We start from the raw sequence: 106,780 nt of genomic DNA, 5'->3' as shown, positions 1-106,780 counted from the left end.
GTCCTAGAATGCCACAAACAGGTTTGGTCTTCAGGACATCTACAATGAACATGCAGACAATGGAGGCAGTGCACGCAAATCTACTTCATGCATATTCATTGTGGATACCCTGAAAACCAGACCTATTTGTGGCTCTCTAGGACTGGCGTTACATAACCCTGCACTAAGGCATGTCTCCCATTGTGTACCACTGGAAAAGCTTAGTGATTCTGGCCATTTGTCACTAACGGGCCGATACAGTACAGTGCGCTCCAGCAGGCTCACTGTTAACCCGCATTTGGACACGCATTTTCGACGCGCTAGCTTTACCCCTTATTCAGTAAGGGGTAATAGCGCGTCGAAAACGCGCGGTCAACGCCCCCAAAACTAATAGCGCCCGCAACATGCAAATGCATGTTGATGGCCCTATTAGTTATTCCCGCGCGATTCAGTAAGTAAAATGTGCAGCCAAGCCGCAAATTTTACTTTCAGAAATTAGCGTCTACCCAAAGGTAGGTGTTAATTTCTGCCTGCACCGGGAAAGTACACAGAAAAGCAGTAAAAATTGCTTTTCTGTACACCCTCCGACTTAATATCATGGCGATATTAAGTCGGAGGTCCCAAAAGTAAAAAATAATTTAAAATAAATACAAAAAAAATTTAAAATCAGCCCGCGGCTTGAAAACCGGATGCTCAATTTTGCCGGCGTCCGGTTTCCGAATCCGTGGCTGTCAGCGGGTTTGAGAACCAACGCCAGCAAAATTGAGCATCGGCTGGTAAACTCGCTGACAGTCGCCGCTCCTGTCAAAAAAGAGGCGCTAGGGATGCGCTAGTGTCCCTAGCGCCTCTTTTTACCGCGGGCCCTCATTTGAATACTAAATGGCGTGCACAGGAGAGCGCAACTTTTACTGTATCGGCCTGTAAGTGAGATAAAAGTGTGGGAAGAGTGATACCAAGTGGTTAGGGCCAAACCTCATTGATTCCAAAAGAATTGATATAGCTGTGATAGGAGGAAACAACAGACTGACACATTTTTAAGGCTATCTCAATAAATGTATTTATTTCTCATTTCTTATATACCACACATCAGATCCCAGATCTGGCCAGAGCAGAACCCTATTGTCATGTACCATGGGAATGAGATAGTAAATGATGGCAAATTAAAACCAGAATAGTCCATCTAGTCTACCTTGCATGTTTTTTTAGAGTACAAGAAATAGATCAACTACTGGGGATCTGCTGAATACTTGTAATCCGGACTGGCCATTGTTGAAGACAAGATGCTGGGCTTGATGGACCTCGGTCTGACCCAGCATAGCATTTATATTCTTAAGAGGTTGTGATCTGGGAAAAAGCAGCTTTGCACCATCTTGAATGTGGCATTACCACTAGGGTAGGAATCTGCTTTGCAATGGCCCCGCCTGTAACAGGATTTTGGGTGGCGGGGGGGGGGGGGGGGAAGTGGAGTGGATAGAAGGGGGTTTTGCATATGTGTATAAGGCCATCCTCCTTTAAAACCACAGCATATCAGCTTGCTTCTTTTTCCCCTCTCCTTCTTTCATTCAGTGCAACAACTGTAGTGCTTATGTCCCAAGGCCTATCATTTGGAGAATCAAAAGTTGTCCCTTTTGCCTTCAGCTGTCTGCAATTAAAATGGAGCTGCTTCATCTAAGGGAGGAATGGTCCAAATTTCAATTAACCTCCACTTTTTCAAACAATGCAGGATCTCTCTCCTATCTCCCACAAAGGTTACAGAATCCCAGGAAAAAATGGTTTACAGTGGGCTCTGGTAGAACAAGACATGTGACAAACAGACACCCACCTGTCCCAACTTTGCAGCAACCCCCTCTCCCGCAGAGATGTTGGACATCCAGGATTCAAAAACCCAGGAGCAAGTGGATAACAGTGGGCTCTGGCAGAATAAGGCCTGTGATGAAGAGACACACACTCTCCCCAAAGTTACCCCTACATAATGCATTTTCTGCATTGGAGAATGAAGAAACCTCAGCAATAGATTTTGACGTGGTTTCTAAAAGTGGTGTCACCCAATGCACCCAGAAGCCTTTCAACAGAAACAAATGTCATAAAAGTGTTGCGTGTCCCAGTTGCAGCAGGCCCGCGACAGGGCCTACTCACCTCCAGCGCCCAGCTCCCAGACATGTCCCATCCTCTCTGGCGGCGGTGGCCAGCTGCCTGCGCTCCCGCACCCCCACTGCCTCCTCGGTTTCTCCCTGTTCCTCTGTGGGCTCCTCTGGCTCTCCCTGTTCCTCTACGGACTCCTCCAGTTCCCAGCAGGTCTCCCCATGTGTGCCGCAGGGAGATGCTGCCATCCAGCGGCCTGCTTCCTCCTAGGCGTGCGTGTGCATGCGCCTCTTCTATCTTTAAAGGGGCTGCGGTGGGAATCTTACCCGCGGCCCTGAATGATGACATCATCGGGCCCTGCTACTTAAGGCAGGGCCCGCCACTCGTTCCTTGCCTTGGCAACAGGTCTCCATGCTAGTCGGGTGCTCGTATCTCGTCCTTGTTCCTGACTTCATTCCTGGTTCCTACCTAGCTTTACCTTGGACTGACTACTGGCTTTGACCCTTGCTTCGTTGGACTACGCTCAGGACTGATTACTGGCTTTGACCCTTACTTCGTTGAACTATGGACTGTTTACTGGCCTTTACCCTTGCTTCATTGGAACTACACTCAGGATTGATTACTAACTTTGACCCTCGCTTCGTTGCACTATGCTCAGGACTGATTACCGGCCTTGACTCTTGATCCGCTGTATCTTGTCTAGCTCTGCCACCTGCCCTGACTCCAGCCTGTTCCCAACCTCGCCTCTATCTCCTTGGACTTGGCCTTGTCAGGCTTCGGCCTTCTGTTGCCTGGGTGTCACCTACTCTTGCTTCTGGCCCATCGTTGGCACCCGGGCGTCTGGATCCATGCCTTGTCTGGACCTGTTTCGGTCCCTCTGATACCTCTGCTGGTCCCTGGCTACCTGCTACAACATCCACTGGAAATTGTCTGACGGAGGCCCGCCTAAGATCAGCCAGCCCGGCACCCAAGGGCTCAACCTGTGGGGAACGAGGGCTGGTATTGGCGAAGCTCCAGTCGGCCTCCGTCTCCTGGTCTGCTCCGCCTCCAGATGGTGGGGACCCGTGGGGCTTGCCCTACAGATAGCATCAACCCCACCTCGGGCCAAGGGTCCACCACCAGCGCAACAAAAAGAACGCTACTTCTGCTGGGAGACTCAGTCATCAGAGGAACCAATTTGGGAACACTTTTTGATGGTGACACAATAGTTAAATGCATTCCAGGATCCTTAGCAAATATAGAAATGCAAACCAGATAGTCCAAGTGATTGAAGATGAAAGTAGGAACTTTGATATCAGTGTTATCATCCATCTGGGAACCAATGACTTCAACAGAAATGGAATCCATACAGTACAAAAAGATTTCCAAAATCTAGGCAAGTAATAAGACACACTGCAAAGAATATTGCCTTTTCAGAAGTATTACCTGTTCATGGAAAGGGAAATGAGAAAATATGCCATATAAATAATTTCAATTCCTGGCTCAAAACCTGGTGTTCAGAAAATGGCTTTGGATATCCTGGAGGCTGGGGTCATGTATGGAGCAGTAAAAGGCTATATGGTAAGCATGGCCTACATTTGTCTGTAGCAAGAAGGAGGATGCCAAGTGAAAAATTCAGATCATATATTATAAGGCATTTAAACTAAAAATGGGGGTGGCAGGAAATGGCCAATGAAATTGGCATGTCATCCCCCAAGCAATACAGGACATGGAAGGAGAAAATAACAAAATCAATCAGCCCAAAAAAAGCAGAAAAGGTGCCTAGGAATTGATACAAATCAAGAGAGAAAAACAGGAAAGCTAAGACTACAAATGCTCATAGTTTGAGCAATAAAATCTCTAATCTACAGGCCCTTAATGGCATAGTCGGATTTGGACATTGTTGATGTTACGGAGACATGCTTCACGGATTCTCATGATTGGGATACGGCCATACTGGGCTATAACTTGTAAAGGAAGGGCAGAGAGGACAGAAAAGGGGGAGAAGTAGCTCTTTATGTCAAAAACAATATCCAAGCTAAACTGCAAGGAATGTGGGGTAGGGAAGAAGCATTATGGGCCGTCCTAAAAAGATGGTGCATTCATTTTTACTGGTGTGCTTTACAGGCCTCCGACTCAAACAGAAGAACTAGACAGAGATCTGGTTGAAGACATTAAAAAAGGTTGGAAAGAAGGGAGAGGTGTTGATTGTTGGAAACTTTAATATGCTGGACATAGACTGGAAAATCCCTTCCACAGAATCGATCACAAGTAGAGAGATAGTGGAGGCCCTGCAAGCTCTCTTCAAACAAATGGTAATGTAACCCATGAGGGAGGGAGTTATATTCGACCTAGTGCTCACTAACAGGGATAATGGTGAGACCGCACCTTGAATACTGTGTACAATTCTGGTCGCCGCATCTCAAAAAAGATATAATTGCGATGGAGAAGGTACAGAGAAGGGCTACCAAAATGATAAGGGGAATGGAACAACTCCCCTATGAGGAAAGACTAAAGAGGTTAAGACTTTTCAGCTTGGAGAAGAGATGACTGAGGGGGGATATGATAGAGGTGTTTAAAATCATGAGAGGTCTAGAACGGGTAGATGTGAATCGGTTATTTACTCTTTCGGATAGTAGAAAGACTAGGGGACACTCCATGAAGTTAGCATGGGGCACATTTAAAACTAATCGGAGAAAGTTCTTTTTTACTCAACGCACAATTAAACTCTGGAATTTGTTGCCAGAGAATGTGGTTCGTGCAGTTAGTATAGCTGTGTTTAAAAAAGGATTGGATAAGTTCTTGGAGGAGAAGTCCATTACCTGCTATTAATTAAGTTGACTTAGAAAATAGCCACTGCTATTACTAGCAATGGTAACATGGAATAGACTTAGTTTTTGGGTACTTGCCAGGTTCTTATGGCCTGGATTGTCCACTGTTGGAAACAGGATGCTGGGCTTGATGGACCCTTGGTCTGACCCAGTATGGCATTTTCTTATGTTCTTAATGTCTCAAATGTTTGGATAGGTACCCACCTCAGCATCAGTGATCATTAAACAGAATGGTTTGACATTGCAAACAGGATACAGAGAAGTCACACGAATACCCGAGTTTTGAATTTCAAAAATACAGACTTTATCGAAATGGGGACATACCTGGAGATAGAACTAGAAGACTGGGAAAAGATGGGAGAGGTAGAACAACAGTGGACCAAACTAAAGGAACCAATCACAAAAGCAACAAATCCATATGTTAGAAAAGTAAACAAAAGTAAGAGAAATAAGAAACCAATCTGGTTCTCAAAGGAAGTAGCTAACAATAAAAGCAAAAAAAAAAAAAAAAGAATTCAAGAATTATAAAGGATCCCAAAAAGAGGAACATAGAGAAGAATACCTGGTAAAACTTAGGGAGACAAAGAAAGTAATCAAGACAGCAAAAAATCTGGCAGAAGGATTGCCAAAGAGGTAAAGAGAGGTGACAAAACATTCTTCAGATACATCAGGGAAAGGAGAGAGGTCCAAAGAGGTATAGTGAAATTGAAAGGTGACCAGGATCAATGTGTGGAGAGAGACAAAGAAGAAATGGCGGAAATATTAAACAAATACTTCAGTTCGGTGTTCACTAAAGAAGACCCTGGAGAAAGACCATTGCTAGTTAACAAGACTGTGGAAGGGGGTGGAGCAGATGAAACTCGGTTTACAGAAGAGAATGTATGGGAAAAACTAGAAAAACTGAACGTGGACAAAGCCATGGGGCCTGATGAGGTTCATCCCAGGATACTGAGGGAGCTCAGAGATGTATTGGTGGGTCCACTATGTGGCCTGTTCAATAGATCCTTGGAAGCGGGAGTATTGCCGAGTGATTGGAGAAGAATGATGGTTGTCCCTCTTCACAAGAGTGGGAGCAGAGAGGAAGCTGGAAACTACAGGCCGGTTAGCCTTACCTTGGTGGTGGGGAAAATTAATGGATATTCTGTTGAAGGAAAGGATAGTGAATTATCTACCATCTGGAGGGTTGCTGAATCCGAGACAGCACGGATTCACCAGGGGAAGGTCCTGTCAGATGAATCTGATTGATTTTTTTGATTGGGTGACTAGAGAATTGGATCAGGGAAGGGTGCTCAATGTGATTTACTTGGATTTTAGTAAAGCTTTTGATACAGTCCCACATAGGAGACTCATGAATAAAATGAGGAGCTTGGTAGTGAGCGCCAAGGTGGTGACATAGATTACAAATTGGTTGACGGACAGAAGGCAGCGTGAGATGGTAAATGGAACCTCTGAAGAGAAAACGGTGTTAAGTGGACTGCTGCATGGATTGGTGTTGGGACTGGTTCTGTTCAATATCTTTGTGAGTAACATTGCAGAAGGGACAGAAGGTAAAATTTGTCTATTTGCGGATGATACTAAGATCTGCAACAGAATAGACATGCTGGAAGGAGTAGAGAGGATGAGACATGATATAAGGAAGCTTAAACGGTGGGCGAAGATATAGCAACTGGGATTCAATGCCATGAAGTACAGTCGTGCATCTGGGGTATGGTAATCCAAAAGAGTTGTATGTGATGGGGGGTGAAGGGCTGTTGTGCACGGAACAAGAGAGAGACCTTGGGGTGATAGTATCTAACGATCTGAAGACAGCGAAGCAATGTGACAAGGCGATAGCAAAAGCCAGAAGAATGCTGGGCTGCACTGAGAGGTATAACTGGTAAGAAAAAGGAGGTGATAAACCCCTTGTAAAGGTTCTTGGTGAGGCCTTACCTGGAGTACTGTGTTCAGTTCTGGAGACCGTATCTCAAAAGGGACAGAGACAGGATAGAGGTGGTCCAAAGAAGGGTGACAAAAATGGTGATGGGTCTCCATCAAATGACTTATGGGGAGAAGTTAAAGGTCCTAAATATGTATACACTGGAGGAGGGGAAGTGCAGGCAGATATGATAAAAACTTTCAGATACCTGAAAGGTTTTAATGATGCACAATCAACAATCTTTTCTGTTGGAAAGAAATCAGTAAAACTAGGGGGTCATGAAATTAAACTCCAGGAAGGATGACTCAGAACCAATGTCAGGAAATATTTCTTCACAGAAAGGTTGGTGGATGCCTGGAATGTCATTCTGGAGGAGGTGGTGAAGACAAGAACAGTAAAAGATTTCAAAGGGGCATGGGATAAACACTGTGGATTCCTTAAGGCTAATGGATGTGAATGAAGAAAAGAGTGCATGGGGGTAACTTGCTGGTGTGGCAGTTACTACCCTTAACCAATAAGCCTTTATGCTGTTGATGCAACTCCAACTTTGCTCTCTGCTTCAATGGCAACAGGTAATGGGGAATTGGACTCAAACAGCAAACAACAAGGGCCCTGACTTTGAGAGTCTGGGAAACTGATCATTATAAAGGTGGCTTGTATGGCCAGTAGTTTCAACCATAAGCTTGCTGGGCAGACTGGATGGACAATTTGGTCCTTTTCTGTCACCATTTCTATGCTTTATTATGTTTAATAAAATCTCTTTTTTTCTGGAGTCTACTCTGCTTGAACATAAATTACATAAGAACATGCCATACTGGGTCAGACCAAGGGTCCATCAAGCCCAGCATCCTGTCTCCAACAGTGGCCAATCCAGGCCATAAGAACCTGGCAAGTACCCAAAAACTAAGTCTATTCCATGTTACCATTGCTAGTAATAGCAGTGGCTATTTTCTAAGTCAACTTAATTAATAGCAGGTAATGGACTTCTCCTCCAAAAACTTATCCAATCATTTTTTAAACACAGCTATACTAACTGCACTAACCACATCCTCTGGCAACAAATTCCAGAGTTTAATTGTGCGTTGAGTAAAAAAGAACTTTCTCCAATTAGTTTTAAATGTGCCACATGCTAACTTCATGGAGTGCCCACTAGTCTTTCTATCCCATTGGATCTAAATCTTTATATTAAATAGTATTCACATGAAACCTTTTTCTATCTCAAAATGCTTGATCCACTTATTTCATCATAAACCCAACAAATATTTTATATTTATCATTTTATTTTTATTTTCCAAACACCCAAGGAGCTATGTGAGAAGATCTTCTTGATTAAGCCTAACATGCGTGTCAGTGCTGGTCAATGCTGGCACAATTGGTTTTAGTAATAACAATAATAATTACTTGGATCTGAATGGCATCATTCTTCTCAACAAGATCCTAACATGCTTAAGCTACTTCAAAAGCACCTGATGGGGGCAGGCCCAGAGACTTTTGCTTCCTGTGGGCCAGCTGGAGGCTAGGGATGAGGCAGAGACACAGCTCAGCGGTGACATCTAGTAGCCACAATTTGTGTTAGAGCAGCAGTCCATATGTATTCCACACATTAAGAAAGGTGGAAGGAAGGCAAAACGATTACCGTCATGGTTAAAAGGTGAGGTAAAAGAGGCTATTTTAGCCAAAAAAGGATCCATCTGAAGAAAATAGGATAAAACATAAGCATTGTCAAGTTAAGTGTAAAACATTGATAAGACAGGCTAAGAGAGAATTTGAAAAGAAGTTGGCCATAGAGGCAAAAACTCACAGTAAAAACTTTTTTAAATATATCCGAAGCAGAAAGCCTGTGAGGGAGTCAGTTGGACCGTTAGATGATCGAGAAGTTAAAGGGGCACTTAGAGAAGATAAGGCCATCGCGGAAAGATTAAATGATTTCTTTGCATCGGTGTTTACTGAAGAGGATGTTGGGGAGGTACCAGTACTGGAGAAGGTTTTCATGGGTAATGATTCAGATGGACTGAACCAAATCACGGTGAACCTAGAAGATGTGGTAGACCTGATTGACAAACTGAAGAATAGTAAATCACCTGGACCGGATGGTATACACCCCAGAGTTCTGAAGGAACTAAAAAATGAAATTTCAGACCTATTAGTAAAAATTTGTAACCTATTTTTAAAACCATCCATTGTACCTGAAGACTGGAGTGGCCAATGTAACCCCAATATTTAAAAAAGGCTCCAGGGGCGATCCGGGTAACTATAGACCAGTGAGCCTGACTTCAGTGCCGGGAAAAATAGTAGAAACTATTCTCAAGATCAAAATCGTAGAGCTTATAGAAAGACATGATTTAATGGAACACAGTCAACATGGATTTACCCAAGGGAAGTCTTGCCTAACAAATCTGCTTCATTTTTTTGAAGGGGTTAATAAACAAGTTCCTCATGAGAGGCTTCTAGGAAAAGTAAAAAGTCATGGGATAGGTGGCGATGTCCTTTCATGGATTACAAACTGGCTAAAAGACAGGAAACAGAGAGTAGCATTAAATGGTCAATTTTCTCAGTGGAAAAGGGTAAACAGTGGAGTGCCTCAGGGATCTGTACTTGGACCAGTGCTTTTCAATATATATATATAAATGATCTGGAAAGGAATACGATGAGTGAGGTTATCAAATTTGCGGATGATACAAAATTATTCAGAGTAGTTAAATCACAAGTGGATTGTGATACATTACAGGAGGACCTTGCAAGACTGGAAGATTGGGCATCCAAATGGCAGATGAAATTTAATGTGGACAAGTGCAAGGTGTTGCATAAAGGGAAAAATAACCCTTGCTGTAGTTACACAATGTTAGGTTTCATAGTAAGAGCTACCACCCAGGAAAAAGATCTAGGCATCATAGTGGATAATACTTTAAAATCGTCTGCTCAGTGTGCTGCAGCAGTCAAATAAGCAAACAGAATGTTAGGAATTATTAGGAAGGGAATGGTTAATAAAACGGAAAATGTCATTAATGCCTCTATATCGCTCCATGGTGAGACCACACCTTGAATTCTGTGTACAATTCTGGTCACCACATCTCAAAAAATATATAGTTGCAATAGAGAAGGTACAGAGAAGGGCAACGAAAATGATAAAGGGGATGGAACAGCTCCCCTATGAGGAAAGGCTGGAGAGGTTAGGGCTGTTCAGCTTGGAGAAAAGACGGCTGAGGGGGGATATGATAGAGGTCTTTAAGATCATGAGAGGTCTTGAACGAGTAGATGTAAATCGGTTATTTACACTTTCGAATAATAGAAGGACTAGGGGGCATTCCATGAAGTTAGCAAGTAGCACATTTAAGACTAATCGGAGAAAATTCTTTTTCACTCAACGCACAATAAAGCTCTGGAATTTATTGCCAGAGGATGTGGTTAGTGTAGTTAGTGTAGCTGGGTTCAAAAAAGGTTTGGATAAGTTCTTGGAGAAGTCCATTAACTGCTATTAATCAAGTTTATTTATTTATTTATTTTTAGGTTTTTATATACCGGAAGTTCCTGTATACAATACATATCACTCCGGTTCACAATTAACAGAGAAAACTATCGCCGGGGAGGCGGTTTACATGGAACATGGAACATATCGAATAAACTATAGTAAAGTACAATCTAATTTAAAACAACTGAAATAAACTTAGGAAATAACTTGGTACATGTAACTGAAGCAAGATGAACATTACATTATTGCTGCAAGGCAAGGCTGGATGTTTGTTCTTATTGCTATTAGCTCTCTGGGAAAGCTTGATGGAATAGCCAAGTTTTGAGTTTCGCCTTGAAAGTAATGTGGCATGGTTCAAGACGGAGGTCTGGTGGTAGTGAGTTCCAGAGAGACGGGCCCGCTGTGGATAGAGCACGTTTTCTCAGGGTAGATTTTGCAGGTTGTGTGATCATTCTATTCTGGTATGCCGTTCTGGTTGGTTTGTTAGAAGAGTGTAGTTGAAGCTGGAAAGTTAGGTTGAGTGGAGAGATGTTGTGAAGGGCCTTGTGAATCATCATGCAGGTCTTGAACTGAATCCTATATTTGATGGGAAGCCAGTGGAGATGTTGGAGGATCGGGGTGATATGGTCCCTTTTTTTGGCATTGGTAAGTATTCTTGCAGTGGCATTCAGTACCATCTGGAGTGGTTTGGTAGTGTATGCTGGAAGGCCTTGCAGGAGTGAATTACAGTAATCTAATTTAGTGAGAATGATGGCCTGGAGTACTGTGCGGAAGTCCCTATAGAGTAGAAGGGGCTTTAGTTTCTTCAGCACTTGTAATTTAAAGAATTTAAATTTACTTAGGGAATAGCCACTGCTATTAATTGCATCAGTAGCATGGGATCTTCTTAATATTTGGATAATTGCCAGGTTCTTGTGGCCTGTTTGGCCTCTGTTGGAAACAGGATGCTGGGCTTGATGGACCCTTGGTCTGACCCAACATGGCAATTTCTTATGTTCTTATGTCCAAGCCTCAGATGGGTGCAACAGTTGCAAAGTGCCAGGGATCTGGAGCCCCAAGAAGCGAAGCAAGCAGAACACTTGGAGCTGCGGTGGCCTATGGTGCGGATGCTTTGTACGATCTTATTCATACTTCTTCCAGGACAATGGTGTCGGCGGACTCGGCTAGGATGCTCTTGTGGCTGCGCAACTAGGCAGCATGGCAATTTCTTATGTTCTTAATGTCTTAAATGTTCATTTTTATGATTGTAAACCACTTTGAACTTGGTCTAAACAGGTCATAAGTTTTTTTAAATAAATTCACAACTCCAGCCCCCAGCCAAGGACTGCCACTGCGATGGCTATGTTGAGTTTAGGGGAAAACCCTATATGAAGGTCAGGGCGACACAGCACAACACAAGCTAGTTCCAATTCAGCTAGAAGCCCAAAGGGGCAGAAAAAACTTCCAAGGTCAAAAAATAAAAATTTAAAAACCCAACCAGGTAGTAGTCAGGGCTAATGCAAGCCTGTTAGACTGGGATCCATTAGGGACACTGATGGAAAGCAACAAGAGTTTCTGTCTCTGGCCAAATTCATATCTAAAACTGGAACAACTGAGCCTGCCTCTCTTCAGAAAATAAACCAACCAGTTTAAAGCTGAGAAAAAGACCAGTAAACCTCAAATCTTCCTCTTTCTCCTTGGAAAGGGCAAAATGAGGAAACTCCATCTCTTCCAACAAAAGACAATACTATGCTACCTCAGTCTTGGAAAGAGGGGTCAGCAGGTTTCCAGGTCTGTACTGTAGCTAAAGGAAATTCAGGGGAAGGGAGGGAAGGAAGAGATGCAGGAAACAGTTCACTCTGACATCCAAGCCAACCAGAATGCTGAAATTACCCAGATCAGAACGTATCATGGACAAGTTTGCTGAGAAATAAGGCAAATAACTTCCAAAATGCTGGGAAGCAGAATCTCCACTGTCTTTTAAAATGAAGTCTGGAGCAATGAAGACATGACAGAAATAAACTAGTGCCCAAAGTACAATCCTATGGGGAGAGGTGGGGGGAAAGTTTCAAAACTACTTAAAATCTATTTCAAGCATTTAATCCCTGCATCTTTGTACTAAATATATAGGGGTAGATTTTCAAAGGGTTGCGTTCGTAAGATACGCGCGCAACCCCCGAAAACCTACCCCTGCCTCCCCGAGCCTATCTTGCATAGGCTCGGTGGCGCGCGTAAGCCCCGGGGCTTGAAAAAATGGGCGTTCCAGGAGCGGGACCGAGGCCTCCGGAACAGCCACCGGGCCGAAGGATGGGGAGCTGCCGCACGCAAGTTATGTCTGCCCGGAGGCAGGCGTAACTTCTTCAATAAAGGTCAAAGGGGGGGGGGTTTAGTTGGGGCTGGGGGGCGGGTTAGATAGGGGAAGGTGCGAGGGGGCGGAAGGAAAGTTCCCTCCGAGGCTGCTCCAATTTCGGAGGGGCCTTGGAGGGAACAGAGGCAGACTGCTCGGCTCTGCGCGCACAGGTTGCACAATTGTGCACCCCCCTGCGCGCGCTGACCCTGGATTTTATTACATGCGCGCAAAAATCGGGCATAGATTTGTTCACACTGGGTTGCGTGAACAAATCTATGCCCGCGCGCATGTTATAAAATCTGGCCCATAATGGGGAACCCGTTGTGCTCTGACAATCTTTTCAAGGACTGTTCCGCCCAAACTTTGATCTTAGGTTGCACTTTCTATTCTGACTCTGCTGTCTTTCACTGTCTTCACCCGCCATCCTACTATTGCACCTTCTGATTACAATTTCCAGTTAGTCAAGCTAGCCATGGCTTGGATTCCTCCCTTTTTTCCAAAACAGCCTGTAAATATTTAATAACAGTCTGAAATACTGATCATGAGTTATCTGTGGAGACTTGTGATATGGCCTTCACTTTTGTTTTCTGGAGTCTCTTCAGTATGGTGCCTCTGGACCTGCTGCTTAATGCATTGGCAGCAGAGGATAATTGAAATTCCTACAAAGCAGAGACTCCCTGACAGGGTCTCCAGTCTTTTTGGAAGCCTAAGGCAGTCGATCGGTCTCTGCCTATATCTTCTATCATTGCGCTTCTAAAGTTTAATTTCACTGAACAAATACTTAAGCCCCCTCTTTCGTTTTTTCTACCTGTTACCATTCCATTTCCCACAGGTGCCCCATTGTGCTGTGTTTATCCTGAGCGAGTGTAAATTCTTTTATGGTTTTTGCTGCCAACACCTCTCTGCCCGTAGGCAACATCCCAGGCAGGGCCATTACTGGGGAACACTGTGTCCTTCCTTCTCCATGATGCTTAGCCTAGAAAGCTAGCTATGTGACTCCCATGAGCCGCCCCCATGTTTGCTACTGGCCAGACAGGGGAAAGGGCATGCATGCCCAGGGACTGAAAAGGAAGGGAGAGAGGAGTATACAGAAAGGGAATGAGTAGTGCATGGTTGCTTCACTTGCCTGTCTTCTCACATCCCCTGCTTCCCCCCATCCCAGCTTGGTGCCCTGGGTGGGTGTCCATCCTGCCCACCTTTAGCAATGACCCTGACTCCAGACATTAACCACTCTCAATAAAAAGGTATTTTTTAATGTGTCCTTTGATTCTTCCTCCCTGTCAATCATTGTATATTAAAATCCATCTTTTATCAGCTGCATGTCAGATTTGTGCAGAGTAGGTGGAAAAAGGCAAATGATTAGGGGGGAAAACCTCAACATCCTGATTCTCTCCTTCAGGAAGGAAAAGCAGAGGATTTTTCTAAGAATTAAGTTCCAGGTATTTGTCTACCGAGCTATTTTAATCATTTTTTTTTTAATAACAAACCAGGCCTGGGATTTTCTGCTAAGCACAACTTTTGGTTTAGAGTTGGAACATGTCACCCAATGATTTCTACAACATATTTATGGTCAGGCATACTAAGCATTTTTTCCCACGGTCCCAAAATGGGAAAATTCCTTTAGTACATCAAGTCCTTAGTGTTTTATAATTTTTAAATTACCAGCATAAAAGATGTTCTAATACCCAAGCTTTCCAGATCATGCGGGTATCAGATGACTTAATTCTGCAATTTTTTTCTGAATGGATATAGCCACCAGAATTTTACACTAAGACACATTAAAAATAAAATCTTATTACTTAGGGAATAAAATGCCAACACATTTTTACATGCCTCCCTGATATTTCATCTTTTAGAATCAGATGGCTTGTTTTGAAGGATACTTTACATTTCTGAGTAGAATCACTGGATTGCCAACTTTTAAATAAATATCTGTCTGCGCTACATCTTAAACACAAGTTGCCTGGTAATAAGACCAAGAATATTTTATTGAGGTAGGTAGCTCCCAACTTCCTCCACAGTTCCTGGTGTAGGGGGCTGCAGCAGAGTAAGAGAAAGTGCATGTGTTATGTGTATGTAAATGTATCATCGGGACACGCTAGAGAGCTAAAGTTCCTGGATGGAATAAATGATAGCTTTATGGAGCAATTGGTTCAGGAACCGACGAGAGAGGGAGCAATTTTAGATCTAATTCTCAGTGGAGCACAGGATTTGGTGAGAGAGGTAACGGTGGTGGAGCTGCTTGGCAACAGTGATCATAATATGATCAAATCTAAATTAATGACTGGAAGGGGGACAGTAAGCAAATCCACGGCTCTCGTGCTAAACTTTCAAAAGGGAAACTTTGATAAAATGAGAAAAATTTTTAGAAAAAAAACTGAAAGGAGCAGCTACAAAAGTAAAAAGTGTGCTAGAGGTGTGGTCATTGTTAAAAAATACCATCCTAGAAGCACAATCCAAATGTATTCCACACATTAAGAAAGGTGGAAAGAAGGCAAAACAATTACCGGCAAGTTAAAAGGGGAGGTGAAAGAAGCTATTTTAGCCAAAAGATCTTCATTCAAAAATTGGAAGAAGGATCCAACAGAAGAAAATAGGATAATGCATAAGCGTTGGAAAGTTAAATGTAAGACATTGATAAGACAGGCTAAGAGAGAATTTGAAAAGAAGTTGGCCGTAGAGGCAAAAACTCACAGTAAAAACGTTTTTAAATATATCCGAAGCAGAAAGCCTGTGAGGGAGTCAGTTGGACAGTTAGATGATCGAGGGGTTAAAGGGGCACTTAGAGAAGATAAGGCCATCGCGGAAAGATTAAATGATTTCTTTGCATTGGTGTTTACTGAAGAGGATGTTGGGGAGGTACCAGTACTGGAGAAGGTTTTCATGGGTAATGATTCAGATGGACTGAACCAAATCACGGTGAACCTAAAAGAAGTAGTAGACCTGATTGACAAACTGAGGAATAGTAAATCACCTGGACCGGATGGTATACACCCCAGAGTTCTGAAGGAACTAAAAAATGAAATTTCAGACCTATTAGTAAAAATTTGTAACCCTATCATTAAAATCATCCATTGTACCTGAAGACTGGAGGATAGCTAATATAACCCCAATAATTAAAAAGGGCTCCAAGGGCGATCCGGGAAACTACAGACCGGTTAGCCTGACTTCAGTGCCAGGAAAAATAGTGGAAAGTGTTCTAAACATCAAAATCACAGAACATATAGAATGGTTTAATGGAACAAAGTCAGCATGGCTTTACCCATGGCAAGTCTTGCCTCACAAATCTGCTTCACTTTTTTGAAGGAGTTAATAAACATGTGGATAAAGGTGAACCGGTAGATGTAGTGTACTTGGATTGTCAGAAGGCGTTTGACAAAGTTCCTCATGAGAGGCTTCTAGGAAAAGTAAAACGTCATGGGATAGGTGGCGATGTCCTTTCGTGGATTGCAAACTGGCTGTATCAGGAAATACCTGGAATAGAACCCTTGCCCCTGTTGGGAGAGGGGCACTGGTTCTATTGCTTGGGACTGGAAGAGGAGTGAGACCTCCTGCTCCAAGAGTGGTGAATGGACGGATGTTCCCCACGTCAGCCGAGGCGGGGAATCCGGTGGGACCGAGAGAAAGTTCAGGTGGCAACCTTGGGATACCAATCCACCATTGAAAAGGTATTTGTTGTGTTCCGTACTCGTGGCCTTCCACAAGCGCGGCCCCCTACCTCACCCGCGACAGCGACCCGCCGCGGGAACTCCGGGGAAAACCCCTGACCCGATGCCTGCCGCTTCGGCGCGGGCTCCTGCCCTGGCCGCCGGGTGGGGAGCCGTCCCTGCTCCTCCCTCGCAGCGTCCAGCTGCATTTCCTCTGCGGAGGAAATCCAAGATGGCCGCCACCATCTTTAGGCGTGAGGCCACGCCTCATTAGCTTTAAAGGGACATGATCCCTTTAACCAGGTTCAGCTGTTCCCTATGAGCCAGAGCAGAGGAAGTATAAAAGGAGACTTCCTCTGCTCATTCCTCGACTTGGCAATGTCCTTCGTTCGTCAGGTCTGCTTGCTTTGGTGAGTCTTCCTATGCTTTGGATTCTCATTCCTGTCTTGTCTTGGAGTTCCTGGTTCCTGATTCCGGATCGGCTAGCGGTGATTCCTGGTATTGACTTCGGATTGGCAAGCGGTGATTCTCTGGTGTGTGACTTCGGACTGGCAAGTGGTGATCCCTCGGTGTGTGACCTCGGACTGGTAAGCGACGATCCTCTGGCATTTGACCTCGGACTCCTTCTTGACCATCGTCTCCAAGGGCCCGCCTAAGTCCCAGCGGCCCGGGTCCCTATGGGCTCCTTCCAGGGGAACTGCGGGCTTCCAGGGGTGAAGCTCCAGTCAACCCTTGCACCGAACTTCTTGACCTCTCAAAGGTCCACCTAAGTCCCAGCGGTCCGGGTCCCTACGGGCTCCTCCTGGGGGGACCGTGGACTTCCAGTGGCGAAGACACTCTTCCTTTCTTCACCTCCCGACTCTTCGTCTGCCTTTACAGTCGCCTCTGTTTCCTGTGCCGAGGGTCAGCTAGTCACGTCTTCTGTTCCTGCCTCGCCACCCGTCGGGAGAACCTATGGACCATCATCCCAAGGTATTCCATCCTCCCGTTGGCCCAAGGGTTCACAAGCCTGAGCATAACAGTATTAACCCAAATGAATCTTTCCCTAAATACTAAAAAAACTGAAATCCTATACATCTCCCCTAAATTAAGCATGACAAAAGAGCTTGAAATTCAAGAAGCGGCCAAAAACTACCCCATCTCCCTAGAAGTATGAGATCTGGGGATTCTTATAGATTGCAAATTCTCCATGAAATCCTGCGTTAAAAAAATCATAAGCGATGGTTACTTCAAATTAAACATACTCAAAAGATTAAAACCCCTCCTATTTCCTAAAGACTTTAGAACTGTCTTACAGGCACTTACTTGTCTTATCAAGATTAGACTACTGTAACTCATTGTTCTTAGGCCTTCCCGCAAATATAACAAGACCATTGCAACTTCTGCAAAACTCTGCAGCTAGACTCTTGACAGGTACTAGAAGATCTGAACATATCACCCCAATATTAAAAGAACTTCATTGACTGCCGGTCAAATACAGGGCCCAGCATAAAATCTTATCACTAATACACAAAACCCTCTACAATGAATAAATTGAATGGCTAACCTCTTCACTTCACTTCCACACCCCCTCAAGAACCACCAGATCAACCAGAACAGGGATGCTACCAATTCCTTCCCCCAAAATTGCCCACCTAAATAATGTAAGAGAAAGATCTATCTCTATTGCTGGACCCCTTCTATGGAACTCCATCCTGCAGGAATTACGGCTAGAAGCTGATATCAAATTATTTAAAAAGGGGATTAAAACTTGGCTTTTTAAACAAGCCTACCAAGAGCTGTTAGCATAATTATCTTATACTTCTGATTTAATACCAAGGTAATGTATATTTTTATTTTTATTATACTATCTCTACCCTAACTATACTACCTCTCTAAGTGTTTAAATTTTGATTATTTAGAAATAATGTATTTACTTCTTTCTTCTTTGGAAATGCAAATAATTTTAAATGATTAATTGCTAACTACTGTAAACCGGTTTGATATGCTTGCATGAAAAGTCGGTATATAAAAATTATTAAATAAAATAAATGGGAGAGATGAGCATCGATTCATGGAATACCCGTCTTCCAAATGCATCCAGAAATTTCTGATCTTTTCCTGGGGGAATGGAAGAGTGAGGTTTGGAGCGTCTGGCCCTCTTTTGAGCTGACTCTACAACCACTGAGTGATGATCCAACTGAGTTCTTTGGAAGCCAGGGGCTGACTGAACTAGGTAGGTGGCATCTACTTTTCGTTAACAGGTGCCACAGAGCCAGGGTGCTCCCAGTTTCTCTTCAAAGGGTACAAAAGGATGTCATGAACAGGGATGGACATGATTTCCTTTGGAGCATCGAGAAATTGTAGAAGCTCTAGCATCTGATGTCTAGAGTCCTCTTCTGTCTGAAGCTGGAATGGGACCGTTTCAGACATCTCCTTTACAAAATTAATAAAGGACAGGTCCTCTGGAGGACAACGCTTCCTTTCATCAGGAGGGGAGGGCTGTGAAGGTAGATCATCAGAATCCTGGGACGAACTGTCAGTCCAAGGATTATAAGGGTCATCACCAGCTCCCAAATGTTCTTCAGAAGGAAGTAACAGAGTTATTCCTGAAGGCCCTGAAGGAGGAATCGAAGGTATCGATGGAGGCATCGATGGCATCGAGGGAGGCATCAAAGGCATCGAGGGAGGCATCAAAGGCATAGACGGAGGCACCGATGGAATTGGTAACATCGATGGATGGGTCAGTGGCGGCACTCCCGATGGTAGAATGAAGAGCGGTGTTTCTTCATCTTCCTCCAATGACAAGGGAATCGGCGAGGAAGGAGTCGGGTCCATCGGTTCCCTCGGATCCACCGGTGGAAGGGCACCGATTAACTTGTCCATTCTTGCCAATAGTGGTGCAAGCTCCATGGGTATCAGGTCGGTGACCGGAGGAACCGGCATCGGCATTGATGGAAGTTGGAAGCCCTGGAGTGCTTTGCCGATGGCCTCTTGGATCATCCGATCCAATTCCTCACGGAAACCTGGGGCATGGATACCCGGTTCCGGAGTAGGAGGCAGCACTGGCGTAGCCGGAGGGTCCACTGGTGAAGGTGGAATCACGGATCCCGGCACCTGTCCAAGTGGGGAACGCCTCGGTGACCCAGAGACAGAAGAGGACGAGGCCTTTTCTGTACGGGGCTTCTTTGTCGGAGGCTCAGACGATGTCAATGCCGAGAGTTTGCCCGTATCGGTGACATGAGCTTTACGATGACGGTGTCGATGTTTTTCTCGATGTTCACCTCGGTGTTTTTCCTGAGGAGGAACAGAGGGGGTCGACACCCGTGGAGTCGTCGAGGCCGGTCGGATAGCAGCGGATTCCTGGTGCTGGAGCGACGTAGACGGCACTGGTTCAGACGACGTCGAAGCTATTGATGGAGTCGGGGGTTTTGGCCGAAAGAGAAGACCCATCTTATCGAGCCGAGCCTTGCGACCCTTTGGTGTCATTTGGGCACATTTCGTGCAAGTAAGGACATCGTGGCTGGACCCCAAGCACATCACACAGACCGTGTGAGGGTCAGTGATGGACATTGTTCAAGTGCAGTCGGGGCATAGACGAAAACCCGACGCCATGGCCTTGACAAAATTTAGTCGCAGTGTGGTCGATGGCCGGTAGGCCTCGAGGGAAAAACTCGACAGGAATCGACCGCAAACGGGCAAAAAACTTACCGTTCGACCGTGGAGTAAAGAAATTGATAAGGGGACCCCTGTGGGGTAGAATTTTTTGAAATTTTTTAACAAAGTTTCGTGAGGAAAATTCCTGTCAGGAATCTCTGAAGAGTTGTTATAATTTGGTGGTTTAGTGTGCCTATGGGCCTCAGCCCGACCCAGACCTTCTGAGCCGAGCCAAGGTTGACGGTGGCCCTGCATGGCTGATGGTCTACCCTCCGCCAGGCCGGCAAGCTCCCATGGCCAAACATCCGAAGATGTTGGAAGGTGAATGGTCCTCCGACCATTCCGGGCCCTTTCAGACCTGCTGCAAGCAGCATGGAGCAGCAGGCCTGGCCTGAGGTGAGGGCAGACGGGCCTTGACATGAAGACATGAAGATTGGTGCAACGGCATCACATAGCACGAAGACTTGGGTTGATGCAATGGCATCCATGGCATGAAGACTAGGGGTGATGTGACGGCATCCATGGCATGAAGACAAGGGTTGATGCGACGGCATCCATGGCAAGAAGACAAATGGCTGATGCAACGGCATCCTTGACAAGACATCCAAAGGAGGCAACACAAGGCATGGACATTGGCACTGTCTCTCAGGGCACCCTACTCAGGCCACCCGCGGGACTGAGTTGCGGACCACCCTGTCAGTTACGCGCCCTACACAGCCCCAAGGCTGGTCACGGACCACGACGGGAGCGGGACAGCACAGGAAGACACATCCGGGACATGACGGCTCAGGAGCACAGGACAACCGTCCACCGGCAGGCAGTCCACCCAGGAATACTGCATCTGAGGGACCCCCGGCCTACTGGTACCAGAAGGCTCGAGAGCGAAGACGAGGCGTGGCATCGGGAAGCACATCCGAGAAGGCAGGAACACCAGGACGTAGAGAACGAAGACACCTGGACATGAACCTCAGGCACGAAGACATGGACATGAAGAACAAGAAGACATCATGATGAGGAGCTCCACGAGAAGAAGACCTTACACGGCCTCTGGCAGGCAGGAGCCTCCAGAGCGAAGACTCGACGACAATGCAAGGCCACGAAGAACTGACTGAGCAGCCCCTTTATAGGGCTGAGGCAGGAAATAGTCATCTAGGTGGGGCCCAGACACTTCCTGTGTCTGGCCCTTTAAAAACTGAAGAAAGACGCGGCCGCGCGAATAGGCAGAGTGCAGGAAGTTGTGCAGGACCGCGGACAGCGGCCTGCACCGACGTAATAGTGTAGGAGCGGCAGACGAGGCAGGGCTGGCCTGGAACGCAGGCCCAACGTAAGCAGCGGCTCCAGCCGCTGCCGGAGGCCCAGGGGCGGCTCCTGCTGCTACTCGAGCCCGGGGCTTTTGCGGCCTCCAGCCGCGAAGATGACCAACAGCGTCGGGGCGGTCCCAGCCCCGAGGGAAGCCGCGGCTCTGACCGCGGAGCCGAAGAGGATCCAGGGCGGCCTCCGGGCCGTGGAAGAAACTTCATGCCGCGGCTCCAGCCACGTGGGAGAGCCGAAGGTGGCGTCCTGCCGCGTCGGCAGAAGACAAGCAGCATGGGGTGAGTGGCCTGCTCGCGGGGAGACCCGCGGGCAGCGCTAGGTCATAACAGAGTTCCTTAACCCGCGTGGCTAATGCTAGTGGAAAAAAGACTGAAGGGGGACCCCTGCTGGATGCAGGGTTGGTGCTATGCTGGGCATGCCCAGTGAGTGCCAGTCAAAGTTCTGGAAACTTTGACTGTGATTGGGCTCTATCCTGATGATGTCACCAATATGTGAGGACTACCATCCTGCTTGTCCTGTGAGAATGGACTGATCTGGGTATGTCCAGGAATGATCCTTATTTTCTTGCCCTTGATTACATTTGGCCACATAAATAGCAATTCTTTGAACCATGGTCTGGCCTAAACAGGTATAACAGAGGTCATGTAAGTCCTGTGACCCCATTCTAGGCAAGCACTCACCACAATCTTTAAATGGAGCCTTACCTTTCTTTATCTGTCATTCTGAGATTTACATTGTTTTGTGTTTTTTTTTTTATACATTGCTTTTTAGACTTGGGATAACTGTAAAAAAAAAAATCGCGATAAAGTGTAAAACGTTTATAAAATAAACATGGTAGAGGTAACGACGAGGGAAAGGAATCAGCACCATTCGCCAGGACGGCTGAAATAGGCTGAAGTAGGTGGCGTTGGCAGAGAATGCGCGGGAAATGCTGCGCATGCTCCGAAGGTCCCGTCCAGAGTTTTCGCAGTTTACAAGCGTAGGCTAGGTCCGAGATGGCGCCGTCGGAAGACGTCACTCGGATGCGTGGCTGCGTGATACGCTTGCCCTCGGAGAGTAGGTGCTCGCTGGCTCGGGGCTCGATTGTTCGCTCGTAGTCTCGGCGCTGGACCGAGCTGCCTGGCCAAGATGGAGTCGCAGTGCGATTACTTCATGTACTTCCCGGCCGTACCCTTCCTGCCCCGGGAGATGGCGGAGCCGGGCCGCTACCGCACGCTGCCCCGCCGCAATCACCTCTACCTGGGCGAGACGCTGCGCTTCCTGCTGGTGCTGCGCTGCCGGGCCCAGGCCGAGCCGCCGGGTAGCTGGCGGGAGCTGGCCGCCTCCCTGGCCGCCCTAGCCAGCGTCTCGCCAGGTCTGAGCCGGCGGGACGAGGAGCCGCAGGACGCGGCGCCCGTGGAGGAGGAGGAGGAGCCCGCGAAAGCGGCGGCAGCAGCGGGAGGCTTTCGGGAGTGCCGCCCGCTGCTCACCCATCGCCAGCAGCCGGGGGTAGCCGGAGCCCGGGGAACGGCGGGAGCCATCGCCGGGGTGAGCGGGGAGGAGGCAGGTGTGAAGATGTTGGAGGGTATGGACAAAGGAGATCCGGAGGCTCCACAATCTCTGTGCCTGGGGTTCTTGTCTAAGTAAGGGCAGTGACTGGGATGGGGCAGCGCCAGAGGCCGCTCTGATCTGGCAGTATCCGAGATCTGTTGATTTTCTTCTATGAGCCGGTTCCCAGGAGTTGATCTTTCTATGCGGTTACTTTGCTGGGGAAAACGCTCACTGTGACAGGAACGAGACCGTGGAGGGGGCCTGAGTGCTGGGTACGATCTGCGGGGAGGGGGGGGGGGTGTCTGAGAACCTGCTAGAAGGGACCTGCGAGGTTCACAGAAATCCCATCTCGATTATTCTCACTCTGGTCCCTGACTGGCAGGTCAATCCAGTAACGAGTGGTAGGAAGAGCTGCGTTAGTGCCTGGCGCACCCGTGGTTACCGCACGCACAGTGCAGCTCACCTACCGCGCGATCCTGTATGTAAATAGCTTGCAAATGCAAGCTGCATCTAAGAAGTGTCTGTGAAGCGTTAGGCCCGCGCAACCCATTGTACTGTATAGAGCGCTATACAGCGCCTATACAGTAACCTGGGTGCGCGGGCCTAACGCTTCACGGACACGCTGGTATCTGTCATTTCAAATGACAGATACCAGGAAGTGGACGGTTCTCCGACGCTCGGGATTGTCAGCCCTCTCTCCCCTCGCGAAGATGGACGCACGGGCGAAAGCGGCCCCTGTGTGTGCAATTGGGCTGCTCAAGACGTGAAGTCACATGCCGTGACGCCAAAGGTCATGACGTCACGCCTTGAGCGGCCCAATTGCACAAACAGGGGCCGCTTTCGCCTGTGCAGGCGTCCATCTTCGCGGGCAGCTGGAGGCAGGGGAACATAAGAACATAAGAAATTGCCATGCTGGGACAGACCAAGGGTCCATCAAGCCCAGCATCCTGTTTCCAACAGAGGCCAAAAACCAGGCCACAAGAACCTGGCAATTACCCAAACACTAAGAAGAACCCATGCAATACGGTATATTATATACGGTATATTATATATACGGTATGTTATATATTATATATTATATTTATTATATTATATAAATTTATTATATACGGTATATTACATTGTTACTCTTTTTTATCACATTGTTAATTTTCTATCGCTTTCCTTACTTTCCAAGTTACATTATGTCCCTGTTTTATTGTAACTGCTATTTCTTCTTATATCACATGTTAATGTTCTAAGTTTTTTTCTCCTCTTGTCACACCCTGTTAATTGTAAACCGACATGATGCGACTCCCATCGCGAATGCCGGTATATAAAAAATTAAAATAAATAAATAAATATGCTACTGATGCAATTAATAGCAGTGGCTATTCCCTAAGTATAATTAATAGCCATTAATGGACTTCTCCTCCAAGAACTTATTCAAACCTTTTTTGAACCCAGCTACACTAACTGCACTAACTACCTTCTCTGGCAACAAATTCCAGAGCTTTATTGTGCTTCTGGAGGAGGGGAGGGAGGACTGGCAATCCTGAGCGTAGGATTGCCCCTCCTCTCTCTTGCAACTTTTTTTTTCGCTTTTTTTTTTTTTTCGCTTTTGTTGCTCAGGAGGAGGGGAGAGGACTGGGGCTGCCCCGGAGACCAGCACCCATGGACCCGGCCAGGGCAGGTGAGCGGGGGCTGGGGGAAAGTTTGCCGCCTACCCCTGCCTCTAACGCAGGGGTAAGGGTAGGCGGTAAGTTAGCAGGTTAAACGCGCGGCAAAACAGCAGAGTAAATAAGCGATAGTCGGGGCGCGCGTTACTGGATGGTAGAGAATAGCTAATTCGATCGTTTACATGTAATATCCATGCCGTGTGCGGAAGGGGTTACCCGGGGATTTAAGGACGCGGTAAGAGTAGGTTAAAGGGGATTGTGGATCGCAGGAAGGGCTAACGCCGGAAAGTGAGTAGAAGCGGGTTAGGAGCGGGGTAAGCGCGGCCGCACTTTACTGGATTGACCTGTGGGTTGGGGAATCCACTGTAGGGTAGGACTAACGCAGACTGACATTTGTCTTTTGTGAGTGCAGAGGGAGAGAAGTAGATCACATTTTCTTTGCTGTTTATTATTATTGTTATTGTTGAATCTGCTTCCTTTTCTGTGTTGGGATTCCGATATAAAAAAAAAGAGATACAATTATAGCTTAGCCGTGAGCCCACAGACCAGCTGTCAGTTGGTTGCCGGAGTAAGGCTGCAGTTTCGCCTTGGCTCCCGGATGGGTGAAAGACTGCTCTGGGGTGTTTGCAGAGCTGGGAGGGGACCCTTTATGTTTGCTCTTGCATAAATCGCCTGCGCCCCCGCCCTCGCCTCTCAGTGATTTTGAAGAATGTTGTTGGAGGATGTGGAACTTTCCCTGGTCCGGGTTGTCAGATCCGACACCGCACTATCACTTGACAGGCTGCGCGTTTCCTCCATTCTAACGTGTAAGCCTTTTTCGTGTGCTGTTTATTTTTGTTTTGGGGGGGGGGGGATCTGGAATGGCACTGAAGAAAGTCATAACTGCATTGTCTCAGATGGCTGACTGCAGTCCTTTATTCATATCCCCAGCAAGCAGTACTGATTAAACTCAACCGAATGATGATCTTTATATGCATAAAAAACGAATTAATTTGGAAAGGGTCCGTATTAAAGAAGACTGTGCCGACAATGCATAGTGGTGGGTAGTGTCTGGGGGACAGAGTCTTGCTTTCCTTCTCTGAGGTGACTTCTGTTTCTCCATTTTCCAGACACCGGTGGAAGAGCCCATTGTATCCAGTGATGAGGTCATATTCCCACTCACCATATCCCTGGACAAACTTCCACCTGGAACCCTCAAAGCTAAAGTGAGTGTGGGAGGGGGGGGGAGCAGTACAGGCATGGGATAAACCTGAGCTCAGTCCTGACATGGTCTAATTAAAACAGAAATCTTTTAAAATGATCCTTGTGTTAATCTGGAGAGGGGGTGGTCTGTTGTCTTAGAGGAAGGATGCCCAAATCCAGTCCTCCAAGGCTGCAACTCGAGTCAGGTTTTCAGGGTTTCCACAGTGACTGTGCACGAGGTATATTTACATAAAATAGAGGCATAAGAACATGCCATACTGGGTCAGACCAAGGGTCCATCAAGCCCAGCATCCTGTTTCCAACAGTGGTCAATCCAGGCCATAAGAACCTGGCAAGTACCCAAAAACTAAGTCTATTCCATGTAACCATTGCTAATGGCAGTGGCTATTCTCTAAGTGAACTTAATAGCAGGTAATGGACTTCTCCTCCAAGAATTTATCCAATCCTTTTTTAAACACAGCTATACTAACTGCACGAACCACATTCTCTGGCAACAAATTCCAGAGTTTAATTGTACGTTGAGTAAAAAAGAACTTTCTCCGATTAGTTTTAAATGTGCCCCATGCTAACTTCATGGAGTGTCCCCTAGTGCATGAAGATAGACATTGCAGAAATCCAGATTGATTTGCAGCACTTGGGACCAGCTTTTAGGACCTCTGCCTTAGAGACAGTATCCTAGAAAACAAATATAGGTGTGTGCCAGAGAAGGTCTGGTCATTCAACTTGGCCCTGCTTTCCCATAGTGCATGGAAGCAGGACTGCCTTGGTTTCACAATTGGCTATGACTCCATCTGGCTTTGTCGCTGTGGGTAACCCCTTTCTCCTGCCCCATCTGCTTCTGTCATGGCAGGTTATTGTTACGGTATGGAAGAGGGATTCTGAGAAGGTGGAGGTGCGGGAACATGGTTACCTGACGATTTTGCAGAACAGGGCCCCCTCCCAGGTCTTCAGGGAGGAGCAGAGCACGTTCAAAGCCCAAGGTAGGCGGAGCTCATGGCTTCAAAGGAGGACGGGCCTCTCTATGTTCCGGACTTAGCCTTTGCTTCCATCCTTCAAGCCAGTTGCAGGGCATTTTTAAAGCTACATTTTTCCCTGTTTTGGCAGACTAGAATGACCTCTTGTTTTTAATCTTTCAGTCAGTACCATGTTGACGGTGCTGCCCCCTCCCACGTTGAAGTGTCGGCAAGTTAACGTTTCAGGAAAGTACCTCACGGTTTTAAAAGGTAACTAAGAAGTTTGGGATGACTCTGTTACTGCCCTCTCCCGCCCCATCAGCTCCCAAGCCTCCCTGGACAGCGGCAAGAGTACCTGTTCCGCTAAATCCATTTCTCCTAACAGGAGAGAAGGGTGGTGCAGCTGTACGGCCCCTGACTGCCTCCTGTGTAGAAAGGCCATACTAGAGGCAATAAACAAACAACATTCAGAGCTAAAACTGGTTTTGCTTTCATTGTTAGCCACTCAGTGTGTCTGCTTTTTGTGTGGATATCTTTTTGTGCAGTTCGAGTGCCTCCCCGACCTAACCCCACCTCAGGAATATGCAGGTGAAAGTTCGTGCATTGTTCACCCGTGCATGTGCTTTTACCTGCATAGGGAATGAGCAGTAATCATTGATTAGTGCCCTCACTGTAATTAGTAAGGGGACTCTGAGGTGTCTTCCCGATGAATAGGCCCCAGACTCTCTTCTGCATGTAAAGGTGGTACAATGATCGGGATCTCTTCTTGTGTAAAATAAATGTAAACATTTTTTTCCCCCTGCAGTATTAAATGGATCATCCCAAGAAGAGATTTCTATTTGGGACATTCGTATTTTGCCAAACTTCAATGCCAGTTACCTCCCTATGATGCCTGATGGCTCTGTGCTGCTGGTGGACAATGTCTGGTAAGTTGGTGTGGAGGAGTCTGTAATTGAGGCAGGGGTGAGGAGCCACTCAAGGAGTCGGGGGCCCCAAGGCAGGATGATAGGGCATCAGTGGGTGTATAGCACGTGGCGGTGTTTGGCCAGAGACTGTGGGATTTATCATGGGTTCAAATCACAGATCTTAGTTCTCTTGTCTTCTCCAGCCACCAGTCAGGGGACATGTCCATGGCCTCCTTCTACCGCATGAACAGCATGTCGTCCTGCTTTCCCAGCATGCTTAGTGCCTTGGAGGAGCAGAATTTCCTGTTCCAGCTGCAGGTGATAGAGCAGCCGCAGGAGGACAGTAAGGAGGTGAGAGGAAGTACAACCAAGAGGCAGATTAAAACCAGGAGTTGCTGACCCAGGTCATGGGCTCCCATGAATTCTGCTTCCTCTCTTGGCAGGGTCTAGAAGTGCCCTTGATTGCCATCGTGCAGTGGTCAACCCCAAAGTTGCCCTTCACTGCCAGTATCTACACACATTACAGGTGAGAGAGAAGGACTTAGTGTGCAAGAGGCCCACTTGTCTTAGGCTGGTCCCTAGTGAATCCCTGGCTTAGATGATTCCGATTCAGTGATTCTCTGCTCATATCTGCCTTCCACAGATTGCCAAGTATTCGGCTGGACCGGCCTCGCTTTGTCATGATGGCCTCGTGCGAGTCGCCTGTGCACGTACATAAGCGTTTCAACGTCACATACACGCTGCTCAACAACCTGCAAGATTTCCTGGCTGTGCGGCTGGTCTGGACACCGGAAAACGCCGTGGCAGGTCAGCAGGGACGTGGCCACAGCCTGGCTGCTTGCGTTGAAGGCCCCAGAGAACATTCAAATGAAGGTCCCCTTAAAATCCTTAATAGGGCATCGAAAATCCAAGCTGGAAATGGGATGGACGAATCGTAACATAGCATCTAGAAGTTCTACGCGAGCTGGTAGTATCAGCATGTGCAGAAAAATGCTCTCCTGAAACCTCCTCTTATCACAGAACCTGGCCCACTTGGAAGCATTGTAGGGGAATTTTCTGCCTAAATTGACCCAGTTCCACCCCCACCCCCCCTTCCCATTAACCTGGCATGTAAGTCTTCTCATGTGCATCCTTGTTTCTATGGAGCTAAAAAAAAACCCCAAAGTTTTCAAATAGAACAAGTGCTATGATGTTTAAAGGATCAATCACGGTTTGGAAGAAAAGCTGCTGCTCCGGTTTTTGGGTGACTTGGAGTGCATGACTAAAAGGAGCAGCGCGTGTCCGGATTCTGCCTGGTAACGCAATCGGAGCTTCTGATTATTTTTCTTTTCTCTTTTCGTGCAGGTAAGAAGCTCTCTGAGGAGGAGAGGCGAGCCCTGCAAGCGGCTCTGGACTCTGTGGTGTGCCACACACCCCTCAATAACCTTGGGTACTGCCGGAAGGGAAGCTCTCTGACCTTTAGCGTGGCCTTTCAGATCCTGCAAGCAGGGCTCTTTGAGGTGAGCAGCTCCTGAGGTGGAAGGGAGGGAGACTTCTTGACTGACTCCGAAGGGCCTTTCCCTCGGGACTGTTTTGTCAGATTCCACCCTGCCCTCAGCAGGAGTTACTTAGTGGGACAGCCTTGTGTCCTTTGGCTGTCGAAGCGCTGATGTCACTGTGCTCCTCATTTTCTCTCCACAGCTTAGTCAGCACATGAAGCTGAAACTGCAGTTCACAGCCAGCGTCTCAAACCCGCCACCGGAAGCCCGGCCTGTCTCGCGTAAGAGTAGCCCCAGCAGCCCGGCCGTGCGAGACCTAGTGGAGAGGCATCAAGCTAATCTGGGGCGCTCGCAGTCCTTCTCGCACCAGCAGCCATCCCGGGGTCATCTGACAAGGTAGAGAGCGTATTCAAAGACAAGAGCATGACACCTGTCCCCTCACTGGGTTAAGCAAGCGTCTGATTCTCCCCTGAGCAAGGCTGTCTACTCTGTGACTGGGTGTCTTCTCTTGTTTCACTAGGACTGGCAGTGTGATGGAACGGCGAGCGATCACCCCTCCTGTAGGCTCTCCCATTGGGCGGCCACTCTACCTGCCCCCGGAGAAGTCGGTGCTATCGCTGGATAAAATCGCCAAGAGGGAGTGCAAAGTGTTAGTGGTAGAACCAGTGAAGTAACCCCCCTGCACCTCGGACACGACGATTCCTGGCACTGTGCTAGTACGTGGTCATGCTTTTCCGATGTCTGCCAGTGCCGTGCCAAGCTGAAGGCTGTAGAGACGACCGCATTTGGGAGTAACGTTCGGTCCACAGCTGCAATTCAGCTCCATCTTTCTTCACACTGCTTTTATTTTACAGTTTCAAGGGTTGTTTGTGTCCAGGCTCGCCTCCACCGGCGCTAGGAAATGAGCTATAGCTCCCACCTCTTCAGACGACGATCATTGGGAGAGCAGGGGTAGAAGGTGGACAGGAGCTGAATCTCAGTTGGTACGGGGTAGAGGAACAGGGAGCTGGGTGGGTAGAAAGTGGCTTGGGCGCCCCCCCATGCTGTTGCTGGGATGTGCCTCTCCTCCCTCTGTCCTTGCTCATAGCAGAGCTGGGCATTAGGAGTTGGGGCACCCCGGGGCAGGTGCCAGCTGTTCCTATTCCTCCAGCTGCGCAGGAGTCCCAGTATCTCCCCGAGAAGGAGACCTGGTCCCATCTCTTCTTTTGTAACCCTGGAGTTACCAGACCGGGGTTTTGGTTTTGCACATCCATGGCAGCTAAGTGTGTGTTGTTTTTATTCTTGTTAGTTGTTTAATTTAGATTTTGCACAAAGTGGATTGGGTGGGGGGGAAATACCCATTCCTAGCTACTTCAGTTTCCATCGTCGTTCCCTTGCCTGCCAGGGTTCTGAGGGTAGCAGGGGCCTTCGTGCAGCCACTGTAGCTCCAAGAGTGGGCAAATCTCAGGACAGCCAACTTCAACCGCCAGGGTATTAATCCTCCATCTGCATGGGGACCGGTACTGGTAATTAACAATGGGGGGGTAAGTGGCTCTAGACCCCAGGTAGGGAAGGGGGCAACCCATCTGTTTCTGGAGGCCGTGCAAGACAGGTGCATGTACGACTGCATCGTACTCAAACTACCTTTTGAAGGTTTGTGGTAAAGCTGCTCCCTTCCCTGAGCTGCGACTCATTTTCCTGCAAGTGTTGAGGGATCACACACGATTTCAGATCGGCCACTCCGTTCTTTCCCCTCCTGTGAGTTCCCTGTCCAGGCCCCACTAACAAGCCATGGGCCCGGAGGCCATCCCGAGTGCTGAGGCGCCTGCAGGCTGGCTCAGCATCCCCTTTTGGTTCCTGCTGAGACAGCTCTCGCAGGTTCCTCTGTGCTGGGGGTTGTAGGCCCCCTCCTGCCTGTTGCATGGGAGTAGTGTGCCACGAGGCAGAAACCACTGCACGCAGACGCACAAAAGCCTTTCTTCTGGCGCAGGGGCTGCCTTTTTGTTACATCTCTGGTTTTACAGTCTTCAGTTTACAAAGAACGTTTTATGTGTAGAGTCAAGCTAATTTTTTTTTTTTTTTTTTTTTTTTTTTACAAATCTTTATTTAAATGTTTGCAAAAAACCAAACTACACTGTTTTTTTAATCTTAGTTTGGAACTGTTGGGTGTCACAGTGCTTTCTATAGGACATGGTACTGAGGTTAGGACAGAATCGCTGTGCACTGGATTCTCTTCTGGAAAGGGGTGAGGCCTGCTGTCCACCCCACTCTGCTACTGACCAGCTGCCCCCTCCAATCTTACTGTAATACACGGAGTTGCAGGACCCTGGGAGGGGGGTGTACGTGTGTCGGGGCTACACATCCTCCCACCCTTTCATGAGGCATGGTGGGGGGAGGGGGGGTCCTCGCCTTGCCTCATACGCAGTCATTCCTTTGGTTGCAGACAGCCTATTGTCTGCCCTTTACGCTGCACTTTTATGTTTTTTTTTTGTTAAAGTTGTTGTAGTAACAGGGATTAAAGCACTTTATTTTGGAGCCTGTTTCTGGAAACAGCACACTGGTGACTGAACTGCAACTGTGACTCATGTCTTGTAATTAAATGCACAAGCTGGAATTCGTGGTTGTTTTTTGTTTGGTTTTTTTTAGGTATTCTTTACATTAAATACTATAAGTCCTGTGTCGGCAGGAATGTAGGTACATTTCCTGCTAACAAAGGGGCCAATGCAATACAGTGCGCTTAGCCCAGCGCACTGTATGACCCGCAGTTGGATGCGGGTTGTATAGGCGCTAACTAATCCTCTTATGCAATAAGGGGATGAGCGCCTCTACAACACACGTCCAATGCGGAGTGAACCTAATAGCGCTCATCACATGCAAATCCATGTGAATGAGGCTATTAGCTATTCACTCCCTAGGCAAAAAAAAAAAGTGCGTCTAGGACGCACATTTTAGCAATCAGAAATTAACGCCTGCCTGGAGCAGGCATTAATTGCTGAGCGCTACTATAACTAGTACAGAAAAGCAGAAAAAAAATGCTTTTCTGTACAGCCTCCTACTTAATATCATTGGGATATTAAGTAGGAGGAACAACTCTTAAAAAAAAAAAGTTTAAAAAAAGCACTGGCAGGGGTTAGGAAAATGGAGGCTGATAAATTCAGCGCCCATTCTCTGAACCTGACTACCGGCACCAGGAGTCTATAAATCAATATTAAAGGGTCGGGTACTTAAGATTGATTTATTCACGCCTTCACTTATTGCCCATTGGTCCTTTTCACTGACATTTGTCAGTGCTGGAGCAGCAGCGCCCCCTCCCCTGCCAGGCACGGAAAAGGCAGCCATGTGCGAGGCTGAAGGCCCGTCGAGACGACTTCGGGGGGGTGTAACTATCTCCGCTGGGCCAGGGTGCTACACGTCGAAGAGACCCCCACCTCAGACGGAGGATCCTTCCTGAGTCGGGATGGAGGACCCCCCCCTCTCCTTTCTCCTCGAGTTCATTTTGCTTTTACATGAAGTGTATTTGGTGTGAAAGGTGGCTGGGAAGCAGGCGGGCCTGGTGCTATGCAGCCGGCTAAGAGACCTGGAGGCTCTGTGGGTCCGGTTCTGGAGGCTGTACAGAGTCCTTGAGAGTTTCAGGAAGTCCGGACATCGATTCCGATGAGTCAGACAGAGCTCCGTGGGTTCCTGGACCCACCTGGGCTCGGGTACAACCGGATTGTTCCCGAGCCCAGGTGGGTCCAGGAATGCAGGAACCCACGGAGCTCTGTCTGACCCTTTGGGTTAGCGACAGCACCATGGACTTTCACACAAGTGATGGTGGTAGTGGTGACGGCGGCACTGAGGAGGGAAGGAATCCTCGTGTTGTCATGGAGTTTGTCGCGTCGTGCAGCTGCTGTGGTTGTTAGGGTGGTTCGCAAAGCTTTTCTCGCCTTTTTCCGCTCATGCAGGGACGAACAGTATGGGTGCCCTCTGACAACCCAATGGTGGCGTACATCAATCGTCAAGGCAGAACAAAGAGTTGTCTGCAGACTCAGGAGTTGTTTTTCTGGGCAGAGAAGCATCTAGCGGCAGTAGCGGGGACTCGCGTGGCCGGAGTGGACAACGTGCGGGTGGACTATTTCAGCAAACAGCTGAAGATCCAGGGGAGTGGGAGTTGTTGGCAGAGGCCTTTGCCCTTACCCAGCCCAGATGGGGCAGGCCGCAGTTGGACCTCATGGCAGTTCAAGAAAATACAGAGGCATTCAGCTGCCAGAGGGAGGTTGGCTCTGAGGGAATCGAAGCCCTGGTTCAACCATGGCCGATGAAGATTCTGCTCTACATTTCCCCCATGGTCTCTCATAGGCCGTTTCTTGTGTGGTATTGAACATCAAGTGGGCAGGGTGATCCTCATGGCACCGAGTGGCCATGCCAGCCATGGTTTGCAGATCTGATTAACCTTGCTATAGATGGTCCCATTCGCTTAGCTCATCTGCACAGGCTGTTACTACAGGGGCCCATCTTTTCAGATTGAGCGGTTTAGCTTTTGAAAGGCGACGGTTTCACTTGAAAGGGTACTGTATGACAGTGATTACGACAGAGCTTCAGGTGAAGAGGCCTTCCACAACTTTGGCTTATATCCGGGTTTGGGATTTGGAGAATGGGCTACTGCCATTGCACGTAGATGTTCCTCGTGTCTGTCTTTTTTTGCAAAGCAGTTTAGTAAACGGGCTGGCTTATTCCCTCTCCGTACAAGTGGCAGTCTTAGATTGTCTGCGAGGTAAGCTGCAAGGGAAGCCATGGACATCTCATCTGACTGTTGTGCATTTTCTGAAGGTGAAACATCTGCGTTCTCCAGTCCAGAAGATATGTCTGGTCTGGAACCTTAATGTGGTCCTCCCTCTGAACAGATTAGAAGGACATTACCTTGAAGTCTGTTTGCTTGGGAGCCATTTGCTCGGCTAGGAGGATTTCAGAGTATTATTGTGTAGAAACCCCTTCCTATGCATTTCAGACAATAGTGTATCACCACCTAAGGTCCCTTCCTTCATCTCAACCAGACAGGGGAGCTGCTGGCTTTCCCGCATTTAACGCCTGATACTCTACTTGTGAAGGAGCTTCACCTACTGCATGTTCTGAGGATTCTCTTGCGATATGTTAAAGTGCCGAATGCCTTTCGGGGATCAGATCCTCTTTGTCCTGTTCAGTAGCGTGAAGATGGGAAGTACAGCTTCCACAGGCACGATCGGTTGAAGGAGGTGATGATAATTTGTCTATCTATAGGGGTCAATCTGTGGCGGAGGTGTTAGCTAGTTTCTCTGCAGATTTGTTGGGCAGCATGTCACACTTTTACCAAATATTACTGTCGGGATGTGCGTGTGCCAGAAGAGGATGCATTTGGGTACAGGTCTTTCAAGTTCCTGCCCAGTATAAAAGGGCTTGGGTACATCCCACATGTCTGGGCATGAACAGGAAAGGAAAATTGGTTTTTACTTATGATATTCCAGGAAGAAAAATTAAGTCAGGTCAGAGCCCATACCCTTTGGGGGGAAAAAAAAAAACCAAAGGGCCTGCCTCGCTTCTGGATGTTAAGGCAGTTTTTAGTCATATGCTGATTTTCAAAGATTGTACATAGATTATAGGTTAAAGTTGCTAATTGTAATGACCCTTCTTATGAGACAGGAGCCTCTAGTTTTAGGGGGCTCCAACTGAGTCTCTGCTCACCCAGAACTATTGGGGTTTTTCAGATTGGACATCTTGGCTTGGGTCTAGGTAAATAGTGAGGGACTGCAGGTGCCACTCTGATGTAGCAGTGCCTGAAAAGCTTTGTTCGCTGCCTCCATCTGCTGGGAGGGGATGCAAAACCCACTTGTCTGGACTGATCTGTGGTAACACAAGGATGAAAATTAGCAGGTAAGAACCAATTTTCCTTTACTCTTACACTTCTCTCCCTTAAACTTTATTGTATGCCCAGTCTGCCAGTTTTGCACTGCCCTCTTCAATCACAAGAGCATTGTGAGAACCTAACACCTGAATTTGTGTGGTTAAGGGCCAGCTTTGGCCTATGCCTTTAAACAATAGGCTGTAGTGTTAAGGCAGGCACTGGCCTCTGCCCCAGGTTGAGGTACTCAAGTCATTCCCAGCCCACACACAAAATAAAACAGGAAGAAGTACAGAAACAAACACGTGTAAGTGCACAAAGCAGGTTTATTCCTAGTAACACAAGCAGCAAAGTTCTGAAGTCTACCATAGGCCAGTGCTGTTTCTCTGCAAAGGACAGCTAGTGTCCTCTAGCAGCAGGACAGATCCCCATGCACCAGTGCTGATCTGTTGCCTGTCCTACAGATAGTCCCCAGTGAAGATAGGGCAGCAAGCAGGGCGGGGGCAATGCCCCACCTTCACATGAATATTGATTTGTATCCATTCTCACATACAAGGAAAGCAGTTCTACTTTGCAGCAGTAGAACAGTTTTTAAAACTGTTCCGCACTTCTGCCTCATTTACCCCCACCCCCCGCATGATCCCTGCCAATACCCATAGAGAAAAAGCATTTCTACTGCAGTCCAGCAAAGTGTGATGCTACACGTTGATTGGCTCATGGACTTCCTTGTGCCGTTTCACCACAAAGATCTTCTGTCCAGAAACAGTCACCAAGAACATCTGCTCACCAAAGACAACTGGGAAAAATAATTCAGAATTAAGCAAAACACTACTACTCTCCCATCCCCAGCTCTATCAGAACTTCTCAATACAGTTAGAGCCTTGGTCTCTTGCCTGGCTGACCCCATACTTACTGGACAAACGTTTGAAGGGGTGGTCGGAGCTGCCCTGCATGCGGAAGCTGCATGCTGTGCTCACCATCTCTGTTATCAGTGCAGCCGTGCGCTCATCATTTTCCAGATCCCCCGAGGACTGAGGAAGTAAAAGGTCAGCAGTGATTATGCCAGTCGTATGGTTCTTTCACGGTACTCTGATAGCTATTGCATGCTAGAAGCGTCTACAGAAAGCATATGCACGCTTCTCAGCTAATCATGATCAAACCTGATGAGCACAGACCTTTCCCAAGATGATCAGCCCGGGGCACGACAACATGACATTCTCTGCAGCCTTGGGCCCTTCCCAAGAGGGATCAGCCCAGGCAAGTCAGCATGTGGTGCCCTGGATCTCAAATATATAGCCTGGGATAGAGAACACAACCCTCCAGCTCCAAAACTCACCGCCAGGACTCCCTCCTCGCTGATCACCAGGTATCCCAGCTGATTAGGGATGCGCTCCAGCCCCTGTGTGAGTGTCGACGTCTGGAGGGGGTAAAAATATAAGGACTTGGGTGAGCTGGTTTTGTTTTGGCACAAATGGTTGCAGTTAAGTTTCCAATACCCTCTGCAAAGACATTTAAAGGGAACCCGCTGCCCTCTGTTCGCCGTGCCCTACTTTAGGAGTCCACACGGTGAGATGAGAGCTATGCGCTCGACACCATCCCTTCTTGGCCTTGTTCTCACCACCGAGAACCTGTACCCCCCCACCCCCCGGGCGTTACTGCTATGCCACTCGGAATTCTTTGGACCTCGGTTCTGCCCTACGCACGGAGAAGCACTGGATCACGTGGGGAATTTTCCACGTGCAGGGCCTGGGTCACTCTCAGGCGTGGCGACATCCACGCACCCGTGTGCTGAGCCTATCCGTGACCGAGCAGAGGCAGCGGCCCGTGGCAGGGTGAGGAGTGGGGGACGGATCGAGGTGGTGGTCGTCGCTAGCTCCCATCGGTCCGCTCCGTGCACCCGCAGCACCTCCCCTCTGATCCCGCTAAGAAGCGCTTCCCAGCAACTCACCATTGCCGGCGGCCGCGCAGCTCCTGCTCGCCGCGTCACATGACCGCAGCCACCTGACACCGCGCCGGAGTAGGGCCGTCGCTCAGCTCTGTCCATCTCGCCCCCACCACCCAAATCCTCTCTCTGATAGGACCTAAAAGACTCTTATCCCCGCCTCGCTGCAAAATCCGATCTCTGATAGGATAACATCCCCCTTATCCCCGCCCCCTTACACAAAATCCGATCTCTGATAGGACAACGTACTCCTCTAGGAGAGACTCTAGTACCCGCCCTGGCAGTAAGCCAATCAGCGCGCCAAACCTTCACAGAGCTGTGGGGCAGACCCAGCACGGCGTGCACGAGCCTCGCAGGTGGGCAGACCTGGAAGGCCAGCACGCAACAGAGAAGGAGTCTTCTGACTGTGCAGCTACAGCCAGGTATAAGGAGGGGAGGAATGAGCATGTGGGGGCCACTGATGTGCTTGGAGGGGGGAATGAGCATGAGGGAATTGAAGACGTGTTTGTAGGGTTTGGGAGAAGGGAATGAATGTGCGGGGATCAGGAATGTGCTTGGAGAGGGGGTAGGGAGAGGGGAATGAGTGTGTGGGGGCCAGGGATGTGCTCAGAGGAGGAAATGAGTGTGAGGGGCTGGTGTCTTTTAATTTGTTCTACTCCACTTGAGTTCATCTTTTTTTTTTTCTTCTCATTTCTTCCCTGTAGCTGATCACCTTTATAAAAAAAAAACAAACCCTTATTTTGACAAAAAGAAAGCTTGTCCATACCTGCTGACTACAGGTAAAAAATGTGACATGGAAACTTGTAATACTATTTTTCTTATTTTTCTACACCACTTTTGCTTTCCTATAATTTTGCTTTTTTTTTTTTCTTTCATTTCTTCTCCCTGCAGCAGATCACCTCTGTAAGAAAGCCAGTCCATACCTACTGTTTCCGTCCTTGGCTGCTACACTACTAAATGGTTTTTATCTACTATGGCTACAGTAAAGAACTGGGCTAAATACAGTAAAAAGTACTGCAAAGCGTGGGAAGAAGAACGTGAACTAAAAGCATGGATTCAGCCTGTTTTCAGCAATGAGAATAAGGCTACGTGCAAATTTTGTAAGTGTGACATTCGTGCACATCATGCAGACCTCCTGCAACATGCTAAAACAGAGAAACATGCAAAAAACTAAGCTCCTTTGTCATCTATGCGACTCACAGACATTGCTGTTCAATTTCACGTGTTTTGGGCTTTTTTTGGGCTTGGTTTTTTTTTTTTGGAAAAAAGTGCTTGTTCTTTCATGAAAACCTGGCAACCCTGCTGTATACTCCAGTGCTGCTTCTGCTTAACGTCTCTAGCACCATTTGACGTACACAGCACTGTATAAACAACACATAAGAGACATTCCACAGAGCTCAGGCTAGAAGAGACAATAGCAGTCTCCAGAGGTCTCTATCCCTGGTCACTACAGGAGAGGCTGGACCCCGCCCCAAGACTATGCCCATGCCCTCCCGGGAGAGGCTCCCTCCTTCTTCGGCGGCCTGTTCTTCAGTCATTCTAGGACAAATACTAGCCCAGAGCTTTCCCTATTCACCATAAGAGCACTCCATCTCTGTGTCATAGCCCAGTTTCAATGGGAGAGGTACTACTGCTCCTCCCCCTCCCAGGGACTGTTCCCTGGTCTCTCTGATGTTCAGAAAGAGGTAATGGAAGCCTTTGGTTACAGCAGGAATGAGTCTTTATTACAATTCTTTATTTATTTATTTGCAGTTTTTATATACCAACATTTGTTTAGTAACTTCACATCAGTTTACATAGAACATAAACTTGCAACCGAGCTACAAAACAAGAAGTAGGCAACGGGGCTTTACAGATAAAAATTAATTTAGGGGAGATAACAAATTAACTGTAGGGAGAGGGGAAAGGGGTAAATAGGATATGAAATTAACTGTGCGTATACATAGGATAAATAAGAATCAAATATTTACAAAGAGATACAAGTTAGATTGAGATATTAACGAGCTTATATGAATAATGCAATATAGTGGAAAGATATGTAAATAATTGTCAGGTATTTGAGAGAACAAGTGGAAAATAAACATTCGAAAAATGTGAGGCAGGGAGGGGGTTAGAATGTTTTATAAGGGAATTATTATGGTAAGAAGGGAGTAATTGTGGAAGAAATGAGAGTGTGTGAGTGAAAGGTGTGCAAATTAAGTATATGCTTGTAGGAATAGCCATGTTTTAGTTACAAGCAGGCACCATGCCCAGTATAGATCCAGCATAGAAAGTCTTCAGTGTGGGGGATGCCTCAGTGCTCTTGGAGACACACGCCTGTCCGGACACAGGTCCCAGGAGCACCTCACAGAAGGACTCCTATTCTTTTTCACGCATTCGCTGGGTGTCACTCATCCCTTCTGTAAAGTGCTGGACCAGGTTAATATCCACTGAGAATCTCGCCAAGGCCCTTTCCTGCTTGACTCACTCTTAATGACTTGGACGGTGAGGAAGGGGTGCACTCCTCACACCCTCTTCATGGTCCTTCCTCTTAGCTTTGGGTGAGTGGCAGGATGCAGCTCAAGTCCTACAGGGTGTCCAGGTGCATTCTTATCATGGGCAGGCGTGACCCTACCAGCACTAACACAAGAAGTGGGTCCCAAGCTGCTAGCAGGTCCCAAGCTAGGCTACCCATTATATCAGATGTGGGCCCTTAAGGCATAGAAGCAGATGTACAGGCACGCAGCAATGGCCAGCATGATGCCTATCAGAATGTAGTGCAGGGTGAGGATCCAGAAAGCATAGAGGTAGAGCACCCGGTGACAGTACTCAGGGCTCGCTGGGTGCTCAAAGTCCGGCAGGTAGATAGAGTAAATCCAGACGTTTCCTGACACAAACGAGAAGATAGGTTAGTGGGTAGGGGGATAGGGGGCAGGACAGAAAGAGAGCAACGGTGGAGACACAGACATGAACTTTTAACATGAACTTGTTCTATCAGGATGGTTTTCCATATACAAAATGGTACAATCTTAGATTATATACCCTCTGGGGATGAGAATACCTACTGTAATATCTTTTGCCCTTTCTGTGACAAAAAAGCAGATTACAATCAGGTTCTGTAGGTATATCAATGAAAAGCTGTGAGCTAAATCTAAATACCTGCTACTATTAATCATTTCTAAGACAATATGGCTGATATCAGAAGGAAAACGTGAGCTAAAACATGGTTATTCAAAAATGTGTATAACCTAACCTAAATTAGCAGAATGCAGAGTCTGTAATAATAATGGCAAAGACATTAATTAGTAACAAGAAGATAAAAGTATCGAATGACAACTCAATGAAGCAGATTTTCCATAGTTCCAGCCTAATATCCCAGACCTTTAGTGAAAATGTACTAGAATATCACCGTTGATTTAAATTACTCCAGATTGTGTTGAGCTATTGTTTGTGTTTTATCTATAGTATGAATGTTACTTTTGTAAACTGTTGTGATCTTCAATTGGGAAGATGGGTATATAAAATGTCCAAATAAATAAATAAAATAATCCTTAATATTAGACTGGTATTCCCCAGAACTGACAAGACAGGACTTGACAGAAACCTGGGCTTTTTAGCCCATTATGAGCGATAAAATTATACTGCCTGTCACCCAGGGACTACAATCACTCAACTTACCAGCAATGAAATAGGCAAAAAGGAAGAGAAGGAGGAGGCCTCGGACAAACACGATTGGCAGGCTGGTCCGAGGGGGCTCCCGGCCATCACCGCAGGGCAAGCAGGTCAGAGTCAGGTACAGCAAGTTCCCCGACCCAGAGACAATCAAGAAATAGGGGATGAGGTACTGCTTCGGGCACTGCCCCAGGTACACGGACCCTGCAGGACAGAGTGTAGGAGACAGTGTGAGGCTGGGTACTCAAGTAATAAACAGTGGGTGAGGTACTGCTTTGGGCACTGCCCCAGGTACACAGACCCTGCAGGACAGTGTGAGGCTGGGTACTCAGGTAATAAACAGTGGGTGAGGTACTGCTTCCAGTACTGCCCCAGGTACACAGACCCTGCAGGACAGAGTGAGGCTGGGTGCTCAGGTAATAAACAGTGGGTGAGGTACTGCTTCCAGTACTGCCCCAGGTACACAGACCCTGCAGGACAGAGTGTAGGAGACAGTGTGAGGCAGGGTACTCGGGTAATAAACAGTGGGTGAGGTACTGCTTTGGGCACTGCCCCAGGTACACAGACCCTGCAGGACAGAGTGTAGGAGACAGTGTGAGACTGGGTACTCAGGTAATAAACAGTGGGTGAGGTACTGCTTTGGGCACTGCCCCAGGTACACAGACCCTGCAGGACAGTGTGAGGCTGGGTACTCAGGTAATAAACAGTGGGTGAGGTACTGCTTTGGGCACTGCCCCAGGTACACAGACCCTGCAGGACAGTGTGAGGCTGGGTACTCAGGTAATAAACAGTGGGTGAGGTACTGCTTCCAGTACTGCCCCAGGTACACAGACCCTGCAGGACAGAGTGTAGGAGACAGTGTGAGGCAGGGTACTCGGGTAATAAACAGTGGGTGAGGTACTGCTTTGGGCACTGCCCCAGGTACACAGACCCTGCAGGACAGAGTGTAGGAGACAGTGTGAGGCTGGGTACTCAGGTAATAAACAGTGGGTGAGGTACTGCTTTGGGCACTGCCCCAGGTACACAGACCCTGCAGGACAGAGTGTAGGAGACAGTGTGAGGCTGGGTACTCGGGTAATAAACAGTGGGTGAGGTACTGCTCCCAGTACTGCCCCAGGTACACAGTGCGTGAGGTACATCCTGAGGCTCTTTGCTGCAGGATTAGTGAGAGGAAAATAGGGAGTAATTTCAGCTCAGTAATCCCAGGGCACAGTAAGAGAGGGGGAACAGCAGAACACGGAGGCAACTCACCTATAGCAATGTTGGTAATAGCCAGGGCAGTACCCATGACCTTCCCCCCAGCTGCAAAAAGAAAAAGAAATGGGGAGGTACAACTCCAATTGATCCATTCACACCCAGATCCTATGCATTCAGGGCAGATTCCCTCCCCTCCCAGTCAACAAAATCCAATCTCACAAGAGAAGACACCACCCCCTCCAGGAGCATCTCCTACCAGAGCAGGAAACAGAACTAACTTCCACCCTCCTGGGGAAGGGCACCTGGACCTCCTCTCCTAGGGTAGGGCACCCGGATTCTCTCTCCCCCTCCTGGGGAAGGGCACCTGGACCTCCTCTCCTAGGGTAGGGCACCCGGATTCTCTCTCCCCCTCCTGGGGAAGGGCACCTGGACTCCCTCCTCTCCTAGGGTAGGGCACCCGGATTCTCTCTCCCCCTCCTGGGGAAGGGCACCTGGACCCCCTCCTCTCCTAGGGTAGGGCACTGGTCCCAGTACAGATCCCTGAGGCACTCCACTGTTTACCTTTTTCCACTGTGAAAACTGACCACTTAGTCCTCTCTCTGTGCGCTGTCTTTTAACGGGATTGCAATCCAGAAAAGGACATTGCCTTCTAGCCCAAGACTTTTTACTTTTCTTACCTGATATAGGTGGAGGCAGCTCCTGCTGCTGCATTGCCTCCAGCAGTGGGGAGGAAGGAGTGGTCTCATGCTCAGCCATGTCTCCCAGACTGGGGCTCAGGAACCTAAAGAGAGAGAACAGGTCAGTGAGGGAGGAGGAAACACCCCCAGACCCTCCTCATGCCTCTTGTGAGGGACCACGTACTGCCCCTCCCTCTATCATCACACCTCCCATGAGGGACCTGGCACACCCCTGCCCCCACCCCACTCACTTTATATTCCCAGCCTAAATCTACAATCTGGCGGCAAGGCAATGTAAATTAGGGCAAAGAAAGACACAGCCACAGACAGCAGCACACACTGACCGAGAGGGAGAATGTGAGAAGCACCCACAGGGAGCGTGAGGAAAGAAAGAGAACCCACAAACACTGCAGGAGAGTGGGGAAGAGACTGATAGGATCCACAAGAGACCCACAAACACTGAGGAAGCGTGACAGGATGAGGAGCGAGGAGACAGGCACAAACACAGGGAGAGAGGATTGGGGGTGACAGAGAGCCACAAACACTGAGGGAGAGTGACAGAATGAGGAGCGGGGAGACAGAGCCATGAATACTGAGGGAGAGAGGAGTGGGCGTGACAGAGAGCCACAAACACTGAGGGAGAGTGACAGAATGAGGAGTGGGGAGACAGAGCCATGAATACTGAGGGAGAGAGGAGTGGGGGTGACAGAGAGCCACAAACACTGAGGGAGAGTGACAGAATGAGGAGCGGGGAGACAGCCATGAATACTGAGGGAGAGAGGAGTGGGGGTGACAGAGAGCCACAAACACTGAGGGAGAGAGGAGTGGGGGTGACAGAGAGCCACAAACACTGAGGGAGAGTGACAGAATGAGGAGCGGGGAGACAGAGCCATGAATACTGAGGGAGAGAGGAGTGGGGGTGACAGAGAGCCACAAACACTGAGGGAGAGTGACAGAATGAGGAGCCGGGAGACAGAGCCATGAATACTGAGGGAGAGAGGAGTGGGGGTGACAGAGAGCCACAAACACTGAGGGAGAGTGAAAGGGAGAATAAGCATTGGTAAGAGAGAGAGGAACACTCAGACTCGGTGGAAGAGTGACAGACAGACAGACGGAGCAGTGCTGGGGCTCTCTGTTGCTTACTTGCCTTCTCTCTGCTCGTCACAAACTTGGAGTAAAGCAGAGAGAAACCCGGACTAGAGTGGCCGAGCCGGATTTCCTCTCGCGATCTCTTTAAGGTGTCCTGCAGCACAGTCTCACTGTGTGGGCAAGCACCAGCCCTTTTCTTTGATTTTAGTGGGGTGGAAGGGGACCGGGCTTTTATGATCGATTCTGCCCTTGCATGCAATCCCCTCTCCAGCAGGGAGCACCATTCTCTCCCCCCTCCTCTACCCCCCAGATCCACAAGGCGCCAAGGCAGGTCACGAACACATGGCAGCCTGGTCCCTGCTGGCAGCTAGGGTAGCCATCTGGCACCAGGCGAACCAAAATGGCCGATCCAGTCCGGATTTTGCCCCATTGCATGCATGGAGCTGTAGTTCTGATGTTCTTAGGGAAGTCAGTGGGGAAAAACCAGGCCTGGCCCCACATGTCTGGCTGACCTGTCCCCGGGAGTTGTTTATTTACCAATCCTTGGTCTGGTACTCCTAGTGCAGGGGCGGATGGATAACCACGATGCGACCACTCAATGGCAGTGCATTCAGGCATATCCCTGGGGGAGCACTCTCCCCCCGGAAGGTGCACTATTATTTAATTGTATTGAATAGATTACGTCTCAGAATCCAGATTTTGAGATCCGCATGTGATTTTGCCCATTTCCCCCGGGAGTAATTTTAGGAGTGAAGAGCTTACTCGATAGTGTGACTATAGTGCTGCTGTCACTCTAAAGTCCCCATGTGTGGAAAGATGCCCGGGGCTTCCTTAAAACTGCAAGCAGCAGTGGAGGGGGAAGGCCAGCCCCAGATTGTTACTCGTGACTAGCAGGCAGGGTCAAGGGGAGGGAGCTGAGGTTGCACATAACAACGGTAACCACCGACTTCCTGGACGTTGAAACCCGGGGTCGGGCGGAGAAAGCAGCAGCCGCCGCCGCAGCCCCTCTCTGCCCAGGACATGTCAACATCTGATCTCCGTTACACAAAGGAGACCTGCCCTTTTCTCCGGCTATGATCCTGTGCGCCGTCTAAAGGAGACCTGCCCTCTCCTCGGGCTGTGATCCTGTGTAAAGAGAGATTCGCTATCTGCTAGGTTTGTGATCCCAGCTGTGCATAAAGGATACCCACCCTATGCTCGGGCTGTGATCCTGTCTCACAGTTTAGACTTTCCCTCCGATCCCGTGCACTATGAACAGGAGACCTGCCCTCTGTGCAGGCTGTGATCCAATCACAAGGACACCTGCACTCAGCTCAGGCTGTGATGTGTATTAAGTGGAGATCGGTGCTCTGCCTAAAGGAGACCTGCCCTCTGATCAGGGTTTGATCCCTGTGTAAAGGAGACCTGCCCTCTGATCAGAGTTTGATCCTTGTGTAAAGGAGACCTGCCCTCTGATCAGGGCTTGATCCCTGTGTAAAGGAGACCTGCCCTCTGATCAGGGCTTGATCCCTGTGTAAAGGAGACCTGCCCTCTGATCAGGGTTTGATCCCTGTGTAAAGGAGACCTGCCCTCTGATCAGGGCTTGATCCCTGTGTAAAGGAGACCTGCCCTCTGATCAGGGTTTGATCCCTGTGTAAAGGAGACCTGCCCTCTGATCAGGGCTTGATCCCTGTGTAAAGGAGACCTGCCCTCTGATCAGGGCTTGATCCCTGTGTAAAGGAGACCTGCCCTCTGATCAGGGCTTGATCCCTGTGTAAAAGAGACCTGCCCTCTGCTCAAGCTGTGATCTTCTGTGCTGGGTTAAGGAGACCTGCCCTCTCTGCTTGGGTTGTGACCCTGTGTGCAGTTTAAAGGAGAACTGCTTTTGTCTCCAGCTGTGACCCTGTGTGCACTGTGCAAAGGAAAACCTTCTTATGCTGGAGCTGTGATTGCGCTGTGGGGAGGAGACCTGCCCTCTGCTCGGGGTGCGATCCTGTGTGCTGTGCAAAGGAGACCCGCCCTCTGGGTTGTGATCCTGTGTGGGGGGTGAAAAGGAGACCTGCCTCCTGCAGTCTTCACTTCGGTGGCCCTAGTGTGGAGCCGTATTATACTCAATGTCTCAGGACCTGTCGAGGACTCTTCTGGTACAGGTAGAGGCTCCCCTATCTTGCCAGCGTATAGGAGGAAGAGGAAATCCTGGCAGACAATCGACAGCCAGAGCCAAAATCCCAATGCAGTTTTTTTTATTCATAGCGTCCAAAACATCTTTCACATGCAAAAGATAAATAATTAAAGGTGGTCACAGACACCGACAGCGCTCTAGAGATCTGAGCGTGACCCCTGTACAAAGGCTCAGACTGTCTGGAGCTGAAACTTCTAGGAAGGGGGCGGGGGTTACATCCTGTCTCCAGAGCTCCTTCATCCTGTCTGAACACCTCCCCCCAACACCCACCGCTCCCCAGGATGCAGGGAGGAAGCTGCCAGGAGACGGAGGGGATCTGAATTTAATTACTCACCTTTGCAAACCTGAGCTCAAAGTGAGTTACAATTTGGGCACAGTTAACAGGCCGATACAGTACAGTGCGGAGCGCACTGTTAACCCGCGATTGGACGTGCGTTTTCCCTTACCCCTTATTCAGTAAGGGGTAATAGTGCGTCGAAAACGAGCGTCCAACCCCCCCGAACCTAATAGCGCCCGCAACATACAAATGCATGTTGATGGCCCTATTAGTTATTCCCGCGCGATTCAGTAAGTAAAATGTGCAGCCAAGCCGCACATTTACTTTAAGAAATTAGCGCCTTCCCAAAGGTAGGCGTTAATTTCTCTTGGCACCAGGGAAGTGCACAGAAAAGCAGTAAAAACTGCTTTTCTGTGCACCCTCCGACTTAATATCTTGGCAATATTAAGTCGGAGGTCCCGAAAGTTAAAAAAAAAAAAAAAAATTTTGAAATAGGCCTGCGGCTCGAAACCCGGACGCTTAATTTTGCCGGCATCCGGTTTCCGAACCCATGGCTGTCAGCGGGCTCGAGAATCGACGCAAGTAAAATTGAGCGTCGGCTGTCAAACCTGCTGACAGCCGCCGCTCCAGGACAAAAGGAGGCGCTAGGAACGCACTAGTGTCCCTAGCGCCTCTTTTTACCACCGGCCCTCATTTAAATAAATTACTGTATCTCACGCACAGGAGAGTGTCCTCTGCGGGCGCTGGGAGAGTGATTTTTACTGTATCGGCCCATGTTTCCCTGCCCCAGAGGGCTCACAATCTCAGTCTGTACCTGAGGCATCGGCGGGTGAAATGACTCGCCCGAGGAGGGAGAATTTGAACCCTTGCTTCCCTGGTTCTCAACACCCCCCCCCCCCCCCCCCGCTCTAACCACTAGGCCCCTCTTGCAGCTCATGGTCTCTCGTCTCCACGAAATAATGACTTGGGGGGAGAGAATGCGGCAGCCCACTTAATGGACCCTAGGGTTCAGGAATCAGATGGACTCTGGAGTGATGCCATTTGGGCCAAGTCTGAGTAGTGGCTGAACCCAGCTGGGCATCAGCTGGCTGTTCCCTTCTTCACCCTTCACGATCACTGCCTGCACACTGAATAAGTGATTCACGGCCTTGCTAGAATGCAGCCTGATTTACAAGATCAGATAAACAACTGAAGCTGCAGAAGTCTTCCATCTATTGCCCTCCCCAGGGCAGGGGGACGGTCCTGGGTTCCTCCTGGGATGCTGCAGGCTGCCGCACCGGAAGGGCCCAGGTCCTGCCCAGGGTAGCCAGTGAAGAAGTGGTGACAGGAGGGGAGCAGCAGCCGCCACTGGGTCCTCGCTTTCTCATTTGTATGCGGGTTCCTGTGGAGCAGAAAATACTTCAGTAAATAATCTGCTCCCCCATAAACGGGAGACTGTCCACGCCGCCAACGAACCGCCCTCACGTACCCTCCTGCCTGTGGCTGGAGGCCCGGACCCGCGTGCCCACCCTTCCCCCCCCAGGCTTACAGCTGCCACCTGCTTCCGCGGCGTAAGGAACTGGCTTCGCCCCGCCGATTTCCCTGAAAATCAGAACCGCATGCACGCAATCGCGCAAACCCAAGACTGGCTTAGTCCGTCCCTGATGATCCGGCACCATCTGGTAACCCGACTGATCCATCCTTCTCCTGCCCCTTTGGGGGGGGGGGGGTCTGCGGTCTGGACTTGCACTTCCACCTCCCTCAGTGCCTGGTACTCGGATCTGCGCTCCCAAGGCGCCCAGAGTCACAGGATCCCTGACTCTACCTTTCCGACCCATGACATCCGAGGTCTGGGGATTCAGAGCCCTGGGTTTACTCTCTCGCCCCCGCCCGCCCTGCTCACAGCTAATCACCGGACTTACGCCCTTGTCCTTTCGGCAAGTGCCGCACAGGCAGCCGAAGAGCCCATTGATCATCTGAGTGAGGCAGAGGACAATCTGGATGAGGCTGACGGCCAGGATGATGGAGAAAAGGGTGATGTTAAACTCCACAACCCCCTTGGGCTCGCTGCAGATGCTCCACAGCTCCTTATTGAAGAGGTAGCTCTCGTTGCTGGCAGGGAGAGAGAGAGAGAGAAAGATATAACGGGGAAGGGCCGAAGCTCTCCCTCGCCCCAAAATGAAGAATTCCCCTCACGTATGCAGAAAAGGCGGAGGCCGCATGGAATGGCATCCCAGCGGAAGCCGAAATACAAACATTATTCAAGGATAAGCACAGAGGACCCTCGGATTTAAGGGGGTGTGAGAGTGGGAAGGGGGCTTCCTGCAGTACTGGGTCAGGACAGGGAAGACCAAATGCACCTTGGGGTCCTTATCTGCTGTCATATATTGTTTCTACTGTTAAGGTGGTGGAGAGCAGTTGGCTCTTTCGAGTGAAGAATATCACAAATCAAGGGGGCGGGGTCTAGAGAGGCTGCTCTGAAAGCGCAGCCGCCTCTGGGGCAGAATTTAATGGAGGTGCTTTGGGGACAGGGGGAGGGGAGACTCACTTGAACTGCTCCAGTTCCCCTCTGAAGGGAGATGTCCAGTTTTGGGTTCCCGAAATCAGACAGTATGGGCCGTGCACCAGGCCCAGCACGGCAACCACGCTGCTGTAAAGCGAGCCGGCCACGCCCACTGCGGCAAATGCAATGGACAGGAACATCTAGGGAAAGGACAGGGAGAGAGAGAGAGAGGCTTTCAGCGCATGCCCCAGATGTTCGGCGGCAACATTTCTTCCCCACCCTGCGCGGTGCAGGGCCCGTCTCTTATGTACATCTGCACAACACCGGGTGCGTCTAGCAGCACTGCGGAAATAAGCTGAAGCAGGAGGCACGCGACGCGGCGGCAAACGTACCCCGCAGCGGTTGGCACAGCAGCCTTTGCGACCCGTGGCCTGGATGTGGATCGCGGGGATCAGAATCTGTTTTGGGAGACAAAAGGCAGATTTAGAATCCATATCCCTGGTCCAAAAGACAGCAGAGAGCCGGGGTGTCGCCAACCCTGTTCCTCATGCAAGCCTCTCTCGTGGGCAGCGGTAACGACTGCCCACGGTGTCACCCCCGCCCCCCCCCCAGTGTCTTGGGGGGGCGGGGGTGACACCGGAGTGGAGGAGCAGCCTAGCGGTTAGAGCATCGGGCTATGACCCAGGGAAACCAGGGCTCAAATCCTGGTCGCTCCTTGTGACTTCAGGCAAGTCACTCTTCCCTCCGTTGTCTCATGTACAAAGTTAGATTATAAGCCGGGGGGGGGGGGGATAGGGAAATACCTACAGTACCTGAACGTAATCCGCTCTGAAGTGCCGAAAACAGAATTTAAAAAAAATCTAAATAAATTATGAAAGACATTTTTTTATTAATCAGATGCTAAGATTATATCAAACATTTTCTCCTTACATAATTGCGTTCTCCAGGGCATTCTCCCCCATACTGCTGATGAGAAAACTGGAGTAAGCTTTGATAAATGCGCCACCAAAAGTGACATTTTTAAGAGGTGGAAGGGATGTACTGTTATACAGGGCCTGGGGCTCCCATCCGGGCATTAGGGGTTTGAGAGATGAGCGTCAGGTTTAGAACGGCAGGGGCACAGAGCAAATAACAGGCAAAGAGATCTGCAGAAGATTCATGCATCAGGAAAAAAAAAAAGTCACACACCTAAGTGATCTCCCTCTCCTGAGGCAAGCATTACATCTGGAAAGAGTGTCCTTGTCCTATTACAGAACAAAGGATTAGAGCTGAGGCAGAGGGAGATAAAGCCACTTGTGGGAGGCCACACATACTGTTAGTAGCAGAGCTGAGGATTAGAAGCCAGGCATCCCCATCTCTCTGTGCTGTGCTGTAACCCCAGGCCGCCTCCTATTGTTCTCATACTCTCTCTTTCTCCCTGCATGCAGTGGTAGGGGACCAGGAGGGACTTGTAGTTAAAGGACCCTCACCAGGACGCCGCCTCCGATGAGCCCTCCGAGGTACAGCACCTCCGAGGTGATGTACTCCCCCGAGTTCTTGATGTACTCCATGCTCCATCCTGGGAAGAAGAGCAGGACGTTGCAGATGACATTAGCAAGGATCAAGGGGTACAGGGAGGCCCCGATGAATTTGGCACACTTCCCCGTGCACATCTTGGAAGTCTCGGGGGTAGCAGGCGTGGCAGAGGATCCAAGGCAAGAGCGCAGCTTTTTTTCCCAGCCCGGTTCTGCGGGGTCTTTATATACAGTTCAGCAAGCTTCAGGACCCAGTGACGCATCGGCCCCTCCCTGCTGATAAGGACCACTTGGAATTCGGACTCCCGTCTGTGCAGAATCCCTGATCTCCACCAGCGCGCCACCCTCCACCTCCGGGAGGTTCGCAGTGTGTGTGTGTGTTTTGGGGAGGGGGTGCTATGCTGAATTCCAGTGCAGGACTTTGTGGGAGAGCTAAAGCTCAGAGACCTCCTGCAGCTTGCTAGGAGCATGATGAAGCTTCACCCTGAACCCTGCTGCCTCCCATATCTAGTAGAAGAAAAGCAGGAAGAGAGAGGGAAACCAGGCAGCTCCCTGGCCTGTGCTATCTGCAGGCTCTTATCTCTCCCTTTAGGGCTGCTATATATTATGATTATAATTACTGACAGCAACCTTTGCTTTCAGAGGAAGCCACTGGCCTTGGCCCTGTCCTCTCCCCCCTGATAGTACAGGATTGCTGAGGCAAAACCTTAACGCCTTCGCCACCAATTTGAATGAGGCAGGGCACCAGGGCCCTCACCCAGGCTGGCATTCACAGGGGGGACGGGGGGGCACTACAAAGCTGGCACAGACTGGGAGGTGCCTGTCTCTCACTCTGGGTTAGATCATTGAACAAGAGTTGGAGTTAGAGGAAGTCAATCTAATCTCTCATTTCATAACACCACCCCCCCCCCCCCCCCCCCACACCATGCTCCTTCCCCATCTCTGCAATCTGCACTGCTACACCTCAGTACCAAACTCCCTCTTCCTCCTCACAACCTGCGGTTAATAATAACTCCAGGACTCGTTAACCCCTTCGGCTCCATCCTTACCTTCTCAACGCTGCGCTTTCCGCCCTCTGACTAGCCCACCTCTTTACCCCTAAACGCAGGCTGCCGACGCACCCAGTGGCCTTCCGACCCGGTGCAGTGGGAATTCAGTGCCTGCCTCGCTAAAATCTCTCTGTCCCGGGGTACTTGCCAGGTTCTTATGGCCTGGTTTGGCCACTGTTGGAAACAGGATGCTGGGCTTGATGGGCCCTTGGTCTGACCCAGTATGGCATTTTCTTATGTTCTTATGCAGAGAACATCTGCTACAGGCCTCGAGGGGCACGGATGGAAGCAGAGAAGACCTGCCACAGACCACCCCCACATGGTTTGGGTGCCAGAGAATCAAGCTGAGCTAAACTCCAATACTGGAAAAACTGGTAGAGCCAGAGCCAAGAAGATAACAGCCATTATCTGTTACATAACATGGTCTCCAGTGGCCTTTCATTCCTACTGCGCCTTTATGCCCACCTTCTCAGCTCTGTTGTCCTGCCTACACCTATAAATCTCTGGGGGACACTTGGGGGTTCAACTACCCACCTTTTACAAATCTCTGGGGGAAACTGAGGGATCAACTTCGCCTCATGGAACCTGAGGACGCACTTACCTCCCCCAGGAAAAGTGCAGAGAACTCATACTGGCTTCCTGCAAGATCCAAGTGTTCCCTTATTGGATAAGAGCATGCATTGCTCTTTCCATAATTGATGCAATAAACATTAAACTTTTATATTAAGCCTGTCAATAAGGAAATGCAGGGTTACATAACAGTCAGTGCACGTCACCCCAGGGACTAAGGTTTTAACATGTACTTGGCACAAAGACAGACATATCTGGGAGCAGGTGAGGTGACGTTTGAGACTATTCTCCTCTACTGGTGAAGTACTTAATGTAGGCTGCCTCTTTATTCTGGTTAAAATGCTAGAGCTGAAGATCCAGATTCCAATCCCACTACTGCCACCAATCCAAACAAAATCCCACTACTGCCCCCCAGGTTTTCTGACTTGGTACTAGAAGCGCAGATGTGTGACACCTGCATGTCCAGAATCCAATCCCACTTTTACCACCATGTTCTGAAACAAACCATAAGTTGGTGAAACAAGGCTGCAATGTCTGTGTGATTTGTCTTGCCTAATGCTATGTAAATATTTAATACTGTATATAACTGTTGTTGAGGAAGTAACGCAGACAGTATACTATACATAGTCACTAGTTTATTGCACTAATTCCAGGCATCAGGTTTCTAGTCAATAACCTCATTCCAGAGTGTCAGGCACTGATCCCCCACCAAAATACTTCCTCTTGTGTGAAGCAGTCATTTGATTGAGGCACCTGGTCCTGCACAGCTTCAGTAATGCCACAGGCCTCTCTCCCCAATCAGATCTGCAGGAAGGGGCAAATCACTGCGGTTTTGGCCCACTGCTGGTCCGGATGACGCGGAAGGGTGCGCCGTGGCCAGGGATCACCACATCTGCCATCGTCAGCACCTTCTGCCGGCTCCCCTCCTGGAGAACTGGGTTCTCGCTCAGTTCCCTCCAGGTCTCCTCGTCACCCTCACATTCAAAGAGATCTCCTGCTACTGCCACGGTGCCCTCTGCCGTACCCCGGACAAGCACACTAGTGTCGGCGCCTGTGTGCCCAGGGGTGGCAATCACTTCCACCCAGCTGTCAATGAGGTAGGGAACTCCTGCTCCGAAGTCGTGGCTCAGGTAGTGGTCCCTCCTGCAGATATCATAGGACACCAGGAAGGTAGCTTCTGGGAAGAGGTTCAGGTTGCCCACATGGTCCGAGTGCCCGTGAGTACACACCACGTGTGTGACATCAGTGGGCTGGAGTCCGTGCTCTGCCAAGCGCTGCAGGATGAGGTCCCGGTCCCAGGGGCTCCCTGTGTCTACCACAATGACCTGTGGCCCTTTAATCAGGGTGATGGTCCCATCTGCCCTCATATTGCCATCCTGGTCTGTTTCTGAATAACCCTTCTTGATGACAGACAAAGAGTATGGCTCCCCCTGGATCTCCAGGATGCCCAAAGGCTCTGTGCTGATGGACACCCTCACGGCAGGACACTCCTGGGTCCAGGGCTCTCTCCAAACAGGCTCACGCAGCGGCAGTTCCATCATCCCGCGCCAGGCTTCAGCGACACTCAGAAACGTTCTGTAAAAAGAGAAAGGCGATGAAGAGCAGCCCGACAAGTCATTCCCAAACTGGGCTCCTCCCTTCCCTCCCTCCATAAGCTTGGCCAGGGCGGGGGAAGGGAGGAAGAGGACAGACATCCACACTCCACTGAAAAAATACTCCAGATTTCAATTCGTTATTCAACATATAGAATTCTTTTAAAGTGTTATTTCTTTTTAGCATGAAATAGGTATTACTAAAGGTAGAAAATTCAGTTACCCAACATTTGAGGCTCAGCAGGAGGGAAAGAATACAATGAAATCAGCCTGAAGTAATGAACACAACATTGGGCTCAGAATGTCCCTTGCTTGGCCCCGACTCTGTAAAACCAAGCCATCTCTGCTGGAGATCTCATTCTGAATTAGTCTTCCATGGTTTCATTTACATTCCCTTTCTAGAGGCCGCTTTTAAACCTTAATCTCCTGATCACAGCCTGGTTGGGTTTTAACCATTTTTCACAATAAATGAGATTGTCAAAATCTCTTGTCCTGTACGGCAGTGCTTCTTAATCCAGTCCTCGGGGCACACTATCCACAATGAATATGCATGAGATAGATTCACATGGAAATCCATCTCATGGAACAAGGGAGGAGGAGAACTGACCATTGCCTCGCCTCCCACTCCACTCCCCTCCAGAGACCCCATAGGCCGAGGGGATGTCCCAACATGGGCAAAAGCTGTAGTAGTCAAATCTCTTTAAGCTTCTAAACAGCCCTGACCCAAACGGAGAGAGAGTGAGGACTGAACTCTCAGATGGCAAGCCTCACAGGTAGCCTTGCGCTTGGACCTGTTTGTCCTCGGCACCGAGTTATCCTGAACTTCGGCTCTAGGCGGCCTCCTGTGCTCACATCAATGCCACCCGGGCGTACACACGTACCCCTTTCAGGACACGCACAAATACATGCTCAAGACTAGGTTGTGGTTGTACACACACAAGTACATGAGCAAATACGCACTCATATAGGCCATGGTCGTTCGCCTACGAGTACCTGTGCAAGTACGCGCTCAAGTTTAGGTTGCAGTCTCATACGCACAAGGACCCGCGCAAATATGTGCTCCAGTCTAGGCCGTGGCCTTACACGCACAAGTATCTACGCAAATATGTGCGCAAGTCTAGGTTGCAGATGAATGTGCTTAAATCTAGACCACAGCCTTAGGCACACAGGTCCCTGTGCATGCAACTGCCATGCAGCGAGACTGCACGCACACGCCTACGCATGCGGGAAAAGAACCGCTGCTGAGGACTACCACACGGCTAAACAAAGCCTCCCTGCACCTTCAGCGTGTTTAGGACTGGATCCATTTAATATCCGGCACCGAAAATTATCGGCCTGAAAAGCTTCTCAACGGCTTAGGCCTCTTGACAGGGCAAGAATCCATGGAGGCTGGGGCCAAGAGCCAACATCTTGCTAAATACGCTTTGCGCGTAAGCAAATTAAAACCGTCAGGAGCTGTCTACCAGAACTAGAGACTCCTCCTCACTGCGGGACAGGGAACCACCGGCGACAAATGAGGAGGGAATTCCCCTGCCTCTCCCACCAACACTGCCAAGGAATCGAAAATGTTTGCCATTTCCACGCTGACAAGGAAAGCCTCAGTGCTAGACCCTGTCATGCTCGACGCAGACCCCAGAATGCCATGCCGCTTTTGCCACACACACAAGCTGTTCCTCTCTGCACCTGCAGCACCTCAATGACAAGCAAGGGAACATTCCCTCAGCTCCACAGAGCCAATACCCAATCTCCTCCACAGGCAAAGAAGCTGCTGAAAAACCTCATTGCTGAGCTCCCCAAGCTGCTACGGTAGCTTCTCCCCCTGGAACCTGGCTGCTCCACAGATTCCTTGTTCTCTCTAAGTTTTTTACTCTATGAACAAATAAAAGATCCATAGAAACCAATACTTTCCTTTGGTGCAGAGGTTCAGGTTCCAGGAGTGCAGGCCACATGGCAGATAGTAAAAGAACCAGAACACTAGCTATATCCATCTCCTTTTGCCAAACATTAGTGACCCAGCCCAGGACAAACTTCCCTGCTCCACTGGGCTTGCAGTGCAGAACTGACAGCAGATTCCATTGCTGTCTCATGGGGAATAAGGGATCTGGACCACTAGATGTCCACCCCAAGAACCTCCGGACAGAGCTATCAGAAGGGTCACCAACCTCCTGCTCATCCACCTCAAACCAGGGAGGATGGCTCCACCGGGACCTCACAACCATCTGGGAGGATCCAGAAATTTTGTCTTTTAATCTTTCTGTTCTCTCTCTCTCTCCAGACTGCAGGTTTTGCACCAACCACCATCTGCTGGAGACAGAGAAATACTGAGGGACTGCAGGTGGCGCACAGGGTTATGTACAGTATCAGTGAAATTTTCTGTGTCTCCATCTGCTGGCAGGTAGGCAAAACCAGGGAGTCTGGAATGATCTGGGTACGTACAAATAATAGTTTTTTTTCTGTTCAGTTTTACAGCGTCGTGGAAGGCACAAGTCAAGAGGGTGAAAGAGGACTGGGGGGGGAGGGGGGGGGGGAAGCGAGCAAGGGGACCAGATTAAAAATAAATAAATAAAAATCAACCCTCCCACCAGGGCTGGTTCTGCTCCCAGGGGTGGCCACCTCAGGTCCTGAAGTAGCATGGGGTAACCAGCACGGCATGGCAGATATGAAACTTGCTGGGCAGACTGGATGGTCCATTTGCTACTTTCCTATCTTCATTACTATGGAGAGCCACCAACAGGCCGGGTTTCCACAATGAATCTGCATATACTCTGGAGGGAATGCATACAAATGTATCTCATGCATATTCATGGCGAACAACCTGAAAGCCAGGCCTGTTTAAAGGTCTGGAGGACCGGAGTTGGCCACCCCTGCTCCGTATCGTTACCCCTCCGCCCTGAAACGGAACCGTGTTTATCATCGAATACTCGCAGCCCCTCTGCCGGGGCTGGCACGAGCCGCTTTACCCTTTCTCTCCGCCCTGGAAACAAAGGTTGAATAAGAGAAGGAAGCGCAGGTCCAAGCTGTCGCCGCGTGCCGACCCATACCGAGCATGCGCGCTAACTAGCTCTCCTCTCCCCCTGGTGGGCCCGGCTCGGCACCGCCCTCTTCCCAGCGCATGCGCAGAGCGGTGAGCGTCGCGGGTCCTGGCAGCGGTGTAGACGTGCACCGGAAGAGCCGGACTCGGGAGAGAATCGTTTATCTCGACCGTGAGGACGGAGTCGAGGCAGGGTCCTCAGGGCTTGTTGTGAGGTCCAGGAGCTAGTATTTCGCTCTCCCAGAGGGTTTTCCGGTCTCCTGAGCCCGCGGTTTATGATTCACGCAGCTGCCAGGACCCGGGAGGCGGGTCCTGCGGGGGAACAAGATGGCGGGCGGGGAGCGCGCGGGAAAGGGGAGATACATTTCATGCCCGTAATATACTCAGAAAGAGGGACATCTTACAGCCAAAAGAGCTAGACATCTCACGCTCATACAGAGAGCGAGAGCGTAAGAGGGACAACGTATCTTTAGCATAGATTGACGGGAAGGGAAAGGTATTGAGAATGACATAGAAAAAGCCTCAAAACACAAATCAGGAGAGAGGCTGTTAATGTGCACGTAAGCATACTGAGAGAGGAACAGGTAACATTATATGCCCATGCAGAACAAGTACGAGTCACTGTACACCGAGACAATGTGCAGAGAAGCATAGGGAGATGGGAGAAGAAAGTATAGAGAGCTATAGAGAATACACAGCACAGACCTGATCCGCTAAACTTCCCCCTCCCCCGCCCTCATAGATGCAAAGTGGGAACCCCCCCCTCCAGTCTAGTAGAAGGTTTGCAGCGAGTACAGCAGATGTGTGTAGAGAAGGGAAGAGACGGAGATCCTGGGGGGGTGGGGGTGACAGACACTGTGCCTGACCTGGCCCAGGAGGAGGAGCGCCAGAGCAGGGTGAGTGACCCTCTGAAGCTGCTTATTTCTGTTGGTGCTGAGAGCGATTGAAGAATTACCTACTGACAAGATCACAAGCTTGCTACCAGCCACCCCCCCCCCCCCCCCCAACTGTGGTCCTGTAAAAGCTTTGATTTTTGCTGTGTAACTACACTGTGACTTAAAACCATGTGGGAGAAGCATCCAGCATGCATGCCCATGTTACTATAGGTATCCAATGTAGATGGATCCACTATGGTTGAAGAGGTTCACTAACAGAGTTGTAAAAATCCACACCTGGAAAAAATGTTTTCTGTGCTTTCAGATTATGAATTGTTATGACAGCGTTATATGAGCTTTGAGCAGTGGTGATCAGGAGCAGAAAAGAGATTGGGGCTGCCTTGCTCACCAACATTTCTTAAGGCGGGGGACTGATGGTCCTTTCTTGTCTTTCATCCCTTGCTGTAGAGTCAGTGAGGGCAATGGCTGAGGAGAAAAAGCTGAAGCTGAGTAACACACTCCTCCCCACAGAGTCCATGAAGGTCATTGCCGAATCCATAGGCATCTCCCAGATGCCGGAGGAGACCTGCCAGCTGTTGACAGAGGAGGTCAGCTACCGAATCAAGGAGATTGCACAGGTGAGGGCATGGAGTTCCTTGTCACAAATCAGTGATGAAGTGTGCTGGAGAACTCACAGATTCCTGGGAACTTGATAGTAGCTGTGATGTGAACATTTCTACTAGGCCCCTGGAAATGGAATTTCACAAAGGCCCACCTAAGCTGGGATTTGAACCAGTGGTGAAAGGTTCTGTGCTGCTGATTGATATGGCACCACCGAACTCCATCTCAGATAACAGTGCAGGATCCCTAGATTATTGAAGGTTACATATTTATTTACATTATCTTCCTAGCAATGTTTAAGCACTTTACAAAGATCTTCCTGAGGGAGAAGTATCATTTATAAATCATCTGACTTGTCTAACTAGGGTCCCAATGAAACAGCTCTCTGTCACCTCTCTTGCCTCCCTGCTTTCTATGTCTCTCCTTTTTCCTGACAGTGTTTTTGCCGCTCCATTTCTTCATGTTCTCTTTCATTATCCCATAGGATGCCTTGAAGTTTATGCATGTGGGAAAGCGACAAAAGCTGACTGTGAATGATATAGATTCTGCCCTGAAACTGAAGAATGTGGAGGTAAAAAGGTTTCTGGTGCTCCTCTTTACAGGTTCCTTGCCTTGAAGTTTATCCGGCATTTGTTTGTCTCTCTGGGGGTTCTCTGCTTTGGAGGTTTATTCTGCGTGGGCTTCCTTGGCTTCTCACTCTCTGTCCGTGACTGCCATGCTCTGGAGTTGATCCCCTGTGCCTCTCTCTCTCTCTCTCTAGCCCCTGTACGGATTCCATGCTCAAGAGTTCATCCCCTTCCGCTATGCTAGCGGTGGGGGTAGGGAGTTGTATTTCTATGATGAGAAGGAGGTGGATCTCAGTGACATCATTAACACCCCTCTGCCCCGCGTGCCTCTGGACGTGTGCCTGAAAGGTAAAGACGAGTCAGGGGGTATTGAAGTGTGTATTCTTGTAGTGTATTAAAATTGGGAAGAGGTGTTCCCTGCACGTAGCCGGATCAGTCCAGACTGTGGGTTGTGCCTCCCTTCCAGCAGATGGAGACGGAGAAAAACTTGAAGGGCACCCTCTCTTAACCTGGTGTGCCGCCTGCATCCCTTCAGTATTTCTCTGGTGTGTTTATGTGTGGTGTTATAGAGAGCGGTATTACTGAAGTGGGTTAATGCTAGGCGAGATTGTGAGTGATAGTAACACTGGTGTGGAATTTCTTCCTGATTGGTGGTGTAGTACAATACAGACTGACTGAGCATGTCTATTTATCTTGCAGCTCATTGGCTGAGCATTGAAGGAGTCCAGCCTGCAATTCCTGAGAATCCACCTCCTGGTACTTTATCCTCCTCCCCCCAACCTAATATCCTGACCTCTTTGTTTTATAAAATATCCTGGGATGTCTGTCTGTTTTGTCTCTTCTGCATGTGTGACTGTCTCTTGGTTTATAAATGATTTTCCAGCTCTCTCTGACTCAGAGTTTTTATATTCAGTCCTGTGACTTTCTTTCTTTGTTTCCACTTAGCCTCCAAAGAGCAGCAGAAGATGGAGGCCACAGAACCTCTAAAGGCCATGAAACCTGGACAGGAGGACAGTGGGCCGCTGAAGGGCAAAGGTCAGGGTTCGTCTGCTTCAGATGGGAAAGGTCAGTTTGCTGGGAACTGTGCAGCGTCTGGGAGACCAGAGCTCAGCTCCCTGCATCTGCTGAGATGAGAGAGAGACAGAAGCTCTTTCTTGTAACCAATCAGATCCTTCCAATAAGAAGTATCGGCAGCCTGTGCCGGAACTTAGCCAGGGCACGGAGTTTTAATATCCCTGTGCGTCTGAAAAAAAAAGTCTGGTGAGATTTTTTTTTTTTTTTTTTTTTTAACATCCACAGAGCAAGCAAGCAGGCACCACTTGGTTCTGTGATAGTTTGGAGGGAACAGCACCTCCTAACACCATGTTGGGGATCAGGGTCAGTACCAGCTCAGGAAAAAGAGTATTGCTAATATCGTGGTAGAGCACTGGGTCTGTGCTGGGTCAGAAGGAAGTAGCATTCTTGTGGGGCACTTGAGTTAGTACAGACTCGGAGGGAAGGAGGCTTTCTAAAGCCACGCTGGGATACTAGGCCAGTACTCGCTCAGAGGGAAGTGTTCCTCCTCGTGCCATTCTGGGACACAGGGTCGGTACTTGCCAAGGGGAACAAGTTCCTCATATTAGTTCCTGTGTCTCGGGCCAGGCCTGACCAGGTGTCCTGCCGCCTTGTCCCTTGTTCAATAAAGTGATTTCCTGTAGGCACAGAATGGTGAAAATGGCCCTTAGCGAGCAATGTGTCAGGCAAGGCGGCAGGAAGATGGTTGCCAGCCTGGACTCCTGCTCTCATGGTCTTGTGCTCCTCTCGCAGGGAAAGAGAAGAAGGCCCCGGTGCTGGAGGGAGGCCCCCTGCGATTAAAGCCACGTAGTATCCACGAGCTGTCGGTGGAGCAGCAGCTGTATTATAAGGAGATCACGGAGGCCTGCGTGGGATCCTGTGAGGCTAAGAGGGCGGTGAGTGGGAGCCCTCCCTGTGTTTCTTTCCTTCTTTTCTTTGCCGCTGCTCATGTTTCTTCTCCGGCTTTTGCAGGAGGCTCTCCAGAGCATCGCGACTGATCCCGGACTGTACCAGATGCTGCCCAGGTTCAGCACCTTCATATCTGAGGGGGTGAGCACCCGTTCCCAGCGTCGAGGGGCTTGTTGGATGCTTCCTTGCAGTGGGACGGGATCATGTATTGATTATTGCGCTTCCGCCCACAGGTGCGCGTGAATGTGGTGCAGAATAACTTGGCTCTGCTGATTTACCTGATGCGCATGGTGAAAGCTCTGATGGATAATCCCACCCTGTACCTGGAGAAATATGTACGTGTTCTGGTCTCCTCTTGGTCGCGGGTGATAGGGGGGAGGGGGGGGTATCTGTTTCATTCGGGTTTGAGGTAACGTCTTGGTTTGGATGTGGACCACGAGGGAAGGGGTTCTCTGCTTTGGATATTAGAGTCTCATCCCAGCCTTCGGCCCTTGTTCCCCTCTCCTCTTCCAGCTGCACGAGCTGATTCCCGCGGTGATGACCTGCATTGTTAGCCGCCAGCTGTGCCTGCGTCCAGATGTGGACAATCATTGGGCCCTGCGAGACTTTGCAGCCCGGCTTGTGGCTCAAATCTGCAAGAACTTCAGCACCACTACGAACAATATCCAGTCCCGCATCACCAAAACCTTCACCAAAGTGAGAAGCAGCCCCCTAATTGTATTAGCACTAGCGTACGATACTAGCAGGCAGTCCCATGGCAGACTGCCTCGTCCTCTGCCCCTTGTTTAAGGACCCATTGGTGAGTGACTCGTCGTAAGCCTGCTGGGTCTCTCTCTCTTCTCCTCTTTCTGCAGTGCTGGGTGGATGATAAAACTCCGTGGACAACCCGCTACGGATCCATAGCAGGACTGGCAGAGCTCGGCCACGATGTACGTTCTGAGGTTTCGGGGTGGATGGGGGATGGAAGGGGGGGAATCGTGCCTGTGGGGCATGCGGGGTGGTTTTTCCCTGCTTTGTAATCGCCCTCCCACTCTTTCTCTCTCTCTCTGCAGGTAATTAAGACCTTGATTGTGCCGCGGCTGCAGGTGGAAGGGGAGCGGATCCGCAGTGTCCTCGAGGGCTCCATTGTCAGTAACATTGATAAAATAGGAGCTGACCATGTCCAGAGCCTGCTGCTGGTGAGAGATTTCATCATGGCTGTTTCCGCCTTAAACTGCTTGCCCGGTGTATGTTTGTACATGAATGTGTGAACGCTGGCGTGTGTGTGTGTGTGTGTGTGTGTGTGTGACACAATAACTTTCCAAGGAATCGGACATGTGTCCACGCTCTTTTTCTCGATCTCTGTGCAGCTAAGTGTTTGGTCCTTTCTTTTTTTTTTTTGTCCTGTGTTCTCTGAGCCTCTCCTCCCCTTTGGGGGGCGTCCTGATAATCTCTTTCCTTTCCCTCCATCCCAGAAGCACTGCGCTCCGGTTCTGGCTAAGATCAGGTCTCCTCCTGATAACCAGGATGCCTTCCGAACGGACTACGGCTACCTGGGGCCGTTGCTCTGCACGCACGCGGTGAAGGCTCGAGCGCAGGCTGCCATGCAGGCTCAGCAGGTGAACCGCACCACGCTCACCATCACGCAGGTACCACTCAGTGGCAGCGGGGTGGAGCCTTGCCCCCCCTTTATGCATCTTTTCTAGTTCTGCTACAACCGAAAATGGGCTGCAGCCCCTCCCTTATGAAGAAGGTTAGGGCTATTCAGCTTGGAGACGAGACAAATGAAGAGGGGGATGTGATGTGACGTCATTGGGGGGGGTGGAACAGGTAAATAAAGATTGGTTGTTTACCCTTTCCGTCAATGCACACTTGCCACAGGGTATGGTCAGAGCTAACAGTACAGCCTGGGTTTAAAAAAAAGGTTTGGACAAGTTTCTGGAGGATTAAAAAGTGAGGTAGGGGGCTCACTACCTCCTACATCAGGGAGGTGGCCTTCCAGGAACTTTCAAGCAACAGACTGACCCCGGTGGGAGACAGGGCGTTGGGCTCAGTGCACTCCTGCTCCGACCCAGGAGGGCACTTGTTTTGTTCGTTATCACATGGGTGAGCGAGTTATGTTTTTGGAGCCACGAATTCGGTTGCGCTCTCCACTCCTCGGCTGGGGGCGGTGAGGGCATTGATACATCCTGACTCTTTCTATTTTTTTTTTTCTCTCTCTCTTGCAGCCACGCCCTACCTTGACTCTGTCTCAGGCTGCACAGTCACAAGGCATCTCCCGCACCCCGAGTATAATCAAGGTCCCAAGCACCATCACGCTGCCTGTTCAGACGCTGGTATCTGCCCGTCCCTCCACGCCGACCCAGCCCTCCCCACCACCCACTAAGTTCATTGTCATGTCCTCTGCCTCTGCCAGCAGCAGCTCCCAACAGGTACGTGGGATTTCAGGGGGTGCGGGGGGAGATCAGTGGAGGGACTTGGGGGTGGTGTGCCCAGCTAATTTGGGAGGCATATTAGAATGGGTCTCCTTTTAGGGGAAGCAGGAAGAGCAATGTAGGAATGTAGGGGGGGAGAGGTGTTTATTCAGAAGACAGTCAGTGCGGGGCGTAGGGTAGATATCATTGCGGTGTGCATTAGGGGATCGGCGTGTCGGGGAGAGACTTGGTACAGCTTGTATTATATGTACAGCCGTCATCCTGTACTTCTGGCACAGCTCCTGCATTCAGCCTGGGTTTTTCCAGGGCTGGGACATGTGAATGTCGTCCTATGGCTGAGGATAGTCCCTGCTCTGAATCTGATCTTTACTGCCTGTTTCTCCCTCTCCAGGTGATTACCCTGAGCACGACCCCTGCCGCTACCGCCACCTCTCCTGTCACCACTACCGTTCCCAGCATCCAGCCCATTGTCAAGCTGGTCTCCACGGCCCAGACGGTTACGAGCAGCACAGCAACGGGCAGCGTGCAGAAGTATATCGTCGTGTCGCTGCCATCTGCAGGCGATGGCAAGAGCCAGTCGACCCAGGGAGCCCTGCAACAGCTCTCTCCCTCCCCCAGTGCCAGCCTGGCTCTCTCCGGGCTGCCTGCAGTGAAACAGGAGCGCCCTGAGAGTCCCCAGCCCTCCTACCTCCCCGGTGCTGCTGGTGTGTTTGGAAAAGCCAATGGCTCTCAGGGAGTGCCAGAGTCTCCCCAGCCTTCACAGTGACCACAGGCCCGGGTTGTGGCCCGCCAGCATTGAATCAGTACCAGGTAGGGAGAGGTGGACTCTCCCCAGCCTTCACAGTAACTGTACAATAGAGGCCCGGTGTGGAGAGGAGAAATACCAGTGAGTCTCTGAGGTTGCTGGATTCTCCCTCACCTTTGCAGTGACTGCAGGACAAGGCCGTGTCCCTGAGACATTAAACCATTCGATCTCGATGCGCTAGAGTGTCCCCAGCCTTCGCAGCGACTGCAGGACGTGGAGCTTCCCCAGCCTTCACCATGACCACAAAACATGAGCAAGCTGCGGAGATGATAAAACAAGCGGGTCTGGGGGAGTGCTGGATTCTGTGCAGCGACTGCAGGACATGGGTGTGCCCCAGGCACCTTAACACAGCGAGCCTCAGACGGGGCCAGAGTCTCCCCACAGGATGAACTGAGGCACAGGCTTGGGGTTAAGCCTCTTGGTGTAACCCGTTCAGCTGAGCTCTATGAGAGGGGAAAGACTTGAGAAGGAGCCTCCTCTGAAGCTTGTAACGCCGGAGTTTCGTTTCATTTAATAAAACTTCATCCAGTGTAGCTGTCCCTGTTGTCGCCTTACGTTCCCCGGGGAGGCGCTGCGCCAGCCCGGGGTGCGGCCTTGATTGAGTTGAGAGCCAGCCACAGAAGCCTATGATGTAAAATTCGGCTTGAGCTGGCCCCAGTGTTCCGGAGTGGGCCGGTTGAGCTTCCTCGCCGGGCCGCTGGTGGCGGTCTCGCTTCCCCAGCTCTCCTGCACTCGCCTGGGCTGCCTGTGCGCTCTTTGTGGTGCTTCCTGGGTAGTGACTGGAGCAGGAGCAGTGCTGTCTCTTTCTTGGGTAGGGACAGGATTGCTCTGTTACCTGAACACACACACACATGGGGGGCCGGCCCGGGCTCGATTCCTGATGATGGGAAGCGGGTGTCTTGGGTCCCTGTGGCTTTCAGCACCTCCCCCGCACACCTGTGCTTAGTGTTCTGGCCGACGGTGGCAGCGTCTGAGTCACAGAACCTGTTTTACAGAGGATTGAGTAACCTTGCTTTCTTGGTAACTTGTTCCACCCGCAGCGGCACTGCATCCTCTCTCGCCCTCCCGGAAATCTGCTGTCCCCTCTCTTGCAAATGTATGTTTTACTTTCTTCCCTGCCCTGCTAAGCTCTTTTTTTTTTTTTTTTCCTCCCCCGTGGACGAAGAATGGTAGAAAAGGCTTAGTAAAATCGAGCCCCCCCCCCCCCCCGAGTCACCGTCCTCTGATTGTCCTGGAGCCTGCTGCAGTCAGCCCCCAGGACACCTCTGCAGTCCCCGGGACGTTCCTAATCAAAGAGCGAATTAAAGTTTTGTTAGCAGCTCTGGTGCCCGCTCTCCCCTGCTGTACGCATGCACGGTGACTGCCCCCCCCCCCCTTCCCCCTATACGCACATAGGGTCGGTGAGCCCCTCCTGCATGAAATCTGCTGTTTTTCCTTACTCTGAATACTGAGGTGAATGGGTGGGACCGGGCCCATTCTTTCCAGGAATCAGCACTGCTTGGCTTTCCAAGACTTTGGATCCTGACTCCAAATCGGGTGCCCAGCCCTTCAGCTGGGATCTCAAGCGGCCTCCTGCTCTTCAGGTGCCAGCAGCAGCATTAGAGGTGGAAGTCAGGGGCTGGAGGGGAGGGGGAGGGAGCCCTGCCCTTGCATGGGGGTTTTTTTTGTGGTAAGGGGAGGCCTCGTGGGAGGAGAGGTCGGGACCCCTGCAGCACTTGTGAGCTTCCACCAGCTCGGAGGCTCTCGCTTGCCATTCAGCACTGTTGCCGCTTGCAGGTCTCAGACGAGCTGGGAGTCAGCCGGGAGGGGAGGGGGAGGGCCACTGCTTGGGTCTTCCCCCACCACTGCCCCTGCCTTCTCTTCCCACCGCCTGTCATCCACCTGTGTTTGGGGCCCAGAGGACACCTGCTGCTGAGCCTGGCCAGGGCAGTGCCGGGAGGAGGAGCTGTTTGATGGGAGGGAGGGGGGATCAAGTGGATCCGGTGCGGGGAGGGGGAGATAGGGATTAGCTGGGGGAGATGGGATGGGGGTGACAGGATCATTGGGAGAGGTTGAAAGGTGAGAGGACCTGGGGGCTGCAAGCGAGGAGGGTCCTCTAGAGGTGGGAGGTGGAGAGGGAGGATTGCTCTGAGAGCTCGGAGGTTGATAATAGGAGATCAGCTGGAGGGAGGGGAGCAATGATGGGGGGGGGGGGGGGGCAGCCTCCCCTGCTGCTTTGTTTTGGTTGTGATTTTTCAGGTGCTAAAAGTTTGGGAGCCTGCTTTAAACAGTGAGTTTGGCTGCTTTACCACCTCCCAGCCTATAATGGGCGACACTGCCAGCGTGGACCTGGCTTGTTACACTCAGGGCTGCGGCGGCTGCAGTTGCTTGGCTTGTAGGAAATGAATGAGAGTGGTATATTTTATTCCCCCCCCTGTGAAGGCAGAGATGCTTCAGCATGTACAGGGTAGGAGGCCTCTCCCCTGGCACCTGCGGGCTGAATCGGACAGGGTCTGGCTCTGGGAAATAAAGAGAGCCCAGGGTGGAATTAGGGTCCTGTGCCTGGGCGGAGGGTGGAGAGAGAGCTCTCCTGGCAGGGAGGGGCCCAGGCATCTCCTCCCTGGGGAGCCTTGGCCTCTTGTCAGCCGCAGCGTCAGAGCTGGCAGGGCTCCAGGTCAGGGAGGGGACCTGGCCTCGCCGGGTTAATCATTGACTCCAGGAAGAGCCGGACTAACCTGTTCAGCTGCAGAGATTCACCAGGGGGAAAAGGTTGGGGGAAAGCAGGACAGGGAGCTTGCACTATCGGGAGAGGACCCGGGATCATTGTTCCCCCTTCTGTCCCCGTGGCTTTTTATGTGGGCTGGTAACGTGGCAGCCTGACTGGCAGATATAAAGGATGCTCTCTGGAGTTTGAGCTTGCTGGAGGGCGGCCCCTCCCTGTACAGTCGGGCGTTCCAAGCTGTGGTGCACACCTACAAGACAGACAGACAGACAGAGCAGAAACGGCAGCCAGCGGAGTGCACCAGAGCAAGAGCTCACCCTAGGACCCCCCTCACATGCTTCGGAGGCAGGGGGGGTCACCTCTGGGGGCAGGATCCGCAGCCGGGCGGGGAGGGAATGCTGGAGGATGCCGCAGTCCGTGCTGTACTATCAGGACCAGACGTACTGGAAGCTGAAGAAAGCCTGCCTGCAGAGCCGCGGCCTCTTCGAAGACCCCCTCTTCCCTGCCACCAATGAGTCCCTCTTTTACCAGCGCAGCCCCCCTGTGGGCATGGTCTGGAAACGACCAAAGGTAAAATGTTTCCTGCTGTGCCCCCTCCTCATTCCCATCCCGGGGAACTAAGCTGTGCTCCCTCCTGTGCTTCCTCCTGCCGCCCCCCCCCCCTGCTCTTATTCCTATCCCAGGGCACTGAGCTGTGCTCCCTCCTCCCCTGCAGTGCTTCCTCCTGCCCCCCTGCTCTTATTCCTATCCCAGGGCACTGAGCTGTGCTCCCTCCTCCCCTGCAGTGCTTCCTCCTGCCCCCCCCCCCCCTGCTCTTATTCCTATCCCAGGGCACTGAGCTGTGCTCCCTCCATCCCTTCCGTGCTTCCTCCTGCCCCCCCTGCTCTTATTCCTATCCCAGGGCACTGAGCTGTGCTCCCTCCTCCCCTGCAGTGCTTCCTCCTGCCCCCCCCCCCCCCTGCTCTTATTCCTATCCCAGGGCACTGAGCTGTGCTCCCTCCATCCCTGCTGTGCTTCCTGCTGCCCCCCTGCTCTTATTCCTAACCCAGGGCACTGAGCTGTGCTCCCTCCATCCCTGCTGTGCTTCCTGCTGCCCCCCTGCTCTTATTCCTATCCCAGGGCACTGAGCTGTGCTTCCTCCTGCCCCTTGTTCTTATTCCTATCCCAGGGCACTGAGCTGTGCTCCCTCCATCCCTTCCGTGCTTCCTCCTTCCCCCCTGCTCTTATTCCTATCCCAGGGCACTGAGCTGTGCTTCCACCATCTTTGCAGTGTTTCTTGTGGCTCCCATCTTAGTCCTGTCTTAGGATACTTGGCCATGCTCCCTCCATCTCTGCAGTGTTTCCTGTTGCTCCCTTCTTAGTCCTGTCTTAGGATACTTGGCCATGCTCCCTCCATCTCTGCAGTGTTTCCTGTTGCTTCCATCTTAGTCCTGTCTTAGGATACTTGGCCATGCTCCCTCCATCTCTGCAGTGTTTCCTGTTGCTTCCATCTTAGTCCTGTCTTAGGATACTTGGCCATGCTCCCTCCATCTTTGTAGTGTTTCCTGTTGCTCCCATCTTAGTCCTGTCTTAGGATACTTGGCCATGCTCCCTCCATCTCTGCAGTGTTTCCTGTTGCTCCCTTCTTAGTCCTGTCTTAGGATACTTGGCCATGCTCCCTCCATCTTTGCAGTGTTTCCTGTTGCTCCCATCTTAGTCCTGTCTTAGGATACTTGGCCATGCTCCCTCCATCTCTGCAGTGCTTTCTGCAGGCCCATTCTTCTTTTCTATTCCCGTCTCAGGGCACTGAGCCATACTCCCTCACTCCTTCCCCATCTGTTTCTCTGCAGGAGATTTGCACCAACCCCCAGCTGTTCGTGGATGGCATCAGCTCCCGGGATCTGCACCAGGGTAGCCTGGGAAACTGCTGGCTAGTGGCAGCTGCCTCTTGCTTAGCCACTGAACCCTCGGTATGGAAGAAGGTGGGTAATGTCCTCGAGCAGTGCTTTCTCCCATGTATCCCACTTGTATCATCTCCCCTAACTCCTTCATCTGGTGTCTTTCCTTCCTTCCATCTCTCTCAACTTTTGGCCTTTTGCTGTCCTACCCCATCTTTTCCTGCTCTTTTGTCTTGACACTCTCCCCTTCTCTCCCAATCTCATCCCTTTAATCTCCTCCTCCCTCCCCGATAAAATATCCATGGCTTACAAAATCACTACAGGGCGTGACACCTGCTGTAATGTGTCTGACTTCCAACGTCTGTAAAGATGTATCCTCATATAGCGTGACGCCTGACTATAATGTCCATGTGTCCATGGTTCATGTTGACCCCCCCCCCCCCCCCAACATAGTTCTATGCACGACATAACATCTAGGACGGTTTTCTCACATCAGGTGATCCCCAATTATAAGGAGCAGGACTGGGACCCCCGGCACCCAGAGAAGTACGCCGGCATCTTTCATTTCCGTTTCTGGAGGTTTGGCCGCTGGGTGGACGTCACCATTGATGACCGGCTGCCCACCATGAACGGTCAGCTGATCTTCTGTCGCTCTGTTGTCGCCAATGAGTTCTGGTGCGCCTTGCTGGAGAAGGCATATGCCAAGTAAGAAGCGAGAGGTTCAGGGCTTGGAGCTCAAACATTCATTTGTTGGGGAGGGAAGGCAGAGCGCCAAAGCGAGGAGTGGCACATTTTGGTTTGAAGTTCACTGCTTGATTTTTTTTTTTTCTAGGCTTAATGGCTGCTATGAGACCCTGGAGGGTGGGAATACGGCTGAGGCTCTGGTGGACTTCACTGGGGGGATATCAGAGCCTGTTTGCTTGGAGGAGGAGAAGGTCAGTGAAGAGCTGGAGAAGAAGAAGAAGCTCTTCAAGTCCTTGATGAAGGCGCATTCCAGGGCTTCTCTCATCAGCTGCTCCATCCGGGTAACTCCGGGATCAGTGATCCTACCCTCGGCATGACTCTGAGGGGGGGAATTTATCCATGTGGGGATTAGAGGGGACCGATCTGCACCATAGCTCTTCCTAGGTGGTTGCCCACTTTCTTCTTGTAATGCTGCCTTCTTGATTCTTGCTCTGCTCAGCCTGCCCCAGGGGAGGAACTGGAGTCACAGATGTCCTGTGGACTGGTGAAGGGCCATGCTTACGGTGTCACCGACATAAAGCGGATTCATCTCGGGACAGGGCTTCTCTCCTTTTTCCAGGCCAGGAAGCTCTACATGATCCGAATGCGCAATCCCTGGGGGTCCACTGAGTGGTGTGGACCCTGGAGTGATGGGTAATGTCCTTGATCACCAACTCAGTGCTTTTTTTTCCCGGCTTGCAGTCTCCAGCACAATCTGAAATGGTCTCTATTGTGTCTGGTTGGGGGGGGGGGATTTTACCTAAGTATTTTTTATTATAACTCATCTTCCCGTTCACTTAGCCTAATTATCCTAGTGTCAGTCCTAAGCCAGAAGTCACACAGCCAGGCTCCCTCCAGTACCATGCAATCATGGGTTCAACCACTAAATGCTGGTTGAGCCTCCCTCTCCCAGGGGCTGTGAGCGCCATCCTTGCAGCAACCCCCACCCCAGCTGACCAGGGTAGCAGAAGTTGGGCCAAAGAAATTGACCAAGGTCCTCTGCATGGCGGTTCACAGTGCCAGCCCTGAGGTTCTTAGTACCTGAGCTGAGACCATGAAAGAAGAATGGGCTTTGAGGCAATAACGCTCCATGAGCCACTAATATTGGTAATGTTCCAGAGTTATAGTGATATTTAGGGGGATGACACCACTGACTTCAACCGAACACCTCACTTCCCTCCCTCATCTTCACCAACCCATCACCTCGCCAAATTGCAACCCATCTCATCACCTATGTCCATCATTTGACCCAACCCATTTCCTCTTCTCCATCCATCCTTTAACACCAAGCTAACCCATCGCTTCCCCTCTCATCTCTACCAAACCAACTCATCACTTCCCTTCATTATATCTCACCAACCCAACTCCTCTTCTCTCATTGGCTGCACCAACGTAACTCGTCTTCCTTCTTCCCATCCCATGTTATGAGATTTTGGCTACCTTCTTCAATGTATGCTCAACATAGGAATGCTATTTAAACACCAGGGAAGCGAGGCATTAGGGGAAGAGGCCATTAATAGCTCTGCAATGATCTTTTGCAGGTCCGAAGAATGGAAGCAGGTCAGTCGCGGGGAAAGGGAAAAAATGGGAGTCACCGTGAGAGACGATGGGGAGTTCTGGTAAATTCGCTGCTGGAGGTGCTGGTGGTGGTTATAAGCCGCTAATTATTATTATTTTCCTGGTCATAAACTTGTTTGCCTGTGGTCATCATACATTTACGTCTAATTATTATTAAGCATTCATAATAATGGTGGAGGAGTAGATGGTGCCGATGATAAGGCCGAAGCGCAGCTAGGGAGATAGGAGATGGTACAACAGCCTTTATGATGCTACTTCTAGAAGTGTAGGAGTACTGAGGTTTCTGCTGCTGACAGTAAGTCAGGAGTTTGGAAGCTGATGTTACTGACAGTAACACAGGCAAGGCCGGTGCTTCCATTAGGTAAACTGGGCAGTTGCCTAGAGTGCCACGTCTGGGAGAGGAGGCCCAGGGCCATCAGCGGACAAAGAGAACAGGAATTGCTGCCAGTTGGCAAGTCTCGGAGAGTGGGGGGGGGGGGCGTGTCTGCAAGGCCAATGGCTGCCTAGGGTACCTAATACTCCTGCACCGGCTCTGATTGAGGAGCTTTGAAGTTCCTGCTGATGACAGTAATATAGGAGCATGAATGAAATGCAAAAAAACCCCTAGATGAATTACCAATCCTATAATGAACCTCACTGAGCATGGGTGATTGAAAACTGCAGGGAACTTAACCACAAGGCAAGGGCATGGATGATTAAAGATTGCAGAGAACTTAACCACAAGCCAAGGGCATGGGTGATTGAAAACTGCAGGGAACTTAACCACAAGCCAAGGGCATGGGTGATTGAAAACTGCAGGGAACTTAACCACAAGGCAAGGTTATTCAGATGTTTCTCCAAGAAATGTTGTTGCAGAACCCATGCCAAACATTTGCCTCTGACTTGCAAGTTGCAAAAGACCGGCACGAGGTAGTGCAATATAATCCCAGCCCTCTAGAATTGTTTAAATAAAAACAAAAAACTTTCGCGTCCTTTTCAAATATCACACTTCCTATGGGTGCTTAATAGTGGAAAACTACGAATGGAAAGCTAAAAATATCATCTGAGAGGTAAAGGTGTCTCACAAAACTATGTAGCGAATGCCAGTATTTCTGCTGAACAATGCCCAATAACCTCCTTTAGAATATTTATTTTTTATGACCGTGAGAAACCTCTTATTTATAAGAAACACTTAATAAACAGCTAGTTACAAGAACATTTTTTGAAGGAGGACGTGGAATGTTTCATAAACCTTCAATGCATTACTGTCTTGTAATGCTTTGATTACCTTTTAATCATGAACTAGCCACCTCCAACCTAAAAAGTCCTTTTTTGTATGAATGAAATGTGCGCTGTGAATATTAAAATCTTGAATAATGATTTTGTGAGAGGGTGGAGGGTGGATTACAAATGAACAGTTTATAAGTCGGTATCGCGTTGGTAGAACGGACGTTAAAGAGAACAGGACCCTTGAATACAAATAAGTCCATCTCACACTCTAACAAAATCATTATTCAAGATTTTAATATTCACAGCGCACATTTCATTCATACAAAAAAAGGACTTTTTAGGTTGGAGGTGGCTAGTTCATGATTAAAAGGTAATCAAAGCATTACAAGACAGTAATGCATTGAAAGTTTATGAAACATTCCACGTCCTCCTTCAAAAAATGTTCTTGTAACTAGCTGTTTATTAAGTGTTTCTTATAAATAAGAGGTTTCTCATGGTTATAAAAAATAAAAATTCTAAAGGAGATTATTGGGCATTGTTCAATGAGTTGGAATTGATTTGTAAAGGAAGTGTCCATTAGATAATTTCAGGTGCATAGGATATTTTAGTATTTCTGCTGAAGCATTGCTCTTCACTTATCTTCTATGTAGCATTCATTCACACTGTCACACTTGCACTGTGGAGGGCTGGTTTGTCCCGCATTCCCCAAAGTCGGGTTGGAATGGAAGTGACTCAGAAGTACACAGATCTGCAATAAGCAAACCATGAGGACATAAAGCACAGATTTGTCAAAATGGCCAATAAAGATCATGTACATCATGCACCGAATTTGTGGCATGCTCTTATAACATGATCAATAAATGGGGTCGCGCGTGCACTAGGTTAGACGCATGGAAAGTTTGTGGAAGGTTAGGTTATGTTGTGTACATCACTTACCATAGACACAGTCCAACCCCAAGTGGTTCACAAAACAAACATAGCTGTGTATCATGCAAATAACACATCAAAAACAATAAATGCCATAAAATAATACAATAATATATGCAATCAAAAGTGCAAATGCAGAAAAAATGCAATAAACATTTGTGTGTTTTTATTTTTTTCATACTGAATGTAAATTATTGTTTATGTAGTATGCGGTTAAGGCAGCTAGCGTAGCTAGGTTTAAAACAGGTTTGGACGAGTTCCTGGAGGAGAAGTCCATAAACTGCTATTAATCAGGTTAGACTTAAGGAATAGCTTCTGCTTGTCTCTGGGCGTTAGCAGCATGGGATCTATTTACTGTATGGGATCCTGCTGGGTACTTGTGACCTAGATCGGCCACCATTGGAAACAGGATGCTGGGCTTGATGGACCCCTGGTCTGACCCAGTATAGCAAATCTTATGTGGATGTTTAGGTATTTTCTTTGCTTTGAGGTACTTTGCGTATATGAAGATCAATTTAATAAAGTTAATAAAAAATTTTTGTTTGAGTTTTTTTTGGAAAAAAAAAAGTTTGTTTTATTAAATCTTTGGATTTCTTTTGGTGACCCGTTTGTATGGGGTTGATGCTTTTGAAGCCAATTTTTTTTTTTTCGTATGTTGCTCGGAGAAGCCCATGAACAGTTATTAGCCAGGCAGACCTGGGAAAGCCAGCGCTTATCCCTGGCAGTGAGCAACAAGAAATGGATCTGGTCTGTGGAATCTGCTGGGTATTTGTGACCTGGATTGGCTGCTGTCAGAGACAGGATGCCGGGCTCGATGGACCTTTAGTCTGCCTCAGCATGGCATGCTCTTATGTTCTAGAGTACAAATGCTTTAAGCAAAGAAATGGAGGAGGAGAAGTCTTAAAGGCTGTACTTGAAATGTAGAGTAGATTGTCTCTTCCCTGTACATACCCGGATCCGTCCAGACTCCTGGGTTTATTCATCCCTGCCAGCAGATGGAGACAGAGAAAAGCCTCGCTGAAATGTAGAGTAGATTGTCTCTTGCTTTTCTGTGAACAGAAGTCAAGGCACTAGACCCACTTATTGTAATCTAAAAGTCTAGAAAAGAATTTAGGAGTGCCAGAGCTGATGACGGTGCCGGTAATAGTGTAGGAGTACCGAGGATGATGATGGTGCTAGTAATAATGTAGGCGTACCGAGGATGATGACGGTGCTGGTAATAGTGTAGGAGTACCGAGGCTGATGACGTGCTGGTGCTGGTAATAGTGTAGGAGTACTGAGGCTGATGACGGTGCTGGTGCTGGTAATAGTGTAGGAGTACTGAGGATGATGACAGTGCTGGTAATGTAGGAGTACCGAGGCTGATGACGGTGCTGGTAATAGTGTAGGAGTACCGAGGCTGATGACGGTGCTGGTAATAGTGTAGGAGTACCGAGGCTGATGACGGTGCTGGTGCTGGTAATAGTGTAGGAGTACCGAGGCTGTTGACGGTGCTGCTGCTGGTAATAGTGTAGGAGTACCGAGGATGATGATGGTGCTGGTAATAGTGCAGGAGTACCGAGGATGATGACGGTGCTGGTAATAGTGTAGGAGTACCGAGACTGTTGACGGTGCTGCTGCTGGTAATAGTGTAGGAGTACCGAGGCTGACCGCTGGTGCTGGTAATAGTGCAGGAGTACCGAGGCTGATGACGATGCTGGTAATAGTGTAGGAGTACCGAGGCTGTTGACGGTGCCGGTAATAGTGTAGGAGTACCGAGGATGATGACGGTACTGGTAATAGTGTAGGAGTACCGAGGCTGATGACGGTGCTGGTAATAGTGTAGGAGTACCGAGGATGATGACGGTGCTGGTAATAGTGTAGGAGTACCGAGGCTGTTGACGGTGCCGGTAATAGTGTAGGAGTACCGAGGATGATGACGGTACTGGTAATAGTGTAGGAGTACCGAGGCTGATGACGGTGCTGGTAATAGTGTAGGAGTACCGAGGCTGATGACGGTGCTAGTAATAGTGTAGGAGTACCGAGGCTGATGACGGTGCTGGTGCTGGTGCTGGTAATAGTGTAGGAGTACCGAGGCTGTTGACGGTGCTGGTGCTGGTAATAGTGTAGGAGTACCGAGGATGATGACGGTGCTGGTAATAGTGTAGGAGTACCGAGGCTGATGACGGTGCTGGTAATAGTGTAGGAGTACCGAGGATGATGACAGTGCTGGTAATAGTGTAGGAGTACCGAGGATGATGACGGTGCTGGTGCTGGTAATAGTGTAGGAGTACCGAGGATGATGACAGTGCTGGTAATAGTGTAGGAGTACCGAGGCTGATGACGGTGCTGGTAATAGTGTAGGAGTACCGAGGCTGATGACGGTGCTGGTGCTGGTAATAGTGTAGGAGTACCGAGGATGATGACAGTGCTGGTAATAGTGTAGGAGTACCGAGGCTGATGACGGTGCTGGTAATAGTGTAGGAGTACCGAGGCTGATGACGGTGCTGGTGCTGGTAATAGTGTAGGAGTACCGAGGATGATGACAGTGCTGGTAATAGTGTAGGAGTACCGAGGATGATGACGGTGCTGGTAATAGTGTAGGAGTACCGAGGCTGATGACGGTGCTGGTAATAGTGTAGGAGTACCGAGGCTGATGACGGTGCTGGTGCTGGTAATAGTGTAGGAGTACCGAGGCTGATGACGGTGCTGGTAATAGTGTAGGAGTACCGAGGATGATGACGGTGCTGGTAATAGTGTAGGAGTACCGAGGCTGATGACGGTGCTGGTAATAGTGTAGGAGTACCGAGGCTGATGACGGTGCTGGTAATAGTGTAGGAGTACCGAGGATGATGACGGTGCTGGTAATAGTGTAGGAGTACCGAGGCTGATGACGGTGCTGGTAATAGTGTAGGAGTACCGAGGCTGATGACGGTGCTGGTGCTGGTAATAGTGTAGGAGTACCGAGGCTGATGACGGTGCTGGTAATAGTGTAGGAGTACCGAGGATGATGACGGTGCTGGTAATAGTGTAGGAGTACAGAGGCTGATGACGGTGCTGGTAATAGTGTAGGAGTACCGAGGCTGATGACGGTGCTGGTGCTGGTAATAGTGTAGGAGTACCGAGGATGATGACAGTGCTGGTAATAGTGTAGGAGTACCGAGGCTGATGACGGTGCTGGTAATAGTGTAGGAGTACCGAGGCTGATGACGGTGCTGGTAATAGTGTAGGAGTACCGAGGCTGATGACGGTGCTGGTAATAGTGTAGGAGTACCGAGGCTGATGACGGTGCTGGTAATAGTGTAGGAGTACCGAGGCTGATGACGGTGCTGGTAATAGTGTAGGAGTACCGAGGATGATGACGGTGCTGGTAATAGTGTAGGAGTACCGAGGATGATGACGGTGCTGGTAATAGTGTAGGAGTACCGAGGCTGATGACGGTGCTGGTAATAGTGTAGGAGTACCGAGGCTGATGACGGTGCTGGTAATAGTGTAGGAGTACCGAGGCTGTTGACGGTGCTGGTGCTGGTAATAGTGTAGGAGTACCGAGGCTGATGACGGTGCTGGTGCTGGTAATAGTGTAGGAGTACCGAGGATGATGACAGTGCTGGTAATAGTGTAGGAGTACCGAGGCTGTTGACGGTGCTGGTAATAGTGTAGGAGTACCGAGGCTGATGACGGTGCTGGTAATAGTGTAGGAGTACCGAGGCTGTTGACGGTGCTGGTAATAGTGTAGGAGTACAGAGGCTGTTGACGGTGCTGGTAATAGTGTAGGAGTACCGAGGATGATGACGGTGCTGGTAATAGTGTAGGAGTACCGAGGCTGATGACGGTGCTGGTGCTGGTAATAGTGTAGGAGTACCGAGGATGATGACGGTGCTGGTAATAGTGTAGGAGTACCGAGGATGATGACGGTGCTGGTGCTGGTAATAGTGTAGGAGTACCGAGGATGATGACGGTGCTGGTAATAGTGTAGGAGTACAGAGGCTGATGACGGTGCTGGTAATAGTGTAGGAGTACCGAGGATGATGACGGTGCTGGTAATAGTGTAGGAGTACCGAGGATGATGACGGTGCTGGTAATAGTGTAGGAGTACCGAGGCTGATGACGGTGCTGGTAATAGTGTAGGAGTACCGAGGCTGTTGACGGTGCTGGTAATAGTGTAGGAGTACCGAGGCTGTTGACGGTGCTGGTAATAGTGTAGGAGTACCGAGGATGATGACGGTGCTGGTAATAGTGTAGGAGTACCGAGGATGATGACGGTGCTGGTGCTGGTAATAGTGTAGGAGTACCGAGGCTGATGACGGTGCTGGTAATAGTGTAGGAGTACCGAGGATGATGACGGTGCTGGTAATAGTGTAGGAGTACCGAGGCTGTTGACGGTGCTGGTAATAGTGTAGGAGTACCGAGGCTGTTGACGGTGCTGGTAATAGTGTAGGAGTACCGAGGCTGTTGACGGTGCTGGTAATAGTGTAGGAGTACCGAGGCTGTTGACGGTGCTGGTAATAGTGTAGGAGTACCGAGGATGATGACGGTGCTGGTAATAGTGTAGGAGTACCGAGGCTGATGACGGTGCTGGTAATAGTGTAGGAGTACCGAGGCTGATGACGGTGCTGGTGCTGATGGCCGCGCATCCTCATGCTTTCTCCTCTTTGCTCGCTTTCCGTCACAGGATGAGCTTTGACGACTTCTGCCAGTACTTTACTGATCTGGTGGTGTGTCGGAGGATCAACACCCGCCTCCTCAGCCTGCACAAGACCTGGGCGGAGGCCTTGCTGTTCAGCGAGTGGCGTCAGAGCCCAGATCCCCTGAAGAACCGGAGTGGGGGCTGCAGTAACAACCAGACCTTCATGCAGAACCCGCAGGTGGGGCCCAGGTCCGCTGAGAGTGCCCTTCCCTTCTCACCCCTGATGCTTGGGACTCTCGGGCAGTAACTGAAACACAAGTACATTCTTTCACCCTGACTCCCGCTTCTCCTCGCACCTCCCTTCTGCTCTCTCTTGTCTGCTCCCTTCTTTCTTCTCTGTCTTATCACTTTTTTTTTTTGCTCCTCTTCTCCCTTTTCCCTTTCGAATTTTCTCCCCTTCCCCTTCCTTGTTCCTGGAAACCTCCGGAGCAGATGAATGGCAGCAGCTCTGGAGACCTCCTCCGGGACCCAGGAGAACCCCCAGCACTTAACGTTTTCTTCTGCCTTTCAAGTTCTCCTTCGATGTTTCCTCCGAGGACGACTCCGCCCTGATTTGCCTCCAGCAGCAAGACAAGAGGGCCGACCGCAGGGCGGGAGCTGGGCAGAACCTGGCCATGGGCTTTGACGTCTTCAAAGTAAGAGCCTGGGGATGGGAGGATGAGGCGGCAGCCCGCTCAATACCCGTGCGCCGGGACTGACGTGCCCCCTTCTCTCCCGGGGGGGGGGGACGACGACAGGTGGAAATGAACAGGAAATACCGCATGCACCTCAGCAAGGGGAAAGTGGCGAGCTCCACCTACATTAACTCCCGGAGTGTCTTCAAGCGGGTGGAGCTGCAGCAGGGGAAGTACGTGGTGGTTCCCACCACCTTCTCCCCCGGAGAGACCGGCAGCTTCCTGCTCCGGGTCTTCACAGACCAGGCATCCAAACTCAGGTATGGCTGGGCGGCAGCGGGAGGGCTGTTGGCAAGTCCAGTTAGCAAGGATCAGGTCTCCAGAAACTCAGTTCAAACTCCCGACCGCCACCCCGCAGTCCTGTCCCGGACCTCGGAAGGCACCCCCTGCTGCTTCTGCCACCGCTCCCTCCTCTCTCCTCCGGGAAACCATCATAGGGCCCCGCTCCCTCTGCGATTCTCTGGGGGCGCGCGAGTCTGGCAAGCGCAGGCTTAGATCCCCAGACTCGCTGCCCTCTGAGGAGGTCCTGGGGTGCCCCACACATATCATGCAGCTTTGCAGAGTTGATGGGGATGGGCAGGCGGTCACTGGCACTGAATCGACGCCGAGGGGGCGGCAGTCCACCAAATCCATCCCTGCTTGTGTTCCCTCAGGACCAAGCCAATTCCTCGGGGTGGGAGTTCCGGGTTTTACCTCAGACCCTAAGCAAACTTCCTCTGATTTGCTTTATGGGAACTAACCCCGTGCCACAAAAGCAGAGCGCCAGCCCCTCGTGTCAGCCATTCACCAATTCAAGGCTGACCAGAGCGTTTTTTTGCCCCTTCATTCCCTTCCCAAGAGTGAGATATTGCAGGGCTGCCTCCCACTACCCCCAGACTGAGGCATGATGGGGATTTCCCTCTCAGCTTGAGATACTTGAGGGTATTCGCTGCTGGGCCGAGACACTGGGGCTGTTGATCTGCTGGGGGGGGGGGGGACGACGAGAGGTTGCTGTGACTTGACCTTTCTGTCCTTGATGGCCCAACCTTCAGGGAGCTGAACAAGGACCAGCCAGAGCCCTCCTGCTGGAGCTGCTGCTTGGGCAACCCACGGCTTGTCTCCTCCGTGACCCTGCACAGCGCGGTCGGACTCTCCCTGCCTGCTACCGAGAATGGTAAGAGGGGCTGTGCGGGGAGAGCTTAGGGAGGGGGGGAGGTTAGCCCAGGCCCTTCCTGACCGCTGAATCCTGACCAGAGGTTTTGCCTTCCAGAGCCAGACGTCTATGCTGTGATCAAGTGTGAGGGCCAGCAAGTGAGGTCAAAGGTGCACAAAGGCACCTCCCGCCCTGAATTTGGCCTGCAAGGGATCTTCTATAGGAAGAAGCCGCAAAAGCCGGTGAAAATCGAGGTAATTCCTGTACCTCTTCTCTAGAGACTGGCCGGCAGCCCCTTGGAGCGGTTGCAAAGGGGTGGGGGGTGAATTGAGTTGGAAGAGATTCCCCCATCCCAAATCTCTAATGTTGACAAAGCACGGCTGTCGGAGGTCACCAGTGGCAAGAGTCGAAAACTGAACTGGGGAGTGTGATGCTTGCAACTGGCCACTAGGGGGCCCTCAATGCTTGTTTAAGGTTCCACTCGTAAGAACATAAGAACCTGCCATACTGGGTCAGACCAAGGGTCCATCAAGCCCAGCATCTTGTTTCCAACAGTGGCCAATCCAGGCCATAAGAACCTGGCAAGTACCCAAAAACTAAGTCTATTCCATGTAACCATTGCTAATGGCAGTGGCTATTCTCTAAGTGAACTTAATGGCAGGTAATGGACTTCTCCTCCAAGAACTTATCCAATCCTTTTTTAAACCCAGCTATACTAACTGCACTAACCACATCCTCTGGCAACAAATTCCAGAGTTTAATTGTGCACTGAGTGAAGAAGAACTTTCTCCGATTAGTTTTAAATGTGCCCCATGCTAACTTCATGGAGTGTCCCCTAGTCTTTCTATTATCCGAAAGAGTAAATAACCGAGTCACATCTACCTGTTCTAGACCTCTCATGATTTTAAACACCTCTATCATGTCCCCCCTCAACCGTCTCTTCTCCAAGCTGAAAAGTCCTAACCTCTTTAGTCTTTCCTCATAGGGAAGTTGTTCCATTCCCCTTATCATTTTGGTTGCCCTTCTCTGTACCTTCTCCATCTTTTTTTGAGATGCGGCGACCAGAATTGTACACAGTATTCAAGGTGTGGTCTCACCATGGAGCGATACAGAGGCATTATGACTTTGTTTTATTTACCATTCCCTTTCTAATAATTCCCAACATTCTGTTTGCTTTTTTGACTGCCGCAGCACACTGAACCGACGATTTCAATGTGTTATCCACTATGACACCTAGATCTCTTTCTTGGGTTGTAGCACCTAATATGGAACCCAACATTGTGTAACTATAGCATGGGTTATTTTTCCCTATATGCATCACCTTGCACTTATCCACATTAAATTTCATCTGCCATTTCGATGCCCAATTTTCCAGTCTCACAAGGTTAATAGTTGTATTCAGATCCCATATCTGGGGCTACTGAGGTTTCTTACTTGGTGCACTGCGGGGTCAATAAGATAGTAAATGCCCATGGTCTGTTGCCTGCTGGTCACCATTGAAGGTCTTAGGGAGTATGGTACAGAGAAGGGTGAAAAAAAATGATAAAGGGGATTAAATGCATTTCCTATTAGAAAAAGCTAAAAAGATCAGGAAGAGATGTGAATAGAGCTCTATAAAATCTTGAGTGGGGTTATTTTCCCTTTCCAATGACTAGGAGACACTCCATGAAGCTAATAGGTAGCACATTTAAAACAAATTAAAAAAAGGTTTTGGTTTTTTTTTCATTTCATTCAGCACACAAACTATGGCATTTAATGCTGGAGGATGTGGTGAAAGCAGTTAGCATATATGGGTTTAAAAAAGAGTTTTGACAAGTTCCTGGAGGAAAAGTCCATAAACCACTATCAACCATTGTAGAGCTGAGGAAAGCCACTGCTTCTCCCTTCTTATGAGTAAGAAGGGTTGGTGCTCAGATTGGATCCTGCCAGCCACTTGTGACCTGCATTTGCTGCTGCGTTTCTTATGTCCGCCCCTCGCTGTTATAGCAGGAAAGGTTTTGCTCGGGGCTTCTTTCTCATCCTTCTCCTGTTTCTGGCTCCAGGTCTGGGTGAAAGGTTGGCTGCGGGACACTCTCCAGGGATACGTGACGGTTCCAGCAGCTGCTGGGGAGATGGGGAAGAATGAAGTCCTTCGCTTACAGAGCCCACGACAGGGAGCGGCTTCCGGGTCCATCCTGGTCGAGACCTCATCTAGCGCGGACCTCTGTGCGCTCTGAAGGCGTCTCTGCCCCTGCGCCCCCCGTCTCCTGCACTCCTGGGCCGGAGCTCTGCTTCCTAGGGGTCCGGCGCTGCTCGGATCCTTCAAAACTGGGACTTCCTCCTGCATCCGGACAACCCCGGCGCTGGGTTCTGGGAGAGAGCTCGGTTCTGATGGATCCCTGTGCTCGACGGGAGTTCTCCAGCTGAGAATTAAATAAAACAGTGAATTGCTGTCCCAGGTTTCTGTGGTGATGATGATAAAAAGAAAGGCCTGGATTTCGATAAGCGATGGGGGGGGGGGGGGGGGGGTGTCCTGGCTCTCGCCGGACCTCACTATCCCTCGCGCTCTCTGGTCCGAGGAACCTTACTCGGCTTGACCATTTCTAGATGTGACGCCAGCATCATTCCAGGAAGAGAGCATGATTGTACCCTCCTCCCTCCCTCGCAGGTGCACGGGTGCCATCCTGCAGCCATCAAAGAGACACCTCCACCCCCCCACCCCCCCCCCCCCAGTGTTCCCTGAAGCTGCGGCGACCGCCAACAGACAGAAAGTGCGGTCGGGGGGGGGGGGGGGGGTCCCCAGTCCTTTTCTCCCGGCGAGAAGTAACCTGCAGTATCGGGCCGTGTGCACCGTTTAACGTGCGTCTGGCCGCGCGTTTTCCACCCGCGTCTTTTACCCCTTGTACTGTAAGGGGTTTATAGCGCAGAAAACGCGCGGCCAGACCCCCCCTGGAAACTAAGAGCGCTCATCGCATGCAAATGCAATTAGATGAGGCTGTTAGTCATTCACCGGGGAGTCAGAAAGTGGCCAGGAATACTGCTTTTCTGTACACCCTCCGACTTAATATCCTAGCGTTATTAGTCGGAGGAACCAACAATGCAAAAAAGAAATGTGCTGGCCGGTCCGACACGGTTTCCTGAGCCCGCTGCCAGCGCCACCTCTTCTGGGCCAAGGGGGTGCTGGGGGCGCATAATCGTCCCCCAGCGCGACCCCTCATTTAAATATAGGATCGCGCGCGCGTCGGGAGAGCCGGCGCTCCCTGCCGTATCGGCCTGTATGAGGGCGTGCGGGCACTCCTGGTCACTGAGGGGAGGGCGGTGTTCAGCCTGGAGAATTTGTCCGAGTCGCTGCTTGGTTAGCTGGGCGAATGCCTTCGAGAATGCAGTCCAGAGCGGCAGACAGGAAAGAGCTGCAACGTGCAGAAGAGAAGTGGCGGAGAGGGCTCCCGGCTTCTGGTGCTGGGCCGTGCTAGCCCTGGTAAGGTCCCGTTTCTGGCCTGGTGGTGGGATCCCCCATCCTTGCCTGCTGTTCCTGCTCATCCTTTGCTGGGAAGTCTGGGATTTTCTCCCTCCGCTCTGGGGAACGTGCCTCTCTTCCGTGCCTGGATTCTGCCCGCTGTTGCACTGCAGACAGGGTCTGGCTGCTTGCGGTTCCCGGTTCCCTCTGTGTCTGCACCTTTCTCTTTAGACTTTGGGTTCTCTTCCGTGAGGGTCTGCCTACGTTCTGCAAGCACAGGGACGAATGTCTTTCAGTTTATTAATCTTTCTGAATCGCCTTTCTGTCACAAGTAAATCAAAGCAATGTACAATAAGTTTTCCTATAAACTCAGAACAAGAAACATAGCGGCCAGACCCCATTAAGGTTTGGCCCAGAGCCGGGCTCGTTCTGTTTCCTGAATCATTCCAAGCATTCTCTTTGCTTGCTTGAGCACCATCCTGCACCCAGGAGAGGATTTCAATGGCTTAGCCAGGGTGGGGATTTCTAATACGGGACCCGGCATGGTGGGCCTGGCCTTGGGAGTATTCTTCCCTTAGGGGCATCACTTTGCCCGGTCTCGCAGGGTCTTCCTGCAGTGCCTCACAATCTGCTCGTGTTTGAACAGCTTGGAATGATTCTGCATCACCTGCAAATGCGATCACCTCACTGCGTGGCTCCCTTTTCCTAAACAAACATGTCAAACAGCGCAGGTCCCTGCAGCACTCCACTAATAACTCTTCTCCGTTGGGAAAACTGGCCAATCAGTCCTCCCCTCTGTTACCAATCCACAGTAGGACACTGCCTCTGATCTCAGGACTTCCAGTTTCCTGAGCAGTCTCACATGGAGGGCGTCATCAAATGCCTTAGGATTGTCTGTCTTCTCCCCTCCTCTCCATGTCTGTGTCACCTCTTCTCTTCTCTCTCATCTCCCCTCTCCATGTCTGCACAGCCTCTTCCCTCCCCTCCTCTCTGTGTCTGCACAGCCTCTTCCCTCCCCTCTCTTTCTCACCTCTGCATAGCCTCTTCCCTCCCCTCCTCTCCTCTCCTCTCTGTGTCTGCACAGCCTCTTCCCTCCTCTCGGTGTCTGCACAGCCTCTTCCCTCCCCTCTCTTTCTCACCTCTGCATAGCCTCTTCCCTCCCCTCCTCTCCATGTCTGCACAGCCTCTCCCCTCCCCTCCCCTCTCTTCCTCACGTCTGCACAGCCTCTTCCCTCCCCTCCTCTCCATTCTGCACAGCCTCTCCCCTCCCCTCCCTTTCTCCCGTCTGCACAGCCCCTGCAGCGGGGCTCACACTCTTTGTGGGTTCTCAGTTTCCTGTGCTTGTTGTTGAGAGGCTGAGAGCGGAAATCGGAGGTGAAGAGGTGGGCAGGGGCACCAGCTCTCCTCCCTCTGTCTCTTCCGTAGATTGAGGGACGCTGACTGTAGCTGTTCTCTGGGTGCTTCTCAGCCCTGGGGCGGCAGCCATGCCCCGGGCTCTTGTCCTAATGGGGTTCCTATTGCTGACCTGCATTGAAACCGGTGAGAGAGTGACGTGGCTGGGAAGGGGTCTCTGCCAGGGGAGCAGAGGGGTCAGGAGCAGAGTCTGTACTGGGGGTCAGGGATCAGGGTAAGATAGAGGAAGGGCGTCTGGGGTAGGCTGTGTGTGTGTGTGGGGAGGGGGGGGGGGGGAATGGAAATTGTCAGTGCCATCTGGGTAAAGTTCAGATGAAAGATCTGGAGGTGAAGCTTCTGCCGAGAGTCGGGGTTTGGGTGTAAAGGTGCAGATGAAATGTCTATGGAATGGGTCAGGCTGATCAGGGGTTTGGTACAGAGGTCTCTGTGGGGGTCAGAGGTAGAGGTCTTGGGTATAAGCCTGAAGGCATCTGTGCTGCCGGGGATTAGATAAAGGTGGAGAGATGTCCGAGAGGGCCTCCATCAGTGTTGAGTGGGGGTATGGTCTGTGCTGCTAGGAGCCAGGACTGGAGTAAAGTGCAGTGGAAAGATCTGGAAGGCACATCTGATTGTGGAGTCTGTGCCTGGAGGTGAGGATTGGGGTGAGAGGCAGAGGAGAGGCCTGAGGGTTGGGATCAGGATACAATGCAGAGGAAAGGTGTGTGAATAGTGGCAGGGAGGGGTAGATCTGGAGGTGGGGGTAAGTATCTGGGGTCAGGAATTAGGAAGGATCATCTGAGGGATGGGTTAGAGGATCTGAGGGGTAAAATGTGCATGGGATCAGGATAAGGGACAGAGGAGAGGTCGGTGGGGTATTACTTGTGGGGGGGGGGGGGGGGGGGGGGAACGTTGTGTGCCAGGTGTCTGTGGGGTGGGTAGGTCTGAGACTCTCTCTCTGCAACCCACATTCACATCTTCTCGAATACCTGCAATAATGTGTCAGGGTGGGTTCCTGATCCCTTGTAAAGTCCCCTTTTTTGCATTCCAGGGATCATTATCCCAAGAGTTCATATATGGACAGAAACCCCCCAGAAGCAAGGGGAGCCCTTGAAAGTCGGCTGCTCCCTTTCCAGGCAGGACGAGCACATTGTGCAGGTGAACTGGGGGAGACGAGAGTGGAACGAGACCACCACAATCATTGCTGTGTTTCATCCCAAGTTAGGGGTCTCCATTCATCACGAGTACAGGGAAAGCCTCCACCTGCACCGAGAGTCTGATGACAACATCTCCATTTCCCTGTCTGGGGGTAACAGGACAGATAGGAACAGCAGCTACTGCTGCAAATTTATCACCTACCCAGCCGGGAACACGGAGGCATGTATTGGGGTCTCCCTCACTGCCCTAGGTAAGTCTCCAGACCCTGGAGGGATGTGTCTAGGTCTCCCTTACTCCTTGGGTAAGTCTCCAGACCCTGGAGGGATGTGTCTAGGTCTCCCTTACTCCTTGGGTAAGTCTCCAGACCCTGGAGGGATGTGTCTAGGTCTCCCTTACTCCCTGGGTAAGCCTCCAGACCCTGGAGGGATGTGTCTAGGTCTCCCTTACTCCTTGGGTAAGTCTCCAGACCCTGGAGGGATGTGTCTAGGTCTCCCTTACTCCTTGGGTAAGTCTCCAGACCCTGGAGGGATGTGTCTAGGTCTCCCTTACTCCTTGGGTAAGTCTCCAGACCCTGGAGGGATGTGTCTAGGTCTCCCTTACTCCCTGGGTAAGCCTCCAGACCCTGGAGGGATGTGTCTAGGTCTCCCTTACTCCTTGGGTAAGTCTCCAGACCCTGGAGGGATGTGTCTAGGTCTCCCTTACTCCTTGGGTAAGTCTCCAGACCCTGGAGGGATGTGTCTAGGTCTCCCTTACTCCTTGGGTAAGTCTCCAGACCCTGGAGGGATGTGTCTAGGTCTCCCTTACTCCTTGGGTAAGTCTCCAGACCCTGGAGGGATGTGTCTAGGTCTCCCTTACTCCCTGGGTAAGCCTCCAGACCCTGGAGGGATGTGTCTAGGTCTCCCTTACTCCTTGGGTAAGTCTCCAGACCCTGGAGGGATGTGTCTAGGTCTCCCTTACTCCTTGGGTAAGCCTCCAGACCCTGGAGGGATGTGTCTAGGTCTCCCTTACTCCTTGGGTAAGTCTCCAGACCCTGGAGGGATGTGTCTAGGTCTCCCTTACTCCTTGGGTAAGTCTCCAGACCCTGGAGGGATGTGTCTAGGTCTCCCTTACTCCTTGGGTAAGTCTCCAGATCCTAGAGGGATGTGTCTAGGTCTCCCTTACTCCCTGGGTAAGTCTCCAGACCCTGGAGGGATGTGTCTAGGTCTCCCTTACTCCTTGGGTAAGCCTCTAGATCCTAGAGGGATGTGTCTAGGTCTCCCTTACTCCTTGGGTAAGCCTCCAGACCCTGGAGGGATGTGTCTAGGTCTTCCTTACTCCTTGGGTAAGGCCTCCAGACCTTGGAGGGATGTGTCTAGGTCTCCCTTACTCCCTGGGTAAGTCTCCAGATCCTGGAGTGATGTGTCTAGGTCTCCCTTACTCCTTGGGTAAGTCTCCAGATCCTGGAGGGATGTGTCTAGGTCTTCCTTACTCCTTGGGTAAGTCTCCAGATCCTGGAGTGATGTGTCTAGGTCTTCCTTACTCCTTGGGTAAGCCTCCAGATCATGGAGTGATGTGTCTAGGTCTCCCTTACTCCTTGGGTAAGTCTCCAGATCCTGGAGTGATGTGTCTAGGTCTCCCTTACTCCTTGGGTAAGTCTCCAGATCCTGGAGTGATGTGTCTAGGTCTTCCTTACTCCTTGGGTAAGTCTCCAGATCCTGGAGTGATGTGTCTAGGTCTTCCTTACTCCTTGGGTAAGCCTCCAGATCATGGAGTGATGTGTCTAGGTCTCCCTTACTCCTTGGGTAAGTCTCCAGATCCTGGAGTGATGTGTCTAGGTCTTCCTTACTCCTTGGGTAAGCCTCCAGATCCTGGAGGGATGTGTCTAGGTCTCCCTTACTCCTTGGGTAAGCCTCCAGACCCTGGAGGGATGTGTCTAGGTCTCCCTTACTCCTTGGGTAAGCCTCCAGACCCTGGAGGGATGTGTCTAGGTCTCCCTTACTCCTTGGGTAAGCCTCCAGATCCTGGAGTGATGTGTCTAGGTCTCCCTTACTCCTTGGGTAAGTCTCCAGATCCTGGAGTGATGTGTCTAGGTCTTCCTTACTCCTTGGGTAAGGCCTCCAGACCTTGGAGGGATGTGTCTAGGTCTCCCTTACTCCTTGGGTAAGCTTCCAGACCCTGGAGGGATGTGTCTAGGTCTTCCTTACTCCTTGGGTAAGCCTCCAGATCCTGGAGTGATGTGTCTAGGTCTCCCTTACTCCTTGGGTAAGCTTCCAGATCCTGGAGTGATGTGTCTAGGTCTCCCTTACTCCTTGGGTAAGCCTCCAGATCCTGGAGTGATGTGTCTAGGTCTCCCTTACTCCTTGGGTAAGCCTCCAGATCCTGGAGGGATGTGTCTAGGTCTCCCTTACTCCTTGGGTAAGCTTCCAGACCCTGGAGGGATGTGTCTAGGTCTTCCTTACTCCTTGGGTAAGGCCTCCAGACCCTGGAGGGATGTGTCTAGGTCTTCCTTACTCCTTGGGTAAGCTTCCAGATCCTGGAGTGATGTGTCTAGGTCTCCCTTACTTCTTGGGTAAGCCTCCAGACCCTGGAGGGCTCTGTCCAGATCTCTCTTACCTCCAAGGCAAGTGTTTGGACCGTGGATGATACATCTGGGTCTCCACTTCCCAGGTAAGTCTCTGGATCCTGGATGGGGAATGTCTGGGCCTCTTTTATTCCCAGGGTAAGCTTCTTGTTCCCTGGAGGAGTGTGCCTGGGACTCCATCAATCTCTAAGTAAGTCTCTGGGATTCTATAGGGGGTGCCCAGTGATGGGGGTTTGTCTAATTGCTGGCTACAACTAGCCAACCTCAGTTAGTAAAAGAACTGTTGGGTAAAAGAAAGGCCATAGAGAAGGAAGATTTCTTTGACAGCTGCTGCAAATATTATTAGAGAGTCCTCTCTCGATGTCTCTGGGAATTATAGCTAATTTTACTAAAGCCTGTGGTTATGTGCTGAATCCATGAGAACCATTAGTCAAGGTCAGACAAGAAACTGGGTGTTGTAGGGCCCTGGGAGTCAAACATCAAACAACACTAAGGTTTGGGAAGCAGATGTGCTGAGCTGTGATAAGAATAATGGGAGGGAGGGGGACTCACTCCTGCTCCAAGCAGTGTTAGAAAGATCCTATAGAAATGACCTAAGCTGTAAGGATCTCAGCGTCATTGTTACTTGTCAGACTTCCGGAGCTCAGACTGCAGACGGGTTTCTTGGGCCCATTTCAACTTTCATTAGGAACCTAAGCTTTGCTATCTTTATATGTATCTTGTAATCCTTTTCTAGTAGTTGTTGTTATTTGCTTGCAATCAGCTCTCTAGTGCTTGCCTTTATTTATCTTTTGTGTGATTATCCTTTTGCTTAGCAAGTGCTCAAATAAACTAATCAGCTTGTTTCTAATATCTAGCTCCTGCTATGCTGACTCAGTGTATGTGTGCGTATGGGAGAAGCCCCTCGGTATCTCCCCCTTTCCTGAGAATTAGCCCCGCGTAAGGCGTGTGGGAGGACAGGCAGAGCCCCTCGGTATTGTGTGTGTGCGGCCTGAACTCAGGACACCCGGTTCTCCCTCTGAGTCACACTTTTTCTCTTTTTACAGAAGATCCCTTTAGCAGCAAGGCCAATCTGAGGACTGATGTTCTTGGGACATTGCTGGTTGGGGCTTGCTTTCTGCTGGGAATTATCATCCTTCTCTATAACATCGTGAGGACTAGAGTCAGGTAGGACCCTAGCCACTGCCCCGTAACCAGCCCAAACCGCGGATCTGGTGTGGCAGAATTTACTCCATCAGTTGACAATTCAATGTCTGTATTATTTCTCTCCAGGAGGCCCTTGCAACATGAAAATCTTCACCACATCTCTGAACGCCAGGTAAGCAAGATTACTGAAGAATTTTCCATGGAGAAGTTAAGACCTGTGGAACATATCTAAGCATATTTTAAACTTCCTTGCATCGGACCAGACTACGGACTTTCAGGGCAAACTGGAGATGTGCAGAAAGCATATGAGTAGACTTATATAGTCTAGAGCTTCCTCAGAGTCAGTTGGGTTTTTGGGATGTCTCAATGAATATGCATGAGTTACATTTGCATACATTGGAGCCCCAGGATATGCATCTTGTGTGCTCATCTCTCCAAGATGACACAAACTCCTGGATCAGGAAAAATACCTTACAAGTGCTCCCACCCCATGTCCAGCAGCAATAAGTGAGCTGGCGGATATTTTGATGTCATGCATGTATTCATTGCGGGTGTCCTGCAAACCCGACTGGCTGGGGCGCCATCAGGGCAGGTTTGGGAAGCCCTACGATCCATCTTCAGCATGCACTGCATCAATGTAGACCGTTGACCGCCAGCCCAGCATCTGATCAAATTATAGATCGCAGCATCTCTACTAATAGGCTTTCTGTTCAGTTTATCTCATCAGAAGGGTTAGCTTTTGTGTTTTTATTCAGCTATTTTATCTGTGCTTTATTCTGAGATTGTTATTTAAGAATTGTTTTATTTATCGTATTATGAATGTTTTATTGTAAGCCTTGGTTATCAGCGGCCTCTAAACGTAAATAAATAAATGAATAAAGCTAAATGGAATGGCTTCCTAGTAGAAGTGGTGGAGGCTAAATCAGTAACAGAAGTCAAGAAAGGCCGAGTGGCAGGGAAGTGAAGGGAAAGCCAGAGATCAGCTGGGGTCTCTGGTATTGCACCAGGAAGTAATTTGGGCCGATTAGACAGGCCTTAGGGTCCTTATCTGCTGTCGCATTGTTTCTCTGCTGTAGCCCTCCAGGGTTTATAGGTCCAGACTGAACTGACTGGCGTGCTTCGTGTTTCTAGGGCGCAGCCACGGAGAGACCACAGGCCCGGGATGGAGCCAGGCGCTCTTTCCCCGCTTGGTGCATGATTAACCTGGAGTATTTCAGCAACGTCTTCCACCGTAAGGTTGCACCCAGAGCCGGGAGAGAGCCCTTCCCTGCCCGTCCTCCTGCAGACTTTGTGAGCATGGAGAACAAGCTGTATGCGGAGGCAGCGGCAGCCACCGGGCACACGAGGAACGGCGAGGAGCAGCAGCCAGGAGCTTCAGGGAGCAGCTGCGATTAGCAGTGAGGAAAGCTTTAGGGGGCTTCAGCTCTGGAACAATCCCGGCTGCCTCCAGCGCCGCTGTTTCCTCTTGCAGGCTTTGGAATAAAGGTGGGGCACTAGCGAGCTCCTGGCTCCGGTTTTGTTCCTTGCCGACACGGACTGGACAGCGGCGGCCTGCGGGGTTCGTAATTTCCATGTGCATGAAAGCAATACAGCAGGTGGCTGCTCCCTTCCCGCACATCTGCCTGCAGGATCCAGCCTGAGTGATAGGACACCTCCTGAGTGCTGGAGCTGGGAGTCTAGAAATGCTCCTTAAGTCCCAGCCAGGGAGGGCCACTGCGAGGCTGGGGGTGCTCCTGGGGTTCATCCACCCCTCCGCACGATGCTTATCAAATCACTCTGCCCCTACAATTCACGTCCAGTACCCTCTCGCTGCCAGAAGGGGGGGGGTCCCTGTAGGAAGCAAAAGGGAAGCAAAAAGTGTCAGGAATTTGTGTATGTGGGATAGGGTAAGGGTTATCTGCAACGGCAAGGAGCAGTTTTCATTCCATCCATGCTCCTGTAAAGCAAGATTTTCTTCCTGAGAGATTTGTATACCATGTAGTGTTAATACCCCGAAATAAAGTTGGTGCAAGACCGCAGGAAGCACTGGTCTATTTTAGCATTGTTGCAAAGAGAAGGTGCTGGCACGGACAGAGCGGCGTCTCCTGATTCACAGCAGGGCAGGCACAGAGGAGAGTGAGCACGACCTGCTTCTGACTGCCCAGTGCATGCACGAATCCAGGGGAAGGTGAAAGAAAACCCCAAAGTGTGTTACAAACACAATTCACATAGTCCTGCCTGCGATGAAATGTAAATTGCATAATCGGCATGGTGCAGCTGTAGCCAAGTCTGCTGCCCAGTGGGGACCCACCCACGAAACCCAGCAATCAATGTGTGTCCCTGGCTGTGCTCCCTCCCTCCCAGGTCCGATGCTGTGCTTGTCTTCTCTCATTCAGTTTTCAATCAAAGACTTGCAGCAGAAACCTGGGGTGAGTGGAGTTTTAGTAAAATTCCTCATGAGAGGCTTCTAAGAAAACTAAAAAGTCATGGGATAGGAGGCGATGTCCTTTTGTGGATTACAAACTGGTTAAAAGACAGGAAACAGAGAGTAGGATTAAATGGTCAATTTTCTCAGTGGAAAAGGGTAAACAGTGGAGTGCCTCAGGGATCTGTACTTGGACCGGTGCTTTTCAATATATTTATAAATGATCTGGAAAGGAATACGACGAGTGAGGTTATCAATATTATGCAGCGTAGTTAAATCACAAGCAGATTGTGATAAATTGCAGGAGGACCTTGTGAGGCTGGAAGATTGGGCTTCCGAATGACAGATGAAATTTAACGTGGACAAGTGCAAGGTGATGCATATAGGGAAAAATAACCCTTGCTGTAGTTACACGATGTTAGGTTCTATCTCAGGAGTTGCCTCCCAGGAAAGAGATCTAGGCATCATAGTGGATAATACTTTAAAATCATCAGCTCAGTGTGCTGCGGCGATCAAAACAGCAAATAGAATGTTAGGAATTATTAGGAAGGGAATGGTTAATAGAATGGAAAATGTCATAATGCCTCTGTATCGCTCCATGGTGAGACCACACCTTGAATACTGTGTACAATTCTGGTCGCCGCATCTCAAAAAAGATATAGTTTGGGTGACCAAATTGATTAAAGGCATGGGATGGCTCCTCTATGAGGAAAGGTTAAAGAGGTTAGGGCTACTCAGCTTGGAGAAGAGACGGCTGAGGGGGGATATGATAGAGGTCTTTAAAATCATGAAAAGACTTGAACAGGTAAATGTGAATCGGTTATTTACTCTTTCAGATAATAGAAGGGCTACTAGGGGGTACTCCATGAAGTTAGCAAGTAGCACATTCAAAACAAATCAGAGAACATTCTTTTTCACTCAATGCATAATTAAGCTCTGCAATTCATTTCTAGAGGATGTAGTTATGACAGTTAGTGAGCTGGGTTTAAAAAAGGTTTGGATAAGTTTCTACAGCAGAAGTCCATAAACTGCTATTAATCAATAAGGATTAGTAGCTTGGGATCTATTCATGTAATATTTTGGTACTTGCCAAATACTTGTGACTTGGATTGGCCATTGTTGGACACAGGATGCTGGGGTGATGGACCCTTAGTCTGATCCGGTATGGCATTTCTTAGGTAAGGTCCTTGTCCCCAGCTTGTGTCCGAGATATAACCAGGGTCCTTTACAAGTCACTGGCACTCCCAACCTACTATACTTCAGGATCAACCCATCAAGTCACTGATACGCCCAGCCTGCCAGTCAGGCTTAGCCCAGCAAGTCACTGCCACTGCGAGCTGGGAGTAGTATCTCGAGCTCAGCAACTCTTTATGGAGTGGAAAGTTTGATCTTTAGGCTCCTCGGTGAACAAACAGGAAACTGGGTCAGCAACAGGATGTGCGAAGTGACCTTTCTGCAGGCTGCTGCTGAGGGCTTGCAGGCTAGGCCAGGACATGAAACAGGCATTAGCATCACACTGCAAAGAGCTGTCACTGTGAACAGACACGTCGTGGAAATATCATGGACTGCCCACGGCGGCAGGACATGAGGGTGTGGCAAAATCAGGCCCCGATACCCCACTCTCCCACCCCAGAGCCAGAGTATCTGAGGGGACGTTCAGTGAAACCCCACCCGCAGAGCCACAGTCCGACTGGCCAGCAGGAGGCAGCGACGAGATGCCTGGAAGCCTCATTGCACAGGGTGACGTAACTTAAGCAGTGGCGTAGCCACGGGTGGGCAGGTGCCCACCCAACTTAGACCCAGGCCCACCCAACTGGCACCGGAACTGCAAGGCTGTATCGCGGGATCCCATCCCCGTGACAGCAAACAAGGGAACCCACGCCTCGCGCGCCATCACGGCACACATGGGGAAGCGCTGCTGCGGCCGTATGGCCAACTGGTCTTCCTGTTCGGGGGGGGGGGGGGGGGGGAGCGCCGCACGCAGCTTCCGCTTCCTCCCCCCAATGCAGGAAGATCAGCTGCCTCTCCTGCTGCCACCCGTTCTCCTGCTATCTTCGGACCAAACGGCCCGCCGAACTTCCTGTTTGGGGGAGCGGAAGCGCCGCGCACAGCTTCCGCTTTCTCCCCCAGAGCAGGAAGATCAGCTGCCTCTCCTGCTGCCACCGGCCTCCTGCTATCTTCGGGCGTCGGGCCGTACTGCCCGCCGATCTTCCTGCTTGGGGGGGGGAGGGAGGAAGCGGACGTTGTGTGCTGCGCTTCCGCTCCCCCCCCCCCGACAGGAAGTTCGGCGGGCAGTACTGCCCGACGCCCGAAGATAGCAGGAGTCCGGTGGCAGCAGGAGAGGCAGCTGATCTTCCTGCTCTGGGGGAGAAAGCGGAAGCTGTGCACGTGCTTGAATGTGTATGTGTGGATGAGAATGGGAGTGTGTGTGGGTGAAAACTGGAGCCTGGGTGTGTATGTGGGTGAGAATGGAAGCTTGAATATGTGGGTGAATGGGAGCTCGAATGTGTGTATGTGTGGTTGAGAATGGGAGCCTGGGTTTGTGGGTGGGTGAGAATGGGAGCTTGAATGTGTGTATATATGGGTGAGAATGAGAGCCTGGGTTTGTGTGGGTGGGTGAGAATGGAAGCTTGAATATGTGGATAAGAATGGGTGCTTGAATGTGTGTATGTGTGGGTGAGAATAGTACCTTAAATGTGTATATGTATGGATGAGAATGGGAGCTTGAATATGTGTGGGTGAGACTGGGAGCATGGGTTTGTGGGTGAGAATGGGAGTCTGGGTTTATGTGTGTGGGTGAGAATGGGTGCCTGGATGTGCGTCTGTGTGTGCATAAGAATATAAGCCTGGGGAGGGGTGAGAAAGTGAGAACTTGAATGTGAGCTTGTGGGGGGGGGGGGGGGAGAGCATATGAGAGTGACAGCTTGAGTGTGTGAGAGGGAGGCTGTGAGAGAAAGCGTGTATGTGTGTGTGTGTGTGTGTGGAAGGGAAGAAGACAGTAATAGAAGAAAGACACTGAAAAGGAATTAGGAAATGAGCTATAAGGGAAAAAAATGGGAAAAAGAGACCAGGACCAACTGATTAGAAAAATACAAAGATCAGACAACAAAGGTAAAAATATATATCTATATTTTGAGATGTTAGCAATTTAAATATAAGCAACACAACCGCTCTCTCAAAATTTATGGACAGGTAGGAGCCGTGTATAAAATCGTAATAATAAGAAGGCTAAAGTACCACAAATCACCGTGAGTTATGTTTGTATCATTAAGTAAACCTCATACTTAGGCGTAGATGTGAATGCTATGCTGCATAATTTGGCATTATTTATCAGTAAAAAAACAACTAGTAGACCTGCATGCCTACAGCCCACCCATGTTAACCTTGTGCCCACCCAAAAAATCAATTCTGGCTACGCCACTGAACTTAAGTCATGCACTGCCCGCTGTACCCGGACTGTCTAGCCAGGCATGGGGGAGGGGGCGGGGCCAGTCTAAGCCTTCATCCTGCGCAGCACCAGGCAGCCCCTCCTCCTCCTCCTCCTCCCACCACGTCCCTGTGACCAGGAGATTAATCTGCAGCCATCGCCTCGAACCCTCCTAGGGCCAGAAAGGCGGTGTTGAGCGAGGTGAGAAACCAGGCCACGGTGTGCGTGCGTGGGCTAAACCAGCCGGGTGCCCTGAAGCTGTGCTTGCGGTGTCTCTGCATCCTCTGCCCGGGTCTGGGAGGCTCAAATCCTTGTCCTCCTCACATGGACCCCTCCACCGTGGTGCCACTACTGCATCTCGGCCTCCTCTCCTGGACCCTGGAAGGTAAACGTTCACCTCCCGGGCTGCTCGTCTAACCTCGGCCAGTGATAAGTTACTTGATATTCTGTGGTATTGCACAGCTTGCAATGCAGGAATACGGATCAGCTTTGTGACGCTAATTAATCGCTGAAGCTGGCCGCAGGCACATGGTTGCTTTGGGTGCTTCCTCTGCAGGCCTGAGGGACCCCCCCAGCACAGAGGTTGCTGCAGTTTACGCTCACGTTACTGCAGAGTGAAACTGGAGCGCGACGCTCGGGAAGTGTTTTATTTTTCTCTGTCGCTCAAAGCGTCTGTGCATGGCTGCTCCCTTTGGGTGAGGCTTCCTCCGGGACTCCCCTGTTCAGCGCTGCCTCACAGTTGGCCGCTGAGAAGCCGGGTGCTGATCCATTCCTGCAGGGATGTCTGTGTAGAAGGCAGATTTCCTGGATTCATTTTCCAACAGAGTCACTTAGGAAACCCCCCCCCCCCACACACACACACTCCCCTCTGTCCACAACGGGGGCTTTTCATTCCGGAAAACGGAATTTAGAGCAAACAGAGAACAATCTACTTATTTATTTATGTTGAATATTGCCTGGCACAATGTGGCGATGCTTGTCCTGCCAGCAGTTTTCCCGCCTCTCCAGCTCCGGCTGACTCCAGTCTCCTTTTGCAGGGGCCCGGGGATGGGCCACCCTCCTCCAGCATCCTCCTGCCCTGGTGGTGGAGGAAGGCAGCACCATCCTGCTGCACTGCACCTTGAACGGGACCCTACGAGCCCCCAGGAGCCTGATCTTTCGCTGGTCCTGGGGGGACCACTCCTTTTCTCACAGCCGATCCAGGGGGGACTCCCAGCACGAGCTCCGGGCCCTGGGGGACGAGCGGGTCTCCTCGCAGGTGGATCTACACGAGAGGACCGGCCGGCTGCAGATCAGAGGGGCCCAGCTACAGGATTCTGGGGTCTATGGATGTCAGGGCTCTGTGCTTAGCCCTCTGCCCATCCTACAGCTGCAAGGCAGAGGATCCAATGTCACTGTGCAAGGTAAGCAATGTGTTCAAAGCTGAGGGTGTCCAAGGACTCTGGCTCCTAGTCACGGACTGTATGAGCTCCCTGCACCTCAGCTCTAATCCCTGGTTCTGGGTGGGGGAGAAGGGGGTCACTTTATCTCCTTTCGCCTCAGCTTTAATCCCCATTTCTCCCTGTGTCTCAGTTTATTAAAGGGCTGCCATGCACTGCACATGATCCTGCACCCCAGTGGTGGCTGTAGGCTCGTCTGTAAAGTGCTACAACTCCTGCTTTAATTAAATGCAAATTAATGTCACAGAATCCCCAGAGATGGCAGAGTCCCCCCATAGGCCCCTGTTACAGCAGGGTACATATGGCCCCCAAGACAGTAGAGGTCTCCTGGACAGTGAGGCCTATAGATTAACTCAAGTTGAAACTTTCAACCTGTGTTAAAAAACCTAAATTAAGCTACCTTTTTATTACCTTCTATAATTGCTGTAAATAAGCAAATATTTTATACATATGTGTTTTTAATTGTTTAAATAAGTTATCAATATAACCTACCATAACTGTTGTAATTAAGCTTCCATATATATCCTCTATTTAATCTATATATCCTTCTTTTAACCGCTGTAATTAAGCAACAATGTTTAACCCCGTTAATCAACCTCTCATGTAAATACTGCTACGTTCCTTATACCTTTCTCAGCTGCTGTCTTTCCTCCTTCTACCTTCCTCCCTCTCTCTCCCCCCCCCCCTTTTCGCTCCTGCTCCATTCCCCATTCCCTGTTTTTTGTAATTTCCTCCTTTCTCAAGTTTATTGTAAACCGGCGTGATGTGCTTGCACAAACACCGGTATATTAAAAGCTGTTAAATAAATAAATAAATAAATAAATAAATAAATAAACCCTGCGCTCCCCCCCAAGCCAACTCGCTAAGGAAATGCTGATTTAGATGGTGAGAAACAACAGTGTCTTAATGTCCTGTTTCTGTTCCTTCCCAGAGAGAAGCACAGTGGTGACCCCCAGCAACCACCCTCTCAAAAATGAGACAGGTCAGAGGGCTCCCTCCCTACTCCCCTCCATCGTCACCTCCATCGTCATCTTTGTCAGTTTTTGGATAATTGTTCTTTCCATCTGCGTGGGTTGTTGCCACAGATAAAGCTGGACTGGGTGCAAAGAGGGAATAAGAGACTCCAATCTTCAAGGAAAACCTGGGAGGAAGTGACATCATCACTGCTTGAAAGAGACCTGATGAAAGGAAGTGACATCATCGCTTCCTATCTCCCACAGAGTGGGAGGATCCGTCTCAGACTGATGCAGGCAGCCATGTTGAGCCTGACACTGCACACAGGCCAATTCAGTAAAGTCCACGGGAGAGCGGATGAACGCCCTTTCTCCCGACGTGCGCACCAGCCACTCGCCGGTGCACGCGATACAGTATGCAAATTAGGTGGTGCGGTAGAAACAGGCAAAAGGAGGCGCTAGGGACACCAGCGCGTCCATAGCGCCTCCTTTTAGCCCGGAGCGGCGGCTGTCAGTGGGTTTGACAGCCGACGCTCAATTTTGCTGGCGTCTGTTCTCGAGCCCGCTGACAGCCATGGGCTCGGAAACCGGATGCCGGCAAAATTGAGCGTCCGGTTTTTGGCCCGACAGCTGCCAGCCCATTTAAAAAAATTTTTTCTTTTTTTTTTTTTTTTTTACTTTTTTTTACCCTTCGGGACCTCCGACTTAATATCGCTATGATATTAAGTCGGAGGGTGCACAGAAAAGCAGTTTTTACTGATTTTCTGTGCACTTTCCCGGTGCCGGCAGAAACTAGTGCCGACCTTTGGGTAGGTGCTAATTTCTTAAAGTAAAATGTGCGGCTTGGCTGCACATTTTACTTTCTGTATCGGGTGGAATACCTAATAGCGCCCTCAACATGCATTTGCATGTTGAGGGCGCTATTAGGTGCCGCGGGTTGGACGCGCGTTTTCTGCCCCTTACTGAATAAGGGGTAAAGGAAAACGCGCATTCAAGGGCAGGTTAACAGTGCGCTCTGTTGGAGCGCACTGTACTCTATCGGCCTGACAGTAACGTGCCACAGGCCTGCGTTATCTCTGGGGTTTCTAGAGTCCCTCCATCTTTCTGGAGAGCAGATTATGGAGACAGAAGGATGGATGCCTGGATCTAGCTCTGCTGCATCAGGTGACCTTCAGCACGTCAGATCCTGGTCACCGATGCCGGATGTAAATAAGCTCAGATTTACTGTTCCAGGCAATACAAGAAACTAAATGGTTACCACCTCCCTAGGAATCTGAATCTCATTCTCAATCTCCCAGTAATACCCCAGGGGCCCTGCACCGTCAGATTACTAGGCGGGGTGACACCTGCATACTAAATGCTTTACATGTATCAACCAGAGAGAGGGTTAGAGGAAGGGACATTTTATTTATTTATTTAATGGTTTTTATATACCGTGGTTCGGCATAGCCCTCACAAGGGTTGACAAAGCAGTGCATCAATCAATATACATTCCTTAAGTAATTAATAAAAAGTCAAATATAAAGTTTTAAAAATATTGCACATTAGAATGAAAAATACACTAGAATCTTACAATACAAGTACAAATGTTATTCATAATAAGAGCACATTAAGTTGAAAATTACAAGAGCATAAATATCAGTTAAAAGGCAAGGTTAAAAAGTTAGAATTGCAAAGGCCTCTAGGGCGTATTTAAGGATAGGGAGAGTAGTATGTTAGGCAACTTGATATGCTGTTGAGAAAGAGCCAGGTCTTTAAGTCCTTTTTGAAAGTTTTGAGATTCGTTTGTAATCTTAGATCAGAGGGGAGTGCGTTCCATAGTTTGGGGCTTGCGAGTGACACTTGTGAGAGTTGAGCCGATCGAACTGAGGGGATTGTTAGTAGAGCTTTGTTGGCTGAGCGGAGATTTCGTTGTGGAATGTGGAGTTTAATTGCTGCGTTCACCCAGTCTGTCTGTTCTTCGTATATAATTGAGTGGTAAGAATCTTGTATTCTATTCGGGATTTTATTGGAAGCCAATGCAGTGATATTAAACCTTTTGTCTGTGTGCCTGGTCCGGACTGTAAGCTCCATAGAGCAGGGACTGTCTCTGTACGGCGCTGTGTACATGGTGCCTAATGAATGGAAGTCATGAGGAAGGGTGCAGGGGGAGATAGGGAGAGGTAATGAGGAGCTGCAGAGTGAAGGCACTTGGAGGTGAGCAGGAGAAGCTTGAACTGTACGCAGAAGCGGATGGGGATCCAATGTGGTGCTGTGAGAAGAGGGGTTACATGGTTATATCGGCATTGGAGGAGAATGAGCTTTAAAGCACCTTGGACTTCTCTCTGCAGAACAAGGATATCAGCTCTAGCTGTGACAGTAGAAACTATTTCTCTTTATAACCTCTTAAGATGTGCCCAGAAATAAAACCACTTTACCAAGTGTCCTGGCTTCTCTGACAGCACCCAGCTTTGGTTGGGAGAGCAGGGAAGAGGCTGGGTTAGCCTGTGATGTCTGCAGTCACAGTCCGCCCTGTCGTGCAATATTAACACTTAGTGACTGACTCTGCCATCTAACCATTCAGATTGTAGTATGTGTGCATGGCACTGGATGGCGCAGGTCCGTGGTCTGGCACTTCGTACTCATCACACCGGGGGTCGGCAGGTGCTGCAGTTGGTTTAGCACACCTGCACCAGTGGAAGCAGAGCGCCACTGCCAGGCAGATCCCCAGTTTGTACGCCAAGCTCAGTGTGGTGAGTAAGATCAAATCTGTCCTGTGCAACAGCCACGCGGCCTCGCCTCTGTCACCCACATCCGCTCCAGGAGACGTTGCTCCAGGAGTCGTCGCTCTGGTTCTGCCTTCCTCATCCACTCCAAGGGTCGATATTTCCACTGCTGTTCAAGGGAAAAACGTGACAATGAAGAAGGAGGAAGGTGCAGGTAGTGCATCTATTTTTTTGTATTTGTGTTCTACTCTGAGTGCATTGTTTGATGAAATAAGCAGTAAATAAGCTCAAATAAAACAAAATCTTTCTGAAATTCCTGATGCGTGGAAGCACAGGCCAGGGGATTCTGTGTGTGAATAGAAAGGGCTTTAGGCTTAGAAGCTGCACCTCGGCCTGCCCGAGTGCACACGGCCATGCAGAGGGACTTAGGCTCGATTACTCGTTCGGGCCCTTTTCTTCCTGGGCCGGCTGGGGATGTTGCAGAGGCATCACTCACATCCCTTTGCCATTGCACAATGGCGACACCTACTGGCCAGATCTGGGTCCTGTGATTGCAGGATTTTGCAAGGAGTCCTGATACACAACCCCCGGCCCAGGACTGATGCTGCAGAGATACAGCGCCATAGTAAGTTGGGTGGTTTAAATCAGGGGAAATAATTCCCGGGTTCTTGAATGAAGGCTCCTGTTTCCCAGCTCTGGTTTGAATTGAGCTGGGAAACCCAAAGGATTAGGAGGGAACTGCAGGGAAATATAAAAGCTCAGGAGGGGAGGGCGGGATGAGGTGGCAGATGCTGGCAGGGGAAGCTGGGAGTAGTTTAAGGGGGTGGCTGAGGCCCCCTTACCGAAAAGCCAAGTCTCGGGCATTACGCATGAGTCTCACACAATTGGAGGGCGCCTCACGCTCACACACGCAACGAGCCCCTCTGCTCATGTCAGCCCCCTCCGGGAGCCGCCAGGGGGGCAGGGGGAGAAGCTCCGAGAGTGGAGGGTCTCTGCCACGCTCAGCAGCTTCTCCTCTCAGCCAGCAGGGCGTGCAGGCCGCAAGATCTGGGCCGGTGCCGGAGGCGAGATCGGCTCACCTGGGAATTTCTGAACTGTGGTCAACCTCAGATTGCTGTGGATGAGTAGGACGGGATGAGGGGAATGCGTATCCAGTAACACACCCCCCCCCCCCCCCCCACCCACTGCTAATTCTCTCTTCTTTCCGTCATAATTCAAATGAGCAAAAGATGACATTTACCAGGAAATATAGGGTGGCTGCTGAAAGTGAATCATAAAGGACAGTCCAGTGACTGCGTGAAGGGAAAGGGGTGGAGGAGTTTGATGGGAGATCGGAGGGTGACAGGCAATGTCATTTTATGGCTCATAATGCGTTAGGAAACGTAACTCTTTATTGACTTCCAAAGCGTCTGATCATTTTGACTTCAGAAAAGTCTTGCATTTCCAGATGGTTTTCATCAGAGCACAAGAAGTGCCATACTCGCTCAGACCAAGGACAATGAAGCCCAGCATGCTGTCTCCGACAGGGGCCAATCCAGCTCTCGAGTACCCGGCAGATCCCATCAAGCAGATCTAATTCCTGTTACTCACTCCCAGGGATAGCAAAGGCTTTCTTTATTCTCCCTGGCTAATAATGTCTGCTGGACGTTTCCTGCGGGTACTTCTCCAAGCCTCTTTTAAACTCCGCTGTCCCAGCTGCCTTGATCATATTCTCTGGCATCAGATTCCACATGAAAAACTGCTTTCTAGGATCTTTCTTAATCCGCTGGTGGATTAGGATAATCAGAAGGAAATTTAAAAGAATCCAGCAATGCTAGACCTTTGAAGTCAAAATGATCAGGCACTTTGGAACTCAAAGACCAAGGTTTCCTAACTCATTATGAGCCATGAAAATGACATTGCCTGGCCCCTTCTGACCTCCCATCAAAGTCCATCACTCCTTCCCTGTCACCCAATCACTGGCCTGACTTTTATGATTCACTGATGACAGTCACCCTGCGTTTATAGTTCCTCCAGCCCCAATGTGCTTCTCTCCTCTCTCCCTCCTCTCACACTCAAAGCCCCTGCCCTCTCCTTTCCCCCCAAAGACCAATCTCCTCTCTCTCCAGCCAGTCCTGCTCCAGCATGGGTCACTCAGTGCCGTTGGTCAGCCCTCACCCAGTTTGAGCTCGTACAGTGCTCCGTAGCCCCGGGACACTGCAGCCTCAGGTGTGCTGGCAGGACCGGGCACAGGCTGAGGGAGGTTTCTGGGCATGGGGGGCAGGTCACAGAGACCCCAGCAGGCAGTGCGTGCTGCATGAATTTCTCTGCAGGACGGAGTGGAAACAAAAGCTCCATCTGCGCCCCAGGAAGAGGAGTCCCGGTCCAGATGCAGGACAGCGGCTGCTCTAAGGTCAGAGGAGGAGAGAGGGTCTCAGAGGTGGGGGCCGCAGGGGTTCATGGACCAGAGAGTGGACAAAGCTGCTCCCTCCATCCTCTTCACCACACATTAACCAGCTCCCTCCTGTGGAATTATCGCCCCCGAGGTGAGAGTAATTTAATAATAATAATAATGATAGGGATGACCCCCTGTAACACTTTACCTGTCACTGTGAGCTCCGTCCCTGGGAAGCTTTGCCATGTTTCAGTTTTTCCATCGTTTGTCCTCACCCCCACACGGCAGAAGTACCAGTTACTGTCCCTCTCCCTCAGGTCCCTTATTCTGATAGAGGCCGTCTTCTGCCCCCGCGGGTCCCCGACCAGTGAGATCCGTCCTGCATAGTCCTGACGGGTGAATCCCTCGCTGGGGTTGTATATAACAGGTCCATGGAACGAGTCAGATCTCCAGTACACTCTCAGATCCTGGAGGGGCTCGATTGCCCGGGGGTAGGAGAAGGAGCAGGGCAGGGTGACCGAGCCCCCCAGCACGGCTGAGACCGACTCAGGCTGATTCACCACATAGCTAGGCATTTGAGCAGAGACTGCAGACAGAGAGGCAGGGTATAAAGAGGGTTTCTCGTGTTAGGAGTTTAGTATTTGTACATCTTTCAGCTAATTAGGGTTTGTCTTGAAAGATGCTTAAAATCAGTCTTTTTCTTGTGTTACCACATTTACTGGGCTGCTGTTTTGGTTATTTAAATTAACAACACATCATACAAGCACTTAATATTAGTGGCTTTATTTATATTTTCCCACACAGCCCCAACACTCTCTCCCCCCCCCCCCCCCCCACTTAGCACAGCACCCCACATTTCTACCATGCCCCCTCCAGTCCCGGGAACCCTCCTCCCCCCCCTCCCACTGAGTCTCCTACTTCAGCCCTAGGCCCAACACCCACCCCATCAACATTCACAGCTTAATCCCTCTCCCCCCCCCAGCTCTCATAGCCCCCCAGAGACTCCCCCCCCTCAGCCCTCACAGCTTAATCCCTCTCCCCCCCCCCAGCTCTCATAGTCCCCCAGAGATTCTCCCCCTCAGCTCTCACCGCTTAATACCTCTCCCCCCCCAGCTCTCATAGTCCCCCAGAGATTCTCCTCCTCAGCTCTCACCGCTTAATCCCTCTCCCCCCCCAGCTCTCATAGTCCCCCAGAGATTCTCCCCCTCAGCTCTCACCGCTTAATACCTCTCCCCCCAGCTCTCATAGTCCCCCAGAGACTCTCCCCCTCAGCCCTCACAGCTTAATCCCTCTCCCCCTCTTCCCCTCCCAGCTCTCATAGCCCCCCAGAGACTCTCCCCCTCAGCCCTCACAGCTTAATCCCTCTCCCCCCCAGCTCTCATAGTCCCCCAGAGATTCTCCCCCTCAGCTCTCACCACTTAATACCTCTCCCCCCCCCCGCAGCTCTCATAGTCCCCCAGAGATTCTCCTCCTCAGCTCTCACCGCTTAATACCTCTCCCCCCCCAGCTCTCATAGTCCCCCAGAGACTCTCCCCCTCAGCCCTCACAGCTTAATCCCTCTCCCCCTCTCCCCCTCCCAGCTCTCATAGCCCCCCAGAGACTCTCCCCCTCAGCCCTCACAGCTTAATCTCTCTCCCCCTCCCATCTCTCATAGTCCCCCAGAGACTCTCCCCCTCAACCCACCAGCACTCACAGCTTAATCCCTCTCCCCCCTCCCAGCTCTCATAGCCCCCACCCCAATAGCCCCAAGTGTTCTCGCCCCCTCCAGCTCCAGCATTAGGGGAGTTAGAATCAATATGCAGGACAATCCCTGCCCTAAATCGGAGGAAAAGCCATACTCGCGAGGGGAGGGGGAGGCATTTAGCGTTGGAGCCACAGGGGTCGGTGTCCAGGGAGTCATCACAGTCTCTCCCGCATCTTCTCCTTTACACATTATCCAGATCCCTGTTTCAGATTTATCTCCTGGGAGCAGAGATTGATGATGATGATGATGATGATAAATAATACTGGTAAGGATGGCAGGGCCATCAAGGTGGGAGGACGACCTGGGAGAGCTGGGGGAGCCCCAAACTTTAACCTTTGGGAGACTTGGAAGAAAGGAAAACTGCTCAGTATGTTCAGAGGTAATGAGGAGCCAGCAGGTGGCCAAGGAAACGTTGGTTAAAGGGGAATTTACAGATGGCCTTATCATTGGGTGCCCAGGATGTTGGCTCCTTTAAGAGGCTTGGGCAGGCGATCTTCTTTGGCGAGTGCTTGTCAGAATATAAAATCTGGTTCACTGCTCGGCAGGAAGGGCTTTTTGGAGGGAGCCACCAGGTAAGCTGGTGAACCCGGGACCCCTTTTTTTTGGGCGAGGGCCCTGCAGGAGTTATCCCTTCAAGAAGAAAGGCCCGAGGCATATGAAGGTCTTCCTTTCATGAGGGGAACAACCTGGAGATCCGGCCTCAGTCTAGAGAGAGAAGGTTTGGGCCCCATAGACGGTGGAAGAGCAAGGCAAGGAGAGGCCCTTAGGAAGCGGAGTGTGCGGGGGATGCAAGGCGTGGGTGGGGGGTGCCTTCGAACACTGCCAGGGGTAAAGATTACTGGAACTAAAGAGGGGGTACCCGGTTGTCCACGATGTGAGTTATTGATTCAACTGGAAGCTAATGTTGATGTTAGGAGAAGATTGGGCATCCTACGGTTTAAGGGGTGAGAGATTGTCCATTTGGCAGTGGTACAGTAGTGCAGAGATGTGAACAACTTATTTCTATGGTGAAAGACTGAAATAATTGCTGGGAGTTTTACGAAACTTGTGTGGCGGGGGGCTTTGCCCGTCACCAGTTCATCCCCAGTATTTTTCCAGCAGTAAGACAGTGGGAGAGGAGGGGCTTTGCGTTTCGGAATCCTCCCCACCTTTTTAGGGGAGGGGTGTACAGTGCCTGGGAGCAGGCCCAGTTCTTCAGAGGGTTAGGAGCAGCTGTAGGAGCCTCCCGCAGAGGTTCCCTCAGAATCTACAAACCTCTGATTTCTGGGCTCTGAGATTTAGACGTTTTGGACTCTTGGGACCAGGACCCAGAGATCTGAAGAAGGTTTTCGGAAAAAGGTTGATCAGTTCAGAGGGAAGGGCAACCCCTCTGTACCCCACGGGGCTGGATCAGAAGGTTCTTTTTGCCTGAGTGACCAGGAAAGCGGGGGTGGAGGGAAGCCTGAGGTTCTGGACTTTCTGCCCGGGCTGAAGGAGAGAGGCTGGGGGTGAAGAGAAGTGAAGTGTAAAAAGTTTTTGGATTACAAGTTGAGAGTTGACCCACGGTTTGGGATTTTTGCTAAGGGTAATAGTGCAAGGAACACGGACGGGGAAACCATTTTTCCACTGCACTCATTGTTTGATGCTGAACTTTGTTTCGCAATACTGCACTGGATGCTGTTTTCATAAGTTGCAATAAAGATTTTATTTTGAACACCACTTTTGGCGTCCTTGCTCTTCTTCTGGTGACTGCGCCAGGGGCTCTGGAGATTAACATCTCTTCCCCGTCCAGACTCAAACTCGGACCCGTACCAGCACAAAGTGAAGGACAAAGCACCCAGCTTGGGGACCGGTTACATAACATGGGGCTTCAGGGCGCAGGCGTCCAGGAAAGTGAAGGAAGAATTCTCCAACTTTGTAAGTGACTATTTTTTGGGCTTTGAAATGCTGTGGGGAAGTTGGAAAATTTTCCCCATAGACTTACACTGGGCAAAGATGGCCACCAGCCCTGCCAGCGAGGGAGGAGCCGTGAAAGAAAATCTTCGTGCTGCTAGCCCAAGCTGGAGGAAGTGCCCGAGATGTCATTAGAGGTGGATTAGAAGAAACCAGCCTCAAGAGATCACAGTGACATCTATGGGGCGGAGGCTGTATCTGCGGCCCAACAAGAGAGTGACATGGCTCACGGAGACTGAGACTTCAGTGGACTCCCCCCTCCCAAAGGGCAGACCTCTTATGCCATTCTGAAGAGAGGAGAGAGAAGCTACGGGACTCCTCTGCCACCTGGAAAAGAAGGAGAATTATTGGCCCTTACAGAGAGGAAGAAGCATCCTACCCAAGTCCAGCCACAGCTCACCCAGGGATCGGGGACGCTTAGAGCTGTGACCGGGGAATGGGGGACCATCTAATATCTGAGCCCCCTTCCTCGTGGACAGCCTCAGCGGTGCAGGGGAAGCAAGCCCAGCTGCGTCAGCAGGAAGAGCAGCGTGATCGAGAAACATAAGATGACCAGAGATAATATGGATCAGTACCAGAGCCAGGAAAATATCTTTGTTACTGTCTTCTCTGTACCAGGGACACTGTTGTAGGGGGGAGAGAGGACCTCAGAGCCCCAGGGTATAGAAGGGGTAGGAATTGGGCTTACCTGCTAGGCCTGAGATTAACACCAGCAAGGGGAGGACACAGAGTCTCTCCAGGACGACCTGGGTCATTCTCTTCTCCGTCCTGTCTGTATTTTCCTTGGCTGTTCTCTTACTGATCATTCCTGGAGTGTTTCTTTGCTGTTACGTCTCCATAAATTAAGTTGACGCTAGGCAGGATCTGTTACCAGTTGGGGTGAGTGGTGGAACCGCTCTCTCCGGGCATCTTGTGTCACAGAAGTAATCCAGTGCCGGGGGAATGCAGAAGGGGAAGGCTTGGCCATAACACATCATCATTTCCTCTTGTAACCTCTTCTCCAAGCTTCTTCCTCCTAGCAGGTGCTGCTGCAGTTTGTTTTCTGTCATCACAAAAGCATTTGAGAAGAAGTCTGCAAGCTGAAAAATGTAATGGCATTCCTAGTCTCTCTGGGGAGAGATGGGTTTATTTTGTGCCGATCTTGACAGGAGTGGACCTGTTTCATGAGCCATGGGATGCTTGGGATGAGCTCAGTCTCTCAGAGTTCTTCTTAGAGCTTGCATTGTACCAAAGAGAGTCTCCTTCTGGAGTTTCATTCGGTGTATTTTTCATAGTCAACTTATCAAGGTGCGCTTGGAAATTTCTTTTAATGAAGCCAGAGACACCCATTATAAATGGGACATTTTCAGCATCCTTCTGCCACATTTTCTTGGTCTCTGATTGGATCTCTTGGTACTGAAGGATCTTTGC

The 106,780-nt window shown here is 50.2% G+C and overlaps 8 protein-coding genes and 1 long non-coding RNA gene across 14 annotated transcripts in view; 5 read left to right on the top strand and 4 right to left on the bottom strand.

Moving 5' to 3' along the window:
• The first annotated feature begins 22,186 nt into the window (after window positions 1–22,186).
• Window positions 22,187–31,503, top strand: MAP11 (microtubule associated protein 11). The gene is made up of 11 exons (XM_029580566.1): window positions 22,187–22,708; window positions 25,479–25,574; window positions 26,423–26,552; window positions 26,709–26,795; window positions 27,331–27,451; window positions 27,634–27,781; window positions 27,874–27,956; window positions 28,074–28,237; window positions 28,775–28,929; window positions 29,111–29,304; window positions 29,429–31,503. The coding sequence occupies exons 1-11, from the start codon at window positions 22,310–22,312 to the stop codon at window positions 29,580–29,582; spliced, it is 1,731 nt and encodes a 576-aa protein (XP_029436426.1). The 5' UTR covers window positions 22,187–22,309; the 3' UTR covers window positions 29,583–31,503.
• Window positions 31,504–35,047: 3,544 nt separating this feature from the next.
• LAMTOR4 (late endosomal/lysosomal adaptor, MAPK and MTOR activator 4) lies at window positions 35,048–36,831 on the bottom strand. 2 transcript variants are annotated; one of them, XM_029581840.1, is made up of 4 exons: window positions 36,690–36,831; window positions 36,078–36,158; window positions 35,655–35,772; window positions 35,048–35,537 (listed from the first exon to the last, which is right to left on the bottom strand). In XM_029581840.1, the coding sequence occupies exons 1-4, from the start codon at window positions 36,783–36,785 to the stop codon at window positions 35,440–35,442; spliced, it is 393 nt and encodes a 130-aa protein (XP_029437700.1). In that variant the 5' UTR covers window positions 36,786–36,831; the 3' UTR covers window positions 35,048–35,439. The 2 variants fall into 2 exon arrangements, with proteins under 2 accessions (XP_029437700.1, XP_029437699.1); XM_029581839.1 differs by lacking the exon at window positions 36,690–36,831 and adding an exon at window positions 36,523–36,661.
• A 157-nt stretch (window positions 36,832–36,988) lies between these two features.
• Window positions 36,989–38,428, top strand: LOC115078419. The gene is made up of 3 exons (XR_003853114.1): window positions 36,989–37,105; window positions 37,388–37,462; window positions 37,575–38,428. It is a non-coding gene; the product is annotated as an uncharacterized LOC115078419 (long non-coding RNA).
• Window positions 38,429–46,442: 8,014 nt separating this feature from the next.
• LOC115078043 (transmembrane 4 L6 family member 5-like) lies at window positions 46,443–51,825 on the bottom strand. The gene is made up of 5 exons (XM_029580633.1): window positions 49,687–51,825; window positions 48,610–48,675; window positions 48,263–48,417; window positions 47,637–47,826; window positions 46,443–47,116 (listed from the first exon to the last, which is right to left on the bottom strand). Exons 1-5 carry the CDS (start codon window positions 49,867–49,869, stop codon window positions 47,099–47,101), a joined length of 612 nt encoding a protein of 203 aa, XP_029436493.1. The 5' UTR covers window positions 49,870–51,825; the 3' UTR covers window positions 46,443–47,098.
• A 140-nt stretch (window positions 51,826–51,965) lies between these two features.
• On the bottom strand, window positions 51,966–56,160 carry MBLAC1 (metallo-beta-lactamase domain containing 1). 3 transcript variants are annotated; one of them, XM_029580632.1, is made up of 2 exons: window positions 55,903–56,160; window positions 51,966–52,925 (listed from the first exon to the last, which is right to left on the bottom strand). In XM_029580632.1, exon 2 carries the CDS (start codon window positions 52,889–52,891, stop codon window positions 52,172–52,174), a length of 720 nt encoding a protein of 239 aa, XP_029436492.1. In that variant the 5' UTR covers window positions 52,892–52,925; window positions 55,903–56,160; the 3' UTR covers window positions 51,966–52,171. The 3 variants fall into 3 exon arrangements, with proteins under 3 accessions (XP_029436492.1, XP_029436491.1, XP_029436490.1); XM_029580631.1 differs by having other exon boundaries at window positions 55,984–56,007; XM_029580630.1 differs by lacking the exon at window positions 55,903–56,160 and adding an exon at window positions 55,758–55,880.
• TAF6 (TATA-box binding protein associated factor 6) lies at window positions 56,160–63,749 on the top strand. Of its 3 annotated transcripts, none has more exons than XM_029580629.1 (15): window positions 56,160–56,869; window positions 57,317–57,486; window positions 57,954–58,040; window positions 58,230–58,383; window positions 58,735–58,791; window positions 58,981–59,070; window positions 59,842–59,984; window positions 60,061–60,138; window positions 60,231–60,332; window positions 60,511–60,693; window positions 60,852–60,926; window positions 61,050–61,175; window positions 61,452–61,625; window positions 62,205–62,408; window positions 62,803–63,749. In XM_029580629.1, the coding sequence occupies exons 2-15, from the start codon at window positions 57,331–57,333 to the stop codon at window positions 63,175–63,177; spliced, it is 2,004 nt and encodes a 667-aa protein (XP_029436489.1). In that variant the 5' UTR covers window positions 56,160–56,869; window positions 57,317–57,330; the 3' UTR covers window positions 63,178–63,749. The 3 variants fall into 3 exon arrangements, with proteins under 3 accessions (XP_029436489.1, XP_029436488.1, XP_029436487.1); XM_029580628.1 differs by having other exon boundaries at window positions 58,981–59,100; window positions 61,455–61,625; XM_029580627.1 differs by having other exon boundaries at window positions 58,981–59,100.
• A 1,692-nt stretch (window positions 63,750–65,441) lies between these two features.
• On the top strand, window positions 65,442–81,136 carry LOC115078191 (calpain-5-like). Its single transcript, XM_029580933.1, has 12 exons — window positions 65,442–66,487; window positions 67,747–67,878; window positions 68,291–68,499; window positions 68,627–68,819; window positions 68,978–69,171; window positions 70,059–70,136; window positions 76,883–77,075; window positions 77,410–77,532; window positions 77,635–77,831; window positions 78,603–78,724; window positions 78,821–78,957; window positions 80,746–81,136. The coding sequence occupies exons 1-12, from the start codon at window positions 66,323–66,325 to the stop codon at window positions 80,917–80,919; spliced, it is 1,917 nt and encodes a 638-aa protein (XP_029436793.1). The 5' UTR covers window positions 65,442–66,322; the 3' UTR covers window positions 80,920–81,136.
• Window positions 81,137–83,394: 2,258 nt separating this feature from the next.
• PVRIG (PVR related immunoglobulin domain containing) lies at window positions 83,395–90,410 on the top strand. The gene is made up of 5 exons (XM_029581283.1): window positions 83,395–83,678; window positions 84,580–84,936; window positions 88,293–88,413; window positions 88,519–88,564; window positions 89,524–90,410. The coding sequence occupies exons 1-5, from the start codon at window positions 83,624–83,626 to the stop codon at window positions 89,785–89,787; spliced, it is 843 nt and encodes a 280-aa protein (XP_029437143.1). The 5' UTR covers window positions 83,395–83,623; the 3' UTR covers window positions 89,788–90,410.
• Window positions 90,411–98,002: 7,592 nt separating this feature from the next.
• Window positions 98,003–106,780, bottom strand: part of LOC115077396 — a 33,877-nt gene continuing 25,099 nt past the window's right edge. Inside the window, exons 6-8 of the mRNA XM_029579685.1 lie at window positions 106,059–106,194; window positions 101,903–102,280; window positions 98,003–99,489 (exon numbers count right to left, since the gene is read on the bottom strand). Coding sequence (XP_029435545.1) covers window positions 99,167–99,489; window positions 101,903–102,280; window positions 106,059–106,194 — 837 coding nt within the window. The 3' untranslated portion in view covers window positions 98,003–99,166. The remainder of the gene's footprint in view (window positions 99,490–101,902; window positions 102,281–106,058; window positions 106,195–106,780) is intronic.

This window comes from Rhinatrema bivittatum, chromosome 16 (genome assembly GCF_901001135.1).
Source record: "Rhinatrema bivittatum chromosome 16, aRhiBiv1.1, whole genome shotgun sequence".
Taxonomy (NCBI): domain Eukaryota; kingdom Metazoa; phylum Chordata; class Amphibia; order Gymnophiona; family Rhinatrematidae; genus Rhinatrema; species Rhinatrema bivittatum.
Note: the sequence above shows the minus strand (reverse complement) of the source record. Positions and strands in the feature narration are given on the sequence as shown.

What these genes read in the sequence shown, in the direction of transcription:
- MAP11 (XM_029580566.1), top strand. Translation starts at nt 22,310, where the DNA reads ATGGAGTCGCAGTGCGATTACTTCATGTACTTCCCGGCCGTACCCTTC. An exon ending in GAGCACGTTCAAAGCCCAAG is followed by an intron (nt 26,553 to 26,708) that starts GTAGGCGGAGCT and finishes TTAATCTTTCAG; the next exon opens with TCAGTACCATGTTGACGGTG. An exon ending in GTACCTCACGGTTTTAAAAG is followed by an intron (nt 26,796 to 27,330) that starts GTAACTAAGAAG and finishes TTCCCCCTGCAG; the next exon opens with TATTAAATGGATCATCCCAA.
- LAMTOR4 (XM_029581839.1), bottom strand. Translation starts at nt 36,621, where the DNA reads ATGGGAGCTAGCGACGACCACCACCTCGATCCGTCCCCCACTCCTCAC. An exon ending in GCGAGGAGGGAGTCCTGGCG is followed by an intron (nt 35,773 to 36,077) that starts GTGAGTTTTGGA and finishes TTACTTCCTCAG; the next exon opens with TCCTCGGGGGATCTGGAAAA. An exon ending in CCCCTTCAAACGTTTGTCCA is followed by an intron (nt 35,538 to 35,654) that starts GTAAGTATGGGG and finishes TATTTTTCCCAG; the next exon opens with TTGTCTTTGGTGAGCAGATG.
- LOC115078043 (XM_029580633.1), bottom strand. Translation starts at nt 49,869, where the DNA reads ATGTGCACGGGGAAGTGTGCCAAATTCATCGGGGCCTCCCTGTACCCC. An exon ending in TCATCGGAGGCGGCGTCCTG is followed by an intron (nt 48,676 to 49,686) that starts GTGAGGGTCCTT and finishes CTCCCAAAACAG; the next exon opens with ATTCTGATCCCCGCGATCCA. An exon ending in GGGGAACTGGAGCAGTTCAA is followed by an intron (nt 47,827 to 48,262) that starts GTGAGTCTCCCC and finishes TCTCCCTGCCAG; the next exon opens with CAACGAGAGCTACCTCTTCA.
- MBLAC1 (XM_029580632.1), bottom strand. Translation starts at nt 52,891, where the DNA reads ATGATGGAACTGCCGCTGCGTGAGCCTGTTTGGAGAGAGCCCTGGACC.
- TAF6 (XM_029580627.1), top strand. Translation starts at nt 57,331, where the DNA reads ATGGCTGAGGAGAAAAAGCTGAAGCTGAGTAACACACTCCTCCCCACA. An exon ending in CCCTGTACCTGGAGAAATAT is followed by an intron (nt 60,333 to 60,510) that starts GTACGTGTTCTG and finishes CTCCTCTTCCAG; the next exon opens with CTGCACGAGCTGATTCCCGC. An exon ending in CCAGCAGCAGCTCCCAACAG is followed by an intron (nt 62,409 to 62,802) that starts GTACGTGGGATT and finishes CTCCCTCTCCAG; the next exon opens with GTGATTACCCTGAGCACGAC.
- LOC115078191 (XM_029580933.1), top strand. Translation starts at nt 66,323, where the DNA reads ATGCCGCAGTCCGTGCTGTACTATCAGGACCAGACGTACTGGAAGCTG. An exon ending in CTGGAGAAGGCATATGCCAA is followed by an intron (nt 68,500 to 68,626) that starts GTAAGAAGCGAG and finishes TTTTTTTTCTAG; the next exon opens with GCTTAATGGCTGCTATGAGA. An exon ending in CCTGCCTGCTACCGAGAATG is followed by an intron (nt 78,725 to 78,820) that starts GTAAGAGGGGCT and finishes TTTGCCTTCCAG; the next exon opens with AGCCAGACGTCTATGCTGTG.
- PVRIG (XM_029581283.1), top strand. Translation starts at nt 83,624, where the DNA reads ATGCCCCGGGCTCTTGTCCTAATGGGGTTCCTATTGCTGACCTGCATT. An exon ending in GCTGACCTGCATTGAAACCG is followed by an intron (nt 83,679 to 84,579) that starts GTGAGAGAGTGA and finishes TTTGCATTCCAG; the next exon opens with GGATCATTATCCCAAGAGTT. An exon ending in GGTCTCCCTCACTGCCCTAG is followed by an intron (nt 84,937 to 88,292) that starts GTAAGTCTCCAG and finishes CTCTTTTTACAG; the next exon opens with AAGATCCCTTTAGCAGCAAG.